Below are 123,204 nucleotides of genomic sequence, written 5' to 3'. Positions count from 1 at the left end.
TGTTGGTTCAAGAATAACATTTAAATGGTAAAGATAATTATTTGCAATGTGAACGGTGTCTTTAAAGGGATACTGTCATGGGAAAAAACATTTTTTTCAAAATGAATCATTTAATAGTGCTGCTCCAGCAGAATTTTGTGCTGAATCCATTTCTCAAAAGAGCAAACAGATTTTTTTTATATTCAATTTTGAAATCTGACATGGGGCTAGACATATTGTCAATTTCCCAGCTGCCCCAAGTCATGTGACTTGTGCTCTGATAAACTTCAATCACTCTTTACTGCTGTACTGCAAGTTGGAGTGATATCAACCCCTCCCTTTCCCCCCCAGCAGCAAAACAAAAGAACAATGGGACGGTAACCAAGTAACAGCTCCCTAACAACTGCCTGGTAGATCTAAGAACAACACTCAATCGTAAAACCCCATGTCCCACTGAGACACATTCAGTTACATTGAGAAGGAAAAACAGCAGCCTGCCAGAAAGCAGTTTTCTGTAGACTGGCCCTCCCTGTCAGTGCAGAACGCCTGGGGTTAAGTATCCACCTCCGGAGGCAGGACAGAAGAATAGAAAAAACTTCAGCTCCACCCTCCCTATATATAGCCATGCTCCTCCTGTATCCTGCAGTTTTTTTCTTCTGTCCTGCTGGAGGTTAGGACAGTCGTTTTTTTTTTTGTTTTTTTTTCTCTCTTCATTTGTTTTTTTTTTTTTTTTCTCAGGCAAGAAGGGTAATTCTGTCCATAGACAGTTCCAAATCACCACAAACTACTCTAACAGCTATGAGTAGGATGGTGCATTCAGGCGCAGTCAAATCTCTCAGAGATGAATACTGTCTGCATCAGGGGCAATGTAGGCAGAGAAAGGCGCACTGCATACTACACACCTCAAGGACTGTGCTCAGCACAAACTTGGGACCGCGCCAAAAAACAAGTCCCCACGAGTCTTACCGGATTAGCAGGCACGTACACCGCAGCCGCATTTCCGGATTGTAATTGGCGCCAAAGCGTCTTGCGCAGCAGACGCGGCCGACATCTTGGATTCACTGGGCGCGCTGATCGCAGCAGCGGATCACTTTGAGCCACATTTAGGCGAATATTCAGGTTAGAGGCTCTATTAAGAGCGCTACTGATAACTAACGGGGGCATTTGGAGGAAATGAGGGGTAAATAACCCATCTCAACCTCTTATTAACCGTATGTGTTTTCCCTTATCTCAGGCCTCTATGTATACTAGGGCACAGGCCTTCACATACTAGGCTGGATCTGGAGGGGATACTTGGGTCATTATACGGCATAACAGTGCTAGGTGACCATGTATAATTTCATGATACTTAGTTTTCAGTCACTAAGTAGTTTTTGTTTTTCTCATACAGATAACACTAATACCTTAAAATGGATATAGATACAGCGCTTGAGGACATTAGAAAGGACATGTCCAGTACAGCAACACCTAAAACTAGAAAACCTACTGAGCGGAAAGCTCACACCCAAAGCAGAAAATGCAAAGTCTGTAAACATACATTACGGAAAGGGGAACAAGGTACATGCTTGGATTGTTTACAACCACCACTTTCGGCTCCAACATTATCTCCACAAATACTGTCTCAAGATATACAAGATAGTCCTCATATAGATCAAGCACAAGCTCCAAATCCTTCCACATCAGCAAATCCTTCCACATCCTCCAAACCTCCTCAGTTAGAGGAGCTATTTGACTGGATTAAATCTACTATCCAATCATCCATCAGTCAGACCTCTCTGCCTAGTAAGAAACGCAAAGCACAATTATCTCTAGACACTGACTCATCAGAGTCACATGAGAACACTGACCAAGATAGCGAACCAGAACTGGGAGAACTTTCGATTAGTGATAGATCATCCGATGACTCAGACTCAGAACATCAGTACCGCTCTATCGCAGGCCCAGACATAGCTAAGCGTCTGTTACGAGAAATGTTAGCCACACTCGAAATTAAAGATGAGACGACCACCGCATCAAAAGCGGATAAAGTTTTGGGTGTTCAGCCTCGGAAGTCGAGAGCTTTCCCTGTGTTTAAATCCGTGTCTCAAGTCATCGAAAATGAATGGTCAAGACCAGGTCACCGTTTTTCACTAACTCAGAGGTTCCAAAGTACTTATCCCATACCAGAAGAACAACAGAAGCTTTGGGACAAAGCTCCCAAGGTAGATTCTGCTATTGCTCGCCTCTCTAAAAATACCACACTTCCAACTGAGGAAGCTGCATTTAAGGAACCCATGGATAAAAAAATGGAGGTCTCCTTGAGGAAGGGTTTCACACATTCTACCGCATTGCTTCGACCAGCAATAGCGGCAGCTGGACTAGCACGCACATCTAGGTTCTGGTGTCAGGAACTGCTCAAAACTCCCAAATCGCAGGAGGAACTACAGGAAGAACTATTTCGTATCAGTTCAGCACTAGCTTTTTTGTCAGACGCTGCAATGGATACAGTGAAACTAGCAGCCAAGGCCAGCATGGACAACGTCGTTGCCAGGAGGGCCCTGTGGTTACGCCATTGGTCTGGTGACACAGCATCCAAAACTAAATTACTTAATCTACGTTTCACGGGAGATACACTTTTTGGACCGGATCTCAAGCAGATCATAACGGAGGTTACGGGAGGGAAGAGCACTTTCCTACCATCTGGGAAAAGACCTAGGCCTGACCAACAAGGTAGACCATACAATAGGCAATGGGGGTCCCACAGTCGCTCCTTTCGCCCCTTTAGAAACACTTCGTTTCGCCCCAACCAAACCAGTGGAGATTCCAAAAAAGGCAGACCATCCTGGTCCAACCAATCCAGGCAGACCAGAATGCCAGGTCCCCCAAAAACAACTTCCACCTGACTCACACACCACTCGCACAGGAGGGGTAGGAGGTCGCCTTCAAACATTCTTACCAATCTGGCAAACTCACACTCAGGACAGTTGGGTACTAACTATCATCAAAGAAGGCTATCGCATTCCATTCAACGACCTCCCTCCTCGCTCATTCAAACGGTCCACCATTCCAAGAAACCAACACAAACTGCGGGCTCTCATCTCTGTCGTCACAGACTTGCTCGATCAAAGAGTCATCACCAAAATTCCTCCTCCAGAGAGGTTCAAAGGTTTTTACTCCAATTTGTTTCTGGTCACAAAAAAAGAAGGAACTTTCCGACCAGTCCTCAATTTGAAACCTCTCAACATTTTCGTATCCAAGCAAAAATTCCGCATGGAATCAATTCGTTCAGTTCTGATGTCAATGACAGCAAACTGTTACATGACAAAAATAGACCTTCGAGACGCCTACTTACACATCCCCATCAGGGAACAATCTCAACAGTACTTAAGATTCACGATCCTAGAAGACCATTACCAGTTCAGGGCACTTCCATTCGGACTGTGCACAGCACCAAGGGTGTTCACCAAAATACTCAGTCCCCTTGTGGCACACCTCAGGCGCATGGGGATTACACTTACCGTGTATCTGGACGATCTTCTCATCCGCTCCACGTCATACGAACAAAGTCAGAAGGACACCCTTCTATGTGTCAGCGTACTCCAGCAACACGGTTGGCTCATACATCAGACAAAGAGCCAGCTCATTCCAACACAACGCATTCAATTTTTGGGGATGTGGCTGGACTCCTCGTCACAGACAATCTCTCTCACGGAGGAGAAGATACATACCATCATTTCCAATGCACAACAAGTCTGCTGTCAGCAGACGGTCACGTCAAAGTGTTGCCTGACATTGTTGGGGTACATGGTAGCAGCCCTGGAAGCACTTCCTTTCGGCAGATTCCACATGAGGGAGTTCCAAAATCATTTCCTCTGCTGTTGGAACAAGGATCACTTCGATCTCACACAGCAGATTCCTGTGACCAGTCCTGTCAGACAGTCCTTACGATGGTGGACATCACCTCAGACCCTCAGCAAAGGGAGATCCTGGGTCTTACACCAATGGACTGTAGTGACCACCGATGCCAGCCTCAAGGGCTGGGGAGCAACTCTTCCACCCCACAATTGCCAAGGTGTCTGGTCTCCAAGGGAGACCGCCCTCCCAATAAATGTGTTAGAAATAAGAGCGATAAGAAATGCTGTCCAACATTGGTCAAACGAGCTGCAGGGCCTCCCTCTCAGGATCCAATCAGACAATGCCACGGCCGTGGCCTACCTAAACAAACAAGGGGGCACACGCAGCGACAGAGCCATGCGCGAGATATCTCACATACTCGCGTGGGCGGAACTGAATGTTCCAGCCATATCAGCAGTCTTCATTCCGGGAGTTCTCAACTGGGAAGCGGACTACCTCAGCCGCCAACGCATAGACCAGGGAGAGTGGGCCCTACACCCAGAGGTGTTCGAGGTAGTCACATCCCGATGGGGCCGACCAGACATAGACATTTTGGCATCAAAACACAATTTCAAGGTACCTACTTACTGCGCCAGGTCTCACGATCCGGGAGCAGCGTTTGTGGACACCTTAGTCATTCCTTGGAATTTCAGGATAGTCTATGCTTTCCCCCCAATTGTACTGTTGCCAAGGATAATCCAGAAAATCAGAAGGGAGGGCGCATTGACGATCCTCATTGCTCCAGACTGGCCGAGGAGAGCGTGGTATTCAGAATTTGTCAAAATGTCAGTAGCTCCTCTTTGGAGACTACCTCTTCGGCCAGACCTTCTCCTTCAAGGTCCAATCAGACACGAAAACCTATCCATTCTGCATTTAACGGCATGGCTATTAAATCCGAGATTTGGAGGGTTAAAGGGTTTTCACAACGGGCCACGGACATTTTCATGAAGGCCAGAAAGCCAGCCACCACAAAAGCCTACTATAAGACTTGGAGGAGGTTCATGTTGTGGTGTGATTCTAAAACTTTACACTGGCACCAGACTTCCATTCAGATGATAGTGGAATTTCTGACTCAAGGTTTTCAGTTAGGGTTATCGCTAGCAACTCTAAAAGGCCAGATTTCAGCCCTTTCCTTACTTCTCCAACACCAGTGGGCAAAAGAACCTGACATCATTCAGTTTCTGCAGGGGGTTTGCAAGGTCAGGCCAGCCTACAGGGACCCCACACCACCCTGGGACCTTACTACTGTACTTACTGCACTTCAGGGTCCCCCTTTTGAGCCACTGGCATCCTGCCCACTGAAGTTCCTTACTTGGAAAATGACATTTTTGTTGGCCATTACATCAGCAAGGCGGGTATCGGACATGGCAGCCCTTTCCCGTAAAGAACCATGGTTAATCTTGCATCAGGATAGGGCAGTGTTCAGGACGATTCCTTCATTCACTCCAAAGGTGGTATCTGCTTTCCATATTAATGAAGAAATTAATTTACCATCCCTTTGCCCCAACCCGGCTAATGCCAAAGAGAAAGCCCTGCACAAGTTGGACGTGGTTAGGGCAATCCGATACTACTTAGACAGATCAAAGGCATATAGGAAGACCAATAGTTTTCTAGTCACTCATGGGGTCAACAAGGGATCTCCGGCCACGAAACGCACTATAGCTAGATGGCTAGTGGAGACCATAAATTGTGCATATGATCTTAGTAACAAGCCTAGGCCATTTCGAGTTAGGGCTCATTCTACTAGAGCTGTGAGTACTTCCTGGGCTCTGTTTAATTCTGCTTCCCCGGAACAAATTTGTAAAGCAGCCACTTGGGCCTCATTGTCCACGTTTGCTAAATTTTACAGACTACATGTCTTCCATTCTGCACCTGCTGCCTTTGGTAGAAAAGTTTTACAGGCAGCAGTACAGCAGTAGTGATTTTTTTCCCGCCCTAGTTATGGGACAGCTTTTGGACGTCCCCAGGCGTTCTGCACTGACAGGGAGGGCCAGTCTAGAGAAAGAGGGATTTTACTTACCGAAAAATCTTTTTCTAGCTGGCCCGAACTGTCAGTGCAATTAGCCCCACCCTTCTGTTCAGGTTACACGAGTGCATAGTTCTGGTGTAGTTTTTCTATTGATACGTTTTTACGTTCTGTTGTATGTGTTCTTGTATGTTGCATGCATCTCCTCTGTTTATTCCTAACTAAGCTGACCGACGAAACTGCAGGATACAGGAGGAGCATGGCTAAATATAGGGAGGGTGGAGCTGAAGTTTTTTCTATTCTTCTGTCCTGCCTCCGGAGGTGAATACTTAACCCCAGGCGTTCTGCACTGACAGTTCGGGCCAGCTAGAAAAAGATTTTTCGGTAAGTAAAATCCCTCTATCTCCTAAAGTGCAGGCACAAGTCACATGACCAGGGGCAGCTGGGAAATTGACAAAATGTCTAGCCCCTTGTCAGATTTCAAAATTGAATATAAAAAAATCTGTTTGCTCTTTTCAGAAATGGATTTCAGTGCAGAATTCTGCTGGAGCAGCACTATTAACTGATGTGTTTTGAAAAAAACATGTTTTCCAATGACAGGATCCCTTTAAGAAATAAATCCATTTAACCACAGATTAATGTTACCCAATGTATAAATGTGACTGAGCTGCACTAGGAAGTATTGGGCACCGGGAAGCAATACGTAGGCCTTCAAAGTTGTGCACATGGGGTCTCCATCTTGGACTTTGTTAGGAGTGACTCAAGCACATGCTCAGTGGGCTCTGGGCAACTGTTGAGAAGCTAAGCTTTGGGGCTATCTCATATCAAGCAGATCTATTATTCACTTGTTATAGAAGTTGATTCTATATGAATTATTATTAAATTCTGATGCTAATTGCACTGGTTTCTGTGCTGCCATGTAGTAATTATCTGTATTAATTACTAATCAGCCTTATATTGTGACATTTCTATTCTATGTGTACTGTATATTGTGAGTGGGTCCCTAAGCTCAGTAAGTGACAGCAGCACAGAGCATGTGCAGTGAATCAGCAGAAAAGAAGATGGGGAGCTACTGGGGCATCTTTGGAGACACAGATCTTTACTGCTAAAGGGCTGTGGTTGCCTTGGGCTGGTACAGAAGCACAAAACATCATGTACAGTATTTCAGCAGTACTTATTTGATAAGCTTTAGTTCTCCTTTAAATCCCATCAAGGCCAAAGCATTGTTACTTGAAACCCTCTCCCTCGAGTAACGCTCACTGGAAGCATCTGTAGCAGCTGTGATGTTGTTAAACTGCAATTTTAATGCAATGCCAGTGGTTTATAACCATGAGACAGTCTATTCAACAAAAGGCATCAACTGCCGGTGATATAGTTATCACATGACCCCTTAAAGAGATACTGACACCAGAAATAAAACGTTTTATGCAGCTATCATAATATTGGCTTTGCATGTTCCTTATCATTTTGCTATAAAGTATTAGCCTGATGCTTTTCCATTACCTGTCTGATTGCCTGTGTTGATCCATGAGGGGGCTGCCCTATTTATGCAGCAGGAGTCCGTTAGTATTAAGATGGCCATAGACGTAACAATTAAGATCTTTCTTGGAAAAGATCTTTCCAAGAAAGATCGTTCGTTTCAATACACACGTGTAGAGCTGAATCGTCAGATATACAGTTAGATATACAGGTAGAAACAATAGAATTCTACCTGTATCTGACGATTCAGCACTAACAATGGCAGATGTTTGGGTCCCTTCAAAGGCACCCGATCAGAATTTTCCGTCCAGCCCGATCGACGAGCCGACTGATGTCCAAGTCTTCTGCCGATATTGGCTCTTTTTGCACCATACACGCAACGAATATCGGACGAAAATTAGTTTTGTACGATATTATCTGTGCGTCTATGGCCACCTTTAGAACTTTAACTGACCGGCTGAGCTTTGACTTGAGTCGTGAAAAAGGGACCAGCTCCCGAAACATGTCGTGAGAATACACCAATAAAGGGTGATTGCAGACTAAGTACCGCTGATTCCTGGTCTGTTTCTTATTTCTACAAATCGATGAACTTTAACAATTACTTACAAAAACAAACCTCTCCGAAACAAATGATCAAAATGGCCTATAGGTAACTTTTAATGTACATTTATATTTTAAAAAGTAGTTTTTTAGTGTCAGTATCACTTTAAACGCCTCTTCTCCAGTGTGAACACCCCCAATTTGGCCAGTCTTTCCTCATAGCTAAGATTTTCAATACCTTTCACCAGCTTAGTTGCTCTTCTCTGTACCCTCTCTAATACAATAATGTCCTGTTTGAGTGATGGAGACCAAAACTGTACGGCATATTCTAGATGGGGCCTTACAAGTGCTCTATACAGTGGAAGAATGACCCCCTCCTCCCGTGACTCTATGCCCAACTCTACAAGGACTCCATGGTCCTTTTCCATTATGGATTTGCCTATCGCAGTCTCATTAATGGACTAACATTACATTATCTGCCACTTAGCCGCCCAGATTGGCAGTTTGTCAAGAACCTGCTGCAAGTGCCACATCCTGTTGAATTAATTGAGCTGCACAATGTTCATACATTACTTACAATACCCTCCCCATCGCTATTAAAGCTTTCAGAATTAACTGTTTAACTGGTATATTTTCCTTGTGTTGTTACACTAAATACCTTTAGGCCTTTAATGCGTTTTAGCATTGGTTTGTAAATGCCTCCTACCAATTCCCTATTGGCTCTTAAGGGCCCCATACACCGGCCAATAGAGTTGGCAGCTTATTGACCCGTGTGTAGGGCCCTTAGACGGGCTTTCCCAATCGATATCTGCCTGAAAGTCGGTGAGATGTCGATCAGGCAGGGTTTAAAAATCCTGTTGGATCATGGCCGCATCTGTTCGTTGATGGGGTCCTGTGATCCGACTGTCTGTATTGCCTCCATTCTGATCCGATTGTTGGGCCCTAGGGCCCACGATCAGATCAGCCCTATATTGCCTACCTTAATGTGGGCATAATGGGGAGAGATCCGCTTGTTTGGCTCCCTGTGTATGGCCACTACTAACCTATGACTAGTGTCCCCGGTGGCACGAAACAAGTAAGGCCTTTTGTTTTAATCATAATGGAAAATAAAACGTTATTCCCTCTAACCGTTAACCTGATGTTCCAGGTTTTCCACTGTTTTGTTTGGTATATGCTAGCCCGCAAATATGTTTTCTCAAATAAAAATGGACCCAATACCGAGCCCTGAGGGACCCCACTAAGAACCTTACTCCAAGTAAAGAATGTACCATTAACAACCACCTCTGTACTTGATCCTGTAGCCAGTTTCCTATCCATGTGCAAACGACTTCATTAAGCCCAACAGACCTTAGTTTAGAAATCAGTCGTTTGTGGGGCACAGTATCAAACGCTTTGGCAAAATCCAAATAGATCACATCTACTGCCCGCCCACTGTCCAGAATCTTACTTACCTCATCATAAAAAGCAATCAAATTCGTCTGATATGACCTATCCTTCATAAAGCCATGCTGAATGCTGCTCATAATGCCATTCACCAGGACATATTTGGGAATGTGATCCCTTTACAAACCTTCACATCCCATAACTTCCTTTGTGCACTTAATGATTGAACTAATAGTTTCAGCAGTAGTTGTAGAAGAGGCATCAATGGTTCATCTCAGCACAGGTAGTGCACTAGCTATTCAGTGGTGCTCCCAGATGATGTTCATTACCCCGAGCCCTAACACACTGAAGCCCCTACTCTGGCAGATGTCACCTGGGGAATATTAACCCCACTACAATAGAACTGCTCTTGCTTACTTGGCTTGACTTACTTACTCTGTTTGGTTGTACTGAGCTTGCTAACCTCATTCACGGGCTACGATACCCTGGCTTCACTAAAGACCGACATTTGATGCTGACGCCTACTTCCAAAACAGGCCCTATGGCAGATTCTCCTCATGCTAAGGTGGAGTCTGGAAAGACAGAATATATGATTCCTCCCCTACACTAGGAAACAAGAACTGGTTATCTACCCATCGCTGGTGGGCAATACTTCAGGGTACTGGTTCCTGAGTGGTAGTGCAGGACCCCCAAACTATTTTACCCATGAGCCAAATATAAAGGGAGTTGAGGAGCAACACAAGAATGAACAAAGTTCCTGGGGGTGCCAAATAATGTGATTGGGTATTTGGTAGCCCCTATGTGGCCTGGCAGCCTACAGGAGATTCTGTTCGTCAGTACATCTGGTTTTTATACAACTAAAACTTGTCTCCAAGCCTGGAATTCAAAAATAAGCACCTGCTTTGAAGCCATTGGAAGAAACATCCAAGGGGTTGGTGAGCAACTTGTTGCTCATGAGTTGGGGATCACTTATGTGTATAAATTGATTTTAATTACTTTGTCCTTGGCGTTTACAACACACGCTCTTACTTTCCTGATTGGACAGAGAAAAGGCACATTTGTTTATATATAACATACATGATTATCAGAGCCATCTGTATGGATCTCCCCCTGCTAAAGTCCCTAAATAAGTCTGCAATGCCATTCTGGGAAAGATCAGATTGTTCCATTGAAAAGAAGATGCAACCGAGCGTGAAACTGGACGCCTTTTTATACGTCCTAATCTATATTTTTATTAATGGATAGTCAGCTTGATCCATCTACCTGTTCTCTTGCCCCATCCACGTGAAGAAGGGCCGGCTCAACCCAGTCTTGTTATTGTTATTCTCCAGGAGATCGGCTTTAGTGAAGCAGAAAGGGGAGGCGCTGTCTGTTTACGTTAACTTGGGAAGGTCAGGCTGATCCTGCTGGATAGCAAAGGCTTCTGGTTCCATGGGTGCCGCCTGATGCCCAACAACGAGGAAGAATAGGTGCTTTATGCATTTCTGGTGAGCATCCAAGTGTTTCTCTCTGTGCTGATGTCAGGACCTTGATATTATTGCAGGTTGGTATGCCGTCGGCTCATATCCTCCTATATATAGTGTGAGCGGAGTCTCTGAGCTGTATATACAGATGGCGCAAGCTATAATGGTGCAGTGTATATCAACAAGGTGCAACTGTTGCAAAGAAATACCCCAGGCTACAGTGGGAAATAGCATGTGCCATGTTAACGCTTGCTTTATCTATATTCCAGCTCCTTTAGGGTTCTTATCCAGGGGTTCAATGGGATATTTCACTGGATCCTAGAACTTTTTGATGGGAATTTTAAAGGAATTAAAAACGGAGTAAATAGACAGGCTGTGCAAAATAAAAAAATGTTTCTCATAAAATATATGTGAAGGAGGAGCAGTTCAGTGTAAAAATAAAAACTGTGTAAATAGACAGGCTGTGTAAAATAAATAATGTTTCTAATATAGTTAGTTAGCCAAAAATGTAATGTATAAAGACTGGAGTGACTGGATGACTAACATAATAGCCAGAACTTCCTGCTTTTCAGCTCTCTAACTCTGAGTTAGTCAGTGATTATAAGGGGGGCAAAATGGGACATAACTGTTGAGTGAGTTTGTACTTGATCCTCAGCATTCAGCTCAGATTCAAAAGCAACAGATATGACCCATGTGGCCCCCCCCCTCAAGTCACTGATTGGTTACTGCCTGGTAACCAATCAGTGGAAACCAAGAGAGCTGAAAAACAGGAAGTAGTGTTCTGGCTATTATGTTACACATCCAGTCACTCCAGCCTTTATACATTACATTTTTGGCTAACTAACTATATTAGATACATTTTTTATTTTGCACAGTCTATTTATTTACCCAGTTTTTATTTTTATACTGAACTGTTCCTTTAAAGCTCTGGAAGACTGAAAGAGACAACTTTTTGTTGACAGTTGAACAAGTCTTAGATTTTCTACAAATTTAAATATGTAAATTAGAATTTATTGTCCTCTCACTGTACACACAGAGGGTTGTGGGAGCACTACATGCTAATATAGATAAAGTACAAGGGCAGTGCAACTGGTCTGGCCAATTTAACCGCAAACTAAAGGGATTGATTAATGGACATTCCCTGGCCCAATGTTTCAGGGTCAGAACTGGGTGTAGGCAGAATAGGCAGGTGCCTCAGACACAACTGGGGGGTGGGGGGTTGAGGCAAGTAGTAGCAGTATCCCACATGAAATGTTTATTTGGAGAACAAAACAACTATAGATTTATCCAAAATTTTAAAAAATGAACCAAAAGGACAGTGCTAGGGATGTCGCCTTCTACTCCTACATAGATCGGGCAGGGGTGGGCGAATGACATCAGGGGGCAGGATGGGGGGGTGTGCCCATCACATTGTGGGAGCGGGGTCATGATGTGGTGATTGCCAATTGGTTGATCCCTACAACATTCATTTTAAAGCCCATTTTAAAGCTCCTCCTTTCTAAAGTGTTTTGTGCCATTGGACACTTCAGAGGGCAATAATAAGTAATGACACGAGAATATGCAATATTAATGGGAGATTATATTTAAAAGAATATATCGGTTAAAGTTTTACTGGGAGAACCCTAGAATCCCATGAATGGTACATTGATGAAATAAGTTGTGAGATGATACTCTTTGTTGAAAGTGTTGTTAAGCATAGGGTGGAGAAGTAACAAGCCATGACTAAGCACCTGAGGGGTGCAAAATGCGTAGGGTGGATGGAGATGCAGCTATATTTGTAACTTTTCTACCAATAAATTTATTTTTTAACTGAATATCTATGGTCTTGTGGATCCGTTTGAGTGCCGGTCAGCTCTGCTTCCTTATCTTGTGGGGAAGTAACGAGACCCCCTCAAACAGCCCGTAGTGTAGTGGAAAAATTCAAACCCGACCCTAACCTGCCCCCTCCCAACTCGCACCCAGCCTGGACCTCAATTCCCCTTCTATTTATAGACCGGCACCTGACCCACTTCATGATGATGTCACAAAAGTGACAAGTCATGCTTGTGTTGTTACATTTTAAAGTGTCTCATGGGTAAAAAAAAATTTGGGGGGACCCCTGTTCTAGAGTCCTGCAGCGGGTCGGGTACCTGCAAAAACCTGCGGTACCCTGCGGGTTGTGGGTAGAAGTTCCGAGTGGGGTATAGACGCGGGTGGGCAATTCTGCGGGTTGTGTGTCGGGCCGCGGGTCTTCTCAGCAGCGATTTTTACTCCTTTTTTTTTTTATCACACCTACTTGTGATGATGTCACTTTCGGTTTACAATGACAGCACTTCCTGGTTTACTCCTTTTTTTCTGATCACGCCTACTTGCGATGATGTCACTTCCAGTTTACAATGACAGCACTTCCTGATTCTTGATGGTCAGCGGGTCGCGGGAACAGGTTGCGGATAAGGTACTTACGGGTCAGGTCGGGTAGCGGGTCCAAACAGGTAAGAATGCGGGTTGCGTGTCCGGGTCGGGTCAGGTTCCAAAAAATGGACCCGCAAAGGACTCTACTCTGTTCTACTAATTCATTCTATGGGTTGACATTTGCCACTTGCTCTTAGAAACAGATACAAAGAACTATCGTATCTGCAGCATATTTTGGATAGGAAATACTATAATGAAGAACAAGTGATACACTTCCCCAGACCAGACACCTGACAATATATACTGTACATTTTTTAATGCATTATTCTGTGTTATTTTTCCCAGTATTTGCAAGGACAGCTGATCCCTGTGGTTACAGGTACATGAGTTATTGTGTCTTGTGGAGGTGAAGGATATATGCGCCGCGCCAGTTGGGAAGGGGAAAGGGATGAAGGGCAGAGACAATGCCGTGCTCTTCTGAATGGGGTGAAGGCTGCACTGGAATGGCTGGGGGATTAAAGCAATCCTCTGTAATCTGAACTTTCTCTCTTCTCTATATAAAGGAAAGATCAGCTGGAGAGCAACACATCTCTGCTTGGACAGGTAACTGGAACTATCCAAGGGCTAATGGTGCAGTTGTAGGATTTGTGGCCTTTGTTAGAGATGAAGGGTGTCAGGCCCAGGGTGTACCTGCCAATCCAGCCCTAGTGAATCTGTATCTTTCTGTATTAGTTCTTTCTGTTAACAGTTGCAGTTGGTAAGTGTGTCCTTTCTTTCTCTGCAGGACAATCCAGTTTCTCATCGTCCCAGCCAATGCGCGTGGCCCGAGATGTATCTCCTGTTCTACATGTGTGCAGGACTGGCGGCAGGTGGGTATCTGTGCAACGCAGACATTGGATTTTGGGATCACGTGTCCTGATCAGAAGCCCTGCCCACTGTATAATGTTGTTATGTGATTGGTGGTGATATTGGGCAAGAAGGGCGGGTATATATTAGTGGATGATGTGAGTGCACAGTGAGATTAGACTTTATACTGTGGGGATGCTGAGACATGTGTTACTAACTGATGAGCTGAGTGGGGTAAGCAGGGTGTGAGGGCCATATTACCAAATACTTGTCCTGTATGTGTATATCAGAATCAGACTGTCAGTGCTCAGTCATTCCACAGTTTTCCATACACCTGACCCAACCTACCCAACTCATCGACCTACTTCTCAACCCTCCTTATAGTCTCTTTTCCTCCATCCTTCTTCGGTGCTTAGTCCTCCTTTGTCCCTTAACCCCAGGATTGCTCAGATGGGATAGGGTTAGGCCCAGGGGTGTATTTATATTAAGGCACTGAGGGTAGGGTTGCCACCTGATTCAAAAATTCAAAGATATATTTCCAGTCAATTCTCAAAGTTAAAAAATCACTTTTTATTCATCATAAATATTAAAAAAGTAGGCATACAGACCAACCGATACTCCGCCCTGGCCTGGTATTTTACCAGCGTGGCCAGTAAAAATGATGCATTATGTCAATGTTATTAATAGGAAAAAACATCAAGAATATAGGAAGGCCGGTATTTTTTTCCATAAAAGGTGGCAACCCTAACTGAGGGTGACTACGAATTTATTTTTTAAAGCACCAGAAACAGCAAAAACATTTTTTAAAAATTCGCTAGTATGCTACGAAAAAAAGACGCCAACTCATAATAAAAACGTTACAGTCGCTTAGTCTTTATTAATAAATATCTTACAGAAACTCCGCTTGCGCTCCTCTTCGGAAAAGGTGATCGGCGATCCATTGTGCGGCGCTCCATTTCTCCTCCCTGCCTTCTTTATAGGAGATAACCAGGGAGGAGAAATCGGGCGCCGCACGATGGATTGTTGCCCTGTCGAGGAGCGCAAGCGGAGTTTCGGTGATTTAGTTCTTAATAAAGACTTAGCGACATCACTTCCGCAACGTGAGTGTGTTTGACATCACTTGCATGTAAGGTTGCCACCTTTTCTGGAAAAAAATACCGGCCTTCCTATATATTTATCTTTTTTCCCTATTAATAACATTGGGATCAACCATCATTTTACCGGCCAGGCCAGTAAAATACCGGCCAGGTGGCAATCCTACTTGTGCTGACATCACACGCACAGCGCAGGGGGTGTGTTTCGGTCCGCTGCTTAGGGTGGTATCGGACCTAAATACAGCCCTGGTTAGGCAGGGCCACTATCTGAAGGAGTACAGTAGTCCCGGGCCCGATAGAGTTAGAATTTAAATGGGGACTCAGCTGTGCTGCATTTTCCTAATTAGCTGGGCCCCCCCTTGAGTGAAAGCGATGTAGCAGAAGCTGCCGAACAAGAGCCAAAGCCACCAAAGACCCAAATCCATCAAAAGGAGCAGAAGCTGCCGAGGAAGCTGCCATTGCAGAGAGAATTAAGAAGATCAGACTCGTGAGTTTCCCTGAACACCAATGTTTTTTCATCAAACCCCTGGTCACCAATGTTTTTTTTAAATGTAAGGCCTTGACCACCAATATTTTTTTTTTAGATCTTCTGTGGGGTCCCTGACCATCAATGGGGAATGGCTGGCCACCAATGTTTATGGGGGGGGGGGCCTGGAGCGGGCCAGTGGCGGGGAAGGGCAAGGCCAGGGGACCCAGAAAAGGTAGTTGGCAAGGCCCCGTGATTTCTGATGGTGGCCCTGGGTTTAGACATTTAGATCTGTTGGAGGGGGGCTAAGCACAGACATGGAGAGTAGGTTGCAGAGAACTGTTTATTCCACAACAGGTAACACCTAAAGAAGAACTAAACCCTAAAGTTTAAAAACACCTACCCTACATAGACCCCCGTCCCTCCTCCCCCCAAGCCTAAGTGTTACCCCGGGCAAATGCCCATAAGTCTTTACTTACACCTCAGTGCAGATTCTGTCCAGCGAAGTTCACGGTGCCATCTTCTTCTCTGGTAATCTTCGGGAAGTAAGTGCTGAAACTCGCAAAAATTGTCAAAGTGCCGGGCTCATTCCGAAGATTACCGGTGTCTGAAGATGCCGCCCGTGAACTCTGCAGGACAGAATCTGCACAGAGGGGTAAGTAAAGATTTAGGGGCATTTGCCCGAGGTAACACTTGGGCTGGGGTGGAGAAGGGAGGGGGGTGTATGTAGGGTAGGGTTTTTAACTTTAGGGTTTAGTTCTCCATTAAATATACTATTGGTTGACAACTGAATTGAACTGTTGATGCAATTATTTCCTAATGGGTCTGCTGAAAACCCATTCCTTGGCCTGGGTGGTAAATATTTGGATCGGTCTGATTGGGGAAAGCACAAACGTAGTCAAATTGGGAAAGTATTGGCTTATTTGGTGTCAGGCAATAATTGCAGAAGAGTTTCAAGGCTTTCTAAATCCCTCAGAGTGCCAGTGTTTAGAAGAAGGCAGGGGCATCTGGTGGGGTTCTTGATCCAGGAGACAACGTTCCTCTGTTCTTTAGTTTAACATTGACTTATATCTGCTGTTTGGGGAATAACAAATGAACATACATTCAGCTGTATGTGCTGAAACAGAGTCATTGTGTGTGTTTAGTAGGAGATTTTCTATGAAGGCTCATATTTCTGACTCCAGCCCCGCCAGACGCTCTGCTCAGAGGAGGGGGCAATGCTCTGCTAATCCTCTTGCTCTGCTGCCCAGGGACACTAGATATGACTGTTACCTGGGACCTTGAAATGGGAACAAAATCTGCCTTACTGGTGACTATGTGAATATCAGTGTTTGCTGCACCAGCCGGGGCGAGAGATCTACTGCACACGTTCATGTGTTCTATCTGTTTGCTGAATACTTTCATAGATGATATTTATTGCCTACAAGTGCTGTCATAAAAACAGAGCAGCTTTGTGTTTTCTTCCATTCCCAGCTCCTCCTCCTTGGGTCAATATTGAAGTCCCTCAGGCTCTGCAGCTTTCAGAGACTCCGCACCTTGCCAAATCCTCTGTCATGTGTCACCACGACAAGATGGCCGCCATCCCACAGGGTGATGATGTGAGTGCAGTGAGTTAAGAATTGTTTCCACCAACCTTCTAGAGTTTTCTTTACTTTTCAACTAAATAGCCTTTAGCCAGGCTCTGCCTCTTGACAAGACAGTCTGGGGTCGGCTCCCTGGTTTTGTTATTGGGCTTTAAATAGGCCATAGACGCCCCACTAACCAAGGGGGTCCCTCTGAAAACTGAACTGCAATGGGAAGGAACCAATGCACAAGACTGTTCACTTTCGTTTTTTCCATAGTAAGTAAACATGGTGTGTATGGCAATATACCAGATGGGTTTGTGTATTTTATATCAAAGTAGGTCTATTGTACAGGGAGTGTTTTGACTACTGCTGTTCTCAGGCAACAAAAAGTGGGATAAACATCCCTGACTAGAGGAAGACCGTTATTTAAAGGGATTATGTCAAAGGAAAACCATTTTTTTTCAAAATGAATCAGTTAATAGTGCTGCCCCAGCAGAATTCTGCACTGAAATCCATTTTTTAGGGCAGAGACACGCTCAGATTCGGGGAGATTTAGTCGTCCGGCGATAAATCGCCTCTTCTTCGGGGTAACTAATCTTCCAGAACCGCCTCCCGCAGATCATTTATATTTAATCTTGAAACCTGATATGGGGCTAGACATGTTGTTAGTTTGCCATGTACCCTCAGTCATGTGACTTGTTCTTTGATAACTTAATTCACTCTTTGCTGCTGCACTGCAAATTGGAGTGATATCACCCCCCCCTCCCCCAGTAGCCGATCAGCAGAACAATGGGAAGGTAATAAGATAACAGCTCCCTGACACAAGATAGCAGCTCCCTGGTATATATGAGAACAGCACTCATTAGTAAAAATCCAAGTCCCACTGTGACTCCTTCAGTTTTTGATTAAGTAGGAGAAACAATAGCTTATCTGAAAGCAGTTTCATTGTGCAGCACTGGCTCTTTCTGAAAGCACATGCCCAGGCAAAATGACCTGAGATGGAGCCTACACACCAATATTACAACTAAAAAAATACACTTGGTTCACAAATTAAATTTTATATTGTAGAGTGAATTATTTGCCACCAAATAATGTTGTTGACTTACCTTCCAAATGTTAATCATGTGGATCCTGGACTGCCTGGTGTCCCCATGGTGCAGTTATGCCTTTCAGTGCATTTTGCTCTTGTTACACATGTATCTAGCACCCTGCATAGGGTTGACATGTATTGGAAAACATTCATCTTATCTTTCTCTACTGCTAACATCATGAGCTTTAAAATACTAGCCAGGTGTTGACTGTTTAGATATTAATTATATAAGGCTAGGGCCAGATGAGTTGGATCTCAACCTGCAGAGGTATAAGCCGATCTGGAAGCATTTCAGCGCAGCATGCAAAATCTTGCGTTTTTGCAAAAATCACCACATCAGCCTGCACCCGAGTGGAGGCAATGTTTCAGGTGCAGCTGCATCGGGCAGAAGTGGAGAAGCAGGTTCTTAGCCTGTGTTTCTCTGCAGGCAGAGATCTGACTCATCTGGCCATACACAATAAGAATATTTGGCCCCAGGGTCAAATGATTGGATTACAACAGAGAGGATGGATGCAGACGGGTGGTAGAACTGCATCAACTAGCCAATGTGGTCCTCGATCACAGGAAAAATAAACCTGCCCGATCAATATTAGGCCAATTTTTGGCCTGATATCGATCGGGGTAACCCATCAGAAGCCCCACGCGGCAGATAAGATGCCAATTCGGTCTATAGGACCAATATCGGCAGCTTTAATCTTCCCGAGTATTTAGTCTTTAGTCTACTGCCCACTGGAAATCCTATAGCAGCCATGTGCATTCATACAAGTGTAGGAGTAACAATGCAGTGGACTATCCCATAAGATGTATTCATCTGTTTGTTTCCAGTGAGAAGTGAGTCTACGTATATGAATGCAAGTATTTAAAGTAGAGTAAGGACAAACTTTTTGCTTTCCATCTGTGTTAGTCACCCTGCAAGTCTCGCCTTGGGTTAGAGCACTCCCTTAGAGCCAGTGTTGCCAAGATGCAGGTCCGTGGCCCAGCCGTACACTGTGAGCGCGGAGGAGTGTGCAGCGTCACCATGGGGAGCAGAGTCCAGGTCGAGGTAAGATCAGTATCTACAGTATCTTATCCTCTCCAATGTCCTAAAGAAGGTTATGCAACAATGATACTGGGGGACTATTGACAGAAATCTATTTATTTGGCCATATGTAACAAGTGAAGCAGGATTAATTAAATGCGTAAAGTACACCAAGATTAATATGATGCACAATATTTTGGGGCAGTGTGGATTCTTTTTGCCTGTTTTGCCTACTGCAATGGCACAAGGGGAGATTTGTTGCCTGCGGTATAAATGGTGTACCACAGGCAACCAACACTCGAAAATACTTTCCAACTAGCAATATTGGAAACCACTGGTGAGAAAACATACACAATGCTTTGTTTTCTCAAGTTGCTTGAAGTTTCCTGGTGAGGCCTAGAAGTTCCATACTTATGAAACAACATTATTTTATAGCCTGTTGGTCTCATGAAAAACAGCTAAAATGTCTCTTCACGTTTCTCCACAGGTATCACTTGCATCTGCTCCTCCATATCTTGGCTTATTCCTCTCCTTGTGTGCCCTCTCTCCATCTTCTGATCCTTTCAACCACTCCCAGCAACCACTACTTGCAAATGGCTGTCCTTTGAAGCCAGATGTTTCTCTTTTCCTGACTCCACCCACACCTTGCTACACGCCTGCGAAGAACTTCAGTTTCAGGCTTGGGCCCTTCTACAACCACTCCATACAGTTCTTGCATTGCCACGTGGCATTTTGTGTGCAAGACCCTTCCCTGTGCCGCGATGGAGGCACCAATATTCCAAAGGTATATGAAAACGGCAGTTTCTGCTGAAAGCAGCAAACTGGTAATCTCATTACAGATTTCTAGTGATTGGATCAAATGCCAGAACTCTTCTATTTATCTCTTCCTTCCCTTATACGTATACAGTTTAGCATTTATATAATCTGGGCCAAAGTCTCCATACTACTGCCCACCTATAGTAACATTCTCTTAATACATGGCCCTAACTCCAGCTGCAAGCCTTCCCTTTGCCAGTGAAATCATGATGGGCATACATGGCATGGCAATTTAGTATGTACATTGCCAAACTGGATCTCTGGGCAGAACATTACATGGCCAATTTGTCCTGTGTCAAAAAGTTGGACCCAAAAGGTCAGCAGGGTGGTTGCAAATTATAAAAAAAAGGGCCATATTTACCCCAGGAATTCAAAAATGCTTAATCTTAAATGTGATCATGATATATGTCTCTTTAACACACCCCTGCCAGTGCCCCATCCCAGATGGAACCTGCTCCAGCATTTCTCCTCCATTATTGAAGACGATGGCCCATTATGTTCGTACAGTCACGCAGCCGTTGATTGTTACTATTCCTGTAGCATCTAATTCTCTTCTGCAACCCAGGGCAGGTAAGGGGGCCGATGCAAGACCTTCTGAAACAAGAGAAAAATATCTGTAGTGCTGTTTGCTCATTTTGTTATTTCTGTTGGTATGCAGGCCACAAGACAGCACCACTACCTACTCATGCTGGTGAGTCGTATAAAACCAGTGAGCTTCTATTCTTCTTTTTCCTACTATAAAGCTTATAGAACAAGCCTTTAACCCCACCATAACCTTCATATCTTTAAAAGCTCCTTCTGCTCTTCCATAGCAACTGCGACCATGTTAAACACTTATAACTGGAAGTTTGATTGAGATGTATCAGATGCACTTTAGGGGCTCTTAACTCAGCCGTAAGATGCCAATAACAATTCCGTCACGCTTTTTCTCAGCTTTGGTTCCTTGTGTAGTTCATAAGGTTTCAGGTATCTATTTGTATGCGAAGAATCAATATAGTAAGAATTAAAGTAAGAATTCTCTACATTCTCTTGTAATGCAGAGCCAGGGGTGCAAGGTGTAAGCATAGCAGCTGCTGTTGGCGTTACACTCTGTTCCTTTGTCATTGGAGTGATGCTGACTGCTGGACTCTGGCTTATTCACAGCAAGACAGGTAAAAGTCTAATTGCATTGGAAATCTGGGTAAAAAAAGTTAAATTGTGGGAGGAAAACATGGCAGATTTATTAGTAAATATGCACTTTGTGTTTTGTAGCTCCTGCATCTCCAGTGAAATGTGGAGCCACTCAAGAACTTCAGGCATCATGTATCTAACTCTGTTCAGCAAGAAGCTTCAGAGGAGTCCGCTATCATGTTATCAATAAGCTTCTCTGCACTCTCTAATAAATCATAATGGCAGTTTTCCCGTTCCTTTCCATGATAGTGATCCTTAGTTGATCGATTTGCTTGGTCTGTCGCCCCAATTCTTTAGTGATCTGCATCACGAATTATTACAATTATCATACGCACATTCTCTTTCCTTCTATCAGTCCGGTGGCAAATATATTGTAGTTATTCTGACCCTCTATTGTAAAATTCAAAGAAGTCACTGAGGCGTTCCGTGACCACTACAAATTGTCTTAAGACTACTGCTGCCTACATCAGGGTCAAAGTTCATTTGAAGTAAATGCTTTTTAACTTCAACTGTTCATATTTCTTATGAGGCCAGTCTGGTATCAAGCTGAATGCCAGCTGATATCTTGAGCTCTCTACTCTCTGTCTGAAATGTTCTGAATTCCCAAACAACGTTGGTGATAGCAGCAAGCAGACACACAGGTTCCCATTTGGTCGGTGTTGATAACACTTATGCAGTCCATAAATCCGAGGTGGACCTAAAGAAGGCACAGGCAGGACCACTGGTTGGAAAACAAAAAAGGGGACGAGCAAGAAAGACTTCATGCAGCACATTCCGAGGAGGACCTACAACTCATCGGCTTTGGGTGGGAAAGTATTCAGTCGGACACAATGAGAGACGCTTTATTAGTAGAAGAGTGTGAATGTCTTTATTAATACAAGTATTGTGATACTATACAGAATGTTAACATTTGCTGTGAGTCTCCTTTTTCTGAGTAACATGGGTGACCTGTCAATACCGCAGTATCTTCTATGACCCTTTATACCACCCTAAAATGCACCATACTACATCTAAATCGGATACTCGGCATGAGTCACTCATGTGAATTACTGCATTACAACATCAATAAAACCCATTAAGGGTGATTTGAGCATCAGTCTAAAAAGTCTTAAAAAAAAAAAGGTCTCAGTAACGTTTACCAGGAAATCATACAAATAAAAGTGCTTAATGTATGCGATATGGCACGTTTGTGATACAAAGGCAGACAAGATCTGTGGTTTGTTGCTTGAGTTCTACTGTTAGACAAGCGCTCAGAATTGCACCGTTACGCCCTCCACTGTTGTACAGCAGCAACGCCATTACATGTTCCTCTAAGGCACCAGCAGAGGCCAATGTCGCGAAAAGAATCAAAGTGCTTCAACAATGGAAAACAACATCTGGAGCGAATGCAGAGTGGGGGCATACAATAGATAGAAGGTGGGATGGCAACAGGTGCAAATACAATAGGGGTCATTTGCCATGAACTAAGGGGGTCATGCACTTACATTGACTAGGAAAATGTCTTCTGCAGTTCGTGCTCTGCACTATTGAGTTGCCCCTATAAGCATGTGACAGGCCGCATCCCCCACCACTCCCCAACCTCTCTGTTCTATTGCAAGCCCCACTACTGCCCCTCCAATGATATCAGTGAGGGGGCGGATCGGGCACCGGTTTCTAAATAGGATCAACGCAGGGGGCCGGGAAGTGGTTTATCACCCATAAACTTGCCTTACATTGCGTATACCAGTTACTGGTCTGCTATGGCCAATCACACGCATCATACCACCTAACCAACCAGCAGTAGCCTTGAAGGATAAGTAAACCTTTAAACTAACAGAATATAAAATTGACAAGGGGGCTATTCTAAGAAATTTTGTAATTTCCATTCATTATTTATTTTCTTTTTATTCCAAGATATTAAAAGGATACATGTACTGTTAATATGAATGAATTTGGTTACAACAGCGCCACCTGCTGGTCAGTTTCCAACCAGTCTGACCACCAAGTAGTCAAGGAAGTTGTCAGGAGAAAGAAAGAGGCTGCTCTGATGTTCTTCTGCTTAGAAAAGATTTTAAATTTTTTTCCTAAAACAGAAGAACATCAGAGCAGCCTCTTTCTTTCTCCTGACCACTTCCTTGGCTACTCAGACTAGTGGGAAAGTGACCAGCAGGTGGTGCTGTTGTAACAAGATTAATTCATAGTAACAGTACATGTCTCCTTTAATATCTTGGAATAAAAAGAAAATAAATAATGAATGTAGATTACAAAAACAACTAGAATAGCCCCCTCGTCAATTTTACATTCACTTTTTTTAAAGGTTTTCTTATGTCTTAATTATGTGACTAAAGAGGTATGTCAAGGCTCTGGTGGTTCGCTTCCTCTGCCGGTTTGAATAATGTCTGTTCTCCCTCAGACTTGTAGTAGAATCCAACCAATATTGAAGAAAAAAACCGCGCTCACTAGCACGAAGTTAGACAAGAAAAATGATACCAATATAGTGCAGTATTTTGTAATTATGTTGACACACCACTTAGTGCTTTAAGCGAAATAGTGAACTTAAGTGCCCTTATTGCTCCGCTTATCCAAACTCTACACCCCTTGCAACGCCACTCCAAAGCATGAGCCCTTGAGGAAGTTGTAGAGACAAAAAATGCGTGGGGCAGTGAAGTCATCCACAGGCGCCTAGGGTTACACGAGGCGGTTGAGACGCCGGCAATTATCATCTGCACGGACTGCTTGGAGAACCGGGAAAGCGGCAAGACGGTGGCTCATAATTGTTACATGCGCATTTTTACAAAGATCATTGTGAGTGTAATTTTAAACTATTGGCGATATAGTATTTACGGTTTTACACTGTTAGTGCATTTTTATAGAGCTGCAGAATTTGGAGCAGATTGGTGAAACTTCAATTTAATAATTCCCTCAATGCATATTTCCATTTCAACGTTTGTTAGTACCCCACCATTTGAATACATCACATGCTTTGGAGTGGCGTTGCAAGTGGAGTTTGAATAAGCGGAGCAATAAGGGCACTTAAGTTCACTATTTCGCTTAAAGCACTAAGCAGTGTATTAACATAATTACAAAATACTGCACCAGTATCGGACTGGCCCAGCGGGATACCAGGAAAACTCCCGGTGGGCCCAGGTGTCAGTGGCCCCTCATGCCGCTAAACATTTGGCCTATTTTATGGCCATTCCCTATTGCTATGAGAACAAAGAGGCTAAATAGATGGAATAATAGATTATAGTATGTAAAGAAGAGAGACTAGGAGAATAGAGGTTGAGCGAGGAGAGGAAGAATAATAGTACTCGAGAGTGGGCCCCTGGTCTCATGTTTTTGGGTGGGCCCCTTGGGTCCCAGTCCGACACTGTACTGCACTATATTGGTATCATTTTTCTTGTCTTTTTTGTCTAACCTTGTGCTAGTGAGCGCTGGTTTTTTCTTCAATATTGGTTTAATTATGCGATTACTCTTGTCAGCAGAATATACCATTACTTACCCAGCTACAGAACAACTGTGGTCGAAGACCTGCGCTGTATTAAGAAAAGAATGTGTCCGACTAGAACCCTCTGCAAAATATCACAACATTAACTTCAGGCAACTGCATAACAAGACGCCATTCTGTTTTGGCCTCAAGCCACTAAAAAGCACCATGCCATGGCACCGCACCCAACATTGAGAGCTTTATACAGAGGAGGCTGCTTGTCGGAGAGGCCTCCACATAGATAATTAACCCCAATCCTTAGAAAGACTGCAGAGAGGCTTTTTTCTCCAAAATGAAAGCAAACTGCAATAGTGCTCAGGGCTCATATTTACATCCATGCAAGTCTGACAGGTAACGTTGTGTTGCAATTCCCGTTTTTCCCTTTCCGTGGCACATTTGGTTGCAAGCAAAGTCTGACAAGTACACTTAGTTATATTTCTACACCAGGCACCGGGCTATTGCCACAGATGCGCTTTACTCTACCGTATTTCCATTTAAATAGATTCTCCCAGTTAACGAGAAGTCCATAATCTTTGAGATGAAACATTCAGAGTTTCGGTGTACGCTTATGAAACACGTAGCACAGTGATCGCTATGGCCGAAGTTGCTTCCTATTGCAGCAGCCCCTGCCCTGTTGTATTTTTGCATTCCAAATATGATCAGAAACGGATAGCACACCCAATTGAAGAAAAATGTATTTATTACAAAAATAAATAAATATATATATATATATATATATATGTAACAAAAATTTCAAAATAATATTTGGTGAGCCCAACACGTTTCAACCTTAAGGGTCTTCCTCAGGGGCACAAATGATAAAAAAAAAAATCAAAACGGCAGCTAATTCCTCATATGTGCCCCTGAGGAAGACCTTTAAAGGGATCCTGTCATCAGAAAACATGTTTTTTTTTCAAAACACATCAGTTAATAGTGCTGCTCCAGCAGAATTCTGCACTGAAATCCATTTCTCAACATTTTTTTTTATATTCAATTTTGAAATCTGACATGGGGCTAGACATTTTGTCAATTCCCCAGCTGCCCCTAGTCATGTGACTTGTGCCTGCACTTTAGGAGAGAAATGCTTTCAATGTAACTGAATGTGTCTCAGTGGGACCTGGGTTTTTACTATTGAGTGTTGTTCTTAGATCTACCAGGCAGCTGTTATCTTGTGTTAGGGAGCTGCTATCTGGTTACCTTCCCATTGTTCTTTTGTTTGGCTGCTGGGGGAAAAAGGGGAGAGGGTGATATCACTCCAACTTGCAGTACAGCAGTAAAGAGTGACTGAAGTTTATCAGAGCACAAGTCACATGACTTGGGGCAGCTGGGAAATTGACAATATGTCTAGCCCCATGTCAGATTTTGAATATTAAAAAAATCAGTTTGAGAAATGGATTTCAGTGCAGAATTCTGCTGGAGCAGCACTATTAACTGATTCATTTTGATTTTTTTTTTTACCATGACAGTATCCCTTTACCTTTTTTTGTAATAAATTAATTTTTCTTCAGTTGGGTGTGCTATCCATTTCTGATCATATTTAGTAGCTAATTTTGGAGATTATGGATGAGCACCCCGTATTCTATTTTTGAGGGTGTGCGCCTTCTCTCCTAATCCTGTAGGTATTTTTGCATGCCAACTGCAGTTCAAAGGCAGCTTACAACAAATGTGAACAGACTTGATGGTCTCCTTTTTGACTGCAACTGCTCAGTAGAGCCAATCATTATGGCTGCCTCAGTGCTTACACCGCCACCAATGTTCCAATGTATAAATGGAGGTTCACAATTAGAGCGTTTAGACTATAAATATAAACCTGTTAACATTTAGGGATAAAATCTTAAATCATGTCTTTATAGTACTTTATAGTCCACTTGGTTGGACAGCAAGCCATCCCAATACTGCCGCACCTGGGCATTTATTGCACTTCAAAATAATATACATATATATATAAATTTTTCTAAACACTTAAAATATGCGACGACTTGATTTTTATAAAGACCAGAATGGTCGAAAAGCTTTTCAATATATTTATATATATATAATCAACATATAAATCTATTTAGAATATCATACAAAGCACCGGGGTTAATGCAGTTAAATGAATCAGATTTTCCCTTTAACATGTTTTAGGGACACTGTCCCTATCCAATACTGAATTTCTTTACTTTAGCGCTTTGAGACGAAGGCTCTGTTATATAGATATGTAGAATCCCAGCCAGATGTATAACAGCACTGCTGTTTCTGATAGGGGAAGCAATACTAGGGAATTATACCAAAATCGGGGCTCTTTTATAATGGTTGTCTTGAATTATCTATGGTTATCTATAATGGTTGTGTTGAATTATCTTGCTTAAAGGAGAAGAAAAACTCTAAGTAATAACTAGGCCCCCTTCTCAACAACACCTCTTCAGGCCTCCTAAACAAAGCCGTTTCCTCTACCTTGTTCTGTAATGCAAATTAGGATTGGTGGACGACGTTTTGTGCCACTTCAGGTCCTCTTCTGGGCGATGTAGCAGCAGGTCTGTCTCAGCTTCAACTGTGCATGCTTCTAGTTGCCAAGAAGAAGACCTGAAGCAGCACAAGATGGCACCAGGCAAGCCAACTATGCATTACAGAACAGTGTAGAGGAAATTGCCATGTTTATGGGGTCCTAGGAGGTGCGGTTCAAGAGGGGAGAGGTTTCTGGAGGGGGTTCAGTTAGGGTTGCCAACTTTTCTGAAAAACAAAAATACCGGCCTTCCTATATTTTTACAGATTTTCCATATAAATAACATTGGCATCAAGCAACATTTTTACCGGCCAGGCCGGTAAAATACCAGCCAGGTGGCAACCCTAGGTTCAGTTATATTATAAAGGTTTTAATCGTGAGTAACCTTGCTTATGGCTGGACTGGGAGTCAAAATAGGCCCTGCCATTCCAAGTACGTAGAGGCCCAAACAGCCCCCTACCAGCCCAAACAGTCCCCAACCAGCCCACTCTATGGTAACTTTCTATGGAACCATACAGTAGCCCTTCTGGCATTTGCCAGAACCCACAGATTGCCAGTCCGGGCCACGCCAATAGATTATCTAATCTGGAGTTTCCTCAAACCTGGCTGCATTTTCTGAAATCCCAGCCATGCAGTTTCCAGCCATCTGAGGAGTCAGATGACATCTAGAAAATCTTTTGAACATATAGGTTTTTGAGGAAAAAAAATAAAAACCCAGAAAAAATCAAATATCTAATTCCCAAAATTAAAATATTCAGTTCCCACTGATCTAATGAGATCTTGTTGGATCTGAGTTGCAGAGAGGAAAATTTTGACTCTTTCAATCTCATCATATAATAAAAATTAAAAAAATCAGGATTGTGAATCAAACATCGATTGATCTAATGAGATCTTGTTGGATCCGAGTTGCAGATAAGAAACTTCTGAAACTTCAAACTCATCATATAATAAATTAAAAAAAAAAAAAAAAAATCAGGATTGTGAATCAAACACCGATCGGCAAATCATTTGGGGAAACTGCATTAGCTTGTTTTTGGCTTATTCAACAGGAATCTCCAACTTAGACCTTTGGTAAATGTGCCCCTGTATCTCTCTCTTTCAACAACTTTATACTCCATATATTTCAGGCACAAAAAACAAACAAAAACATTTCATGTTATGTACACACCTTTGTAACATGGGCAGAAATGGGGGGAGCAATAACAATGGTTAGCGGGAGCGGTGCAGAAAAAAAACACAATACTTTTAAACTATACAGAAATAACCGTTTGATCATTTCATTTCTAGGGTAATATAAAATGGCAGAACGTGCTGGAAACAACTGAATGGGAAATAGTTTGAGGACAATTTTCTAATGCAGGTTTTCAGTGGACATTATGCCGTTCTATAGATGCCCTTTTTTTCCTTTGGGAGCCTTGCATTTAAGGGAGGGCTGGTCTGCTTAGGATTAGAATTGTCCTTTAACATTAGCGTTACAGCACCTTCCAAATGACATAGCCCAGCTTCTACCAACGGAGGTTTGTAGCTTGGAAACCTACAGCAAATCCCTCATAAAATAACACTGTAGTTCTGGAGAACTAAGGCTGAATTTACTGAATTTAATTCAGTAACACATTACATGGCAGCTCAGAAACTAATGTGTTCTGCGTCAGCTTCTATGACAAGAAACCCCTCATTTTCTGCTTGATGATTTCAGATGTCCCCCCCCATGCTCAACTTTTCACACTGAGCATGTGCAGTGCCACCGACACACAAGAGATGGCCTAATAGAATCCAAGACAGCAAGTTCTTGTAGACAACTTTGAAGACCCGGATCATTATTGTGAACCTCTCTGCTTCCACAGTAGGTTCAGTATATAAAATACAGATTTTCTAGCCATATTCATTACTAGGCTTTAGTTCTCCTTTAATCAAGGGCTGTTCTGGCTGTTGCTAATCTATAACCTCTATGAATTCCCTTGTGGGAATGTAAGGCTCAACCATTTCTCAAGTGCGTCCTTTGAGTGGACCATCCATTCAGTGGACCATCTAATCAGTGGACCACCATTCAGTGGACCATCCATTCAGTGGACCACCCTTAAGCATTATCAAGCAGGAATGCCCGCACATGTTGGAAAACGGAGAACTGGCAGAACAACTACACATTTCCCTAACAGCGGAGATACACTGCATCCTCTTGAAAAATAAAAGAAGGAAATTCTCAAGGATATCATACAAAGAAAGAACGCCAACAAACGTAACATTAGCCGACCAGTTAAGATTAAGCAACACGGAACCATTTACAATGACGAGAAATAAATATATATATATATATATATATAAATACATATATACACACACATTAAACACATTCTGGTTTTAGTGTCGAAAAGATTAGTAACACTGTACTGGAGTGTCTTTGAAAACATACCAGGCTTCCTTTAAATGATATGATAGATAGACTGGGTCAAGAGTAGGTCTATTGGCAGTAAGAAGTTTTATATCCTTTGAAATGCTCTGAAAGAGCTTAGTGGAGGAAACCGTTACTAACATCTAGGCTAAGCTAGTGACAAGCTAAGTCTCCATCTTGTACATCTAGTAACACTCATAGGCTGCCATCTAGACACGTCACATGCAGCCACCTTGGTAGATCCAGAAAAACATCCAATTAACAGCCATCTAATTAACAGCCATCTTGGTACATCCCTCAACTCATCCTAAGTATCCATACTAATAATATAAGCGGAGGGTTTGACGGTCTTCTACAAAGCTGCACCTTGGGTTGGACTTGAATACATGAAGAGACATCATGTTAAATACCGTTAAATACAACGGACCTGTCAAACCCACTGGTAGAAAAAGATCATTATCTCGAACTTTCTGTATGTTTTTACTTGTAAAGTGATAAGAGCAGCCATGTCGATATACAGTGAAGGATACAAGGATTAGTTGTTAGTTAAAGGGACTCTTTGCTAGCAATAAGCACCACCAACTCGCTCACTTTCTATACAACATCCATAACCATTTCTTCTGGACCAGAACGTCACCGTGTGGCTTTATCTCAAAGAGAGAGACCAGTGTAAAGCATTAGCCTTGCCTGATTTTCCCTTCTTGAACGGATGTCAAGATGGTGAACTTTCTAGCTTTCTGCTAGGGATTTCACTGATCATGTAACTCAGACAACGTTCCATCGTACTGCTTGATGACCTGACATTGATGCACCAAATATATTTTGAAATAGCTTTTCTTTTCCGGATATTTGGACAGAATGGTGGTTTGGATTCAAACCATTTCTGACCAATGAGATTTGCCAGTTCCCCTGACCTAGTTACAGACACTTACTGCATATGGAATGAGCTGCTAGGTAGGTGGAGCATGGTTCGAGAATTCTTCATTTATCCTTCATAAAATTCCAAGCAACCTTTGTTCTTTGTGACTTCAGAATTCTACATTTATCATTTGTTCGCTGTGACTCCAGAATTCACAGAATTCTACAGTTCTCTGTGAATCCAGACTTCTAGTTATCCTTTGTTCTTCTCAATCCAGATTTCTAGTTATACTTGTTCTCTTTGAATCCAGAATTCTAGTTATCCTTTGTTCTTCTGAATCCAGATTTCTACAGTTATCCTTTGTTCTCTTTGAATCCAGAGTTCTACAGTTATCTTTTGTTCTTCTGAATCCAGATTTCTAGTTATCTTTTGTTCTCTTTGAATCCAGAATGCTACAGTTATCCTTTGTTCTTCTGAATCCAGATTTCTACAGTTATCCTTTGTTCTCTTTGAATCCAGTGTTCTGCAGTCATCCTTTGATCTTCTGAATCCAGATTTCTACAGTTATCCTTTGCTCTGTGACTCCAGGTGATTGGTACCAATCACTATCAACATCACACATTGTAGCAAATAAAGTTTACACATAACACAAACTCCACGTTTTAATACTTTGTTCCGACGCTGAAGATTTCAAGTAGTAAAATGCAACGTTATCCTGTACACAGTGCCCAAGGTGCTAGAATATACCGACCAATCAGTTTCTCACTCATCGTGTGTAGTGCACGTTTAGTTTTCATGGGTCTTATAGGGGCTGTTTGATTGGTGACGAGTACAAAGGGTATTCTGATCAGTAGTTTTGGACATTGCCTTTTTTTTTCAACCCCTATCACTTCAAACTGCTGAAAGACCCCAGAAATCGTCTGACAGATTTAGCCTCTGTTCCCCACCTGATGAGTGACAAGTAGATGAAATTAATTTCCATGCTCGGGGATAATAGTTCTCAGAGCAGTAGGAAAGGGGGCAGATAACACTCCTGAATACATGTTCTTCAGAGGTCATGGAGTAGATTGCTGGAGATATGCACACTTTTAGTTAAGGGGCAGTTTGAGTTAGGGAAGGGGAAAATAACAGTACTTGCCCGCTCCACCAGCTTTGATCCTAAGAAAGGTCTTTACAAAAAGTCTCCTCCCTTCCCCCTCTTCCTGTCAATGTTATTCCTCCTCAGCGGGATCGGGGGGAGTATCTGGAGTGACTCCATTAGTTTCTGCTCCTTCATCACTGTCAGTGCTTGCAGAACTTCGAAGTGGCCTCAAGAAACAGGTCTTGTGGGGAGAGTGTGTGTACAAAGCATCCTGCAATGCCCCGAGGGGCCGGGAAAGCAACTCTTCATCGGACGATGGAAGGGAATCTTCATCTCCCTGTCCTGAGCGAGAATTGAGGTGCAGCCCATCAAAAGTGATAGGATCAGAATAAGGTTTGTGGTCCCGAAGAAGAAGAATCTGTTGTAATGAATAAAACACAAAATCGCATTAGGGTAAATGTATTATATACAAATGAATGTTTTTCATCAGTTATGGACTCATGTAGTCTGGTGATGACATCATCAGTTTAAAGGAATTGTTCATTATAAAAATAAAAACTGTGCAAAATAGGAAAATGTTTTTTCTCTATAGTTAGTGAGCCAAAAATGTAATGTATAAAGGCTGGAGTAACTGGATGTCTAACATAATAGCAAGCAATTTTTGTACACAGATCCACACTCAATTCTGTGTAGTTGGGGATGTGACCCCTCTTTTTATTATAATATCACCAACAGTATCAATGTTTCGGGGAGGGGGTTTACCCTCCCTTCATCAGGATACAATCTCAAGTAATTGTTTTGATGATAATGAAACCTGTGATAAATTAGTAATTGTGAGGATTTCCAACACTGATATATGAAAGACTTTTGTATTTCAATTGGACTTGCACTTTATTGGCGGGACTCTTTTTGGAATGGGAGTCACCTTAGGGTTTAAAAAATGTTTCCACTGTGATTGTTGGATTGTGGCTGAAGAGGCGGGGCTATGGTTTTAAAGGTGGTTGTTGCACTTGACATTGTTTCCTGATGAAGGGAGGGTGAAACCCCCCCCCCCCCGAAACGTTGATACTGTTGGCGAAAGTGGGGTCATATCCCCAACTGCAAAGAATTGAGTGAGTGCAGATACGTGTACAAAAACTGCTGTTGCTAAGGGACCTTGCCGCGTCACCACCATTGCAGTAGAAGTGAAATGCAGGAGTGCGGTAGACACGACACATTAACATAATAGCCAGAAAACCACTTCCTGCTTTGCAGCTGTATTGGTTTCCATTGATTGGTTATCAGGCAGTAACCAATCAGTGACTTGAGGAGGGGCCACATGGGTCATAACCGTTGCTTTTGAATCTGAGCTGAATGCTGAGGATCAATTGCAAACTCACTGAACAGTTATGTCCCATGTTGCCCCCCGTATAATCAATGACTAACTCAGAGTTAGAGAGCTGAAAAGCAGGAAGTAGTGTTCTGGCTATTATGTTACACATCCAGTCACTCCAGTCTTTATACATTATATTTTTGGCTAACTAACTATATTAGAAACATTTTTTAATTTTGCACAGCCTATCTATTTACCCAGTTTTTATTTTTACACTGAACTGTTCCTTTAATATAATCTGGCCCTTAAATATTACATTTGGACCATAATCAGCCCATCATGTAAAAAAGAGTGTGCTTTTGATTGGAAACTGCGGAGTCCCAATGATTTCCTATGGCAACAGAAACCCAAGATTTAGACTCAAGGGCACATGAATTTTGTGCAAAGTGCAGTGCACTCTCCCCACCTTGCCTATGATTAGCTTCAACTTTTTGTGAATTACATTAATAACGTAATATCAGTTGGCAGCATCCATTGTGTGATCCAGTGGGGGGAATCATGGAATTATCAACAGATCCAAGCAGGTGGCAGTTCCAGGACTCCTTGGTATCTAAATACACAGTTGTGTGCAATAATAGGAGACTGAATGGGCACAAGTTACTATGAGCACGTATGGGCACAATTATCTTTGTTTATACTATCAAAGTGCCCACTTTAGCATCCATTCTTGTGCTTTGCACTTGGGGCTATTTGAGCACTAGGCTATTTAAAACAAAATGGGTACTAGAGGGGTGTCTCGGTTGCAAAGGCCACAGCAAGAGAGGAGCAACTGAAGCTGCAATCATCTCTGCTCAGAGGAACACTGACCTCATGTCTGAGCTCGTCTATTTGATCCTTCAGCTCCCTGATGTACTGCCAAGAGTCGGAATCGTTGAGCTTTCCTTGTATCATCCCTTCCTCTTTCTGAGACACAAACATTAAAAAAGAGCATTTACGAAATTGAAACCACTCAGAGCAAAAAAATAAAAAAACTATAAAAGAAGAGTTGTCTGAGTGGATGAATTGAAAGTTCCCCCTCACTCACCTGTATCTCTAGCTCAGCAATGCGTTGGCGCATCTCTGCAACCGCCGCCATACTGTCTGCTTCCCGTAATCGTACTGCCATTACCTCTTCTTTATTCTGGGAAGGACATGGACACCCAATGGAACACAATGCTACTACGTAAAGTGGACATTACCTTTAAATTAACTTTGGAAGGCCTACTTTTCAGAATTTGAATGTGTATAATGTTAGAGTTTTTTTCTATTTTCAATAAACTCAGGTTTTTATGAAACTCAAAGTTTCTATGAAACTCAAGGTTTTTCATCAACCTCAAGGTTTCTGTAATAACAACTTACCCTGGTGGTCTAGTGGGGGGCGCTGGTTTACTAGGGCGCGCACGCAGCGCCTCCTCCTGGTTTAAAGGCGCCGGCGCGCTGGCGTGATGACGAAAACTCAAATATACCTAAAGGGACATTTTTCATTTTCACACTGCCCGTTATAGGAGTTTGTTCCTGGTGCTATTTGAGCTTTGTGCTATTCTGTTTTGAACCTGTTTGATTCCTGTTGTGACCCCTGCCTGGCTTTTGACTATTCTGACCTCTGGATCCTGACCCTTGCCTGTATACCGACTACCTCTTCTGCTAAATCCCTTCTGATTGATCTTCCGGTTTGACCCTTGCCTGCCTGACTTCACTTATTCTCTGCCTGCCTCGACCCGGCCTGTCCTGACTACGATTCTGTCTTACACCTTGTACCATGACCTTCTGCCCAAAAGACTTTGCTTACAGTTGTGCCCCTTCGCTTGTTTAGAACCTTTCGCCTTGCACCTCTCGTTTTAAGACCTGGCGGCAGGTTTCTATCAAACTTCTATCAAACTCAAGGTTTCGATCAAGCTCAAGGTTTCGATCAAGCTCAAGGTTTCGATCAAGCTCAAGGTTTCTATCAAGCTCAAGGTTTCTATCAAGCTCAAGGTTTCTATCAAGCTCAAGGTTTCTATCAAGCTCAAGGTTTCTATCAAGCTCAAGGTTTCTATCAAGCTCAAGGTTTCTATCAAGCTCAAGGTTTCTATCAAGCTCAAGGTTTCTATCAAGCTCAAGGTTTCTATCAAGCTCAAGGTTTCTATCAAGCTCAAGGTTTCTATCAAGCTCAAGGTTTCTATCAAGCTCAAGGTTTCTATCAAGCTCAAGGTTTCTATCAAGCTCAAGGTTTCTATCAAGTTCAAGGTTTCTATCAAGCTCAAGGTTTCTATCAAGCTCAAGGTTTCTATAGATATAGATTTGCCATAGATGTTACCATTAACATCTGCATGAACTTGGCAGCTTTTAGATGCAAAAGTTTCACATTCAACACATTTTTGAGTTTTAATAAGTTTTGTACATACAAGTCTTTGAAAGCATAATTCAATGTCAGGAGTTTTAGTGCATAAGAATTTGACTTGGGGCAAAAATTTTAATTTGAATATTGATAAACTATCCCCTTAGTATGACACAGAAAGTAATATCCTGAGACAATTTACAATTGGCCCTCATTTTTTATGGTTTTATGCTGTTTTCAGTTATTTTCTCCTTGTTCAGCAGCTCTCCAGTTTTAATTTCAGTATCCAGTTGCTAATTTTCTCTAGCAACCAGACAGTGGTTTGAATGAGAGGCTGGAATATGAGTACAGTTATTTGAGTGAGTTCTAATACATCTGCTAGGAAAGGAAGCCCCTTAAAAGATATAAGGGATGCACCGAATCCACTAATTTCCTGGTCCCGTACAACTGCGCATGCGCTGAAAGTCATGAAAATATCCCAAACTTTTGGCGCATGCGCAGTTGGAGTAATTTTCCGGTCCCGAACAACTGCGCATGTACTGAAAATCATGAAGATATCCGAACCTTTTGGCGCATGCGCAGTTGGAGTAATTTTCCGGTCCCGAACAACTGCACATGTGCTAAAATTCATGTAAAAGTAATTTTGCGGGCTTGAACAACTGCGCATGCGCTGAAAGTTTTGGAAATTTTCGTGACTTTCGGCGCATGCACAGTTGTTTGGGACTGGAAAATTACTCCAACTGCGCATGCGCAGAAGTTTAACCAAGAAAAGAAGATGGCTGCCGTGAACTGCAGGGGACAGAAACTGCACCGAGGGGTAAGTAAAAAGTTATGGGCATTTGCTCCGGGTAACACCTAGGCTGGAGGGGGAGGGGAGTCTACAAAGGGTAGGGGGGTAGGGTTTTTTAATGTTACAGGTTTGTCTCCTTTAAGAGAGTTCTTCTGCAAAGGCAAATGGAAGGAAACAATATAGTAATGTTTCCCAACATACAGTACAGGGACGTGTTGTTCTTACCTTGCACTCTGTAACAGCATGCCTGCGCTTATCCTCATTCATTTGTGTCTGTAAAGCCTTGCTGTGGGCAGCCTCACTTTGTAACCTCTCTCTTAGCTCCTTGCACTCCTTCTCCAGTCGTGATAACTGCTTTTCATGCATCACCTCCTGCACAGACAAAGGGAAATTACAACTGTAGAAGCAGCACTTTGTCCTTCTTACACCGCAGTTACATGGAAAGTGATGTTGACATTCTGTTTTTCTGATTGAACCATGATGTGATTACGTATGATGTACGGACATAATTCTATTAAGGTGAAACGACTTAAAATCAAAAACAAAAGATCTTAAAGGGGAACCATCGCTAAATGAAAATTTAATATAAGCTTCATCATACTGAAATAAGAAACAATCAGTTAAAAATTCTGTACCGTCAAATCTATCTTCACTATTCGTCTCTCACCATCTGTTTCTCTTCATTCTTTCTTCATGCAGCAGTTGGGTGTCAGATAATAATTGACAGTTAGATCCAATATATCTTATAGGGGGGCTCCTTCTGCCTAGAAGATGTATTAGAGCTCACTCTATTAAAATCACCAGACATCATGTCTCTCTACATGCAGAATTTGTGCAAAAGGCAGTTATTTTGTTAGATTTGTTTGTACTGGAATCAGTTATTTGAGTGAGATCTAATTCATCTGCTAGGAAAGGAAGCCCCCTAAAAGATATTAGGGATGCATCGAATCCACTATTTTGGATTCGGCCAAACCCTCGAATCTTTCGAGAAAGATTCGGGCGAATAACGAACTGAATCCTAATTTGCATATGCAAATTAAGTGTTGGAAGGGGAAAACATTTTTTACTTCCTTGTTTTGTGACAAAAAGTCATGTGATTTCCCTCCCCGCCCCTAATTTGCATATGCACATTAGGATTCGATTCGGTTCAGCCAGGCAGAAGGATTCGGCGGAATCCTGCTGAAAAATGCCGAATCCCGAACTGAATCCTGGATTCGGTGCATCCCTAGATGTATTGGATCTAACTGCCAATGAATAGCTGACACCCAACTGCTGCATGACGACAGAATGAAGAGAAACAGATGCTGAGAGAGGGATAGTGAAGATAAACTTGATTATTTCAGAAACAATGCAGAATATTTAATTGATTGTACAGGTATGGGACCTGTTATCCAGAATGCTCAGGACCTGGGGTTTTCCAGATAATAGATCGTTATACCTTAAGTCTACTAGAAAATCATGTAAACATTAAATAAACCCAATAGGCTGGTTTTCTTCCAATAAGGATTAATTATATCTTAATGGGGATCAAGTACAAGATACTGTTTTATTATTGGAGGAAAAGGAAATAATTTTTAAAAATTTGGATTATTTGATTATAGTGGAGCCTATGGGAGATGACCTTTCCTTAATTTGGAGCTTTCTGGATACTGGATCCCATACCTGTACTTACAAAGTTCCTTATTTCAGTATGCTGAAGCTTGTATGAAATTTTCATTTTCGAGATAGTTCCACTCTGAGTAGTGTACAAAGAAGCTCTAACAAGCTGAGCAAGAACATCCAATCCACAGGTAAACAAGCGACCAGAGAAAGTCTGGTTCTTTCTGACTCTTGCACATGAAAGCTAAATCTAGTTGGACACTAGTGCAGACAGGGTGTACTGGATAGTGCGGGGGTCACCTGACTCTCTAGGATGAGCACCCTCTGTCGCAGCTCACGCGTTTCACTCTGAGCCTCCACTTCACGCAAGCGGCACGACATAGCCTCATCCTGCAAGTCCACAGCTGTGTTCTTGCGGGGGGAGTCCTTCCAAATGCCACCTCCTTTGGAAGAGAGAGACTGCAGAGAGAAAGACATGAGACTATGTTATGGAGCAACAAAATATGTAGATTGGATAATATTTATCAAAGAGTGAAGTTAGAGATCGCCACAGTCCGCCACTCTCCATTCATTTCTATGGGATTTTTTTTTTTTTAGCAATGGGTGAAAGTAAAAGTTCACCCTTTTATAAAATGGTCTTTCAAAATTCCATAGAAATGAATGGAGAGTGGCAGAATTTTACTCTAAAGGACTGTGGAGATCTCTTTGATAAATATGGCCGACTGAGTAACCAAGTCACTGAGGGAAGGGTGGAGCCCAGTCATGACAGGGACATCTAGCTCACCTGCCAGCGGTCTCGTAGCTCTGTCACTTGCTGCTGACCCTCTCGCATGGCCTGCAGAGCATGGGCTTCTCTCTTCCTTAGAGCATGTACTTCATCATGGAGCAGAGCGACATTATTCTCGTCAGGAAGAGCGTTGTTCCTCTGGGGGTAGGGGAAGCATAAGCAAAGTTACTCTGTTATCCATACTGAGAAGTACGGCCTGCGGAGTAACCAGTTCTACCGGTGCCTCACCTTCTCCAAATCCACCACCTTGTCCTGCATCTCCTTCAGGGCTCCCAGGGTCTCCGTTTCCTGTAGCCTGGACTGTTCCAGCTCTGACTCCAAGTGCATCACAAGCTCCTCCGTTATACGTGGATCAGTCTAGAAAGTCAAATAAACCTCATGTACGCTCTCAGAAATAATATGGATTTTGTTTGAATATGCTCAGTGCTGCTTCTATTTTTTTTTAAAATTACAGAAAGTCGATCGTACACTCTATATTAAAAAAAAAAAAGCATTTATTTGCCAAAAAAGAAAACAGTTGCAAAATCATAGTGTCTGCCCTACGCGTTTGACCTCAAAAAACAGTCTTCCTCAGGGACAAAGGCTGCCTTTATTTACACTTTTGTGTCCCTGAGGAAGACTGTTTTTTGAATCGTGTAGGGCAGTGTGATCCACTTCCTGCTGGATCAGCCTAGCAACATTTTGTAGCCGGCTTCTATTTTTTGACTGTGGCACAGGTCTCTCCCTTTCTCTCGGTCTAGTCTAAAGTTACCGAAATAAAAGGAGATTTATGTACTTACCGTTAAATCCTTTTCTCTCCAGTCGTAAGGGGGACACAGGGACCGTGGGGGTAAAGGACCTTCCCATCAGGAGGCAGGACACTGATGACATCAGAACTTTGTACTCTCCTACTATCCCCTGCTACCCCGGAAGGGGACCAGTTCTTTAACAAGTAACCAAACTTATAACCCAATAACAATCTCTCAACATAACAGAAAAACCAGGGAGGGAAGCCCTGTGTCCCCTTACGACTGGAGAGAAAAGGATTTAACGGAAAGTACATAAATTTCCTTTTCTCCCATGTCTAGGGGGACACAGGGACCGTGGGGACGTACCAAAGACATCCAACAGCAGGAAGGGAAGACTTTTTCTTCTACACTACTGCCGCCTGCAACACCTTCCAACCAAAGGCTGCCTCTGCGGACAGGTAAGTAATTGAATTGATAAAATTTAGCAAATGTGTGTAGGGAGGACCAGGTTGCCGCCCTGCAAACTTGTTCAGCCGAAGTCAAATTTCTGTGAGCCCAAGAAGTTCCCAGAGCCCTAGCGGAATGGGCCTTAATTCTGATAGGTGGCGACTTCTTCCGTGCCATGTAAGCTAGTCGCAGTGTCTCTCTGATCCAGCGTTTGAAGCACGGAAACCCTTGCGTGACCCAGAGGGTACTACAATCAAGGTATCAGATTTTCGAATTGATTTTGTACGAGAGACATACACCTTAAGAGTTCTGACCACCTCTAAATGATGTAGTCTAGCTTCCTTTTCATTCCTGGGATTGTTGCAAAACGAGAGAAGCACAATTTCAGCATTGAAATAAAAGGCAGAAACCCAGGAACTGTGCGTAGCACGGCCCTATCTTCATGAAAGACCAGAAAAGGCTCAGAGCAGGATAGAGCACCTAGTTCAGACACTCGTCTGGCCGACAAAATCGCGACCAGAAAGACCGTCTTCCATGTAAGTACTTCCAAGCTCACCTCATGTAAAGGTTCAAACGGACTGTCCAAAAGAGCATTGAGGACCAAATTTAGATCCCAAGGTGGAACAGGATGTCTGAATGGCGGAGTAATGCGTAAAACTCCATGACGAAATGTGCGCACATCATCCATAAGTGCTATCTTCTCCTGGAAAAGCACCTTTCAGGGTTGTGCCTGGTCGCCATTAGGTCGATCTCTGGCTCTCCCCACCTTAGAGTCAGTATTTGAAATGCATTCTGATGCAGTGTCAGTATTTGAAATGCATTCTGATGCAGACTCCATTCTCTTGGATCCAGTCGATGTCTGCTCAGGTTTGACTACTCCGGGAATGTTTGGACGTTCTCCTTTTCCGTCGACTCCAGAATGTGAGACACTTCTTGATTTGCTTGTCTGCTTCTTGTGCCTCTTTGTCGGTTGATGTAAGCCACCACCGTGGCATTGTGCGACTGAATCTGAACCGCCTGATTTCGCTGAAGGTGTTCCCATGACCTTAGAGCCAGTGTGATAGCCCGAATCTCTAGAAGATTTAATGGAAAGACAGACTCCTCTTGAGTCCAAAGTCCCTGAGACGACCGACCTTGGAAGGTTGCTCCCCACCCGGTGAGACTGGCATCCGTCGTGGCTATCAACCATGATGGTTCCAAGAAGGTCTATTCTTTGGTAGAGAGACTTCCTCTTCCATAGTCACAATAGTGTCGTCTGCAACGGCCGCAAGTGGAACGCAGCAAACGGTACTGCTTCCATGGTCGACACCATGAGACCCAGTACCCTCATGCATGTCTGGACAGTCGGTCCTTAGCATGTTCACTGTTCTGCGGATCTGTTTTTCCTGAGGAAGGAAAATCTTCTGGATATCTGTGTGAAACTACAGCCCCAGGAAGGCATTACCTGACTGGGCGACAGACAGGATTTGCGAATGTTGATTGACTGAACATCTGCAAACTCTGAACGGTCAGTTGTACGTTCTGCTCGGCCAGGCTCATGGATCTTGCCTTGATGAGGAGATAGTCCAAGTATGGGATGGTAAAGACTCCCCGGACCTGAAGGAAGGCCCCATGGATGCCATGACCTTCGTGAAGACCCGAGGTGCCAACGTCAACCCGAAGGGTAGGGCCACAAATTAGAAGTACTGGTTCCGAAAGGCGAACCTCAGGTATTGTTGATGTGAAGGGAAAATTGGGACGTGTAAATATGCGTCCCGAATATTCAAAGAAGCTAAAAAGTCTCCTGGTTCCAGAGCTCGTATGACAGATCGAACCGATTCCATCTTGAATCTGTGGTATTTGATCCGTCTGTTCAGCTTCTTCAGATCCAAGATGGGTCAAAATGATCATCCTTCTTCGGCACTATGAATAGGTTTGAATAGTAACCTTGAAATCTCTGCTGTGAAGGACGGGTACAATGACCCCTGTCGCTTGCAAGGACCGAATTATGGCCAAAAAGGCTTCCAGTTTTTGACCCGGTGAGGGAACTCTGGACATGAAGAAACGTCTCAGGGGTAGACGATGAAACTCTAGATGATAACTTGCTGAAATGGTTTGTACGACCCAGGGGTCGTCTATGTGTTGCGCCCAGGTGTCCACGAAAAAACTTAAGTCGTCCCCCAATAAGATCTGGGAGTTCTCTCTCCCGCTTGTAGTCAGGAGGAGGCATTCTTGTCTCCTGGCAGCTTAGCCTGAGTTTTCCGGCTGTGCCACTGTGGCTTCCCTCTGTACGAGGAGCTTCCCCTGTGTGAAGTCTGCGAACTCGACTGTGAGTTGGGCCTGAAATTGCGAAACACCTGGTTCCGAAAGGAGTGCCCGTTTCTAGGAGAGAATACAGATTTTGGCTTGTTCTGAGGGAGCAATGTGCTCTTACCGGTAGCTTGTGAAATAATTTTATCCAGCTCGTCACCGAATAACTTGGATCCTTGGAAGGGAATGGAAATAAGGGACTTTTTGGAACTAAGGTCCGCCGACCAAAGTTTTAGCCACTTTGCTGCATCAAGGGATGCTGCAGCTAGGAAATGATTTTCTTTCCTGTATGTAGGATGCCAACTGGGTTATCTGCTTTCTCGTTCCGCCCTCCTGTATGGCCTGTAGTAATGAACTTGACCATGTCTCTACTGCCCGGCTCACCCAAGCAGACGCTAGGACAGGGCGCAAGGCCGATCCTATGGAAACAAAATTAGCTTTAAGAAGCCCTTCAAGCCTTTTATCCGTAGGGTCCTTGAATTCCAAGGCGTCAGGGAGCGGTAACGTGGTAGCCTTAGATAGGCGCAGTACTGGGGCTTCAACCAATGGTGGTGTGCCCCACTTCTCAACAGATTCCTTGGGAAAGGGATACTGTCTGGCAAAATGCTTGGTAACCTGAAACTTCCTGTCAGGGTGCTGCCATTCCTCCGATATTAATGCCTGTAATTGCTCGTGGCCTGGAAAGACCACAGCAGATTTGCGTTGTCTTCTAAACAGGGTAGATGGGGTGTTCTGTTTTGTTTCCCCCTCCTGGATGTGAAGCGTCTCCAGGACCGCTCTAATGAGACTGTCAACCCCAGGGATGCATTGACCATAGAATCCTCCTCTCCCGATTCAGAATCTGAGAGTGAGGAAACCACTTCCCCCTCACTAACTTCTTCCTCAGAAGAAGGGAGCATGGGAGAACTCTTAAGTGGAGTCTCAGTATGCTGTGAAGGCCTCTTGCGCTTGGAACTAGTGGATGGATAGGGAGCCATCCTTTCCAGCATTTTGTCAATAGAAGATGCCAGCTGCGGAATGCATTGCAGACTGGACAGGGACTTAGACAGTGTGATGGCCCATCCTGGCGCTTCAGAAGTGCCTTGGGTGGTCTGTTGTCCCCTGGCCACTTATCCTTATGGGCTAGTGCCAGCAACAACATCTGTAACCCCAGATGTATGGTCTTGGGTAAGGCTACAAGCAGAGCAGAGTGGATCAACTTGGCCCTCCATAAATTTGAAAGAGCATCTTGAGCAGGCAAAAAAGGTGACTGTTTTGCTTGTCTGTCTGTCTGTCCCCCCTACTAAATAGGTCCCCACTGCCTTCCGCCATGAGGAGAGATTGCTAACGCTATTGTCTACCAACTACCTACTGTCTACCCGCAGACAATGGAGGATATGCCGCTCCGATGTAACCGGTGCTGCGTGTGGATCCGCAAGAGTGCAGAGGGAGTGCAAAAAAGGCCGCCTATTCCAGCAGTCAACACTTCTAACACAGTGGCGCGAAGTAAGTGCAAGAAGGCAGCATGCGAAGACGGACGTCACTAGTCCACAGTGAGCGATCAATTGGACACAAGTGCGTCGCTAGTGAGTCGGCATGGCAGCAGCACAGACAGCAGTCAGTCAACTAAGCCCGGCTCAGCTCTTTCTACTTACGTGGTGGTGGGTGAGCTCTGATGTGGAGCATTCGGCTCGTACCCCTTGCCACAGGCCCCTACATCTTTTCCTGAAGGAATTGCCTGGGAAATCCCACGTCGGGGGCTTGCCCAATGGTAGTAGACTAGGTCTGGCATGGCTTTACCCCAGGTGTCAGTGCTAGCACCGACCGAAGATTCCTTGAGTTAGCCTACCTAGAGGCTGAATCCTAACCTCCTGACTGAGGACACTGAAAAAACTGGTCCCCTTACAGGGTAGCAGGGGATATAGGGACAGTAGGAGAGTAAAAAGTTCTGATGTCATCAGTGTCCTGCCTCCTGATGGGAGGGTCCTTTACCCCACGGTCCCTGTGTCCCCCTAGATGTGGGATAAATGTAACTATAAAAGTAGCAAAGCACATTCAGAATACTACACCAAGTCTTCTGTCAATAATGAGAATTGTCTTCAGCCCACCTGTTTTTCCTGTAGCTGACGAATGAGACTTTGGGCATTCTGCAGACTCTCAGTTGCCGTATAATACTGTTGCTTTACTACTGCCAGCTCCCGCTTTATGGCATAGTTCTCCTCGGCTTCCTGAGCCCTCGTCACCTGACCCTATGTGACAGAAAGCCGGAGCAACAGTTAGACACAGTATGGTGATATTAATTCTGGTAACAGTCCCGGTGTTCTCTCTCTCTCATTTTTATTCTCCCATCTGCCTTATCTTAACATTTCCAGAACCTTGTCTTAATGGATAAGAATACCTTTAAAATAAGTAAATATAAAATTGATGAGGAGACTATTCTAATTTACACAGACTGGTCAGGAAATGATCAGCAGGTGGCGCTGTTGTAACATAATTAATATTAACAGTACATGTATCCCTTAATATCATGGAATAAAAAGAAAATAAATATGAATGTAAACCGCAAAATTTCTTAGAATAGCCCCCTCATCAATATAACATTCGTATATACATACAAAGCATATTCACCCATAGACATGTGGCATATCTGTTTCCTTATAGAATATCAATCTGATCGAATCTCAGGATTCAAGATATGGTTCTAGTTCCAAAATCTGACACTAAGATGACTATTTATCAAAGTTTCGAATTTATCTAAATATTTTCTGAAAAAAACTCTGACCAATTCCGTGCGGGTTTTTTTCTCCGTATTTATCAATACACTTTCCCGAAGATTTTGTTTCTGGGGAAAAAACCCTAAAAGAATAAGTTTTTCAGATTTTACACCCAAAAACTCTGATTTTTATGGATTTTTGCCCAAAAACCACAAAATCTTTGAAATATTGTTCAAAACCAGCGCAGATCTTTGGGACTTCTCCCATTGACTTATATACAACCTTGGCAGGTCTGAGATGCCGGATTTTCAGATTTTGACTTTTTCCATCCTCGGGGTATAATAAATCCCGAAAAATTATTTTTTTTCCCCACTAAAAATGAGAATTTTATACTAAAAAAAAAAAAAACCCCAACAAATTTTTTTGGCATTCTGAGTTTAGTAAATAACCCCCTATTCAACTGGCAGAACCAAATAGTTTACTTTACAAAAGAAAAAGCTCCCATCTATAGGACAAAAACATTAGGGCAAAGGAAGGAAGGGGTATTCTAAAAGGCAACTAGGAGAAAATAGAGGTAACGGTACCTGGATCAGCCTGTCCGCTAAGGCAGCACTTTCCTACCAGACGGGAGATTGCACAGTCCCCAAGGAAGTGGTGAATTGGAAGAAGAGAGTAATAGAGAGGAAAAACCAGGGAAGAAGAGAGACAGGGAAACAAAGAAGCACCGGAAGAGAAAGGAAAGAAAGAGAAAGGTAACCACCACCGTGCTACAAGAAGCAGGAAAGAATTAGGCAGAGGTACATATTTCCTTACACACACTCCCTTCTTCTGCAGCAAACACACCGTAACCAATCATGAAATTTAGGACAGACAGATGATCACTTATTGGCGCACAAGTGGGGCTGGCGTTTAACACATCAATTAAAAAATCTGAACTGGGCAACTCCACATGCCTGTATGTGCCCATATCATTCAAAAGGGGAACTAAAAAAATTTGGTGCAATACATTCGACTCACATCTTTGTCGAGACCAGATAACGTAAAAAGACCCAAGAAAAGGGTCATACGAGAGGATGCATGAAGATCAGCTCATGTGTAACAGAGATTATTTGTCACAATAATGGGTTCACAGGCGCAGGTGCAGGCACATTAGAAGGCACTTGCAAGCGTGGGTTCACGACCTGTGTTTATCCGCAGGTTAAGATAGCCCTTGAAACAGGCAGCGGTATTGGACAGAATGACCCGATATGAAAGGACAAGATGGTTCTCACCTTCTCTAAAGTTTCAATGCGTTGCTTCAATAGTCTGTTTTCTGTGCGCAGCCGCTGTGGGGAGAAGATGAGAAAAGAAGGGTTGTCATATATATTGCTTTCATAAGGGTAGTATTTTGTGTTCCAGACAGTTGGGAGTCCCTTACCCCCTCAACTGTCAACAGACTAAATGACACACCTCAAATCAGAGAAGGTTCATACATATACAAAAATAAAACGAGGATACGCAGATCCAAGGTACTCACCTTGATTTCAATTTGTTCCTCCATCTCTTTGCTTTTAATGGCAGCATATTCTTTCTCCAGTCTGAAGAAGCAATGGATAAAAGCATTTTTATTTATACTACTCACACTATTAACCCTCATCTGCTTAAAGGGGTGGTTCACCTTTAACTTAACTTTTAATAGGTTATAGAATGGCTACATCATACCAAATTTAAATTTAAAGGAGCTCCTGATTCCCAAATCTGGAGTGCTCGCACTATGGAGAGTGCTGGGAGTGTGCTATAGACAGCGTTGAGAGCTGGTTGTGAGGTGTAAAGGGGTTTATCGTGCTTGCGCTATAGACAGTGCTGGGAGCAATACCCTGAAGGTTTAAAGCAAGTTGTGTGCTCGGCTAGGAGAGCCTGGTACTTCTAAGGACTTCATCGCTGTGGATGCCTGTTCCAGCTCTGGAGGAGCCGATCCATATGAGTGAATCCCCTGGGTGAGTTGTGCCTGAGGGAGGGTAGAAAAAGAATAAGGATCCAGCGTATCTCCTGTTTGTGAAACAGGCTTTTTGTGTGCCTGCCACGGGGGAGCCAATATCTTGTCCATTAGGAAAGGTATTTGGGGCAGGTAGCGCTACCTGGGGACAATGATACTCTTTCGGGGAAAAAGGACTAAGACTCTTTGTCTGCCAAAGGAGTTGTGGGACCTGATACGAAGGGCCAGGACTGCATACATTCCCAGGGTGGGGCAGTAAATATGTAAATGTATTTTACTTTGACTTTCTTCTACATAAAGTTATGTGTTACACGGTACTTTGTGTGTTTGAATGTTTTCCTAATGGGGCCAGCAGCAGGTGTATTCCCGGATCCCATTAGGTGGAGGGCACTGCCATGAGAGGTAATTCCCAGTACCCTTTCACCTTACAAAGGGGACTCAGGACCTGCATTGGTAAGAAAAATATGATGTTTAACCTTTGGCACAGGGGGGTGGCCAAAAAGGGGTTACACACGCAATGCACTTTAGTTTTGTAATAATGTTTACTGCTTCCTGGAAATCAAACTGTACTGAACACAATATATGGGGCCGTGCCAGTAATTTGTAAAGGGAAAAAAAAGAAAATAATTGTCTAATGAGCTTTGGAAATGGGAATTATATTCTGGTCAGTAAGACACACCACCACACCATGCCTCCTTACCGTTTCATTCTTTTAGGGTTGTACTTCACTTGATATGCCTTCAGAATGAGTTTATCTGGGCAGCTGTCAAACTGGTGAGGGATAACCTTCTGGAAATGCTGAAAAATAATAATATCATCAGTAATAATGCATAGCCATCCATGAATTGCTGTACCCTCCACACATTCCAGAGAGCCGGAAACTACCGACAGAACAGAAGTGAAAAGGTGGAGTCACGCGTATATATTTATAGAGAAATCGATAAACGTAGCCTTATCTACATTTACTGCTTTGGTGTTGATTATACTTTGCCCTTAAAGGGGTTGATCACATTTAAATTAACTTTTAGTATGATGTAGAGAGTGATATTCTGAGAATTTGCAATTGGTTTAAATTTTTTAATATTTGTGTTTTCTGAGTTATTTAGCTTTTGATTCAGCAGTTCTACAGTTTGCAATTTCAGCAATCTGGATACTAGGGTCCAAATTACCCTAGCAACCATGCACCGATTTGAAGAGACAAATATGAATAGGAGAGGCCTGAATAGAAGGATCAGTAATAAAAAGTATCAATAGCAATACATTTGTAGCCTTACAGAGCATTTGTTTTTTAGATGGGGTCAGTGAACCCCATTTGAAAGCTGTAAAGAGTCAGAAAAAGGCAAATAATTCAAAAACTATAAAAAAGAAAAAAAATGAAGGCCAATGGAAAAGTTGCTTAGAATTAGACATTTAACATAAAAAAAAGTTAACTTAAAGGAAAACTAAACCCTAAAAATGAATATGGCTAAAATGGCATATTGTACATACTGAACTTATTGCACCAGCCTAAAGTTTCAGCTTGTCAATAGCAGCAACGATCCAGGACTTCAAACTTGTCACAGGGGGTCACCATCTTGGAAAGTGTCTGCGAGACTCACATGCTCAGTGGGCTCTGAGCAGCTGTTGAGAAGCTAAGCTTAGGGCTCGTCACTAATTATCCAGCATAAAATGAGCTTCCCCTGTAATAAAAGCTGATGCTACAGGGCTGTTGAGAAGCTAAGCTTTGGGGCTATCTGTAATATCAAGCAGATCTATTATTCACTTGTTATAGAAGTTGATTCTATATGAATTATTATTAAATTCTGATGCTAATTGCACTGGTTTCCGTGCTGCCATGTAGTAATTATCTGTATTAATTACTAATCAGCCTTATATTGTGACATTTCTATTCTATGTGTACTGTATATTGTGAGTGGGTCCCTAAGCTCAGTAAGTGACAGCAGCACAGAGCATAAGCAGTGAATCAGCAGAAAAGAAGATGGGGAGCTACTGGGGCATCTTTGGAGACACAGATCTTTACTGCTAAAGGGCTGTGGTTGCTTTGGGTTGGTACAGAAGCACAAAACATAATGTACAACATTTCTACCAACTTCTTTAGTTAAGCTTTACTTCTCCTTTAAAGATGAACCACACATTCCAGCTGTGTTGCCATAGAGGATCAAGAACAGTAAAAATAACATGAACATGGCTTTGTTGCTTACCTGCGACATGCCTTCCATGTCCAGCTGCATTAATTCATTCTGATTAACAGTCAGCAGTGCCATCCCCACTCTGAATATCACCTCCAGGCCCTGCAAAGTGTTTGAAACGATGCTAAAGAGCTTGTTCAGCATTTCCCAATCATCAGGGGACTCCACCCCTGTGCACTTCTGCAGAGAATTCTATGGGATCCGTTATCCGTAAACCCATTATCCAGAAAGCTCCAAGTTACGGAATACCCATCTCCCATAGACTCAATTTTATAGAAATATTCCAAATTTTTCTCTGTAATAATAAAACAGTAGTTTGTACTTGATCCCAACTAAGATATAATTAATCCTTATTGGAAGCAAAACCAGCATGTTGGGTTTCTTTAATGTTTACATGATTTTCTAGTAGACTTAAGGTATGAAGATCCAAATTACGGAAAGATCAGTTATCCGGAAAACCCCAGGTCCCCAGGCATTCTGGATAATAGGTTCCATACATGTACTTCAAAGGTTCCCCAGAATTTAGTGCACAACAGGGGCAAGTTTACAAGGCATTCGCTTTGAGCTCTGCTAGGAAACTAGAGGGTTATGTAGTCATACAGGAACAGTGTTTTCCCAACTAATAACTCATACTTGCTTGTGAGATACTCACCTTCATCATTGCTAAAGCAGTAGAGCAGTAAAGGCCAACTGTACTGGCTGTGAAGGGTAAGCAAGGCTGCATTGCTCCTATTAATGGATAATCTAGCTCATATTAATGGATAACAACCTGCGATCCAATGTTCAGTCTTACCTCATATATAAAGATATCAAAAATACGGGTAGCCACTGGCAAAGGGAAGGTGGTGAGGAACAGGGTGAGAAACCAGGATGAGGCGTACATAGATGTGTGAAAGCTGTGAGAGCGGAAGTGTTGGCTCAGCTCTGGCAGCTGGTCCTGAAACAAAAAATGGTTTCATCATTAACTTAAAGGAAATAAAAATAAAAGCATTTAAAGTAATTCGATCGCAATGTACTGTTGGTATGCATAGGTAAATGTTATGTGTTTGCTTGGGAAATACTACTATAGTTTATGTAAATAGGCTGTTGTGTAGCCATGGGGGCAGCCATTCAAGCTGGAAAAGGAGAAAAGGCACAGGATACACAGCAGATAACAGATAAGCTCTGTAATAAGATGCAATAGGATTCTAAAGAGCGCATCTGGTATCTTACTATGTAACCGGTGCTTTGAATGGCTACCCTCTTGGCTACACAGCAGCTTATTTATATGAACTATAGTAGTACTTATCTGGTATCTACTGTGTATCCTGTGCCTTTTCTCCTTTTTCAGCTTTGAATGGCTGCCCCCATGGCTACACAGCAGCTTATTTATATAAACTAAACTATAGTAATGTTTCTGAAGCAAACACACCAGTTTTGCCAGTGCATGGAAATAGTATATTATTTAGTGAATAAAGTACCCCATCTTGTAAAATATATAGTGAATAAAGTACCCCCTCTTGTAAAATAAAAGGATATTATAAGTTGCCGAGGAGTTTCACGACCATATAAAAACACGAGGCTGAAGGCGGAGTGTTTTTATACAGGTCATGAAACTCCGAGGTAACCTCTAATATCCTCATATTTTGCAACTGGGGGTACTTTATATATTATAATAGACAAGTTTCAGTGAGTCATGTGACAGAAATGACATCAGAACTCACAGTTTATAACTGACGACATCAGAACTCACCGTTTATAAGGATATAATTTACAAGATATTCATGTTTTTTTGTATTATATGTTACTTTAAAACACTTTTCTGGTGTTACTTTTGCTTTAAGGATGCAATCCCATGAAACGAAGAAAAGTCAATGATTTCAGATTTGCAACATTCCACCTGATTACTTCCAGGATCCTCACGCAGTCACTACTGGGACTTTAACACAGCCTGCACTATAGGTTTATGACAACCATAATTACTGTTCAGTCAAAGTCAATGAAGAATGGCTCAACCAAAGCCAATAAGGCCATTTTTGTCTGTCCCAAGCCATATATGAACCTGTGCCATTATTTTTACATTTTGGGTAGGAGATATTGGGTATGTGAAATCCATTTTTTCCCCACTGTTGTTCCACACAAAATGAACATTTTGAGGTTCCTTATGACTGATCTTTGGCCCGGATTCATGAGATGTACAGTCATATGAAAACGTTTGGGAACCCCTCTTAATTCTTTGGAGTTTTGTTTATCATTGGCTGAGCTTTCAAAGTAGCAACTTCCTTTTAATATATAACAAGCCTTATGGAAACAGTAGTATTTCAGCAGACAAAGTTTTTTTGGATTAACAGAAAACATGCAATATGCATCATAACAAAATAAGACAGAGATATTACATCAATACTTAGTTGAGCTCCTTTTGCAAATGTAACGGCCTCTAGACGCCTCCTATAGCCTTTGATGAGTGTCTGGATTCTGTATGGCTGTATTTTTGACCATTTGTCCATACAAAATCTCTCCAGTTCAGTTAAATTTGATGGCTGCTGAGCATGGACAGCCTGCTTTAAATCATCCCATAGAATTTCCATGATATTCAAGTCGAGGGACTGTGACGGCCATTCCAGAATATTGTACTTCTCCCTCTGCATAAATGTCTTTGTAGATTTCCAAGTGAGTTTAGGGTCATTGTCTTGTTGGAATATCCAACCCCTGTGTAACTTCAACTTTGTGACTGATGCTTGAACATTATCCTGAAGAATTTGTTGATATTGGGTTGAATTCATCCGACCCTCGACTTTAACAAGGGCCCCAGTAGTCCGTGAACTAGTCACACAGCCCCACAGCATGATGGGACCTCCACCAAATTTGACAGTAGGTAGCAGTTGTTTTTCTTGGAGTGTGGTGTTCTTCAGCCATGCAAAGCGCTTTTTGTTATGACCAAATAACTAAATTTTTGTCTCATCAGTCCAAAGGACTTTGTTCCAAAATGACTGTGGCTTGTCTAAATGAGCTTTTGCATATAACAAGCGACTCTGTTTGTGGTGTGAGTGCAGAAATGACTTCTTTCTCATCACCCTGCCATACAGATGTTCTTTGTGCAAATTGCTCTGAATTGTAGAACAATGTACAGATACACCATCTGCAGCAAGATTTTCTTGCAGGTCTTTGGAGGTGACCTTTGGGTTGTCTGTAACCATTCTCACAATCCTCCACATATGCCGCTCCTGTATTTTTCTTGGCCTACCAGCCCTGGGTTTTACAGCAACTGTGCCTGTGGCTTCCATTTCCTGATTACATTCCTTACAGTTGAAACCAGTTTTTGTAGCCTTCCCCTAAACCATGATACTGAACAATCTTTGTTTTCAGAACTTTTGAGAGTTGCTTTGAGGATCCCAAGCTGTCACTCTTCAGAGGAGAGTCAAACTGAAGCTCAACTTGCAATTGGCCACCTTAAATACCTTTTCTCGTGATTGGACAAACCTGCCTATGAAGTTCAAGGCTAAACAAGCTAATGCAACCTATTTGGTGTTGCCAGTAATCAGTATTGAGCAGTTACATGCATTCAAATTGGCAAAATTACAAAGTTTTTCATATTTGATTTAATTTCATACAACTGAATACTGCTTCACTAAAAATCTTTGTTCAGAAAACACCAAAGTATTCAGATGGGAAATGAAAGACATACCACTGTTATCTTTTTTGTTGAAAGTGGAGTAAATTATTATGCAGGCTGAGAGGGGTTCCCAAACTTTTTCATATGACTGTACTTCCCCTGTGCTTTGTAGAGCCCACAAAAAGAATATAACTTCCCTCCAATAGCAAGTGGTCTGCACATATAATATTTACAGTAAGGGAGTTGCTACTCCCATAAATATTGCATTAAACAAGGCACTTTATGTAGTAGGCACCCTAATCAGCATGGTTCCATTATTAAGCCAAAACTAACTATATGGCAACACCATAGTCACTCAATACAGTGAAACAACACAAAGGACATATCATTTTGTCTATTCTAACTTACTTACACTCATGCAATAATTCCAGACAGAATATTGGGAATGGCAGTGACATAAGTGCATAGAGAATACCTGCAGCATGTATTCTAGCTGATATATACACAGGCCGAGCTCAGCCATGCTGGGTTTAAAAAGCTCTCGCAGCCTGTACTCCTGCATCAGCCGAACAAATACACAGAAGGCTTCTTCCTCCGGCATCTGCAAAAGGAGAAGAGAAACAAAAAAGAAGCACCAATAAGGAGCGGCTGTGGGAGAGAAAGATGCCCAAAACAAGGGAGCACTGGTACCTACAGAACTAGATACCCACCTGCATTAGCAGAAGTCCTACTATGAAAGCACTGCCCTGGCAGTAGCCCACCTCCCGATCTACCAGTGAGTAGGCCTGTAGTGAAGGAAAAACATAAGGTATTATTTTATTTCACAAAACTCTCTTGTCTTGCCCTTGCATTGTACCACTCCTACACAGCTCACACAATACTGTATAGTGCTGCCCTGGACTTTTCTATTTGCTCCACTCAGCCTTTTACTGATTAGGAAATTATTCTTTCCCTACATTCCTTATAATAAAGGGCCAACCCTCTCATAGTAAGTCTAAGTGAAACAAAGTTGCACATAAATAACTTTGGGGAGAATTCACCTTATAAATTAATTTTGAGTAAATGTAGCTACAGAAGAACCTCAATTTTACATACCCTGATTTTAAGTTTTCTCTAATTTTACATTGTTGTTTTGTGGTCACCCTATATTATTATGCATAATACATTTCTCTGATATTACATTTTCCTGGATTTTTCACCACTTTTTCTGTTCCCAAGAAAAATGTAAAATGGGGGTTCTACTGTATATAATTTTAGCTTTATAAGCTCATATTAGACCAGAATGTCTTCCTTGTGCTGTGTTTACTTACAGTGTTCAAAGCCATTGCATGACCATGGATTTATATTTGCCCAGTTATTAAACATTGGTACTGACTGGGCAGGAATAATTCACCCCCCCAATGTCTCTCTTTGCTTTCTGTAGCAGAAGAGTTTTGGGGTACCATTTCTCCCCAGATAGCACCTCCTATAGTGCTGCCAGCACACATAAAGTTGCACGGAGCTACTTCTTAAAGGAACAGTAATAGCAAAAAAGTGGAAGTGTTTAATATAATGTAGTGTTGCCCTGCACTGGTAAAACTGGTGTGTTTGCTTCAGAAGCTCTACTATAGTTTATATAAATAAGCTGCTGTGTAGCCATGGTAGTAGCCATTCAAGCACAGGATACACAGTAGATAACAGATAAGTACTACTATAGTTTATATAAACAAGCTGCTGTGTAGCCATGGTAGTAGCCATTCAAGCACAGGATACACAGTAGATAACAGATAAGTACTACTATAGTTTATATAAACAAGCTGCTGTGTAGACATGGGGGCAGCCATTCAAGCACAGGATACACAGTAGATAACAGATAGTACTACTATAGTTTATATAAACAAGCTGCTGTGTAGCCATTGGGGCAGCCATTCAAGCACAGGATACACAGTAGATAACAGAAAAGTACTACTATAGTTTATATCAACAAGCTGCTGTGTAGACATGGGGGCAGCCATTCAAGCACAGGATACACAGTAGATAACAGATAAGTACTACTATAGTTTATATAAACAAGCTGCGGTGTAGTCATGGGGGCAGCCATTCAAGCACAGGACACACAGTAGATAACAGATAAGTACTACTATAGTTTATATAAACAAGCTGCTGTGTAGCTATGGGGACAGCCATTCAAGCATAGGATACACAATAGATAACACATAAGTTCTGAAGAATCCCACAGTTATCTGCTTTGTATCCTGTGCCTTTTCTCCTTTTTCAGCATTGGATGGCTGAAACCATGGCTACACAGCAGCTTGTTTATATAAACAATGTGTTTCTGGAGCAAACACCAGTTTTACCAGCAAAGGGAGACAGTAAATTATATTTTCATTACTTTACCCCCCCATTCCCTAATTTTTATTTTATAAGATGCCACTTACCTTCATTACATTAAATAGACCTTCCTGCCCCAGGCTGTCTTGCCCTTTAAAGAAGTCATGCTCAGGGTAGGTGCGAGCGATGTCCCTGCGGATGAGTTTTTCACAGGGGGAAGACATTCTCAGGAAATCAGCGTACTGCTTCTTCACCGGCATGTCTGTGGCGTTGCACAGCATCTGCCATACAATGGCCCTGAAGTGATATGGGATGCCCTTCCGAATCAGCTCCTGTTGGGGAAAGCCATTGTCAGTAACAATATTCAGTAGTAAAAAAAACAATCCTGCAGTGAGGGGTTTGATTCACCACTGGACAAGTTGCAGTATAGCACAATATGTTAACGTAGTGTGAGTTTTCCTCTAATATACTTGCACCCACATTTTATTGCAGTGCAGGAAAGCATGGTTACAGATCAGATTAAGTTGGTCTTCAAGTAATAACCCACCACATAGGTCCTGACACTATTGTGCTTCTTATGTATGATATAGAGAGTGATGTTCTGAGACAATTTACAATTGTTTTTTCTTTTTTCTTTGTGGTTTTTGAGTTATTTAGCTTTTTATTGACCAGTTTGCAATTTCAGCAATCTGGTTGCTGGGCTCCAAATCACCCTAGCAACCATGCACTGATTTGAATACAAGACTGGCATATGAATAGGAGAGGCCTGAATAAAAAGAGGAGTAATAAAAAGTACCAATAACAATACGTTTGTAGCCTTATATAGCATTGTTTTTTTAGATGGGGTCAGTGACTCCCATTTAAAAGCTGGAAATAGTCAGCAGAAAAAGACAAATAATTAAAAATCTATTAGAAATATTGAATCAAGACCAAATGAAACACTGCATAGAACATAGGCCATTCTATAACATACAAAAAGTTAACTGAAAGAAGAACCACCCCTTTAATACATCACGTAAAATTCCTATATTCATAGAATCCGGTGACACAGCTGTGAATTTGTGAAAATATTTTATTTTCATTATAGTCCTTAAAATCCAAGAGATACTCACAAATGTGCCATATAAACCCCTTGTGCAACATGATTTTTTCTTAAAGGGATCCTGTCATCGGAAAACATGTTTTTTTCAAAACGCATCAGTTAATAGTGCTGCTCCAGCAGAATTCTGCACTGAAATCCATTTCTCAAAAGAGCAAACAGATTTTTTTATATTCAATTTTGAAATCTGACATGGGGCTAGACATTTTGTCAATTTCCCAGCTGCCCCCGGTCATGTGACTTGTGCCTGCACTTTAGGAGAGAAATGCTTTCTGGCAGGCTGCTGTTTTTCCTTCTCAATGTAACTGAATGTATCTCAGTGGGACATGGGTTTTTACTATTGAGTGCTGTTCTTAGATCTACCAGGCAGCTGTTATCTTGTGTTAGGGAGCTGCTATCTGGTTACCTTCCCATTGTTCTTTTGTTTGGCTGCTGGGGGGAAAAGGGGAGGGGGGTGATATCACTCTAACTTGCAGTACAGCAGTAAAGAGTGATTGAAGTTTATCAGAGCACAAGTCACATGACTTGGGGCAGCTGGGAAATTGACAATATGTCTAACCCCATGTCAGATTTCAAAATTGAATATAAAAAAACCTGTTTGCTCTTTTGAGAAATGGATTTCAGTGCAGAATTCTGCTGGAGCAGCACTATTAACTGATTCATTTTGAAAAAATTTTTTTCCCATGACAGTATCCCTTTAAATGAAAAGAACAGGCAAAACTTTATTGTGTCCAGTTTAGCAGAGGTCTATATACAGTAGATGCATATGGCCCCGATAGTACGTGATCAGTTATCCGGAAACCCGTCATCCAGAATGACTCTATTTTATCCAAATAATCCAAAATTTTAAAAATGATTTCCCTTTTCTCTGTAATAATAAAACAGTAGCTTGTACATGATCAAAACTAAGATAGAATTAATCCTTATTCAAGTAAACCAGCCTATTGGGTTTATTTAATGTTTATATGATTTTCTAGTAGACTAAAAGGGATTCTGTCATAACTTATTTCTAAGTTACACTGCAAATAATTCACTCTACAATATAAAATGTCATTCCTGAACCAGCAAGTGTTTTTTTTAAACTGTAATATTGGTGTGTAGGTGCATCTCAGGTCATTTTGACTGGTCATGTGTTTTCAGAAAGAGCCAGCACTTTAGGGTGGAACTGCTTTCTGGCAGGCTGTTGTTTCTCCTACTCAATGTAACTGAATGTGTCTCAGTGGGACTTGGATTTTACTATTGAGTGTTGTTCTTAGATCTACCAGGCAGCGGTTATATTGTGTTAGGGAGCTGTTATCTGGTTACCTTCCCATTGTTCTGTTGTTAGGCTGCTGGGGGTGGAGGGAGGGGTGATATCACTCCCAACTTGCAGTACAACAGTAAAGAGTGACTGAAGTTTATCAGAGCACAAGTCAAATGACTAGGGGCAGCTGGGAAACTGACAATATGTCTAGCCCCATGTCAGATTTCAAAATTAAATATAAAAAAAAATCTGTTTGCGCTTTTGAGAAATGGATTTCAGTGCAGAATTCTGCTGGAGCAGCACTATTAACTGATGCGTTTTGATGCACATTTACGAATAGCTTTAAAACCCACTGGGAATGGTTAATGTGATGAGAAGTAGCTTAGAATTATTCACAGTCAAGCAGGAGGCTGTAGGAAGAGCTACAGTGATCTTTCCAACACAAGAAACAGCTGACTGCTGTATTTTCCTCTCTTAATATTCAACCAGATCATCAAGTTTCTACATGCAGATCTGCATACCAACAAGGAAGAACACGCTTTGCTGTATTTAAGAAATGTTTCCTCTTTCCCATGGCACAATGCACTCCTGGCTTGTTTTAACTTTTGTAAAGGGCAGCCAAGTGCTCTGCGATTGGGTCCCGAGGGGTGAAATTTTGCTTATGGGATTTGTACATGAGGCCTAGTATATGTAGCAAGTTAATGGGGGGGTGCAAGAATATGGAGGCCCGATGGCAATGTGTGTGCGGAGCATTTGGGGTCCATAAAGATTTTGCTGCTGGGCCAATAAAATGCTGTTCTTTGCTTTTGTAAGGTGTATTGTATGTCCTGGCTATCAAATAGGGATGCACCAAATTTGGGATTCGGCCGAAACCCCAAATCCTTCATGAAAGATCCGGCCGAATACCCAACTGAATCCAAACCCTAATTTGCATATGGGAAGGGGGGAAAAAAAGCCACAAGCTAGTAGCAGAGGGAGGAACTTTCCAAGATGGTGACTCCCTGTGACAAGTTTGAAGTCCTGGATCATTGCTGCTATTGACAAGCTCAAACTTTAGCCTCGTGCAATAAGTTCAGTATATAAAATGTGCCATTTTTAGCCTCATTCATTCATTCATTCATTTTTACGGTTTAGTTCTCCTTTAAACAATGAGAAAGCCTCCTTCTTTCTCCTTTGCTTCTAACAGGTAATGCAAATGCAGTGCTGCTTATACCCAACGCCCTTTTAACATGTGACTCATTCAGGATACATTTAAAAAATGATCTAAATTTCAACTGGTAAATTTGCATATTAATATGCGAGATTCTGGTCATCAAGAGCATTAAGAGATCACCTCTGATTCATTTATACCATGCAATAAGCAACAAATAGGACACAAGGCCCAACTGCAATAGGTTCTTTAAAATAAGTAATAATTCAGGTGTCTTTTTCAGTGTACATTTTTGAATGTCGGCACTCGGAAGAGAATCTCTCTCTTGTATTTTGCTGCACTGACTGGTACCTTTAAAAGCTTCTCCTTCCTCCTGGTCCATTCCTCCCAGTGTGTGATGATGCGGCCCCACAGTTCCCAGCTATCCTGGTCCAGATGTGATGGCCCCGGGGAGGTGACGGAGCTTCTGCAGGGCCCTGTGACACTGCGTAGAGACTTGGAATCTGCTTCCAGAAGCCTGCAAACAGACATGGGATGAGTGAGACGGTGATCACAACTATACATGGTCTACAACATCACTGGGAAATTCATTCAGTAAAAAAGTACCATAATTATATAATTTTGGCCATAAATTTAGTTTATTCCATAGACATTTTGTCAAACTTGCTGGATAACTGAAGAACAGAGGACATCTTCCATCACTCACGGACATGTGTCCACAGAGTACAATTCTTACCATATATAAATGGCCTCCTACAAGGCCACAATTACACAACGGAATCACAAACGTACTGTCAGTGTATGTAAGATGCCAAAAAACAGTCACTATTTACTGGGCTGGTGGGAGGCTATTTGGATAGAAAAATACACTGGCACTTGCGGCAAATTCAAGCAGGGAGGACCCCTTGCGTGTTTATTCACAGGAATGCAAAGTTTCGGGCTCTACCCCTTTGTCAAGGGAGGCTATTTGGGCCTCTGGGTACCTGAAATGCCAGGGCCTATTTTGAAAACCAGTATTTTGAATCCCAGGGTGAAGAACAAGCTCTGCAGTTTATTTACCTGTTCTGCTCCTCCAGTTTGCTCAGCAGCTCTAGTTCATCAGGACTCAGGTTCTCCGAGTCTGAGGGAGATATACTCACTGCTGCTGACAAAGAGGATTCATCTGGACTGAGGGATGGGCTTGCCATGTCTGAGAGTCTGAGAGGGGCCAGAGTGCTCATCTAAAGCAAAGAGAGAGAGAGAAGGAATGCTGAAAAGGGAGCAAAAAGGAGCGAGTTCAATAGGGCAACTAATACCCAGTGGTGCTGAATGGGAGCAGAGATAGAAGCAAAATAGAAGAAAAATAGAAGAAAAATAGAAGAAATGAGGAAAAGATGAAAGGTGGAGATGGAGAGAAGAAGAACCAGAAAGTGACAAGAATTAAAAAAACATCAGTAGAAGGGCAGCGGGGGGGGAGCTGAGGGCAAAGTGTAGAAAGGACGGGGGTTCAGCTCAGTGTTTGCAAATAATACATTAGCAGTATCACATTTGGATTCAATGATGGTCACTAGCCCCAACTAACAATATCATTTTATTTCATTATTCCAAAAAACCTTTCCTGAAAGAAACTAATAAAAGCGTTATAGCATGAACTACGTATGCAAAAATGACATATTAAACATCACAGCTACACTGGAGTCCCACATAATCCATCACCTGTATGTTCATAGGGTCAGAATGACCCAGTTCTAAGCAACTTCCCCTTCTATCTTTCCAGTTTTCAAAGGGGGGGTCGCTGACCCTGGCAGCCGACACATTATTGCTCGACGAGGCTACAATTTTTCTGTTACTATCTTCCTATTCAGGCCTTCCCCTACTCTTTCATTTAAACCGATGCCTGGTTGCAAGAGTAATTTGGACCATAGCAACCAGGTAGCTGAAATTCCATACTGAAGAGCAGCTGTACAAAAACAAAACTAATACAATTGCTAAGAATATGACTTTACATAATAGTTAAAGTTAATTTAAAGGTGAACAACCCCTTTAACAAGTCACATAACTGCTATAAGTGTTCACATGTATACCAGTCGAATTTCATATTGGTACCTACTAGGAACAAGGCACAGGAATTTGGGTATTGTTTGCACTGGAATTCCTAAATTGCACCTTTCGGTGGTTTCTCATCACCAGCACAGCCTCACCTCTTCTCATAGGATAGCTCTGTGCTCAGTGTGGAGGGTCAGCACCTTCCCAAATTAGGGATGCACCAAATCCACTATTTGGGATTCGGCCAAATCGTATGTGAAAGACTCGGCTGAATACCGAGAAAGGAAACCATGTGAACATATTTTTTTCACTTCCTTGAAAAGTGACGTGAGTTCCCTTCCCTGCCCATAATTTACATATGCAAATTAGGATTCAGATTTGTTTCGGCCTGACACAAGGATTCAGCCGAATCCGAATCCTGCTGAAAAAGACCAAATCCCTATCACAAATACTAGTAGAGAATATGATGCTGGCTAAACAAAGCACATGTAAGTGGAGTAAACCAGGGGTCCCCCAACCTTTTTTAGGGTCGGGAGGGGTCAGAGGGGGTTGGCGAGCTTGTCGTAGGGGGTCGGCGTCTAATTTGGGTGTGCCGGCGTCACTCGGCGCACCACGTTCATTGGTCGACAGCCCAGTTCAAGACTGTCCGCGGTTTCGGGTTCTGGCCCGCGGCCCGGTGGTTGGGGACCCCTGGAGTAAACGCCTGCATGTTTATTACTTGATTTTCAATGTTTTTGGGACATGCCCCTTTGCCAAGCGCATATAGTAAAGACTTCCCAATGCTGGTTTCATATTCTCAACGACGAATCTGATCACCCTAAGTCAGCCATGGTTTGCAAGAATGTTTAAGAAATCTGGGGCAGTTATACTAGCTGCAAAGAGAATGAATTTAAATGAAGTTATTAGTAATGCCTTTTACTCCTGATTTGGGCACCTTCAGGTGGATGATGTTATGGCTTTTCAGGGGAATAATAAAAGTATATGTGGAATGCCTAGGGTAGAGAAAAAGCAGAAATAAAGAATGGCGGCACAGAGAACAGGCTGTAGATCACTGACTGGTACAGCAGGCAGGGAATTCTCTATGTATGAATGATGTGGGCCGCTGCTGGATGGAGGCAGAAACAACAGAGTTCCTATTCACAGATGAAGCCTTCATTCAGAAAAGAGCAGTACTGCATTCAAATGTCAGTGTGTTGCGAGCTTTGCACAGTCAATGGGGCTCAATAAAGCCAGGCTGTGTGTGATCAGCTTCATACCTCCCTGCTTTCCCTTTTTAAAGGAACAGTTCAGTATAAAAATAAAAACTGGGTAAATAGATAGGTTGTGCATACATAATGTAATGTATAAAGGCTGGAGTGACTGGATGTCTAACATAATAGCCAGAACACTAGCCAGAGTTAGTCAGCGCCTTTTAAGGGGTGGTTCACCATCAAGTTAACTTTTAGTATATTATAGAATTGCTAAGTCTAAGCAACTTTTCAATTGGTTTTTTGAATTGTTTGCCTTCTTCTTCTGACTCTTTCCAGTTTTCAAATGGGCGTCATTGACGCCATCAAGAAATGCTCTGTAAGGCTACAAATGTATTGTTATTGCTACTTTTTATTACTCATCTTTCTATTCAGTCCCTCTCCTATTCATATTCCAGTCTCTCCTTCAAATCACTGGACGGTTGCTAGGGTAATTTGAGCCCGAGCAACCAGATTGCCGAAACTGCAAACTGGAGAGCTGCTGAATAACGAGCCAAATAACGCAAAATCCACAAATAATAAAAAATGAAAACCAATTGCAAATTGTCTCAGAATATCACTCACTACATCATACGAAAAGTTAATTCAAAGGTTAACAACCCCTTTAAAGGGGTTGTTCACTTTCCAAACACTTTTTTCAGTTCAGTTGTTTTCAGATTTTTCCCCAGAAATAAAGACTTTTTTCAATTACTTTCCGTTATTTATTTTTTTACTAATCTAAGTTTAAAGTTGAATGTTCGTATTAGGGGAGATAAGTCGCCCGGCGACAGAGCTTCTCTTCTTCGGGGCGACAAATCTCCCTGAACGGCCTTCCCGCCGGCTAGAATGTAAATCAACGGCAGGATGGCACTCGGAGCGCTTCATTTTTCGAAGTCGTCTGAAGTTTCCTCTTGAGGCGACTTCGGAAAATGAAGCGCTCCGAGTGCCATCCCACGGGCAATTTACATTCTAGCTGGCGGGGAGGCAATTCCGGGAGATTAGTTGCCCTGAAGAAGAGGCGAGTTGTTGCCGGGCGACTAATCTCCCCGAATCTGTGAGTGTGTTTCTACCCTTAAAGTTAAACCATTCTTAGGGTCTGGCCACACGGGCAGATGCGAGGAGATTAGTCTCCAGGCAACAAATCTCCTCTTCTTCACGGCGACTAATCTCCCTTCCGCCGGCTAAAATGTAAATCGCCTGGGGGCAGGCACACAGAATGCTTCGTTTTGCCTCACCAGGAAACTTCGGGCAACTTCGGAAAACGAAGCGCTCCATGTGACTGCCTCCAGGCTTTGGGCGACTATTGGAAACGCATCGCCGCGTGTGCATTAGCGCAGGCGATTTTGCGCTGTAGCCTATGGGGAAAAGACGCTGAGGCAGTTCGGGGAGATAGTCGCGCAAAAGACGCGGCTATCTCTATGGTACAAAATCTCCCCGAATCTCCTCGTCTGGCCTTACCCTTAGGAATCAGTTAAGGGAGATTAGTTGCCCGAAGAAGAGGAGGAGATTTGTCCCCGGAGCGACTAATCTCCCCAAATCTGACCTTGTGTCTCTGCCCTAATGGTTGGGACACTGGCACATTAGGAATGCCCAGCTGGCAGACATACATTTTAATTGGGAGTCATACAGGCCCGGACTGGCAATCTGTGGGTTCTGGCAAATGCCAGAGGGGATGCTCTACAATGCCATAGAAAGTCACTATTTAGTGGGCTGGTTTAGGGCTGTTTGGGCCTCTATGTACTTGAAATTGCAGGGCCTATTTTAGCTCCCAATCCAGACCTGGAGTCATACCAGTCACTTCCATGCAAACAATTCCCTGGCCTGTGGCACTACCATAGAAAACAGAGGCACTCAAAAATACATGACAGTCAGTACAGCGCTGTGTCCCCCAACTGTCAGGCAGGAGTAGCTGTCACAGTTGTGCAGTTTCCAATGAGGGAATGAGAACCTTTCATAGGTTGGGGATCTCACATGTTACTATGACCCGCCTCTTCAGGAATAACTGACAGCGGCCGTGCTCTTTACTGGGAGCACTTACAGTGGGATGAATTGAAATAGAGGCTGCAAGCAAGGAGGCCATGGACAGACTGTGCTACACTCACTAGGAGCCCCGCCCCACGAGCTGTCAGTCAGCTGGAGACAGGAGGGAAGGGCTGTTGCTAGGGAACCGGCATTCTCATTCCCCTACTGCTCGTTTTGTCACAGTCCTGTTAGAGCTGACAGGGGATTGGACAGGCTGGACTATATAAATGCAACGTACACCCTGTTATCCATATAAAGACATAGTGCCCGTCGCGTTTCCCCTCAGCCCCGCATCGCTACTTACACCTCCCGCACAGCTGTTAGCGGCAAGCTCCCTCCTCCTGTCATGTGAAAAATCCCGACGCCGCAACCCTCATCACGCGAGACTTTGTGGGCGTCACGACTATACGTCAGCGCGCAGCGACGCGTTAAGCAGCCGCCTTGTGGGAGTGACGAGCGGAGACGCTGATTTGCATTGCTCGTCTTTCTAGTCAGCCATCATCATCATCATTTCTTTCTTTCTATGTTCAGTCCTTCTCCTGCTCACAGTCTCTCATTTATATCAGCCCATGGTTCCTGGGGTAACTAGAGCCCTAGCAACCAGATTTCTGAAACTAACAAGTGGAGAGAATAAAAAGTTAAATAACTCAGAAACCACGAATAATAAAATAAAATCAAAACCGATTGCAAATTGTCTCACTCTTATCAAAAGTTAATAAAAAAGTAAAGTATCTATTCTGGGTTCTCTGCGATTAAGTGAGAAACATTGTATCTTTTTCTGGCTGTTCAGGTCAGAGAAATCGGGACTTTCCAGTACAAACTCAGGGCTGCGGGTTGAGCTGTCAAAAGCGGGACTGTCCTGCTCAAAACGGGACAGTTGGGAGATATGTGATTAAAGTTTGAACACATTTCTGTGGTTTTTATGTGTTATTACAGTTTTGCTAATGAAGGTGAATTTCCCTTTAAGCTGCAAATCAGTTTACCCAAGAGACCTGCTTAAGTATCTATTCTGGGCTCTCTGCCGAAAGCCAATTAAGTTAGAAACTTTGAATCTTTTTCTGGCTGTTCAGCAAATCAGTTTACCCAAGAGACCTGCTTAAGTATCTATTCTGGGCTCTCTGCCGAAAGCCAATTAAGTTAGAAACTTTGAATCTTTTTCTGGCTGTTCAGTGCAGGAGATCAAAGAGAAAGTAGATTGTCCGAGGAAGACTGAGAAAGTAACGTCACATGCACGGGGCGCTGGCATCACACCCGATCAATGCGTAGTGTGACATCAGCACGCACGATGTAGGGGTAGATGTTTAGGTCCGATGCCTAGGGCGACATCAGACCTAACAACAGCTCTGGTTATACTGTAGTGTTGGACTGAGCAGGGCCGGATTTACATAGTGGACGCCCCTAGGCCCACTGCCGTTCGTTGCCCCTGTCCCCTCCCCTTTATTCGTGCAAATTTGGTGCATGGGAATTTAAAAAATGATTGTATCTCCAGCACATCCCCAATGTTTTTGAACTAATATGGGTGTGGTTGGGCAGCATGCCGCCCCCTAAAATCCTGCCGCCCTAGGTCCGGGCCTAGGTGGTCTTTCCACAAATCCGGGCCTGGGACTGAGGTACTTTTGGCTCACAGGGAACCAAACTTCTACTGGCCTCACTACCGTCCTCTGCAATTCCTCTGCACAACACAGCAATACCCGCCAACCCATTATGGCTCCTAAAGGCGGCATGTTGGCTGGTAGTCCCACTGGGATTTTTGCAGGCATCCCAATGCCAGTCCAACCTTGTTTCCCATATGATGTGAGAACTGGCTAAAAGAGCCCAAGGCAGGGAGGCATCTTAGTACAATGGAACAGTAAGCCTTTGGGTAAAAGGCTCTTTTGAAACCATGCAAGACACTTTCAGGTTTACACGCACCTTAAGAGCAGAGACACATGGTCAGAATCAACACCGTCTTTTTCAGGGTGACTAATCCTGCCAGCTAGAATGTAAATCACTGGCGGGATGGCAATCAGTGCACTTTGTTTTTCTGAAGTTGTCCGAAGTTGCCTCCTTCCCCGCCGGCTTCGCTCCCAAAATGGCGTCGCCTATGGCCGCCACGTGGGTAGCGGCGCCAGCGCAATGACGTCAGCGTGGATGCCGACGCATTGACGCTGACGCGGTGACATCACCAATGGCACCAAATTTGTAAATAAAAGGGCGCCCTGGCCACCTAGACGCTGCCCAATTATAGGATCAGTTATATAGTGTTCCTGGGTGCTTTATTGTTGTCTATCCTGGACTTTGACCCATGCCTGGACTTTTGATTCTGTGCCATTCTGCCTGCCATTGAACCTTTGCCTGGACTTTGACCTTGAACCTGCCTTAACCCTTGTCTGTACCTTGCACTGAACTTTGCCCCTAAAAGGCTTCCTCCTTGGTCCTGACGTAAAACGAAGTGCTCCCAGTGCCATCCCGCTGGCGATTTACATTCTAGCTGGCAGCAGGCAGTTCGGGGAGATTAGTCACAGCAGGAAGTGGAACAGATGGGCAGGAGCAGGACTAGTAGGGTTTATGCAGAAATCTTCAATAAATCAAACACTACTTTTTTTAAGCTATATTTAAAAGAATATAATGCACAGGAACATTCTTGTTATTTACACAATATGTCTCCTTAGCGATTCTAGATTCTAGATTCTTTGCTATGTATGGGTATAAAAACACAAAAAGATCTACGTTTAAGTTTTTATTCAGAGAACACCCCAAGGTGTCAATTATTTCCACCATACACAAGATACATGAGTCTACCACCAGCCCCCCAGGATGGCCTATCGTTTCGGCCATAGGGTCACTATTTCAACCAGTGCCCACTTTTTTAGATCACTTCTTCCAACCCATTGTGAAATCAAAAGGCTCAACCTGACTGAAGGCCTCCTGGTGTCAATGGGTGTAGGCATTGAAGTACATACAGGAGTTTGGTCACTTACATCCCCCTATTGAATTTCTATGCTCTTTGTTGATTCTGGCACTCTCGCAACTATTTTATATTTGAGGATAACGTCTACCTAAAAACAGTGGGTGTTGCCATTGGTTCCAATGTGGCTCTGTCCTTCGCTAGTCTTTTTATGAGACTGTTTGAACGGTTGCACTCTCCCCCTTATATCTGCATCAATCTGTTACATTTTATAAAAGCTATATTGATGACAACTTTTTAACATGGTATGGTTTAGAGGAGGTACTTATTGACTTTCTAAATACTTTGATAGAATTACCAACGCCACTTAGGTTTACTATGGATTGTAATTTTTCCGCTGCACATTTTCTGGATTTAGTAATGCACAGAGATGGCTATAGATTAGCAACTGCCTCTTTTTGTACCAATAGAAACACCATTGTGCATGCACACAGACACCACCCTGGTTCAACCTGATGGGTGTCTTTTTTCTTAGTTCCTTTAGGTCATCAGGAACAACTCCAACAGGACTCAAGCCCTCCTGCAATTAGGCAAGATGACAGACCATTTCCTTGAACAAGGCTACAACACTAGACTGATTTTGGCACAGAAGGAGAGAGCATTTCAACAGACACAGAATGATTTACTCAAGCCCTAATGGATAAACTCTAAACAGGTCCCACCTTTGGTATTTACAAATACTTTTCCCACCAGCAGTGTTGCCATTAAATCAGGTGTGGTTGACAGATGAAATCAGACCCTACGCTCTCCTTTACAGAGACGTAAAGACCCATCATGGGATATGGCAGAGCTAAGATCTTGGGTCATTTACTTATGCTAAAAGACTTTTGTCTGGGTCCCAAACTCTACTTGGTTGGGTATATCATGTAAACCAGGTTGCTTTACCTTGTAGCAGAATGGCACAAGGTTGTATCTTTAGCCATCCACATCCCAGCCACTGATACAAAACACATCACTTGTACCAGCTCTTGTGTGGTCCGTATGGTCCAGTGTCCATATGATTTGGCTTATGTTGAAAAGGCCTCCATGACATACAGAGAAAGGCGGATCAATCACAGGTGCTTTATATGTTTTGCCCTGAACACTGGCAAGGTGGGCCTACCAATTGCTAAATGTTTTCTAAAAGCCCAACACTAACTTCCACGGTTCAGACAGATGATTATTGATCATCAAGTGATGGGGACTTGGAACTTGGATGCCAAGTAGATCTTTAAAGGAACAGTTCAGTGGAAACATAAAACTTGGTAAAAAGATGTGCAAAATATATATATATATATATATATATATATATATATATATATATATATATATATATCTATATATCTATATATATATATATATATATATATATATATATATATATATATATATATATATATATATATATATATATATATATATATATATATAAAATCTATAAAGGCTGGAGTGATATGCAACTTGTTTATCTCAAATGTGCTTTTATTTAAGTTTTGTATTAATATTTTAACACCACCCTGTACCCTCCTGGGAAATACTACTGTAATTTACTTAGAGTAAAGGAAATACAAGCACATATATATATTTTTTATTTTGCACATCTTTTTACCGAGATTTATCTTTCCACCACACAACAGTTCAGTGGAAACATAAAACTTGCTAAAAAGATGTGCAAAATAAAAAAAATATATGATCTATAAAGGCTGGAGTGGTATGCAAAATCTCAAATGTGCTTTTATTTCAGTTTTGTATTAAGATTTTAACACCACCCTGTACCCCCCTGGGAAATACTACTGTTATTTACTTAGTGTAGAGGACCTTTTTCTAGGTTCTGCTGGTGGAGAACTATGTTCTCTGAGAGCTATAAGTAACCTGCAGCCATTTTTAACTCATCGTTTTATAATGCATATCCAGCCCTAATACTTTTGTGGAACAAATGGGCAAACCTTCTCCTATAGCATTGCCTGAAATATCTGCCCAATGGTGCTGTTTATGATCATTCACCATAAGCCTGGCACGATATTATGTTAAAGGAGAAGGAAAGCTACGGAGCCATTTTATTGCCAATAGATTAGCTGCAATAGTGCAAGCTAGAATGCAATATTTATTCTGTAGAATGTTTTACCATACCCGAGTAAAAAGCTCTAGAAACTCTCTGTTTGTTTAGGATAGGAGCTGCAGTATTATCGTGGTGTGACATCACTTACTGCCTAAGTCTCTCCCTACTCTGGGCTCAGATTACAGCAGAGAAGGGAGGGGGCGGGGGAAGAGGAGCAAACTGAGCATGCTCTTGCCCAGGGCAATGAGGTTTAAGCTGAAGGCAGGAAGTCTGATACAGAAGCCCATGAGTACACAATAGAAGAAAAGAAATGCAGTGTTTCTTTTGATAGGGGACTCAGAGCAGCATTACTTTGGGGGTTTACTGGTATATGTAGATGGACCTTTCTGATAAGGCTTACTTAGTTTTAACCTTTCCTTCTCCTTTAACTACTGATAACGCATCTTACAAGTTGTTTTCTACAGGACAGATGCAGTGATGGTTCCTATGTGCCTGAGCTTTGTCCCACTTATGCGTTGACTTTGAAGGGGCAACAGTTCATCCATCTGATCTATGTAAGGTGCAACTACCTTGCTATACTGTCAATGCACATCAACCAATATGGAGTCCAGTTACTTAAACTGGTGTTAGTTGGCTTGATCATGTTGCTAAGGACTTGGTACCACTGCTTTGATGAACAGCTTTAACACTATACTCTTGGCTTCACTGTATAACAGGGTTGAAGTAATGTAGAATTAGCAGTGATGACTTAGTTGCATGTCCACTACACCTATGTATGATGCCACCACTACAGCAGTGTACAGATAATTGTTCTGCCCACTGAGCCTATGTATAATGCCACCACTACCCCTACAAGCACAGCAGGCTCTAACAAACAGGTTTCACTATGACATTATGGTTTGCTAAGGTTCATCAGGAGGAAGGTGCACACCTTTAGGCTCTCTTATTGTGTGATATTTGAAAGGCTGTCAACTCTGAAGCTGAACCATGTGTTTTCTAGTGAAAATGATTCCATAAGTAAGAAAATATTTGGAATTGCATTTGCATGCAAAGCAGATCAATTTTGATACAGGAGTGTTAAACAATCTGTTGGACCCACTAACTTTAACTGAAACCACTGGAGTGAATATTAATGAGAGTTATGTTTAGCATTCAACAGTTCCAGTCCCCTTACTCACTGTGATTAACCTTTTAGTGGGATCCCTTGGGACCCTGCTGCCCCAATACTATCAGTGGAAGGGTGTGTGGGTTCCTACTCGCTCTGATGGTCCAAAACAGGAAGGGGTGGATGTCTGTGTGTGTAGGGGAGTTCTGGGAAGAAGAACTAGATTCTGTGTTTGTGTGTGTGCAAGCACATCAAGAAGACACTGGCAACCAGCAGAGTTTGGGCTCCATGCAGAGCAGAATGGAGAACGTTTATGGGAATAAGATGGACAAGTATAAGAAAGGTAACCATGCACAATGACCTGATACAAGGACCTTATGATTTGACAAGGAACAGTTTGTAGATCCAGAAAAGCTTGAATCATAGAAAAAACCATATTTTTATCAAACAAAAAGTGAAACCCTTGATGAGAAGGAGGTTGCATTAGTGATGCCATCTATATTCTCATTATCCTCAGCCACAGAGATCATGGGAGTGTCTTGTCCAGTTCTTAGTCACCACTGTAAAGCAGTTTGCCTATCCAACTCTAGATTGTAGACCAGCTTTTCTGTGTTCTTAGCATGTAGGAACTAGCATGTTTCAATCCTGGCTAATGGGCAAATAAAAATAGAAGTTAAGGAGAGTGCTGTCCAACTAGGGAGCCTGCAGGGTAGTTGTGGGTCTCTATTTGATCTCTTTGGCTTCAGATAGTCCAACAGGTCAAGAGAGGGACATGCAAGACAATGGGAATTTTACTTACTAAAAGAAATGATATTCAAGTCAATGCTCTATGTTCACCCTGTATTCTTCATGTTGTGTTTAGATGACAGCTTCCAATGTGACGATGATGATGATTATGAAAATATGAGCAGTATGAAGCCACCATCTGTGCCTTTCCGCAAGGTCAAGGGGGTCAAAGCCAATGTTCGGAAGGAAGACTTTGCAATGAAAAGTAATGAAAGTCATATATTTAATTTATGCCTAAAGGCAATACAGGTACACACATATAGAAGTACATCAGATGTACCAGATCACAGTGCAGGATTACTATATGGACCTCAGGGGTGGCTGTAAAATTTTCTTCTAACTATTGAAAATTGTTATCTTTAATTCTATTTCCAGTTTTCAAAGCAAAGTCCCATTGTCTCACAGTCACAGGCACTAATTGTAGCTGCTATATCTATATATTAGCTGCTATGTCGATAATTGATAAAATGTAAGTGGTTCGGAAGAACTGAGATGGGTTTCTGGAAGTTTTGTGTTTGATCCCATAAGTCCCATCAGCAATTCTACTTCTCTCATATTTATCCTGCAATAATATGTGTCTGTGTATAGGGACAGCAATGCCTGAAACTTGCTCAATTGGGGAACAACGTTCTTCCCTGGCAGGTAATTATGTCACTGATCTATCACTGTCATCTCTCTCTCTCTCTCTCTCTCTCTCTCTCTCTCTCTCTCTCTCTCTCTCTCTCTCTCTCTCTCTCTCTCTCTCTCTCTCTCTCTCTCTCTCTCTCTCTATCTCTCTATCTATCTATCTATCTATCTATCATCTATCTATCTCTCTATCTATCTATCTATCTATCCATCCATCCATCCATCCATCCATCTATCTATCTATCTATCTATCTATCTCTCTATCATCATCATCTATCTCTCTATATCTATCTATCTATCTATCTATCTATCTATCTATCTATCTATCTATCTATCTATCTATCTATCTATCTATCTATCTATCATCATCATCATCATCATCATCATCTATCTCTCTCTCTCTCTCTCTCTCTATCTATCTATCTATCTATCTATCATCATCATCTCCCTCTCTCTCTCTCTCTCTCTCTCTCTCTCTCTCTCTCTCTCTCTCTCTCTATCTATCATCTATCTATCTATCTATCTATCTATCTATCTATCTATCTATCTATCTATCTATCTATCTATCTATCTATCTATCTATCTATCTCTATCTATCATCTATCTATCTATCTATCTATCTATCTATCTATCTATCTATCTATCTATCTATCTATCTATCTATCTATCTATCTATCTATCTATCTATCTACTGTATCTATCTGTCTGTCTGTCTATCTATCTGTCTGTCTGTCTGTCTGTCTGTCTGTCTATCATCATCATCATTATCTATCTATCTATCTATCTATCTATCTATTTATCTATCTATCTATCTATCTATCTATCTATCTATCTATCTATCTATCTATCACAGACTGGTAAATTATTTTTAAAAAAGGAACAATTCCACAATACGTCACTCTTATTATAATGACACTGTTTAACTAACCATGACACACTTTTTGTTTGTTCCAGTGCTGGAGACAAACGCCTCTGATATACCAAGATTTCAACCCCCACGCATCGGTGAGTGTGTCTATACAGTAAGAAATGACTGTGTGGATGGGGGTGGTGGTAGGAACAATAATAGTAAATGCTGGATAAAGAGTTTAAAAATAAGAAAACAAATGAAAAACAGTCCAGAGAAAAGTTAAAAGATTCAGTGTTCGGGTGCCTTAAAGGCGAACTAAATCCTAAAAATTAATATGGCTAAAAACATGAACTTAGTGCACCAGCCTAAAGTTTCAGCTTGTCAATAGCAGCAATGATCCAGGACTTCAAACTTGTCACAGGGGGTCACCATCTTGGAAAGTGTCTGTGACACTCACATGCTCAGTGGGCTCTGAGCAGCTGTTGAGAAGCTAAGCTTAGGGCTCGTCACTAATTATCCAGCAGAAAATGAGCTTCCCTGGCTGTAATATAAGCTGATGCTACAGGTTTGCTGATTATTAAATTCTGATGCTAATTGCACTGGTTTCTGTGCTGCCATGTAGTAATTATGTGTATTAATTACTAATCAGCCTTATATTGTGACATTTCTATTCTATGTGTACTGTATATTGTGAGTGGGCCCTAAGCTCAGTAAGTGACAGCAGAACAGAGCATGTGCAGTGAATCAGTAGAAAAGAAGATGGAGAGCTACTATGGCATCTTTGGAGACACAGATCCGCAGTATGCACCTATAATACAATGCATACTGCAGGCGAGAAATAGTATCAATACATTCCTGCCAAATGACAGAAAGTCCTTTTTAAATTCAGAGGCCAAGTGATGTCATGACCACAACATGCATCAGAATGGACTCTGTGTAATGGAGTACAGTGTCCAGGCGCTCTCTGGTGAGTGTGTGCATCCATATACCAAGGAACCCAGGGACTAGCATGCCAAGAGGTAGGAAGGCAGGAGAACAAATAATTCCAGCGTAGAAAATAATTTGTTATGGACACCTTTCACTAAAATGTTGTCACTAGAACTTGCACTCCAGACTCTGGAAACAAAAATATTTTTTAATGTTTTTCAATATTTTTTCACAGGGTGCTGCACTCCCCAATCCAAAGTGCAGGTAGAGGGAACAATATAGTTGTGACAGATGCCCTTTAAATCCTACCTGTTGAAAATACAATTTAAGAATTATTAATTGTTAAGCGCATGTGCTGACCCCACTGTGAGTGCCTGTAGCATAACATTGCACTGTACATGTGCTCCATTCACTGTGTCTCTTCATCTCTTTAGGTTTGGATTTTTCATCAACAGCAGTGAATGCGGCATTTAGAGATCTGCAAGGTGACGATTAAATCTAACCAAGAGAGTGTCGTATGTGCGAAAATGCATACCTCCAAACTGTCCCGTTTTCAGAGGGACAGTCCCTCTTTTGACAGCTCAACCCGATTTTCTCTGCACTGAACAGCCAGAAAAAGAAACAATGTTTCTAACTTAATTGGCTTTTGGCCCAGAACTGCCAGGAGGTTCAGATAAGATACTTTTGTAACAATTTTGAGATAATTGTAGCAATATAAAATAAGCAGGTCCCTCGGGAGAAAAACTGTAGTAATTGAGAAAAAAAACCCCACAGAAATATGTTCAAACTTTCATAACCAGCCAAATTTTGTAAAATGAACATGGTAATTATCGGGTGTGGCCACACAAATGGGAGTGGTCAAAAATTGCATTTGTAGTGATGAGTCAATTGGTGTTTATTTCCCAGTAAAACAAACGCATGGAAAAATTCTAATAATGCATTCAGGGTCAGACTGGGCTGGCTTGACCCCGGAAAAAAACCCGGTGGGCCCCCAGTCCAGACCCGAAAATCTACAGGTATGGGATCAGTTATCCGGAAACCCGTCATCAAGAAAGCTCCGAATTATGTAAAGTCATCTCCCATAGATTCCATTTTAATCAAATAAGTCAGATTTTTAAAATTGATTTTCTTTTTCTCTGTAGTAATAAAACAGTACAGGTATGGGACCTGTTATCCCGAGTGCTCGGGAACTGGGGTCTTCCGGATAACGGATCTTTCCATAATTTGGAGCTTCATACCTTAAGTCTACTAGAAAGTAATGTAAACATCAAATAAACCCAATAGGCTGGTTTTGCTTCCAATAAGGATTAATTATATCTTATTTTAGATCAAGTACAGGCTACTGTTTTATTATTACAGAGAAAATGGAATTCATTTTTAAAATTTTGGATAATTTGGATAAAATGGAGTCTATGGGAGAAAGCCTTTCCGTAATTTGGAGCTTACTGGATAACGGATCCCATACCTGTACGATGTACTTGATATTATTTATTCTTATTAGAGGCAAAACAATCCTATTGGGTTTATTTAATGTTTAAAATATTTCCCGATCATCCTGGATAATAAATCCTACACTTGTAATGCCATTGGTGTTTTTTCCTGCCCAAAAAAAACATTTTTTTCGGGCGAAAATGTGGATTTTGCACCGAAACTGTACCTACTGAATCTGTTTAGCAATTTTATTTTCTTACAGTTTTTGAGATATAAAATGGTTATTTAATGTCCCGTCTTCAGCCTAATAGCTATTTGGTAAATGGCCATTCCAAATCCCTGCCCCATGCTGAAATTAGAAATAAACAACTGTACCATGTTCCTCAAAGTAGCACTCACACACTGGTGCAACCAACTGCTCTTGCTGTTATTAGCTGATAGTGAGATACATTGTCAGAACACACTGATTAAATATCTTAAGAATGATAAGAAAAAAACAATTATTAGTGAACCAAATTGATTAAGCATAAAGATCTATTTGGTGGGTTCTACTCCTAAGTGCAATGACAATTGTAAAGGACAAGAAAAGCCTACTCGAGTGCAAGTGTATTAGGTCTGATGGTTTAGCAGAAGGCAGCTGGTAACAGTATTATAGATTTGCTCGTGCAGGTATGGGATCCATTATCTGGAAACCGTTTATCCAGAAAACGCTGAATTAAAAAAAGGTTGTCTCCCTTTTTTCCCCAAATTTTTTAAAATGATTTCCTTTTTCTCTGTAATAATAAAACAGTAGCTTGTACTTGATCCCAACTAAGATATAATTAATCCTTATTGGAAGCAAAACCAGCCTATTGGGCTTATTTAATGTTTACATGAATTCCTAGTATACTTAAGGTATGAAGATCTAAATTACTGAAATATCCGTTATCCAGAAAACCACATCCCGATCATTCTGGGTAACATGTCCCATACCTGTACTAGCCATTGGGCAGAAGAGGAAGGCAGAAGCTCTGGCAACAGGAGATACACCCAGAAGGAAGGGATAAATACAAATTCTCATGCAATGATGAGCAGGTTACTTATTTACATGCAAGCTTTGCTTTCCCTTTGTTTTTTTAGAGTCAAGTGCAGAAACCAATGAGAACAAACATATGGGGCAACAGAGGACTGTCCTGTTCTTAGTGGCTCTGCTGATTGTCACGTTGCTCCTGAGTATTACTGGGACAAGCCTCCTCTACATATTTTGTGAGTAAATGTTGCCGTATGTGGATAGTATGTATGTGTGTGTCATGCAAAGAGGAGGGAAGTTCAGGACAGTATGTGATAAATATGGGAGCCAAACCACTTCTAGGTTAACTCTTAGGGGGCTATTTATCAAAGGTTGAGTGTTAGAGTTTTTTTTATATCTCGAATGAACTCACAACTCGATTGGTATCTAATTTAAGACAAAACTCAAATGGGAAAAACCTGATTCTGCGAGTTCGAGTCTCGAAAACTCTAATTAATCAAGTTTTCCATGGGACAAAACTCGAATTGCTCAAATTATTTGCGTGTTCGGGTAAAACCCTCCAAAAAAAAAAACTTGAACATCGTGCGTGCTGTTAACATCTTTAAACGGTTCAAGGGGCCTCTGCCATTGACTTCAACATGACCTCTCCAGGTTTTAGATGGTGTATTTTCAGATTTGAGCCATTTCCAGGGTCGGGGTATAATAAATCTCAAAAAATTCGAGTTTTTAATTTTCAACCTGAAAATGTGAGTTTTGTCCAAAAAAATGCAACTTGAAAATGCAAATTTTCATGGAAAACAACTCAAACTTTAACAAATCTGCCCCTTGATGTGCAGGTAAGTGGCTTCTACAGTACCAACATAGTTACTGCCCTTTACTAAGCAATAAAACTGTTCCTTACTAAAAGTAGGCCTCCTATCTGATTGGTTGTATCACTCCTCCAACACTAAGCAATTGATCTGATCTAATAAGCCTGGCCAAACAGCAGGTTACTCCTAATTATTCCATTTGCAAAAGTGCTCATAAGAGCACTCTGAGTAATTTTAAATTCTGCTTTAGGCACTGTATACATTGCATAGATTTATTTGATAAAAATGTTATACTGACCTTTCACATTAGTAAACAGACCCCTTAGAAATATGCATTTTTACGAACTTATTGGTAGGGTGCAAAGTGCGAAATTTTTTGCACTTCCATATTAAATGAATTGCTGTGGGTCTCAGCACTCCATTTCAAGAATAGGGACCTGCGAGTGCCCCCATGAATTCAGTGCTGCCTGTGTTTCGTGAGACTGTATTCACAAGAAGCAGTTGTTTCCCATCCCCTAACTTGCACATCATTGGTTCGACTAGTTGAACTGTATTAATAAAAACGAATTTTGTAAACCTGAACGAATTTAAACGACCCAAAAAAATGTCAAGAAGATTGCAAACATCACCAAATCGATCCCTGGAACTCTCCCATTGACTTATATAGTAATTCAGCAGGTTTTGGGTGGCGAATAGTCGAATTCTAGTTCTTAAAGGGTCAGAGTATGATAAATCTCGAAATTCTAATTTGAATTAAAACTCGAATCAAGCTTGGATAATTCACAATTCGAATTTGAGAGTTTTGACCAAAAAAAATTAAAATTTTCACTTTGATCATTTATAAATCTGCCCCTTAGACATATGGCAGGCAGGAAGGACGCGTCTAGTGTCTCACCAACACTGTGCTCTACACCTTACACCATATTTTATTTTTATCTGCCATGAGATGCAGAGCACAGACAGACCCCAGGCAGAATTGCAGGAGCACTATGATGCGCCCGCTTAGTGTTCTTGCACTTGTATTTGTGATCATAGTAAAAGGAAAATACATAAAATATTAACATATACAGACAGGTTAATTTACTAAAATCTGAATTTTTCCTCATGTTTTAATAAAAACAAACTCAGCCAAACTCCTATCCATGAATTTATCTTATTTACTAATATTTTAACTAGAAAAAATCGCATTGAGAAAAAAATAGAAAAAGTAGTCCGTCAATCCGAATCTTGCGACTTTTCAGATTGCCAAAGCCGTATTTACGAGTTTGCCACTCGAAACACTCAATTTCTTTGGATTATCGTACGAAACCCAAAGCAGACCACAATATCTTCAAACTATAAAAGGGACATCTGCCATTGGCTTATACATGAACTCGGCAGGTTTGAGATGGAGTCATTTCGGATTCGGACTTTTAGCAGCATCGGGGTATAATAAATCTCCAAAAATGCAATGTTTTTTGTTTCCACTAAAAATTGGGGTTTTCCTCTTTAAAAGCCCGACCAGAAAAATCTGAGCTTTAACAAATAATCACTTTATAGTTTGGGTTAGAAATTGTGTAAAAATAATCTCTAAAGAGAAATACTAAGCAACACATACAAAACCAGTAGTTCCTCTTTCATTAAATGACAATGTGAGGGGTTTTCCTGAGATGTAAGTTGATTGTAGTTCTTATCTCAGTTTAATCATCAGCCCTTTGTGGCTTTTCTATAAACAAACAGAAGAGCTTACCCTTCAGAAACCCATTTATACTCTTCTTGCAGTGTCTCGGTTTCAAGCGGCCTCTACAAAAGTGCAAGACAGCCTCAAGGAAGACATAAGGGAAATCAATAAGACACTGGGTGAGTCAAATAAACACCGATACTGCTGCTTGTGAATGCTGGTATTTATTATGTATGTTCTCTACCCTGGAATTGTGCTTCATATAATATAGTGATATTTTATTCCATAATATGGCTGAAAAAGTAAAGACCCCTTTCCGCTACAGAAAGTGAAACCTCCTTTCCACCATTGGTTATCCATTTGGAAATATGATCGGTGGGCCATTATACATCATTATCATTATATTCTTGTCTGGCACTGTACCTTTTTATTTATTTTTTATTTTTTAGCCATAAAAGAAATTGTAACCGCCAAAAGAAATTAATATACACCTGCCAGCAGTTTTAAGCACTGATGTAAATTTGATTTGAAACAACATCGCCACCTGCTGTTCATTTCAGCTGACTGGCGAAAGGCGATAGAAAATGAAAGGGGTCGTTCGCCCTATTCAGAGACAATTTGCAATTGGTTTTCATTTTTTATTATTTGTGTTTTTTGAGTTATTTAGCTTTTTATTCAGCAGCTCTCCGGTTTGAAATGTCAGCAATCTGGTTGCTAGGGTCCAAATTACCCTAACAACCATGCATTGATTTGAACAAGAGACTGGAATATGAATAGGAGAAGCCTGTATGGAAAGTAATAAGTAATAAAAAGTAGCAATAACAATACATTTGTAGCCTTACAGAACATTTGTTTTTTTTAGATGGGGGTCAGTGACCCCCCCACTTGAAAGCTGGAAAGGGTCTGAAAAAGAAGGCAAATAATTAAAAAAACTATAAAAAAAAATAATGAAGACCAATTGAAAAGTTGCTTAGAATTGGCCATTTTTTGACATACTGGGGGGCCGATTCACTAACTTTGAGTGAAGGATTCGAAGGTAAAACATTTCGAATTTCGAAGTTTTTTTTGGGCTACTTCAACCATCGAATGGGCTACTTCGACCTTCGACTACGACTTCGAATCGAAGGATTCGTAGTAAAAATCATTCGACTAGTTCGATAGTCGAAGTACTGTCTCTTTAAAAAAAACTTCGACCCCCTAGTTCGCCATCTAAAAGCTACCGAAGTCAATGTTAGCCTATGGGGAAAGTCCCCATAGGCTTGGCTAACTTTTTTTTGATCGAAGGATATTCCTTCAATCGTTGGATTAAAATCGTTCGAATCGTTCGATTCTAAGGATTTTATCGTTCGATCGAAGGAATTATCCTTCGATCGTTCGATCGAACTATCTGTGCTAAATCCTTCGACTCCGATATTCGAAGTCGAAGGATTTTAATTCCCAGTCGAATATCGAGGGTTAATTAACCCTCGATATTCGACCCTTAGTGAATCGGCCCCTAAAAGTTAACTAAAGGTGAATCGAACTTCTTAAGCAGAGCAACATTACATTTTGAACAGCAGGTGATGTTGTTCCAAATTTATTATATTATATTTCTCTCCTTGCAGGATCTCAAGTTCAAGAAACCTCTAGAGAGGGAAGGAACCTCATGCAAGACCTAAGCAAAATCAATCAAACACTGTGTGAGTTGTGGGTAAATTGACTGGTGAACTGGATGTTGCCATAGAGTACAAAGGTTACTATGGGTTGCTGCTCCTGGGCAAACAGAGGGGCAAATTCACTAACCTCCGAAAATTCCCCAGCGACGGCTTCGCTCACATCGCAACACTTCGCCAGGCGTAGATTTGGCAGGACAAGGCTAATTCACTAGAATCCGAAGTTGGGTCCAGGGCGCCAAATGCTGGGGAAGTTGCGCTAGCGTTACTGCGCCAAGCAAAGCAAAGTGTTGCCTAATTTGCATTCAGCGGGAAGTTAAAGTACAATGGACATATTTGTTGCAGCAAATACATTACACTACACAAGCCCGGGAAACCTTAATAAAAGAAAATGGAGCCGAGTGTATAATTTATGTGCCATATGTAAGTAAATGTACGGGGGAAGCTGGTTACCCCCAAAAAATGTTATGCTCTTTTGCAGCCTATCACCCTGAAAAAAGCAAAAGACACCAGGGTTTTTTGGGATTTGGAAAATTTTGCAACTAAATTTTGAGGAACTTCTATCTACTCTATTGCACTTCGCCTGGTCCGAGGTGGCGAAGGCAAGTCTGTCGCAAGTAAAATCCGCATCTTAGTGAATTTAAGTAGTTACGTCCATTCGCCAGAGCGCAAATTCGCCAGGCGTTAGGGATCGAAGTAGCGCTACAGTCTATCTCCTTCGCTAGCGAAGTTACGCCTGCGCCCGTTAGTAAAAAGTACCGAAATGATGTCACATGGGCAAATTTTCACCAGCGTTAGTCACTTCGCCCTTTTGTAAATTTGCCCCTTAGTGTCTTTTATTATATAACCCCCTTATTGCTTTAAGTGACCACAATGATTTAGGTTGTGCATGTGAAAGAGATGCCTTGCACATGCCCTCAATAGTGTAACATTTTTGATGATTAACCCTTGTAATTAACACACTTGGGCTTATATCCACTGAGTACTTAAAGTGAACCTGTCACCCAGACACAAAAAGCTGTATAATAAAAGTCCTTTTCAAATTAAACATGAAATCCAATTTCTATTTTTTATTAAATGTTTCATAGCTGTTGTAAGCTCATTTCAACATCTCAGCTGTCAATCAAATATTGTCTGTCCCTCCTCTATGCCTTAGACAATTACTTTCACTTTCCATTCAGCACTTCCTAGATGTCACTGCTCTCCCCACATTCCCCCGTTCTCTTCACCATTTAATTGTGTAACCAGGGCATGGGGATGGACATCAGGTCCTCCATTCTGGTGCACAAACAAGATTCTGAGCTGATGAAAGACTTGTTTAACAGTGGCCACAAAATGGCTCCTGCCTGCTTGCTATAATTATGAATTCCCAGACTGAAGGAAACAATATTCAAATAATTTATACAGTGTAATTAAAGTTCATTTCACTTGACTAATGTGATAAAATAGGATTTTAAATCATTTTTTGGGGTGACGGGTCCCCTTTAAAGAACAAGTTGCTTTAACATATTTCCCTGATTTTATTTTTTCTGGATTTTACACAATTTTTCCCAGTCCCCTGAAAAATGTAAAAGTGGGGTTCTACTGTTTAAGAACCACCGACACAGGTTGAATAAAGCAAGTTATTGAGTCATTTAGCTTTTTATTCAGCAGCTCTCCAGTTTGCAAACTCTGCAATCTTGTTACTAAGGTCCAAATTACCCTAGCAACCATACACTGATTTGAATAAGAGACTGGACTATGAATTGGAGAGGGAATGAATAAAAAGACGAGTAAAAAAAAGTAGCAATAACAACAAATTTGTAGCCTTACAGAGCATTTGTTTTAGATGGGGTCAGTGACCCCCCCATTTGAAAGCTGGAAAGAGTAGTAGTTCTACTGGTGCTTTGGTAAATAGTCTCCCTCTCTGCATTGTCTTTACAGACTCCATGGAGTTGTCATTGAAAAAGCAGGTGGATAATCTTAAAACAGAAATAACAGACTTCAAGCAAACAATTGGTGGGTGCCCATAAAAAACTGGCAGTTGTTCCCTTATTGTTGATATAATAATATAGCGTAGTGCTTCCCGGTACGTACTGTTCTGATGTGTCAGCTTGAGAAAACTAGTGATGGCAGTTATATGTTTGCTACAGAAATGTATCAGGTGTCATTTTAGTCTCTGCTTTGTGTTTCATTGCAGAAAAGGGACAAGAAGAACTCAGGTCACAGATTCTTAAACTGAAAAACGCAATGCAGAAAAAAGGTATATAAACACGGACAGGTCTAAAAGTGAAAAGATGCAGGTCATTGCCGAGGTGGATTCTTGAGAGAAAATGGACAACACGGATTATGGGGGTTAAAGTTATATGACAGTAACGTGCCGGGGTTCCTCGGGGGAGGTCCTTAATCTAATAGGTGGAGCTTCAGAACTTTTCATGAAATTAAACAGTAACAATATGAAGGCTAACAGTTTTCAACTTGGGGGGAGGTTCTTTTTTTTTACATTATCTCTTCTTTTTTTAACCTATCCCCCACTAACATAGTCTACATTATGCATTTCTCTCAGGTCTCTGCAATTCGTGTCCCCCTGACTGGACACTAGTGGGCTTCAACTGCTATTTCTTCTCCAAAGATCACAAAAATTGGGATGATTCAAGGAAACATTGCCAGAAACTGGAGTCTGACCTCCTTATCTTTACTGATCAGGTGGAGGTGGTAAGTCATGGCTGCTGGGTGAAAGGGTAGTGAGATGTATAGCCCAGCTATAAAACTTGGCATTGCTGGATTATCATATAAAGGGTAAATAACTCTATTTGTTAAAGGGGTAGGTTAACATATAGTTTGTTATAGAATGGCTAATTCTAAGTAACTTTTCAATCAATCTTCTCTTTATTTTTTTTTATAGTCTTTTCATTATTTGCCTTCTTCTTCTGACTATTTTCAACTGAAACATAGGGGTCACTGACCCCATCATAAATCAAATGCTCTGTAGGGCTAAAGATTAAGGGGGTTATTTACTAAAATCTGATTTTATATATTTTAATAAAAAAAAACACAACCAAACTCCCATACCCAATTTGATGTTATCGATTCGGGGAAAAACCTAAAAAAAACGTACAAAAATTTGTATTGTGTGATTTTTTTCAGGTTTTTCCCCAAATCATATGATTTTTTTGTTTTTTTCCTAAAAAGACAGAAATGATTGGCTTTTCAGGCTAAACCCAGCATAGACCACGGTAACTTCCAATTAGGACAGGGACCTCTACAATTGACTTAAGACCAGTAACATCATTTTTTTTTTTTTTAAAAATGTTGTTTGTACTTAACGAAAAAAAACACAGAGACACTTTTAACTTTAAATTCTCATTGTGCGACGCTTGATTTCTCCTCCCTGCCTTCTAGAGATAGCCAGGGAGGAGAAATCGAGCGCCGCACAGTGGATTGGCGCCCTGTCGCTGTTTCTGAAGAGGAGCGCAAGCGGAGAATTGGTAAGTTATTTCTTTAAGAATTTAAAGTTAAAAGTGTCTTGGTGTTTTTTTTATCGTTAAGTACAAACAATTTTTTTAAAAATGTTATTTTATGTTACTGGTCCTTCAAACAACATCGGCAAGTCTGAGATGGTGGATTTTTGGATTCTGGCATTTTGCAGCATCGGATTTTTATAAATCTTGAAAAAATTTAAAAACCCCCTGGAAAGTTTGAATTTTGCCCCAAAAAGCCTGACCAAATAAATTTAAGGTAGTAAATAACTCCCTTATTGTTATTGCTGCTTTTTCATCTTTTACTCATCTCTCTATTCAGGCCTCTCCTATTCACATTCCAGTTTCTTATTCAAATCGTTGCTAGGGTAACTTGGACCCTAGCAACCAGACTACAGACCAAACTGGAAAGCTGAAATAAAAGTGAAATAATTCAAAAACCACACATAATAAAAAATGACATTTTTTTTCAGAATATCACTCTCTACATCATACTAAAAGTTAATTTAAAGGCAAACAACCCCTACAATTCAGGCTCCATTGCTCACCAGACCTACAGTGGCAGCTAAACACCATCAATGTAAAAGATAGATACAAATGCATTCTCACCTCTTCCCTTAGGATGCTCTTTATCCATTCATGAAAAATAAGAGATTCTGGATCGGACTCAGAAGATCCAAAGATCTTAAATGGAATTGGGTGGATGGAAAAGCAATAACATTCTCGTGAGTAACACCCACACTTTGCTATGAAATAAGAAGCAAGAAGTGGAGGAGAAGGGTTGGATTTAAGAAGCAAGTCATTGGGTTGAGCTCTGTGTAAGCCGGGGTGAACTATTTGAAGGACGGAGGGTCAGGGGCAAAAAAGTGCCCGTGTTATAAAAATCTGGTTTGTTAAACTTCAGTCCTGCCCACTTTTGCACAACTGCCAGAAACCTTTCCAGTCGTTATGTCAACGCCCCTCTATATTATACACCCTAGGTCAACCATATCTTTATATCTCATTCTTCAGTGATGGGCAATCTACTATCTATAATAACAATAATTATTATAGTAATAATAATCTAGTTGTATATATAAGCAAATTAACACACTGTTATGTGAAGGTTGATAACCTATGACGGTGCTGACTCGACTGGTCAAAAAAAAGTCATTTGGATATGTATCTGTTATCTATACAGAAGGCATAGCAAATCTCATACTGCATACCTCCCAACTGTCCCGGTTTCTGCGGGACAGTCCCGATTTTGACAGCTCAGCCCGCAGTCCCGTTTTTTTTACTGAAATGTCCTGAGTTTCTCTTTGATCTTCTGCACCGATGCCAGAAAAAGATACAACGTTTCTGAAACTTAATTAAAGGAGAACTAAACCCTAAAAATGAATAGGGCTTAAAATGCCATATTTTACATATTGAACTTATTGCACCAGCCTAAAGTTTCAGCTTGTCAATAGCAGCAATGATCCAGGACTTCAAACTTGTCACAGGGGGTCACCATATTGGAAAGTGTCTGTGACACTCACATGCTCAATGGGCTCTGATTGGCTGTTGAGAAGCTAAGCTTAGGGCTCGTCACTAATTATCCAGCAGAAAATGAGCTTCCCCTGTAATATAAGCTGATGCTACAGGGCTGATTATTAAATTCTGATGCTAATTGCACTGGTTTCTGTGCTGCCATGTAGGAATTATATGTATTAATTACTAATCAGCCTTGTATTGTGACATTTCTATTCTATGTGTACTGTATATTGTGAGTGGGTCCCTAAGCTCAGTAAGTGACAGCAGCACAGAGCATGTGCACTGAATCAGCAGAAAAGAAGCACAAAACATATTGTACTACATTTCTACCTACTTCTTTAGTTCTCCTTTAAAATAGGAGGCTTTGTGGCAGAGAGCTCAGCAGCTGAACTTAAATACTTTTGTAACAATTTAAGATAAGCAAAGATAGTATTGTAAATATTTAAGATAAACAGGCCTCTTGGGAGAACTGAGACTAGCAGCATAAGCGACTTGCGTCCAAGTCTGGAATTCAAAAATAAGCTCCTGCTTTAAAGGCCACTGGGAGCAACATAGTATGACTATGAAGATTTTCATTCACCCAGGTCATGGTATATCTAGTATAGGTAAATCTAAAAACAACTGGACTTGCTGAGTAATCAATGAAGACGTCTTCATTGATTACTCAGCAAGTCCAGTTGATTTTAGATTTACCTATACAGGTATAGGATCCCTTATCCGGAAACCCAATATCCAGAAAGCTCCGAATTAAGGAATTGCTGTCTCCCATAGACTCCATTTTATTCAAATAATCTAAATTTTTAAAAATGATTTCCCTTTTCTGTGTAATAATAAAACAGTAGCTTGTACTTGATCCCAACTAAGATATAATTAATCCTTATTGGAAGCAAAACCAGCCTATTGGGTTTATTTAATGTTTAAATGAATTTCTAGTAGATTTAAGGCATGAAGACCCAAATTAAGGAAAGATCCGTTATCCGGAAAACCCCAGGTCCGAGCATTCTGGATAACAGGTCCCATACCTGTACTAGATATCCAAGGGGTTGGTGAGTAACATGTTTCTCCCGAGTCATTGGTTAGGAGACATTGGTCTATATCATTAAGCAGTGTGCTAATATCAGTCTTGTTACTTACATTAGACACCACCACTAGATAAAGCAAATCTATGTATTTACATGTACTGTACAGGGAGAGAAATAGATAATTCTCTATAAATGCATGTACAGTAATTGTATACTCTGTTTTTTCTGCAGCAAATGGGGTACGGGAGAGCCAAATAATGCACACTCAAGAGAGCACTGTGGAGAGACCCTATCAAAATACTGGAATGACCTTGAATGCAACAATATGATTGACTTTATCTGTGAAGGACTTCCAGACTGCTGAGCATCTAGGCCAATGATTTAGAATCATCTGGAGAACATCCCAAGGGCAAGTGGATGAAGAGGGGGAACCTTTTTTTTTAGCCTAAATCCCTTTTAGAGCAATATGATTTGTACATTGTTATGGTGCCATGGGTGTACTTCAGCACTGTCCCACCTTTGTGCAGGTGCCTGAAATAAAACACTGTAACACTGGGTCATGATCAGAAACCTGAAGGAAGTGACCAGATTTTGCTTTCATAGTCTTGGCAGGAGCCCAGCAGAAACAGATTGTGACACAAGTGTGTTATTGGGCTGCTGCTGTTTTCCATTAAAGTAAATGGGTGGCTGTAGGGTCAGCAAATGTGGCCCATGTGTTAAACGTTTAATAATTTTAATAAAGTATGACTGAGTTTTCTTTAATTTTTTTATGTTTCCTTCTTCTTTTCCAAATTGTTTTGCCTCCTGCTCTCTATGTCTTTGTTTTTTATGTTGTGTTTTTTAATTGTCAGGGTTGTGACAGGAGGGGGTCATTCTTCCACTGTATAGAGCACTTGTAAGGCCCCATCTAGAATATGCCGTACAGTTTTGGTCTCCAGCGCTCAAACGAGACATTATTGTATTAGAGAGGGTACAGAGACGGCAACTAAGCTGGTAAAAGGTATTGAAAATCTTAGGTATGAGGAAAGACTGGCCAAATTGGGGATGTTCACGCTGGAGAAGAGGCACTTAAAGGACATGTAAACCCCCTCCACAAAAATGTAATCAGTGAAAAGCCTCTTTGAAATCTTTAGATAACTGCCACTCTGGTTGTTGAAAGGTTAACAGCAAGGCTGCAGCATCCCCTTAATCACTTAGAATTCCTTCTCCTCCTCTAAGCCACTCGGCCCCTCCCTCAGGAATTTATTTTGGCTGTTATGAGCATGCTCAGTTCTTCTTAGCTCACATTACTAAACACACCCTCCAGTCTAACAGACAAAGAAGAGATAGCATTACTGGTTCCCATAGAAACTCTATCTGTCTGCTCCTATTTTTTTTCCTAACCACCTCTCCTGAGCTCAGCTTAACCATTACATTGCTCAACCACAGCAGAACTTTTTATCAAAGTGTGTTGTCTATGTGTAAAGCTGCATTCTGCATAACATGAACTTCACAGCTAGGGTTGCCACCTTTTCTGGAAAAAAATACCGGCCTTCCTATATTTTTTTTCTTTTTCCCTATTAATAACATTGGCATCAAGCATCATTTTTACTGGCCAGGCCAGTAAAATACCGGCAAGGTGGCAACCCTATTCACAGCATACATGTCTCAATGTTACTGATGATGTGTCAGAGGGAAAATGGCCGCCGGGTGAAAGCTGCTATTTGTTGTAGTAAAATGTTATGGTGCTGGCAAATGGAGGGGGTATATGCAGTACAAATGATTTGGCTTGGGTGGTGAAGATATGCCCAACTTATATACATAAACAAAGTTATATCCAAAGATATGTTTCCCCAGGCTTTTCATTAGTAAAAATATACATTTATTCAAAGTTGCATTAAAAAGTTTTGCTACATACTGACCCCACGCGGTCCACCTTACGCATTTCGTACCCACCGGCACTTAGTCCTAGGTGTCTCTGTTAACAGCATTGTCACGGCCGGCACCCAATACCAGAACAAATGCCAAGGACCCTGGTCTCGGCTCGGCTTCACCAGTAGTGTGACCACCTTTGGGCTTCGGGAGGAGCCCTCAGCTTAATTGGGTGCCACCTGGACTTAAGAAGGGTACAAGGCGAGGAGTTCTGGCTGGCAAAGGGGCACGACCGGATAGCAAGAGTCATTGGGCAGAAGGTCAAGGACGAGGCGTCTGGTGGAAACGGAACAGACCGGATCAGGACAGGCAGATAACAGAATCGTCAGGCAAGCAAGGGGTCAAAACCAGATAATCAGACAGACTGGATAAGGCAGAAGGATGGTAAGAAAGGCTGGGTCGAGGCAGGCGGATATCAGAATCGTCAGGCAGGCAAGGGTCAAACTAATCAGTCAGGATAGCAAATTCAGGAACAGGTAGCACAAAGCTCAGGAAACCACAGGACATGATCCTATAACGGGTCCTGGCTACAGGTCTGAATGGGCCTTAAATAGGGATCCAATTGGCACCAAAACGTTGCCTTTGCCAATCATGCCAGCGCACCTGCTCCTTTAAGAGATGCACAGGTGCGCCGTGCCCGCCCTAGGAATCAAAGATGGCGCCGGCAAGGGCAGGACAGAAGCGGTGCAGCGGGCGTCCACGCCAAGGACGCAGCGTGGACCTCGCTGCCCACTAGACCACCAGGGTAAGTTTCTTACATTACCCCCCCTCTAAGAGGGGCCACTGGACCCTCAACCTTACCAGGAGACCAGGTATGGGACTGTCTCCTAAGATGGTTACCCTTGACATCTGATTTGGCCAGAGTCTTAGCCAATACTGGGGAAGGGCAGGATTGCTGAGGGACCTGTATGGCTGGTTTCCTGGTAAGGTTGAGGGTCCAGTGGCCCCTCTTAGAGGGGGGGGTAATGTAAGAAACTTACCCTGGTGGTCTAGTGGGGAGCGGGGTCCACGCCGCGTCTTTGGCGTGGATGCCCGCTGCGCCGCTTCTGTTCTGCCCTTGCCGGCGACATCTTTGATTCCTAGGGCGCGTGCGGCGTGCCTACGTGTCTCTTAAAGGCGCAGGGGCGCTGGCGTGATTTAATGTAAGAAACTTACCCTGGTGGTCTAGTGGGCAGCGGGGTTTAAGGCAAACGTGTCCCCAGATGGAAGATCCAATACACCTCTCTCCTTTCTAAAAGGCTTAAATGATCTCCCCCTCTCACTCCCAATCTTACTCTCTCTATCCCTTGGATGGAAAAGAAATCTGTATCCCCCCCATTACGTTACAAAATGCCTAGTGATATTACCCTTTTCTGCTGTTCTAGAGTTTTTTATCTGGCTCAGGTGTTCCCTTGCCCTTTCCTTCAATTTCCTCGTCGTGCAACCCACATACTGCTTCTGGCACTTTGAGCAAGTTATCAAATAGATCACAAAGGTGGTATTGCAATTAATGTATCCCTTAATCTCAAATTCCCTTCCTGTCACTGTCGATTTGAATTTCTTGGAGTCGCAGATGCACAACATGCAGCCACATGAAAGTATCCATAGAAAAGCCTGGGGACACATATCTTTGGATATAACTTTGTTTATGCTGATTGCCTGTGAACTGGGGCAAGTCCCTTTGGTTTGATGGAGGATACACAGAAATCAGGCTTGGATTCCCAACCAAATATTGACAACTTATATACATGGTAGGAAAATGTAGGCTTTATATGTCCTTAAAGGGGTGATATGATAACTATGTATAAATATATAAGGGGATCATATAATAATCTCTCTAATGCTTTATTTATCAGAAGGTCCTTCCAGCTGACACGAGGTCACCCATTCCGATTAGAAGAAAAGAGGTTCCATCTAAATATTCAGAAAGGGTTTGTTACAGTGAGAGCTGTGAAGATGTGGAATTCTCTCCCTGAATCAGTGGTACAGGCTGATACATTAGATAGATTTAAGAAGGGGTTGGATGGTGTTTAGCAAGTGAGGGAATACAGGGTTATGGGAGACCTCTACAATTGTAGCTCTGGTTATGGCTAAGTAAATAATATCCAAACACAGTATTGATTGAAGCACTCACATATATCACGTTGATTTTTATGAAGAAGGGGTCATTGTTGCCCCCATAGTTGTACATTGTTGTTGTCATGCAAAAATAGATCTGAAGGTGCCTTGAATGTGGTGGTGTGCACCATCAATATGTAAATGTGACGGGTGTATATACTCAGTACAACTCCAGGCACCAGCACTGTAAGAAAAATTGGATATTCAGATAAAGGATATTTTAATCTCCAAATCTTTCCCTAATCAGCCTTCAGGCTTAGCTGCCCCGGCCACTGTTCCAGGTCCAGCAGTCATGAAATTGCTGTGGAACAGTCTCACTCCCAGTTCATAACAAGAGCAGCATGGCTAAAGTATCCTGGTGCACCAATACACACCAATATTACAAAATACATTTTCTTCCATTTCTGTTTTCAGACAAAATTAAACTAAATAATTGCTATAACTGCCCAGAGTAAATCAAACAACACTCCTTTAATATGCCCTCTGTTGGCATGTTACCTCCATTAATCCTAGTCCCTGTGGTGTCTTGGGGTTAAAACTGTCTCCTCTCTCAGATCATATTCGATGACTGTGTTGGGCCCCAAACCACAAAGGCCTTCCTGTACCAGAATAGGAAGATCTGTGGTCTTGGGGTTGTAGAAACTGTCACATCAAAAAAACAGGAAACTATACTGAGGAATTTTTTAAAAAAAAAATCTACAAAGCCTGTATATAATGTGCTCTCCCATGTGCACCTAATTACACAGCCTACAAAGAGTATATTTACAGAATATACTGTATGTGTGTGTTTCTATGTATAAGTGTGTAGGAGAATAAGTTCCCATTTAAGTCGATCCCCATCAACCTCTCTCTCTCTCTCTCTTTCTCTGATAGGTAGTGGTTCTATGGAGTACATTTATCAATATTATCAGTAATTAGATTTCAACAGTTACAAAAGATCTGATTGGTTGCTATGAACAACATCACCGGTAATGTTTTACTCCGTTTTTTACACAGAATGATAAATATACCCCTTATGTGTTTGTACCTGGAAAGAGGTAACACTCTACCCCTGATGCCCGTGTCTGTGTGATGGAGTATAATCAGTTATAAAATGTGGTACAACTGTTGGGTGCATGTCTTTGCCTAGGACCATAACATCAATGTTTAGTTTTGATCAGTATGTCAGCAGAAACCCCAAATATCCCACCAGTATAGGGCCACAAAGGAAGATATGGATTAGTCATCCTTGAATTTATGGGGCAAATTCACTAAGCGCCGAAGCGCCGAACGCTAGCGTTACTTCGCTAGTGTTTGGCATTTTCGTTACTGCCCAAATTCACTAACGAACGCTGGCGTAGATTCGCTAGTGTAACTTCGCACCCTTACGCCTGGCGAAGTTTCGCTACGGACGTAACTACGCAAATTCACTAACGCGCGCAGTGTACTGAACGCTACCTCAGACCAGGCGAAGCGCAATAGAGTAGATAGGGATTGCTTCAAAAAAAGTCAAAATTTTTTCTAAGTCTCAAAAAATGCTGGCATGTTTTCTACATTATGGGTGATAGGCTGAAAAAGATCGAAAAATTTTTTGGGGCTCCCCTCCTTCCCCCCTACATTTTCCTGATGGCAACTTACCTAGACAGTGGGCATATGTGTAGGGCAAAATAAATTTTTTAATTGATATTTTGAAGGTTTTCTAGGCATTTGTAGTGCTGATACGTATTCCTCCATTGAAATTTGAATTTGGCGCCGTATGCAAATTAGCCTTCGGTAGCGTAACTTCGCTTCACTTAGCGAATCAACGCTAGCGCAACTTCGCAACCTTACGCTACCCCTGAGCGCAACTTTGGATTTTAGTGAATTTGCGAAGCGCTGGCGAAACTACGCCTGGCAAAGTGTGGCGAAGTGCGGCGAAGTTACGCCTGGCACAACTACGAATCTTAGTGAATTTGCCCCTATGTTTGGCCCTTTCAGTGCATATGGCTGCCTGTAGTGTATCTTCTTAATTTCTGCAGGATAAAAAAAGACAACCAGCACACCTGGGCCTCTTCTAAGGTGATGCGTGGTGCTTAGTATGGAGGATTGACATCCTCCCAGTAGAATACAGGAAATTAAATGATGGCAGAGCAACTGCAAGCAGGGAAACCCCCCTGAGTATAGGGGTTACCCCACTCGCAAGTGCCCCAGTTGGGTTGCCACCTTTTAGCCCGTCTAACTCCAGGCGGGGGGGGGTTGTGATGTAATAGGGGCAGAGGCGGGGTCGTGATGTCACTAGTGGGGCTATGACATGGGGTTCAGCAATTGGCCAATTGCCGCATCAGTCATAGGGAATCCAGTCCAGTTTTCCTAATTTGGAAAACCGGGCAGGCATTTTTGACCTGGACAGCCCTTCAAAAAACCGGGCTGTCCGGGTCAAAACCGGACAGGTGGCAACCATATGCGCCAGTATTTTGTTTCCTATGATATAACACACAGGGCCATCCCCGATTTCCTTTCTCAGCCTAAATATTTATATATTCTTGTAGGATACAAACAACACATTTGGGGTATCACTGTAAATAATGTTCTATGGAACCACCTAATTCTTTGAAAGTTTTATCACAGCAGGGAACAATAGTTGGCACTTTAAGAACAAGTGCAGTGCTCAAAGTGCAAAATTCTATTAAAATCTAATTAATTCACAGTATAATTTGCAGCAGTAGTTCAGTTAAACTTATAACCTTCAACAGACTCAAAGTAAAACAGGTAGGCAGCTGATTAAAATGGCCTCAGCATGCCAGTCTCTTTAATTAGCTCCGTGGTGCTCACTGGTATAACCCCAGGCCGGCGCAGTTTTCTGCTGATAGGAGCACGGTTTCAGGTAAGTAAATACAATCACTTGGGGTGCCTAACATTTGGCACCCCCAAGTGTACGAAGCCTTTAATTCTCCTTTAAAGGGATACTGTCATGAGAAAACATGTTTTTTTCAAAATGAATCAGTTAATAGTGCTACTCCAGCAGAATTCTGCACTGAAATCCATTTCTCAAGAGATCAAACAGATTTTTTTATATTCAATTTTGAAATCTGACATGGGGCTAGACATTTTGTCAATTTCCCAGCTGCCCCTGGTCATGTGACTTGTGCCTGCACTTTAGGAGAGAAATGCTTTCTGGCAGACTGCTGTTTTTCCTTCTCAATGTAACTGAATGTGTCTCAGTGGGACATGGGTTTTTACTATTGATTGTTGTTCTTAGATCTACCAGGCAGCTGTTATCTTGTGTTAGGGAGCTGTTATCTGGTTACCTTCCCATTGTTCTTTTGTTTGGCTGCTGGGGGGGGGAAGGGAGGGGGTTGATATAACTCCAACTTGCAGTACAGCAGTAAAGAGTGATTGAAGTTTATCAGAGCACAAGTCACATGACTTGGGGCACCTGGGAAATTGACAATATGTCTAGCCCCATGTCAGATTTCAAAATTGAATATAAAAAAATCTGTTTGCTCTTTTGAGAAATGGATTTCAGTGCAGAATTCTGCTGGAGCAGCACTATTAACTGATTCATTTTGAAAATGTTTTTTTTTCCCATGACAGTATCCCTTTAAGTTTTGCAGAGTTCATGACATATGTCAAGGGTATGTTATCTGTATATACAGTGAAGTGTAGTGTGTAATACAGATAATCTCTGAACTTCTTGCACACAGCCCATTTCAAAGCCAAAACCTGAAGCTTCTCACTGTGTAGCCTGTAGTTCCTTTCTGCGGCAGTTAACGTACGGGAACCATATCCTATTATTCGTAGCTTCCCATCTTATGATAAGGACCGCTCGAAATCCCTGTTCTGAAGCATCAGTGTAAAGTATAAATGGGAGATTGAAGTCAGGGCAGGCTAGGACTGGTGGACTGGTAAGCATGTCAACAAGCTGATCGTATGCCTCCTGGTCTATGCTTGTCCACAGGACTGTAGTTCTGGCTGGTAACTGGGGTCCTCTAGCTTTCAAACACTGGGATTGGTTTAATGCTGGCTTTTTCTTAATTTGCAAAAGCTCATAAATTGGTTTAGCAATACGTGAGAAGTCTTGAACATAGCTGGGATAATACCTAAGAAACCCCAGGGCTTTCACAGCCTCAGTGTCATTTGTGTCTACAGTATTTTTTACTCCCGCTGATACTAGTCAGCCTAAATACCTCACTTGATGGAAAAACAGTTCACAATTTTGTGGCCGTAACTTCACGCCATGTTTTTGGAGTGCTTTCAGAACTTTGCTCCTCAGAGAATTTTGCATAACAGAGGACATCATCTATGTATGGGATGCCACACTCATCTCTCAAAGAGTCAAGCATGGCTGCCATACTTCTCTGGAAAGCAGCAGGGGCATTGGAGAGGCCAAAGAGAATTTGTACTCACTGATCCAAGCCCCAAGGAGTAAAGAAAACAGTAAGGTGTCTGAACCCCTCAGCCGTGAAACATTGCTGTTAAGCCTTCCCTTGATATTTAATGCTAAACCAGTTATTGACACCTAAAGTGTCTATCAAGACCTGAATCCTGGGCAGTGGACAGCGATCAGGAATGACATTTTGGTTCAACAGGCAATAATCTATATATGTCTGGAGTGAGTCATCCTTCTTTCAAATGCAAACAACAGGAGCAGCAAATTGTGACTTTGACTTTGACTATCCATGCCTTTGCCAAGAGGTCCCTAAACAAAGGTTTTTGGTATTGATGTGTAGGCTTTTTGTACTGGTGGGTCATCTTTAAGGTTCAGTAACATTTGCAAACTTGGTATGCAGCCTATATCCTCATCATTTCTTGCAAAAGCTGCTGGTTTCCTCATATAACATGCATTTAACAGTCTCTTGCTATTTTTCACTGAGATGACTAAGGTCAACTGGTGGATGTCAATGTAATGATAACTGATCTTGGGACACAGAAGAGGTATTGTTGCTTAATTCCAGTTCTGATTTCTGATGGTTTGGTCTGTCTCTACAGTGTACAATCTTATGGATATGCTGAATGCTGCCAATAACTGCTCTGCATGAGAGGGTTACATCATGCATTGTATAATTGTCTAGAGGTACTACCACATAGATGATTTTGTTGTTCTGGACTTCTAGAAGGCCTTCCCCTGTGTCCAATTCTTCTAGAGTAAAACTATGTTCCTCTGGCTCAAACAGAACCACTGGTGCAGGTACTTCAAAAATTTGAGGAATTCTGCACCTCAGCCAAGTCAGTTTCCCAGATTTACTAGTTCTTTTTGGCCAGTTCTTCTCTGACTTGATTCAGGTTTACTATGTTCTTGGCTTTATCACTTGGGACTGAGATAGTACCACATAGAAGACTAATAATGGTAAGTAATACTCTTTCTGGTGCCCTTGAATTAGTTCTTCAATGATGATGAACCCAAACAAGGGTCTTTCCATTGGGCGGTGACTCACTTAAAAGGGAACACTTATTGCATAATCAGTGTTTTTGTTTCCTGGCATGTTTACGGTTATCACTACCCAGCCATCATACTTCATTAGTTCTCCATTTATAACATACACTTCCAGTTTCTTTTCACCTTCAATGAGCTCAGTAAGTGGTCTGACGAGCAAGTCGGGTAAGTGTTTGTCCTTCCATTGCTTATATCTAACACTGACCTGAGCACCAACGTGTAAAGGGGCAGTTACAGTGAGACCATTGAAGTTACATTTGACAGAGCTTTATTTCCAATAAGTTTGATGATCTGATCCTTTGCTGTTGGATTTGATGGATTAGGTGATAGGCTGGTAAACTGTCCCTGGGTGTTAGCTTCTTGCCACAGGTGACCTTCTGAAATTATCAGGTTGGGACTGTTGTGGTGGCCCTAAACAGTGTCTGATTCTTGTTTCTCTGTAACTTTGGGTTCTTCCACCAACCACTACCTCGGAGGTCCTCTCCATTACACACCCAACAATGATTACAATTTGAAAGATCCTGTTCACTACACTTTGTGCAAACATAGGTTTTCTCTCTTGTTGAAGAGCTGTTGTGACCTGGGGCACCACTGTTAGCCATTTATCGTCGTTTAGGTGGTATCCTCATTGAGCTTGCTATGTTAGCAAGCTGATCAATATTTTCAGTCAACTGGAGTATGACATCCGCTTCAATCCCACTATTGTGACTGACCTTGTCTGTGTGTTTCAGTTTCAATGAAGTTCTCCTTAATTCCCACATCTATTTGCTTGCAGATATTGTTGTAAGTGATATCGGACGTGTCATCACTAATGTTGCCTCCATGTACTTTAAACTCTCTGCGATGAAGGTAATGAAGGTCCCTTATAGTGATTTCTTGCTTAGATTTCTGGTGTTTCTCTGTTTGGTTGCTATGAGAGTTGTCTATGCTTAAGCATACCTCCCAAATGTATTGTATTCAGAAGGACAGTCCTTCTTTTGACAGCTCAACCCACAGTCCCTCGTTTGTACTGTAAAGTCCCGTTTTTCTCTGCACTGAACAGGCAGAAAAGTAAACAAAGTTTCTAACTTAACCACAGCTGCAAATAAGATACTTTTGTAACAATTTTGAGATAAGCAAATAAGTAATTGTAACAATATAAGATAACAGGTCCCTTGGGAAAAGTTAGACTCACAGCTTAAAGGGCAATTCACCTTCACAAACACAGCAATATGTTCAAACTTTCATAACCTGCCAAATTTTGTAAAATGAACATGGTAATTAGGGGGGGTGGCCACAAAAATGTGCACTACGCGCTGCAACTTTTTGTCCCTCTTTTTATTTCCAAAATGTTGGGAGGTATGGCTTAAGGTTTGGGGAGAACACTGCATGGACTGAGCTGAAAATGCATTTATGCACTGGAGCAGTGTTTTTCTCAGATCTCCATAGACAGAAGGTGATCCATGGATACTGTCTATACAAGCCTGGGTTCCCGGGAATAAGCTAATGATGGAGGACTTGCGTTTGGTTAATTTGTGCTATTGGAGGGCAGGGCAGAGGGTGTTTTACTAGAAGTTACTGCTTCAGCCACCTCTGAAGTCTGTCTTGCTATGGCTGCAATTGTACCCCATTGTCACTCCATTACTGGATAGGCTGTCATTGCCCTCAGAAATCATAGCATCAATAGCATCTTTCAGTATTAACAGTTGAACAATTCCTTTATTCTTTGATTCTAACATATGTTTACTGTACATGAATGGATGGACTTAAAGCACCCCTCTCCATTCCCCACCTCAAGCTTTGATGGGTATCTATTTGCCCAATATTTTGGGCAATCTGGAGCAGTTTCTCTGCTGGCAAGGTGAACAAGTTCTTCCTGATGCTGCACATCAGGCTCCTCCTCTCACTGTCAGCTGCCATTGCTTTTTAAATATGGCAGAGAATATATTTACAAAAAAGCAAATTGTGAATCTAAAGTACTGTCAACCCTATTTTCGCACAGAGAGGCCACACTTATGCAAACACCCGTCTCATTTGTGAGCCATTTGCGAATCTTTCTGCTCAATGCGAATTCGCAAAAAATGGAAAACAGACAGGCACTGCAATATTTCATCGTTCAGGAAATAACATGGACAATACAACCTCTCATGGTATGGGTATGGGTTTATAAGCAACCTCTATTGGTGGTAGTGTGAATAGATAACCAAGCGATACAGAACTAGGCTATGGCCTGGTGCTAGGTTTGCCACATATCTGGTTTTGACTAGGACAGTCCAGTGTTTAAAAGGGTTGTCTGGGTCAAAACTGCCTGCCTGGTTTTCCAAAATGAAAACCGGACAGAACTCTCTGAGATTGATACAGCGACCAGCCAGTTGCCAATTGCCACATCATAGCCCTACCTCCATGTCAACACAAGCCCTCCCATCTCCATCCCATGTGATGTCACTGCCGCCATCCCCGCCCCCTGTGACATCACTACTCACCCCCTGCCTGGAGTAAGGAGACGGGAAAGGTGGCAATCCTACCTTGTGCACATTTATAAATATTCACTTAAATGTGACTGTATATTTACTATGGGGTAACATTAGTAATGGCATTCGCATCTGGCTCACATGGAGCAAGTCAATTGATAAAAAAGAAGCACATTAAGAGAACCCAGGAATTACTATCAGATCCAGGCTGGTAGTTAATCCAGCAGAAAAATGTTTCTTAATATAATGCTGGGCAGGCATTTACCCTTAATACAGACTGTACAGTCCATTTGACAATGACTGAAGTTGCCACCTGGCTTAATGCCAATGTTAATAATAGGAAAAAACAGCAAGAATATAGGAAGGCTGGTATTTTTTTCCAGAAAAAGTGGCAACCCTATCTGGGAGACATACAGAAGTTGAAAAGGAGGACTAGAGGCTGGACATCTTGGTGAACAATACAGTTAGAGAGTCAAGTTAAAATAATGGTGCAACTCACTGGTTGGCATGAGATACCTCCTACTTTCCTTATATCTCTTAGCTGGCCTATAGTTAATCATAGTTGAAGTTGCTGATCGGACCTCCAAGGTGCAAAACTGGTATAGAGGATGGTGACCTTTAAGCACTTCCTGCTGCAATGTATTCCTAAAGGACAGCCTTGGGGAGGAGCTTAGGCTTCCTGCATTGTGACCCCTATCCAACTTTTAACTTGCACATCATTCAGACACACTAGAAGGTGTCATTTTGCACCCCATAGTTCTATATCACTTATGTCAAATGCAAGACTGGTCACTATATACATATGTGATAATACATGTTTCTAGTCTGCTACTGTCCTACATACACGTAAGCAGTAGGGTGACAGGGATGGACAAGCCGTAGCAATTGACTTTCAAGTTTAGAATTTATTTTTCACACTCTAGTAGCTATTTAGGGGATGTGAAAGTGACTGTGTATGCATATGTGCCATTAGGGACTGTTTGCTAGCTGCCTTCCTGGTGCCTTCCTGGTGCGATGGGGTGGGGGGAAGGTTTCATCAGGTTAAATGAATGAATAAAGCAATCTAGTGCTTGTCATTTTCCATAATAAATTACTGAGGGAGGAAAGTTTACACCAGGCCTGGTAAAACATAGCAACCTGTGCCTGCATTGGTTTCCTCCCACACTTCAAAAAAACATACAGGTAGCTTAATTGGCTCCTGATAAAATGGACCCTAGTGTGTGTGATTGTGATATAGACCTTAGCTTGTAAGCTCCTCTGGTGCAGGGACTGATGTATAATCTCTTTAAAACACTGTGTCAAAAGTGCTCAACCATGGGCGTAACTACAGAGGAAGCAGACCCTGCGGCTGCCCCAGGAGGTATAAAGGGCCCCATGAAGCCCAAATAATGAGCGATTTCAACATATATTGGTAAAACAGGACAATCTCTTTATATGTTGGGCCCTAAAATTCATTTGCTGTGGGGCCCAGTAACATCTAGTTTCTCCGATGTAGCTCAACCATGATGTTTCTGAGCCTTTTTTTTTGTTTCGTATCTCCAAACTTTTTTTAATCAAAAAAAGTAATGAGATGCTCATACGCCGCCCCTGATTTATTATGCTATTAGACGTCTCTTGGGAGCCTTTGTGGTTGGATGGGTGTTCCCCATATTGCTCCGCTGCTCTCTGACAGGAAGAAATGCGTATACAAGGAGTAACAGGTAACAGGTGCATGGTACAGAAGAGAGGTGCATAGTGTACAGCAGAAGAGAAGTGCATGGTGCAGAGCATCTAAGAGGTTCCTGGTGCAAGAGTGGTACAGAGGTGGACACAACAGAGCAGAATAGAGGCACATGGTGCAGAGCATCTAAGAGGTTCTTGGGGAAAGAGTGGTGAAGCGGTGGACACAACAGAGCAGAAAAGAGGCACATGGTGCAGAGCATCTAAGAGGTTCTTGGGGAAAGAGTGGTGAAACGGTGGACACAACAGAGCAGCAGAGAAGTGCATGGTGCCGATCATCAGAAAAGTACCTGGTGCAAAGTGGCACAAAGACCTAAAAGTGCAGTGGCACAAAATCAAAGACTTCAGTGTGCGACAGCTAGGAGACAGATCAGACTACGGGGCACAGCAAGAATATATTAGACAATGGCTAATCAAGGTGATGTACAAAATATTTATTTAACTGTAATAATGTTGAAAAAAAAATGTAAAGACTTCTGTATAGATCACTCGTTGCACTATTTGTTACCCACCAGCCATAAACTGTTTGGTAATATTAAGAAGAATATTTTGGATCGGTGACTTATACATTCTTCCCACTGCTGGAAGGGAATTCCATGAATGCACAGGCTCCCAAACGTCGTCCATCCCAGATTGGACAAATATTTGAATAAAAGGGTCTAGCCTTCTGGGATAAATTTAGAGTGGGTGGGGGCTTATTTGTTGTTTTGGATATATATAGATATAACACTACAGCAGGGTGGCTGTAAGGGCAACTGATTTTCAAGCTACATTTTGATTTGCCCAAACATGTATCAAAAATTGCCCTCGGCCTCCGGTGCCCTATGTGTTAATCTCCCAAACCACTGGCTGACATTCATTATAAGGTAATTTCACAGTAAGATAAGTTACATTTAACTGGTAGCTCCTTTATTACTGAAACACTTCTCCCAGAATATTGCCTTTATATTTTTATTGTGCAGTCGCCAGTTGTGTTACCGTCACCAGTCATAGTAGAACATGGGAATATAGTTTACTACTGTAGCAATACAGTAGTAATATCCTCTCTGTCTCTCTATCTCTCCCTTGGCCTGGCAGCACTCCCATACTGGGAGAATCTCTCCCACCTTGTAAGGACTATCAAACTTGGGTGCATATTGCTTGCTATCTGACCATTACACTTGCCCAGCCACTCCAGACCTCATGGATTGCAGGACCCACCCAGGAGCTACTTAATTAGTGTAATTGATCTTACAAGGAACATTAAACTGTTGCACAGGGACTAATAACCTCCCACTCACTGCTCGGTCTGTACACCACCATCACCCCCCATCTGCAGACCACCCTCACTCAACCCCACCCTCCCACCAGGTATAGGACTAATTAATTAACACAGGTGCACAAATGCAGTTGCTATTATCAACCAATTAAGTCTTTGCTTTCATATTTTAACTTATAGCGGGCTATTCAAAACTAAGGGGCGGATTTATCAAGGTGATTTCCATGAAAATTCAAGTTTTCAAATTGTATTTTTTGGTCAAATCTCACATTTTTGTCTTAAAAAACATTACTTTTTTGAGTTTTTTTTTTTTAAAAAAACAAAAATTTTTTCAAGATTTATTATACACCGACCTTGGAAATAGCTTGATTCTCAAAATACACCATCTAAAACATGTCAAGATCATGCAGGAGTCAATGGCAGAGGTCTCTTGAACCATTTGAAGATGTTAACAGCCTGCATGGTGTTTGAGTTTTTTTCAGAGGGTTTTGCCCGAAAACTCGAATCATTTGAGTGATTTGATTTTTCCCAGTGGAAAACTATGAATTTGAGGTTTTCGGGACTGGAACTCTCAGAATCTGTTTTTTCCCATTCAAGTTTTTTCATAATAAGATACCATTCGAGTTATTTGAGTTCATACGAGGTATAACAAACTCTTACACTCGACCTTTGATAAATAACCCCCTGTGTGTCGATTGGTTGCTATTAGCAACTACAGTTGTGGAATGCTGGCACGTAAGATTGTAGGTAATCCCTGCAGCTAGGGATTCTAACCTGTACTTGTAGGGTTACCCCAAGCTCCCCCTGTACTTATCTTGTATGTAGGTTCCTGCTCATTTTTATTTAGTAGAATGAACAATTCTAGGGAGTACAACAATAGGCCAAGTTGACTAGTTTCTGGGTGTCAAGGTGAATTTACTATTAAACACAAGCTTTCCCAAGTCAACTAGTGAACTGCCAGGATGAGTTAGTGCCCCCAATGCACCAAGATGGTGTTAATGATGCTTTTTTTAATGTGACCTGTGATGCTGGTAACATGTGCTTCATCTGATTAACACAGGGAAATTAAAGGGGTGGGTCACTTTTAAGGTAACTTTTATTATGTTATAGAACGGCCAGTTCTAAGCAACTTTTCAATTTGTTTTCATTATTTTTTTTTTATTATAGTTTTATAGTTATTTGCCTTTTTCTTCTGACTCTTTGCAGCTTTCAAATGGGGGTCACTGAACCTTTCTAAAAAACAAATACTCTGTAAGGCTACAAATGTATTGTTATTGCTACTTTTTATAACTGATCCCTCTATTCAGGCCTCTCCTATTCATATTCCAGCCTCTTGTTCAAATCAATGCATGGTTGCTAGGGGAATTTGCACCCTAGCTTCCAGATTGCTTAAAATGCAAATTGAAGAGCTGCTGAATAAAAATCGAAATAACTCAAAAACCTTCAATAATAAAAAATTAAAACAAATGGCAAATTATCTCATTACTCTCTACATCATACTAAAAGTTATCTCAAAGGTGAACAACCCCTTTAAGTCCTTCATTGTGCTCAATTAACATATTTTCTCTGGCCATGTGTTGAAGGTCTTTTGACTATAATACATGTGAGAGGAAGGGTGGCTTGGCATAGCAATAGGGGTGTAGAAGATAGAGTAGGGGGCGTAATGTTCAGGGATATTACAAGAGATTTGGTTGAATGAATTCAAGAGTAGTAGGTGTAAGAGAAGGTGCCATCAAGAAGAAACATCAGTGGAGGGTGACCATTTCGGTTTTGTGATCACAAGAGCAACTGTTCTTCTGGAATGAACCAAGCGTGACTTCATATTTGGTTTAAATCTTCTCATGCTTGCAAACAGGAAGGAAAAACAACTTTTCTCAGAGTATGTTTCAGCTCTTTAGTGTGTAAGCTAGGGAAATGTATAGTTGTCAACAACCATTGGATGCAGCAAATTTGTGTCCAGGGTATTTATATCTGGCTCACTCCAAGGTTTTATTTCTGTTTTCCAATGATGTGTAAGTTAAACAATGAAAAAGGATGCTTGCAACACAACATTGCTGTGGATAACGTTGTATAACCCTAATTTGGTTACTGTCTCTTTAAATAGCAATTAGCCCTTTGAAATCCTTTGCTGCTCCCACGTGGCAGGTACACAAGCAAGACCTGTCCTCACCCTGGGGAATCACACAGTGGCCAAAGTATCCAAAGGCAGGAGATAGAAAGTGGCTCTCTCTGAAGCTTACATGCTTGCTCGATGCAGAGAACAACACAGCCCTTTCCTTTTACTTCTCCCTGGAAAATCCTTTCAATCAGCACTATCACACTTCACAGATCTGGCTCTCTCTGGCTGCTGCAGCAGGGGTTCTTTTATAAGCTCTGTCGGTAACCCTGTACACTTGGTTCCAAAGTCAGGCACTCCCCCTCTCCCAGGAATGCACTGGGGCACACAGCCAATCGGATGGCTCTCCAGCCTGTAACTGGGCTGGATGATGTCACAAACAGAAAAACAGGGGAAGGATTTGTCTGAACCTCTACAGTTCTTTTAGCATATAATATATGGTGGGTACAGTCCAACATACAACTTTTTTTGGAGCTTGTTCTATGTGATGCAATGGCCCATTGTCAAACTGTCTCAGGAAATACTTGTATATGTTAGCAACAGCCAGAATGGAAAAAGTGGGCGAGAATGCAAAAACTTGCCTTTGTTAAATCCTCTAATAAATCTAACCTTGAGATTAGGACTGTGGACTCATTGAGTCTGTAGCAACTAGAGATTAATTAGGAAGACACAGGGGCATTGATTTGTGATAGTGGGGACAACATTGTGACTGTCACTTTTTCTTTTCTCCCTCTTCTTCAGCGCGTTTTGTAACATTTGATTTTGATGCTGACGATTACGAAAACATGGAAAATGACTTTGCACCCATGCCTAAACAAGGGCAGAAAGTCACGGCAGCGAAAGGTAATCTATATTGTGAGAATTCACTCAAATGACACAAGTGGCAGTACATTTTCCAGAGGAAGAGACAGAGTTACCAAATGTCATCTTTGCAGCAGGGTTTTCACAAACAGGTTAACTCTTTAGTAAAAGAAGGGTAGCCCTATCGACACCCCTTCGGTCATGTGTGGCTCTTACCTAGATATTACTGGGCCCACAGCATTATTTTTCAGGCCTCCAAAATGTCTAGAGGTTGACCAATATTTATTGAAATTGTATATGAATTAGGGCCTCCTGGGCCCCTCTTTAGCCACAGGGTCTGCTTCCTCTGTAGTTATGTCCCTGACTACCGGGGACTGCTGCAGGAGGGTGATAAGTGTGGGGATCCAGCACTTCCTCCCTACAGAAGTAAAGTATTTATTTTGACGCTGTAGTTGAATAGTTTGTTGGTGGCCTCAATACCTCAGAAACATGCAACTTTAGCCACTGTTAGAGCAACTTAATCCAGGAAAATTACAAATATTTACCACACAGGGCCTTATTTATCAAAATCCGAATATTTATATAAATAAGTCCGGCCAAACTAGAATCCACGATTGGTCCTCATTTATTAACAAAAAAGCAAAATTTTATTGAATCAGGGATGAACTGGATAAAATCAAGCGAAAACCCGAATCGTATAATTTTTTCAGCGTTTTTTCACGAATGGCTCAATTATGTCGGCCTTTTTCCTGAAAAGCCCACATTTTTCAAATTTTTGCCATGAAAAGTCCGAAATAGTTGGATTTTCGTGGCTAATTCCAGCACAGAAACTTCCAAATAGGATAGGGACCTCTCCGACTGACTTATCTAGAACCTCAGTAGGTCTGAGATGCCAGACTTTTTCCATCCTCTTTGTATAATAAATCCCAAAAGACATTTTTCAAGTTTTTGGCATTCGTACTTCAATAAATAACCCCTTAGTCTTTTAGCTTTTCTCCTTAGCTCCCCTTGCACTCCCGACCTCCTACAGTTCTTCGTCTTTTCCACAGGCGATGACTTGATACTGGACTGGACTTGGTACTGGACTTTTCATCCTCAGTGAACACAGCCTGTTATTCTCCACATTTGCTCTGTCTAAATATATATATTAGCAGACCCCAGTCACACACAAGTGCTGAATGAGTTATACTTACATACACATTTGTGCACCACCACTTTGTCCCTCTCTCTCTTTAGTCCCCGCAGTGACATTTGATGGTGACGCTGACGATTATGAAAATATGGAAAGTGATGTTGCGCCACCTGTGCCTATGCGAGCAAAGAAAGGCAAGAAAGATAAGACAACAAAAGGTAATATATTTATGTAATAAGCAGATCCCCTTCCTAAATTTAGTCTTGATTCTTGGGGATGCTCAGTTTTACCTGTTATTTTGTTGAAGTCATTAATCTACATATGATCGAATTTCGAGATTTATCATACTCTGGCCCTTTAAGAACTCTAATTCGACTATTCGCCACCTAAAACCTGCAGAATTGCTGTTTAAATCAATGGGAGACGTCCAGGGATCAATTCTGAGTTGTATGCAGCCTTCAAGTTTTTTTCAGAGGAAAAACTAGAATCGAGTTTTTAAAACACAAATTGAATTCGATTGAAGTTTTCAGGTCGATCCTATGCACCCGATTTTAAAAAGTTTGATTTTATTAATACATTTTGATTGGTTGAATTTCGAGTTCATGGGAGTTCATGGGAGTTTAAAAAAACTCACATGAATTTGAAATTCGACCTTTGATATATGTCCCTCCCCTGTCAGATGGGGGCCCGCAGGGGCAGCAACACCAAGGGCTCTCCTTGCGGCCACCAGGGCCCTCCTTCCAATGTTCAAGCTCCTCCCCCTCCACGTATCACGCCTCATACAGCTGATCACCTTCCTTCTCGATTGGGGGGACGTGCCTGGGCCGGCCCAGTCCAACTCTGTACGAACTAGTAAAGTACATTATGTAATAGTGTAGTATATTGGAACCAAATAGAGAGTTCATACACTTTTATCATATTTCGGATGAACGCTCATTTTTTCCATTTCAGCTGGAGATTCATCACCAGAGCCAGCAAGAAGAAGAATAGGTAACTGATGGAAAATAACCCTAGAAATGTATTTTTATTTTCTATATGTCCCTATGGCCATGCAGAATGTATTGTCCCATATATCTCTCACAGGTACAGAAGTCCGTGCAAGGCTAAAATCACGCTGGTGGCTGATACTTTTACTCCTGATTTTACTGTTCTTCATGTTTTTGGTCTTGGCGACCCTTACTGGTCTGCTGTTTGTACACTGTAAGTATAAATAAGATACTTGATAGGGTTGAATATAACCATGTTTTTGAGCAGACTGACTTGGATAAATAGGAGCAGCAACTGGCAGAATTGGAATGTAAAATTGGGGGCACGTGAGGGGTCATTCATTGAGACCCTGGGTGCAAGTGAAAAAAAGAACTTGTATGCAGGGTATGCATCTCGCGCCCAATAAAAAATCCGGCATAAGGCGCAGTGCACGGCTCTGTTATGTGATAGAGAGGGAATGAAGTGCAAAAAACATGGCGGTTGTGCCTGCTTTTGCACCCTTCCTTCCAACTGGGTTCCACAATTGTCTGCTACTCCCTAAGATTGATGCTTGGACAATCATATCAGTATGTTAATGGCTTCTGTAAAGGAGAAATATAAGATGTGCTTTTTATGTTAGATCACAGTGTAATGGAGAGAACATTATTCTTTGGGGTTGGCCAAGATCCCTGGAATTTCATAACATAGAGACCCAAACAGATTGCCAGTCCGGGCGTGAGTGATAATGTTTGGTCAGAAACTTGCAACAACTGAGAACATGGAGAACTTTTTAGGGTTATAACAGCCTTCTGCCTTACCCTTTCTACTTCTTCTCTTTCCAATTTCAGATTCCTCAATTTCTGATGAAATACGCAACCTGAAATACCTAGGTAATGTCACTGTAAATAAACATTTTCCGAAAAGCATTATGGAAAAGAATGGTGTCTTACGCATAGGGATGCACCGAATCCAGGATTCAGTTCGGGATTCAGCCAGGATTCGGCCTTTTTCAGCAGGATTCGGATTTGCCCGAATCCTTCTGCCAGGCCGAACCGAATACGAAACCTAATTTGCATATGCAAAATAGGGGCGGGGAGGGAATCGCGTGACTTTTTGTCACAAAACAAGGAAGTAAAAAATATTTTTTCCCCTTCCCACCCCTAATTTGCATATTCAAATTAGGATTCGGTTCGGTATTCGGGCAAATCTTTCGAGAAGGATTCGGGGGTTTGGCCCAATCCAAAATAGTGGATTCGGTGCATGTCTACTTATGCACAAAGTTTGCTATTGCTTCAGTATTGTAAATTTCTTTTACTTTTATTTAACGTTTAAACTGAGCCCTTAATAAATGTCATCATTTATATTTATTGTTCATATTTAATGTTATACAATGTATAATCATGAGATACATGTCATGAGAAACAACTTGTTTAAATGCTGGCTGAAGAAGAGATTAGTTTAAAATTTCTTTGTTTTGCTTCTGGATCAAAGAACATTTTATTTCCTTAGTAATTCTCAGTCTGACTTTACATAAATTAATCTTTGCATATTTTTGCTATGAAGTATTTGAGGCAAAATAACCAGTGGATAATAGAAATGATATAGTAAATTACTGTGAAAAGTTTTCCTGTGAGCTGGAAAAATGTTGTTTTATAGGAAAATAAATAGAATTGATTTCCTTCTGTATTCCCCAGTTCTGTCTTTAATTACTCTGTCTCTATTTTGTAGATGAAATAGGATATATTCTTGTTCATCCTTAGCTTGTGCTGGAAATACAATCTGCTTATTGTTTTAATCAAAAATAGCTTTGGTTTCTTGAAATAAATAGTGCAGAACAGTGAAATTGAAAGCATTTTCATTTAACTGCCAATTTCTGATTCTTGACGCACTTATGCAGAGTTCATTCTCTCTCTCTCTCTAAACTAAGGGGCTAAGTTATAAAAAATCTTAGAACGTTTGTATCTCTGAATCATACTCATTAGAAACTTTTTTTTGTAATTTATCAAGCGTAAAAGCTATAAAATCTATGAATACAAAATCCAAGGTCATGTAGAAGTCAGTGCAAGTTCCCTTTCTTTTCTTGCAAAGATCAGCCTTTTGTTCATAGTTCAAAACCTTCATTGTACAAATTTTTCATTTGTTCAAGGAAAACTCAGGGTTTACGAGTTTTTATCGACAGCTATTTCCATTCGTACTTTTTTTCTTCTGATCTTTTCATAACTGTCATGGCATCTGTGAGTTTAGAGAAATATTGTTTAATCGTGTTTTAAAAAAAGCTCTAATACCATTAAATTCCTGATTTCAGTAGAATTCATCAGATGCCATTAGGCAAACATGCAATATAAAAAAAGTAAAATAAAAGAAGAATGAGAGGAATTATATTTTTATTAACAAGCATTTAAAGGATAACTAAAACTTATCTAAAGAAGTAGCTAGAAATGTTATACATAGAATAGAAATGAATAGAAATGTCACAATATAAGGCTGATTAGTAATTAATACAGATAATTACTACATGGCATCTCAGAAACCAGTGCAATTAGCATCAGAATTTAATAATCAGCAAACCTGAAGCATCCGCTTATATTACAGGGGAAGCTCATTTTCTGCTGGATAATTAGTGACGAGCCCTAAGCTTAGCTTCTCAACAGCCAATCAGAGCCCACTGAGCATGTGAGTGTCACAGACACTTTCCAAGATGGTGACCCCCTGTGACAAGTTTGAAGTCCTGGATCATTGCTGCTATTGACAAGCTGAAACTTTAGCCTCGTGCAATAAGTTCTGTATATAAAATATGGCATTTTTAGACATATTAATTTTTAAGGTTAAGTTATTCTTTAATCTACAAATTCTAGTTATATGGCTCATAATGAACATTTCCCTTAAAATGGTGGCAGGGAAAACCTTTACGAGGGGAGTTTGTTGACCACCAGCCCGAGTAGTCAAACTTCAGGAGATAAAATACTGGGAAGATGATTTCTTGGACAGACATAATATCAAAGGCTATTGTGATACTAAGCTCTATAGTTAGTATAGATATGGGTATATAGAATTTATGTGATGGTAGGGAGGGGTGTGTGTATGGATGCTGGGTTTTCATTTGGAGGGGTTGAACTTGATCGACAGGGATGTCTTTTTTCAACCCGGTTTAACTATGTAACGATGTTAGGACTGCAGCATAATATCTGTTATTTATACAGCAGCAACACATTTCTAAAGCACTTTATAGAGATTATACACTATGGGGCAAATTCACTAAGATTCATAGTTACGCCAGGCGTAACTTCGCCGCACTTCACCGCACTTCGCCACACTTCGCCAGGCGTAGTTTCGCTAGCGCTCCGCAAATTCACTAAAATCCGAAGTTGCGCTCAGGGGTAGCATAAGGTTGCGAAGTTCTGCCAGCATTGATTCGCTAAGCGAAGCAAAGTTACGCTAGCGATGGTTAATTTGCATACGGCGCCAAATTCAAATTTCAATGGAGGAATATGTAGCAGCACTACAAATGCCTGGGAAACCTTCAAAACATCAAATAAAATTTTTATTTTGCCCTACACATGTGCCCACTGTATAGTTAAGTTGCCATGAGTTAGGAAATGTAGGGGGGAAGGAGGGGAGTCCCAAAAAATTTTTCGATCTTTTTCAGCCTATCACCCATAATATAAAAAAAACGCCAGCGTTTTTTGGGACTTAGAATAAATTTGAACTTTTTTTGAAGCAATCCCTATCTACTCTATTGCGCTTTGCCTAGTCTGAGGTGGCGAAGGAAGTCTAGCGTAAAAGGTAGCGTTCAGTACAATGCGCGCGTTAGTAAATTTGCGTAGTTACGTCCGTTGCGCAAATTCGCCAGGCGTAAGGGTGTGAAGTAACACTAGCGAATGTACGCCAGCGTTCATTAGTGAATTGCGAAGTAACGAAAATGACCAACGCTAGCGAATTGACGCTAGCGTTAGGTGCTTCGGCGCTTAGTGAATTTGCCCCTATGGGTCAATTATTCCGCTTGTATGTATCTAGAGTGAGGGAGGAAACCTACTTAGACAGGGGAAGAACAAAGAAACACTTTGCTACCCACCAGTCACCATACTACCCATAGCAGCTTCTAGTAACAACTGCTCTAGCTAGTATCTACTAATAACTTAATTACTGTTATAATATCTTTTTTGTTTTATATCTGTTCTTGCAGATTCTCAAAAATCTCTTGAAATGGAACAAAATGAAATGAAGAAAGTAATAAAGGCTATACAAGGCGAACTGGGTGAGTTTTCCAACAGACGGTCATTGGTTAATTCTCTGTACAGGGTTGAGCCTCCCTGGATTGTATTTGTCGTGCTGTTCACCTAATCCCCCCTGACCACAAACCCCCACATCATACAACATGTAGAAATAAAGTGCAACCAAAGTATCTCAGTTTTAAAGATTATCCTCCCTAGAATGGGGAATTGGTTGCCTTCTCCCAAATAAAGGTGCCATGCTGAAGCTCCAAAAGGTGGTTTATTATCTATTTTTTTTTACCAGACTCAACCCTCTCCCCACACAGTTTGTAGTGACATTTTTGCAGAATTGAATAAATCCAGTTTTAGGGGATCAAGAATCCTTTTAGATGCCATCTTACCAAAGTAGAGGGAAAAACAAATGATATGACTGGGGAAAAGCTGCCCTGGACACATACGTTTATAATCTAGAGGTGATGTATAACAAATGAAGTACAAATGATATGTAGCAATCACTAATATAGTTTAAAGACCAAATAAATAGACTTCTATGTGTATTTTTTAAAAGATGGCAGAAAACCGTTTTCACAACAGGTGAACATTTTAAAGGAAAACTATACCCCCCAAACAATGTAGCTCTCTATTAAAAGATACTGAGTAAAACAGCTCATGTGTAAAACCCTGCTTCATGTAAATGAACCATTATCATAATAATATACCTTTTTAGTAGTATGTGCCATTGGGTAATCATAAATAGAAAATTGCCATTTTAAAAAATAAGGGCCGCCCCCTGAGATCGTAAGATTCACTGTGCACACTAACAAACCACATGTAAGGTCACATGAGCCAATTAACAGACAGAGTTCTACCTTTTGCTTCCTCACTTCTTCCTGTTACAGTTAGTGTTGTAGTATTTCTGGTCAGGTGATCTCTGAGGCAGCACAGATAGAGTCACGAAATGGTGGTTCAAGGCAAGAGATGTAAAAGGGCAATATTTATGTAAATATATATTCCAGTTTGGTAAGATTCTTTAATATGTCATTCAATTTGATATAAACTATCTGTTGCTTAAGTATTCATTTTGGGGGTATAGTTTTCCTTTAAGGAGACGCCTTATAGTCTTTATAACAAAGTCATTATAACTGAAGATAATTAATGTAGAGAAAAAGTGGAGCTAAAACAAATTTAGTGAGAAGCAACATTTTATCTTTGTTTCTTGAAGTCAATTATGGGGTCAATGCAGAGGGATCAAAGTTGAGCTACTGGCAAATAATTCTAGCTGCTGCCTCTAGGATGAATGGAAGAGATCATGTGGTTGAATGTTGTAATATTCAAGGCCATCTGTGATAAGAGTAGGGATAAAGCTTGTTTTTGCAAGAAAGGGATTCTAGAGAACTTAAAGACTGGTCTTATGGGGCAAGAGTGTTGGCCATCTCTCTTTGCCATTTACTATTGGCACTTCAGAATGGGGAAAAGAGAGGTCAATAAGCTTGAAGCAGGTTGTAAATAAGTATCCAATGACTCAATGACAAAGTCTCATGAGGTTGTTTAATGGTGAAGACATACTGTTTGCCTGACCTGCAAGTATTTTAGCAAGGTGCCCGAATGCCCAATATTTAAAAGGTTGATATTTAATGATCTATCTATTCAGAGGCATTGTGCCAGGGGGAAGGGGAGCGGCAGCAGCAAGTCCTCTCAGACGGCAAGGAGGCCAGGATTGTCCCTGGTGGTATCCACTAAATATACTATACTAGTACAGGTATAGGACCTGTTATCCAGAATGCTCGGGACCTGGGGCTTTCCGGATAATGGATCTTTATGTAATTCAGATCTTCATACCTTAAGTCTACTAGAAATCTTGTAAGCATTAAATGAACCCAATAGGTTGGTTTTGCTTCCAATAAGGATTCATTATATCTTAGTTTGGACCAAGTACAAGATGTTGTTTTATTATTTCAGAGAAAAGGGGAATCATTTTTAAAATTTTAGATTTTTTGGATAAAATGGAGTCTATGGGAGACGGCCTTTCCGTAATTTGGATCTTTCTTGATAACGTGTTTCCGGATAATGTCTCCCATACCTGTACATATTTTGTAATGCTTTCTTTAAAAAGATCTAACAACATCAGTGAGGTTGAAATGGACACCATATTGCTACAGTTGTAAGGTTCCAAAGAATTGCTGCCCACCTCTATACCTCTATAAACTACAGTGTCTACTCACAACTGGTTATTGATATAGGATCGTTTTTGTTTTATTTCCATCCTTGCAGATTCAGAAAAAATGGAACAAAATAAAATGAAACAAGAGATAAAGAATATTCAAGAAGAACTGGGTGAGTTTTCCAACAGGCAGCCATGTTTCTCTCTTATCTGGGTTGGACTTACCGTTTAGCTTCCCTAGACTGTATTTGTTGTGCTGCTCATCAATCAGCAGCTACTGTGACCCCTGACCACAAACCTCATTCCATACAACATATAAAATGAAGTGTGACCAGTTTTTAAGTTTTTCTTCCATAGAATGGGGAATCGGTTATGGTTACCTTTTCCCAAATAAAGGTGCCATTCTTGAAAATGACTCTTAAAGGAAGATTGTTATTCATTTTGTACCAATGACATTTTTGTAATCTATCACTAGGGGACCATGAAACTGTTTAGATGGCATGTCACCAAAGGGGTGGAAAAACTAATGATATGCCAGGGGGAAAATGCTGTGGCCACCTGTGGTTATAATCTAAGAGTGATGCACAAGTAATATGTAACAGCTGATAAGAAGCAAAGCAAGAAAACTTCTATATGTAATTTAAGAGATGGAGGATACAGTGTCCACATAAGGGATGCATTTGGGGGAAAGTTTGTAAAAATGCTATTAGAGATGTGGAAAACCGAAGAGAATCAAGAGGGCTAAAACAAACAAGTAGCAAAATGTGTTTCTTGATGATACTATGGGGTCAATGTAGAGACAGCAAAGTCTAGCTACTGGCAAGGAATGAATATTAACTTAAATAAGTTTAACTTCTGCCTCCAGGATGGGTGCTAGAGATCATACGAATGCTTGACTGTTGCAATATTCAAGGCCATCTGTGGTAAGAGTAGGGATAAAGTTATGTTTTGCAAGAAAGGGATTCTAGAGAAGGTAAAGACTGGTCTTATGGGGCAAGAACATTGGCCATCTCTCTCTCTCTCTCTAATCTCTGTCCAGAAATAGTTGGGATTTCCCCCATAAGATTTAGGTAATTTTCAGTTAAGTATGTGTTTAAGAGAAACGAATGCTCTATGAGTTTGTTCTAGGAGGAAATTAGCAAACTGTATACTTTGTCTGCCACTTCATTCCATGTTTCACCATGAAAGTTGGGCATATCTCTTTGCCATTTACTGTAGGCACATCCGGAATGGGAGAAAAAAGAGATGTCAATACGGTTGAAAAAGGTTGTAAACAAGTATCCAATAACTCTTACGTCTGCTGAGATTGTTTAATGGTGAAGCCATTGGTTTTGAACATACTGTTTGCCTAACCTGCAAGTATTTTTGCCCAATGTTTGTGTAGGAGTAAGAAATCCCTAATGTTATGCCTTAGCGCCACCAAGTCTTTATACAGTAAATACTAGTCCTCTACTATCTTCTCTAGGTATATATAGGTATTATTTAATAGGATTGATACAAAATGGTCTATCTGTTACAGTGGTATCCAGGGGCACTGCGCCAGGGGGGAAGGGGAGCGGCAGCAGCAAGTCCCCCTCAGGCGGCAAGGAGGCCAGGATTGTCCCTGGTGGTATCCACTAAATATACTATACTAGTATATATTTTTGTAAAAAGATCCTTATTGATGCTAACAACATCAGTGGGGTTGAAATGGATGCCATATTTCTACAGTTGTAAGGTTCCAAAGTATTGCTGCCACCTCTATACCTCTATAAACGACACTGTCTACTTAAAACTGGTTATTGATATAGGATCGTTTTTGTTTTATTTCCATCCTTACAGATTCTGAACAAAATAAAATGAAGCAAGAGATAAAGAATATTCAAGAAGAACTGGGTGAGTTTTCCAACAGGCAGCCTTGTTTCTCTCTTATCTGGTTTGGACTTACCGTTTAGCCTCCCTAGACTGTATTTGTTGTGCTGCTCATCAATCAGCAGCTACTGTGACCCCTGACCACAAACCTCATTCCATACAACCTTTAAAAGGAAGTGTGACCAGAGTATATCAGTTTTTAAGCTCTTCTTCCATAAAATGGGGAATTGGTTATGGTTACCTTTTCCCAAATAAAGGTGCCATTCTTGAAAACGACTCTTAAAGGAAGATTGTTATTCATTTTGTACCAACTTCAACCCTCTCCCCACACATTTTTGTAATTTAGCTCTATGGGCCCAGGAAACCTTTTAGATGGCATGTCATCAAAGTGGGGGGAAAACTAACGATATGCCAGGGGGAAAATGCTGTACCCACCTGTGGTTATAATATAAGAGTGATGCATAACAAGTGAAGCACAAGAAATATTTAATATGTAGAGACAGCAAAGTGGAGCTACTGGCAAGGAATGAATATTATCTTAAATAAGATTAACTTCTGCCTCCAGGATGGGTGCTAGAGATCATACGAATGCAATATTCAAGGCCATCTGTGATAAGAGTAGGGATAAAGGTTTTTTTTTTGCAAGAAAGGGATTCTAGAGAAGTTAGTGGGGGAAAACTAGCGATATACCAGGGGGAACATGCTGTGGCCACCTGTGGTAATAATATGAGTGATGCATAACAAGTGAAGCACATGTAGGGGCCGACTCACTAACTTCGAGTGAAGGATTCGAAGGTAAAAAACTTCGAATTTCGAAGTTTTTTTTGGGCTACTTCGACCATCGAATGGGCTACTCCGACCTTCGACTACGAGTACGACTTCGAATCGAAGGATTCGAAGTAAAAATCATTCGACTATTCGACCATTCGATAGTCGAAGTACTGTCTCTTTAAAAAAAACTTCGACCCCCTAGTTCGCCATCTAAAAGCTACCAAAGTCAATGTTAGCCTATGGGGAAGGTCCTCATAGGCTTGGCTAACTTTTTTGGATTAAAATCCTTAGAATCCTTCGATTCGAAGGATTTTATCGTTCGATCGAAGGAATTATCCTTCGATCGTTCGATCGAACTATCTGCGCTAAATCCTTCGACTTCGATATTAATTCCTAGTCGAATATCGAGGGTTAATTAACCCTCGATATTCTACCCTTAGTGAATCGGCCCCGTAATATGTAACATCCTAAGATGTTCAATAGTAAGTAATAGACTAGACTGAACAGTTATGGGATATAATATAGTCCGGCAGTGTTCACTTGTGCAATTTCAGGAATATCTACTCCAAAGGCGGTCTCCTGCTCTGAAACCTTTCATTAAACTAAGAACCTAACCAGGCTATATTGTACAATTCATTCCAATCCATGGGATGCCAAACCTAACCACTACATTGAAAGAATCAAACCTAAACAATAATACCAGGTAAATTGGAATAACTACTCAGTTACAGTTTGATGACAAGGTCATCCCAAGCCTGTAGCCACACAGTATGAAGGGGTGGCAGCCAGGGTATGTCTATCTTCCTTTACTGGCAGACTTTTAATTCTGTTTCATGAATTGTGCAAAATCCTATTTTATATAAAAACTGGATATATTGCATCGTGTCCTAAGCAAGACTTGGCCTAGAAATTCATTATTGTTCTCTCGCTGTTATAGTGTGATCATTGCATGGACTTGCTTGGAAAAGAAGCTCCTTTTGTTGTCAACATTAGCCCAATAACCTGCAAACTTCAGCAGAATAAAAAAGGTTTAATCTGGTATAGAGGGTAAAAGGGAATATTTTGTGCAATGTTCATCTGGTTCTTTGCAATGTAAATCACTAATGCTAGCCTGTATGCTAACAGTATACAAACTATGATTAATAATAAGGTAATAAAAGTCATGTGGTTTTTCCGAGACTCTCTGGGTCGAGCTTATTAATTGTTCATCTGAACAAAATTGATATTGTATAACGATAAAGAGACATTTGCACAGTTCTGAATTCGACCCAAAAAATGAATGTACTTGTATAACCTGGTCATTCACATATGGGCTAAATTGCACCATTGCAACCAATTGGATTTTTCCTTTCCTTGTATTACCTAGCATTTTGAACAAAAACAAACTGCTAAATGCTTGCCGTGTGTAACTGGACAAGTGCAATTTAGCACCTATTTAAGTAAATCAGTCCTTTTATACATTACCATGTTTTGTTGCTTTATTAAGAACAGGTGACACTCTTTTAAAGGAGAAGGAAAGCTACAGAGGCATTTTATTGCCAATAGATTAGCCGCAAAAGTGTAAACTAGAATGCTATATTTATTCTGCAGAATGTTTTACCATACCTGAGTAAATAGCTCTAGAAGCTCTCTGTTTAGCATAGCAGCTGCAGTATTAGCTTGGTGTGACATCACTTCCTGCCTGAGTCTCTCCCCACTCATAGCTCTGGGCTCAGATTACAGCAGGGAGGGGAGGAGGGAGGGAGGGAGGGAGAGGAGCAAACTGAGCATGCTCAAGCCCTAGCCCTGGAGGTGTAAGCTGAAAACAGGAAGTCTGATACAGAAGCCCATGTGTACACACTAGAAGGAAAGAAATGTGGTGCTTCTTTTGATAGAGGAGCTTACTTAGTTTTAACCTTTCCTTCTCCTTTAAGGTAAAGATTCTCTTTCCACACAGCTGACATTGTATTAAGGTTCCCCCCCTTGGGTATGGGTTAATCTAAATTGCTTTTATTGCAGAATGATTCCTGGCCGTGCTCTCAGTGATCATTCAGAAGGACTAAATTAAGAATCCTTTGCTGAGTCTCAGAAGACCTTCTCATTTAGTCCTTAATTATTTGACACAAATTGTATTTTTTTTCTTCCTTCTTTTCTGTTTTAACCGTACATTTTCCCTGTTTATTTCTTTTTCCAAAAATTTTTTTTTTTTCGTTCTCAGGGAGCTGCTGTGGCACATGCCCGCTTGACTGGCTTCAGATCGGTAGATCCTGCTATCATCTATCAGACGAGAAAAGCACATGGGAAAAATCAAAAGCTGCCTGCAAGAGTTTAAAGGCTCTGCTACTGATCTTCAAAGATTCAAAAGAAATGGTAAGATGTACTACAAGGAAATTCCACCCATCACCATTTATCATGATTGCCTCCTTCTATGCATCATATTTCTACCCATATTACTTTGTGGACTCATTTGTTTATAGGTTAAAGGGATACTGTCATCGGAAAACATGTTTTTTTTCAAAACGCATCAGTTAATAGTGCTACTCCAGCAGAATTCTACACTGAAATCCATTTCTCAAAAGAGCAAACAGATTTTGTTATATTCAATTTTGAAATCTGACATGGGGCTAGACATTTTGTCAATTTCCCAGCTGCCCCCAGTCATGTGACTTGTGCCTGCACTTTAGGAGAGAAATGCTTTCTGGCAGGCTGCTGTTTTTCCTTCTCAATGTAACTGAATGTGTCTCAGTGGGACATGGGTTCTTACTATTGAGTGTTGTTCTTAGATCTACCAGGCAGCTGTTATCTTGTGTTAGGGAGCTGCTATCTGGTTACCTTCCCATTGTTCTTTTGTTTGGCTGCTGGGGGAAAAAAGGGAAGGGGGATATTACTCCAACTTACAGTACAGCAGTAAAGAGTGATTGAAGTTTATCAGAGCCCAAGTCAAATGACTTGGGGCAGCTGGGAAATTGACAATATGTCTAGCCCCATGTCAGATTTCAAAATTGAATATAAAAAAAATCTGTTTGCTCTTTTGAGAAATGGATTTCAGTGCAGAATTCTGCTGGAGCAGCACTATTAACTGATTCATTTTGAATTTTTTTTTTCCCATGACAGTATCCCTTTAAGTTCTTCAGCATTGGAGCAATAGATAACAGTTAAAAGATCTCACTACGTTGTCCTGTATCTATATATGAATCCTATGCAACCAACCTTAGGGCAATGGCACGTGGGGTGATTTTGGGTGCTTTGGCACTTGCAATTTTGAATAGGCCGGCATTGTGCCAAACTGGCCATTGCCTGCTATAGCAGTGTGCTTGTTGGGTGCTTGCGCAAGTTCTACCATTAAATAAGAGTGTCACACTGAATGCATTTCCAGGTTGTGACCACCTTCTAAGGTGGTTTTATATTATCATAATAAAAACTGGATCTAGTAATATAAAAATCAGTAAAGACATGTGAGTTATTTATATGCTCTGGAGGGGTTTAATTCCTTTGGTACCTCTGTATTAATGAGGCTGCTTCTGTCAACAGCCATACTGTTTATTAGGACATAAACAGTACAGTACAGGTCAGAGGGAGCAAAGATACCACACATATGCACCTAGTCTCCTATGAGCAGGGCCGCCATCAGGGGGGCACAAGGGCTACTGTTGTACTGGGCCTGGGCCTGAGAGGGGGCCTGGCTGTGCTGCACTTTTCGAAACAGCCAGGCCCCCCTTGATAGCGCTGAAGCCGCGCCGCCTCGCCTCCCCTGAAGTCCCGAACAGCCAAACAGCAAAATCCCGAAGTGGCGAAAAGACCCGAAGTCACAAAACCAGCCAAAATTTAATTTCTGAAGCCATGAAAAGACCCAAAGTCACGAAAACAGCTAAAATTTAAGTCCTGAAGCAGCAAAAAACCCCAAAGTCACGAAAACAGCTGAAATTGAAGTCCTTAAGCAGCGAAAAGACCCAAAGTCACGATAAGAGGCGAAGTCCTGAAGCCACAAGTTCAATTCTACTGAACACTAATGTGTGTGTGTTTTTTTTTTAATCCCCTGGCCACCAATGTTTTTTATTTTAATACTCTATAGGCCCCTGCCACCAATGTTTTTTTTTTTACATATTCTCTGGGGCCCCAATTTTTTTTTTAACTTATAGGGGGCCCTGGTCACCAATTATTTTTTTTAACTTTTAGGAGGGCCCTGACCACCAATTTTTTTAAAAAACAAACCTTTATTGGGGCTTGGCGCCACCATTTTTTTTTACTTATAAGGGGGCCCTGACTATTAATAGCTTTTTATAACTTGTGTGTGTGTGGGGGGAGGGGTTACCTTTTTTAGTGCTGATGTCTGTGTGGTCTTTTAACTGTGATGTGGAGTGGGCGGGACCTGGGGTGGGGCTTGGGGGCAAGGGTGGGGCTTGGGGGCCAGGGTGGGTGGGGCCCGGGAGGGCGGGGCCCAGGGGGCCCTGAAAATCTTGTTGTACAATGCCCCATGATTTCTAATGGCGGCCCTGCCTATGAGAAACAAACTTGACTCTAAGTAAAAATGTTATTGTATGTTAAAAAAAATTTTCTTCTTTGTTCAAGGAATCTCTAAATAGAATTCTCCCAAAGAATATAAGATACTGGATTGGTCTGAAAAGAGACACACAATACACATGGAAATGGTTGGATGGTACACCAATGACCTTTAGGTGGGTATGAAGTATTTTGTGCATTAATATGAAGGGGTATCACTTTTTTTTTTGTTCTTCCCTAAGCTTGTCTTCTTTAACAACAAAACAAGAGCATTGATCTGCTTATAAACTCTGAACTGTCATAGCAATGTCTGGGCTATTATTAGCTGGACAGGTCCAATCATCAGCTGTAAGATAGAGTTGGATTCTTAAGTTACCTGGACAGATGCCTACATAAGTATCTGTTTTTACTTTGCTCAAGGAATACATGGGAGATCAGTGGCATAACTAGATGTTACTGAGCCCCAGAGCAAAATAATTTGAGGGGCCCCCAATCTCTCCAGAAGTTGGGCATTTTATATGATGTAGCAAATACATAAAGTTTTTTTTCTATTTTCATTTTGGAGTAGGTCATCTAAAATTATTGCAATGGGATCATCTAATGAACTTATTCCAACGGTTAGCACTTAATTTATAGATAATACACGTGACTACTGCTTTGGCTATCCCCTCTAGAAGATGGGTCTACAACCCTTTTCATCACTTCTCAAATGTAGAATTCAGATGTGGGGAGTAAGAAGTGGTCAAGACAGCACAACTTCTATATTTGTCCCATGCCAGCCCCATCTGTCTGTCTCCTTATACAGTGCCCTACTTAAAGGGGCAAAATGAAAATGTAATATAAGCTTCAGCATACTGAAATAAGGAGTTTTCTAAATATAATCGATTAAAAATTCTGTACTGTTTCTGAAATAATTTTCACTATTCCTCTCTCAGCATCTGTTTCTTTTCATTCTCTCTTCATGCAGCAGTTGGGTGTCAGATATTTATTGACAGTTAGATCCAATATATCTTATTGGGGGGGCTTCTTTTGCCTAGAAGATGTATTAGAGCTCACTCTATTAAAATCAGCAGACATCATGTCTCTCTACATGCAGAATTTGTGCAAAAGGCAGTTATTTTGTTTGTACAGGTATGGGACCTGTTATCCAGAATGCTCAGGACCTGGGGTTTTCTGGATAATGAATCTTTCCGTAATTTGGGTCTTCATGCCTTAAGTCTACTAGAAATTAATTTAAACATTAAATAAACCCAATAGGCTGGTTTTGCTTCCAATAAGGATTAATTATATCTTAGTTGGGATCAAGTACAAGGTACTGTTTTATGATTACAGAGAAAAAGAAAATCATTTTTAAAAATTTGGATTATTTGGATAAAATGGAGTCTATGGGAGATAGCCATTCCGTAAATCGGAGCGTTCTGGATATCGGGTTTCCGGATAAGGGATGCTATACCTGTACTGGAATCAGTTGTTTGAATTATTGCTAATTCATCTGATAGGAAAGGAGCCCCCCTATAAGATATATTGGATCATTCATCTAACACCCAATTCCTGCATGAAGACAGCAAGAAGAGAAACCGATGCTGAGAGAGGAATAGTGAAGATAAACTTGATTATTTCAGAAATGATACAGAATATTTAATTGATTGTATTTAAAAAGTTTCTTATTTCAGTATGATGACACATATTATTTTTTTATTTAAGTCATACATGGATCCATATTCAGTCAGTTCTTGACAGTTATTTACAAAATGAAATATACTGTAGAGAGGGTCCCAAGATGGCAGAACTGCCCCGGGCCCTGTCAGCAGTCAGATACAAACCAGTTTAAGGCCTCTCTATGCTACAATTTTGCAAACAATGGTGAATCCCTTCTCCCTTTGCAACAAATACAGCAAAAATTAATGTACATAGAATTAATGTAAATATTTGTTTGGTCATATAAAAGAAATAATAGATCCCTTCTTTTTCATCTCAACTTTTCTACTTTATTTTGGTTGTGCAGCAACTGGGACCGTGATGAGCCAAATAATTCAGGCAATAAGGAGAACTGTGTCGAGAGTATATCTGGACCCTGGAATGACCGTAACTGTGAAGAATCCGAGCAGTATATCTGTAAGAGCACCGTGAACTTCTGAGACAGATAAAGTATTTAATATGAACAAGGTATCAAAGAATAACAGGTGTCAGGTAACCATGGCTTCTGGAAATGACACTCAAGCGCCAAAATGTTGAGGAATATTATAAAAATGTTTATTTACAAACTCCAATCCTTCTTATGTCATGAGCTGATTGCCTCCTAAATAGGTTTTATGTCTGATTGTTCAGTATCTGTTTATGGGTTAACTGAGCTTTATGGATGCCTTCATGGGTTGGTCTAGGGAAAATAATTGTTTCACAGTGAACATCTATGATGTTGGACATCATGTGATCTTTCTTAAGCAAATAGGGTGTGATTTTGGAGAAGAATGATTTTGCTGTAGAAATGGAACTCAGTACAGGAGAATGTCCATGATGACTGCTAAAGCCAATCCTATTTCCAACTGTCCACAATCTAATCATTAAAAACCTAAACAAAATACAGTAAATAATAAAGACCAGTTAAAAATATACAACATATTCAACTCACACAGAATTCTTGGGAGTAATGTGTATTTAAACTCCCCTCACCTGGTCACCCGCAGTAAAAGCCCAGTTATCTGGTGTCAGTAATTTGTACCTAAACTCTTTGTTTATCCTGTCATTGAAAAGCATAGAAGTTGCACTCAAAATCCTGAGAAGCAGCCTGAGCAATAGGCCTGATGGGGTGGTGTGGCCTAAATGGATCAGATGCTTTGGGGATCAGATGGTTTGGGGAGGATCAGGGTGTTGGGCTGAGTAAGTGGATCAATATCCTCCTAATCCCTTCTGGTTGGCGTCTCTGAATACTAAGGGTGTTATTTACTAAACTCCGAATACAAAAATCACAAAAAAATTGTGATTTTTTTTAAATTAAATCAGACTTTTAAAAAAACACAAATCTTTCAGAATTTATTAAACCCCGAGGATGAGTGTGAATCTGAAAATACGGCATCTCAGACCTGTCGAGGTTGCATATAAGTCAATGGGAGAAGGTCCAATGAGTCCCGATGAAGTTTTCTGGCAAAAAACATAATAAATGATGAAAGTTTTCGGTGAAAAATCTGAAAAAATCATGAAAATCGAATGAAAAATCTGAAAAAATCACGAAAATTTGATTTTTTTCCCCGCAAAGCAAATTTTGGGGAAATGTGATAGTAAATAAGCGTAAAAAAACTCAAGCGAATTTGATCGGAGTTTGTAGCAGAAAATATTTGGACTTTGAGAAATAACCCCCCAAAAGTACAATAATTTCCCCTGTAGCTATTGTGATTTTTAACTGATTGATATAAGCTAGAAATGCTCATGGGGTTTCACTTGTGAAACAGCAAAACAAACATTTTAAAAAGTTCAGATGCTGAATAACATCTCAGAAGGAATAAACCATGGGTGCTTTGCTCATTGCCAACTTAAAATATATGATAAGCTGTAGCTTCATAACCCCTTTTTATGACTATGTAGCTGCAGAAGATGAGGTTAAAGGTGACCATGCATTCATTGAAAAAAATATTTCATACGATTATTTCTATGTGTTTGGTGGCCCACCAATCTTGACTTCTACCACTCTCCCGCTGTTTCTCTTTCACTGCAATGGTGGTGCTGGTTCTCCACTGACCCGGCCAGGTCCCTTAGTTATAGCAGTAGATATATACGGATCCGCACACACACTATTATCTGCAGTAGGGGACTAGGCCCCTCTTTTTATTATTATATCACCAATATGATCAACGTTTTGGGGAGTTTAACCTCCCTTCATCAGGGATGATTTTGATCAGGGATGATTCATGATTTTGGGATTGGGCAGCTTTGCACGAGCAATGGGAACAATAGAAAGGCATCTATACCGTATGTGGCCCATTGTAGGTATGATGGGCCACACGCGATCAACAGTATGTGGCCCATCAGCAGGCAGAAGGACCAAGATTTCCATTTACTAAAGTTCTTTTTGTGCCAAAAGAAGGCAGGTGCCTAATTTGTCTTGTAGAAGCTGGCGCTAGCTAGGCTAATGTCAGTTTAGATCAACCCCAGGTTCTGTTACTAATAATAAGGATTCTTTGGCACCAAAATGTAAGTATTGCAAAATAACACTTTTCTATGAATAATCAATAAACTGTACAAATAAAATAATGGCAACCAATTTATCTGTGTATTATCAAATTAATTATAGCCGGTTAATGTCAGTTATTTTTATTTTCCATGACAGTCAGTATTATTCATTAACTGAATTACTCCATGGAAAGTCCTCCATGTTGACCAAGGGGGTACACTGCCCCTTTAAAGAATGATTGAAGGGTCATTTTTTGATCTCCATATGTTCAACCCATGAGCATACCTGAACATCTGAACTGTGCTAAATATATGAGAATTCCTTTATTTGTTTTATGGAATCAATGTATAGACTTTGGAAAAGATTATGGACTAATTCTTGCTGCAGCTTTGACTATAGAAAGTCATTACTGATTGATGGGTTATATAGTTGGCTATTTAAGGTGTCTAAGAAGATTTGTGAAAATTTAGTTTTAAAGGAGAACTGAAGCCTAACTAAAGAAGTAGCTAGAAATGTTGTTTTGTGCTTCTGTACCAGCCCAAGGCAACCACAGCCCTTTAGCAGTAAAGATCTGTGTCTCCAAAGATGCCCCAGTAGCTCCCCATCTTCTTTTCTGCTGATTCACTGCACATGCTCT

At 41.4% G+C, this 123,204-nt stretch overlaps 4 protein-coding genes across 10 annotated transcripts; 3 read left to right on the top strand and 1 right to left on the bottom strand.

Annotated features, from left to right (window-relative positions):
• Nucleotides 1-10,396: 10,396 nt before the first annotated feature.
• LOC108710356 (transforming growth factor-beta receptor type 3-like protein) lies at nucleotides 10,397-22,046 on the top strand. 3 transcript variants are annotated; one of them, XM_041587185.1, is made up of 10 exons: nucleotides 10,397-10,707; nucleotides 13,638-13,677; nucleotides 13,859-13,943; nucleotides 16,954-17,078; nucleotides 19,040-19,177; nucleotides 19,641-19,937; nucleotides 20,401-20,539; nucleotides 20,628-20,660; nucleotides 21,010-21,120; nucleotides 21,221-22,046. In XM_041587185.1, exons 1-10 carry the CDS (start codon nucleotides 10,697-10,699, stop codon nucleotides 21,277-21,279), a joined length of 1,038 nt encoding a protein of 345 aa, XP_041443119.1. In that variant the 5' UTR covers nucleotides 10,397-10,696; the 3' UTR covers nucleotides 21,280-22,046. The 3 variants fall into 3 exon arrangements, with proteins under 3 accessions (XP_041443119.1, XP_041443120.1, XP_041443118.1); XM_041587186.1 differs by having other exon boundaries at nucleotides 10,398-10,763; XM_041587184.1 differs by lacking the exon at nucleotides 10,397-10,707 and adding an exon at nucleotides 13,155-13,453.
• A 6,179-nt stretch (nucleotides 22,047-28,225) lies between these two features.
• Nucleotides 28,226-63,733, bottom strand: evi5l.L (ecotropic viral integration site 5-like L homeolog). 3 transcript variants are annotated; one of them, XM_041587183.1, is made up of 20 exons: nucleotides 63,556-63,733; nucleotides 59,038-59,198; nucleotides 58,330-58,495; nucleotides 54,594-54,818; nucleotides 52,887-52,961; nucleotides 52,652-52,777; nucleotides 49,378-49,521; nucleotides 48,597-48,686; nucleotides 47,096-47,193; nucleotides 45,937-45,997; nucleotides 45,692-45,745; nucleotides 45,005-45,037; nucleotides 43,815-43,955; nucleotides 38,492-38,620; nucleotides 38,261-38,401; nucleotides 37,777-37,935; nucleotides 36,103-36,249; nucleotides 33,816-33,911; nucleotides 33,599-33,694; nucleotides 28,226-31,837 (listed from the first exon to the last, which is right to left on the bottom strand). In XM_041587183.1, exons 2-20 carry the CDS (start codon nucleotides 59,196-59,198, stop codon nucleotides 31,550-31,552), a joined length of 2,430 nt encoding a protein of 809 aa, XP_041443117.1. In that variant the 5' UTR covers nucleotides 63,556-63,733; the 3' UTR covers nucleotides 28,226-31,549. The 3 variants fall into 3 exon arrangements, with proteins under 3 accessions (XP_041443117.1, XP_018109110.1, XP_018109111.1); XM_018253621.2 differs by lacking the exon at nucleotides 45,005-45,037 and having other exon boundaries at nucleotides 63,556-63,728; XM_018253622.2 differs by lacking the exons at nucleotides 37,777-37,935; nucleotides 45,005-45,037 and having other exon boundaries at nucleotides 63,556-63,731.
• Nucleotides 63,734-69,499: 5,766 nt separating this feature from the next.
• LOC108710355 (C-type lectin domain family 4 member G) lies at nucleotides 69,500-85,451 on the top strand. Its single transcript, XM_041585627.1, has 13 exons — nucleotides 69,500-69,684; nucleotides 70,204-70,332; nucleotides 70,716-70,769; nucleotides 71,709-71,759; nucleotides 72,966-73,016; nucleotides 75,082-75,207; nucleotides 77,542-77,619; nucleotides 79,045-79,119; nucleotides 81,016-81,090; nucleotides 81,272-81,334; nucleotides 81,638-81,786; nucleotides 83,172-83,275; nucleotides 85,319-85,451. Exons 1-13 carry the CDS (start codon nucleotides 69,501-69,503, stop codon nucleotides 85,449-85,451), a joined length of 1,272 nt encoding a protein of 423 aa, XP_041441561.1. The 5' UTR covers nucleotide 69,500.
• Nucleotides 85,452-94,591: 9,140 nt separating this feature from the next.
• Nucleotides 94,592-121,120, top strand: LOC108710354 (C-type lectin domain family 4 member G). 3 transcript variants are annotated; one of them, XM_041587180.1, is made up of 12 exons: nucleotides 94,592-94,652; nucleotides 102,772-102,873; nucleotides 104,068-104,181; nucleotides 104,915-104,953; nucleotides 105,047-105,163; nucleotides 105,778-105,819; nucleotides 109,113-109,184; nucleotides 111,412-111,474; nucleotides 113,123-113,176; nucleotides 116,121-116,272; nucleotides 118,472-118,578; nucleotides 120,408-121,120. In XM_041587180.1, the coding sequence occupies exons 1-12, from the start codon at nucleotides 94,619-94,621 to the stop codon at nucleotides 120,538-120,540; spliced, it is 1,029 nt and encodes a 342-aa protein (XP_041443114.1). In that variant the 5' UTR covers nucleotides 94,592-94,618; the 3' UTR covers nucleotides 120,541-121,120. The 3 variants fall into 3 exon arrangements, with proteins under 3 accessions (XP_041443114.1, XP_041443116.1, XP_041443115.1); XM_041587181.1 differs by lacking the exon at nucleotides 94,592-94,652 and adding an exon at nucleotides 98,454-99,074; XM_041587182.1 differs by lacking the exon at nucleotides 113,123-113,176.
• The last annotated feature ends 2,084 nt before the right edge of the window (nucleotides 121,121-123,204 follow it).

Source organism: Xenopus laevis, chromosome 3L (assembly GCF_017654675.1).
Source record: "Xenopus laevis strain J_2021 chromosome 3L, Xenopus_laevis_v10.1, whole genome shotgun sequence".
In the NCBI taxonomy this organism is placed as follows: Eukaryota; Metazoa; Chordata; class Amphibia; order Anura; family Pipidae; genus Xenopus; species Xenopus laevis.
This window is presented reverse-complemented; position numbering and strand designations above follow the sequence as displayed.

Excerpts from the sequence above, each read along its gene's own strand:
- LOC108710356 (XM_041587184.1), top strand. The coding sequence starts at position 13,392 with ATGCATTATTCTGTGTTATTTTTCCCAGTATTTGCAAGGACAGCTGAT. Across the intron at positions 13,454-13,637 it reads GCTGATCCCTGTGGTTACAG|GAAAGATCAGCTGGAGAGCA; the intron begins GTACATGAGTTA and ends CTCTATATAAAG. Across the intron at positions 17,079-19,039 it reads CCATCCCACAGGGTGATGAT|TCACCCTGCAAGTCTCGCCT; the intron begins GTGAGTGCAGTG and ends CATCTGTGTTAG.
- evi5l.L (XM_041587183.1), bottom strand. The coding sequence starts at position 59,198 with ATGAGCACTCTGGCCCCTCTCAGACTCTCAGACATGGCAAGCCCATCC. Across the intron at positions 48,687-49,377 it reads TTGATATCTTTATATATGAG|GGCCTGGAGGTGATATTCAG; the intron begins GTAAGACTGAAC and ends AACACTTTGCAG. Across the intron at positions 38,621-43,814 it reads GTCAGCTACAGGAAAAACAG|ACTGATCCACGTATAACGGA; the intron begins GTGGGCTGAAGA and ends TTGACTTTCTAG.
- LOC108710355 (XM_041585627.1), top strand. The coding sequence starts at position 69,501 with ATGGTCCAAAACAGGAAGGGGTGGATGTCTGTGTGTGTAGGGGAGTTC. Across the intron at positions 69,685-70,203 it reads GATGGACAAGTATAAGAAAG|ATGACAGCTTCCAATGTGAC; the intron begins GTAACCATGCAC and ends TGTTGTGTTTAG. Across the intron at positions 81,787-83,171 it reads TTACTGATCAGGTGGAGGTG|GATGCTCTTTATCCATTCAT; the intron begins GTAAGTCATGGC and ends CTCTTCCCTTAG.
- LOC108710354 (XM_041587180.1), top strand. The coding sequence starts at position 94,619 with ATGAGCTCAGTAAGTGGTCTGACGAGCAAGTCGG. Across the intron at positions 104,182-104,914 it reads GAAAGATAAGACAACAAAAG|CTGGAGATTCATCACCAGAG; the intron begins GTAATATATTTA and ends TTTCCATTTCAG. Across the intron at positions 113,177-116,120 it reads GAATATTCAAGAAGAACTGG|GGAGCTGCTGTGGCACATGC; the intron begins GTGAGTTTTCCA and ends TTTCGTTCTCAG.